We start from the raw sequence: 127,371 nt of genomic DNA on the forward strand, positions 1-127,371 counted from the left end.
TTGTGAAATCGGTTGTAAAATCAATATCCTTTTGACAATGTTGCTGTCATTTTGAGGAAAAAATGTTGTATCTTTCTATATGTAGTCAATCACACGTATTTTGCCGAGTACCGGTACATCCAATTACTCAGACATTGAGATTTGAAAACCCCTCTTCAATGCCGACACTCAATATCATGTAATGAGACACATTGTTCAATGACTGCCTCACCAAAGTATGCCGGATTATGGATTGTTTCGATCCGAGTTTCCCCATTTCTGTTGGTTCCGTCTTCCTGCGCGGCTGGGACTGTTCCATAATTGGCCAACATGACTGTTCATGCAATCACCGGAAAGTCCGACATTTCAGTCATGAGAGCATAATCGCATCACCACTAATAGTTGGTTGCGTCAGACTTGCACTGCAACCCTACCTGAACCACAACCACAATGTGGGCTTTCTTTCTGGCTGTACTCAATGAAAATGAGCAGGAAAAGGGCAGAGGGAGTAGAGAAGATGAAACTATGGAATCTACTTTTAAAAAAATCTAGCTGGGTGAAACGGTGGCCCGGTGGTCCACTGGTTAGTGCATCGACTTCGCAGTGCAGAGATACAGGGTTCAATTCCTGCGTGGAGTTTGCATGTTCTCCGCGTGCCTGTGTGGGTTTTCTCCGGGTACTCGGGTTTCCTCCCACATTCCAAAAAAATGCAGGGCAGGTTAATGGAACACTTTAAAATGTCCCGAGGTGTTAGTGTGAGTGCGGATGGTTGTTCGTCTCTGTGTGCCCTGCGATTGGCTGGCAACTGGTTCAGGGTGTCCCCCGCCGACTGCCCGAAGACAGCTGGGATAGGCTCCAGCACCCCCTCCGCGACCCTCGTGAGGAGAAGCGGATCGGAAAATGAATGAATGAATCAATATCTGGATGAAGAAATAAAACTGAGGAAATTCAACACATTTTTTTCAGTGTAGCATACAGAACCCTCCAAATATTTGCGAAGGCCAGGGACCAAGCCCAGTCGTGAATAGCAAAAGCCCCCCAAAAACCTGCAGGTAATTGAAGCCCCACTAAACACCTTCTAATTGCCAACCTTGATCATTTTGCTTCTGATGATCTGCCCGGCGAGCTCCTTTCATATTTGCTTACGCCGTAAATACCTCAAAAGGCATCCAGTCTTTAGGATAAAACTACACGTCCACTTGAAATATCAGACAGATTGCGTTGAGGTCAATCTCATTAAATAAGGCCGACAGTCAGGCGTTATTCGACACGCATCAATAAATCTCCGCACCGCGAAAGACAATTAAGCAAAAAGCTGTGGTTCTCGCATAAGGCTGACATGGACTGTGGCAAGGTGTATTTCAAACCAGATTAAGCTCGCTGTCCCTTAATCAAGCCGGTCTTAAATATGCGCCATTAATAATGAAGAGCTGCGAGTGACTCCATTCAGATGAAATGGAGCAACCTCCGTCGGGACCGCGGCGCTGCACTCTGTGTGATCTGCCGAGGTAGACGGAGAACCGTGTCTCTTCGCTATGTGACATGTTTACACTCTCCTTCCATCCTACCACGAATTGCACTTGGAAAAGCGGCAATGAATTTGACGTTGGAAAATAAAGGGGAGGGGGGTCAGATGAGTTGAAGGGGGAGATTAAGTCTTGAGAATAAAACAGCAGTGAAGACAAGAGGCACATTTTACCCTGGAGAGCAGCGGCTGGCCGTTCTTCAGCCACGTGTAAATAGGTTTGGGTTTGCCGCTGGCCCGGCACTCCCAGTCCAAAGTGTCCTCTATGGCCAAGGCTGTGTCCTTCATGGTCTGAATCCACTGAGGCTTGGCTGAGGGAACACAAACACCAGGCCGAGATATTTGGATGGGGCAAAAATGGTGTCACCGCATTGAAAACGGGTCATATCAGCGCATGCTCATATCGAGCGTGCCCATCCCGCAGTTTTTTTTTTTTTTGTTAGTTCTTACACAGTTTAAGGCTTTTCGTTCATTTCCTCGGACACAATATTGGAAAAACTCACTTTGGTCCAAATCCAATATCACATCAAGTACAATTTTATTGCACTCTCAATTTCACAGGCAAACGTATGCCGCCCAGAATAAAACAGTAATAACTAGCATTAAAGGAAAGCCAGCAGTGCTTATTTGATGAGAATATTGCAATGCTTAGTTCAGACTGCATCAGTGAAAATGGGTTTTAGTACTGTACGATCATTAAATGACCAAATTATAATTCTTCACTGTATGGTACACAGGCCCAATTAAAAAAATAAACCAGCCTTTTGCATATGGAGATTTGGATTCTTTGATTAATCTATTGATATGCATGAGACTGAAATTAATTTGAAGGTAAGTAAAGTTTAATATTTTTATTATTTCCCCTTTTTTTTGTGTCGTGTCTCAGGCTGTGCCTCCCCAAATACAAACTACAATGTCTTGCCAAAAGTGGTCCTCGCAAGAAGGAAAGCTGTCATAGCTGCAAAAGATCGAACCGTCTCCAAATGTTTTCATTCCTGGCAGGTTTCCTATAACAGACACTTACGTCACCAATTTTGGACACGATTGGTCGTGAGGCATCTGGGACCGATAGGAAGACAGTCCCCTCCTACTTATATGGCGAGAGATTGGACGTGGCGCACACAAATCACAATGTGGTGTACAGTATTTAAAAAGGGACTTGATCAACAGGAGGGCGGCCCGATGGTCGACTGGTTAGCACAAATCGACCTCGCAGTGCATAGGTGCAGCATTCGATTCCGGCTCTGGCCTTCTTGTGGGGAGTTTGCATGTTCTCCCCGTGCCTGTGTCGGTTTTCTCCGGGTATTCCGTTTTCCTCCCACATTCCAAAAACATGCATGGCAGGTTAATGGAATACTCTGAATTGTCCCGAAGTGTGATTGTGAGCGTGAATGTTTGTTTGTCTATTTGTACGTCTATGTGTGCCCTGCAGTTTAGGGTGTCCCCCAACGACAGCCCAAAGACAGTCGGGATAGGCTCCAGCGCCCCCGCGACCCTCGTGAGGATAAGCGGATCAGAAAACGGATGGATTGATCATCAAAAGGGGGAAATAATGGAAATTACACATACTGTAGCATTTCAACTCATGCTCACAAATGCTAATTGCAAAGCCAATGTAATTGATTAGCAAATGTGGTGGCATGAAACAATTGTTTTCCTTTCAGTTTTGCGGGGGGGATGGGGGGGGGAGAACAGAGAGTTCATGCCTCCCTCTCCCCACCATCCAAGAACAGGTCCACACCCTTTTTCTTTTGTCCTTCCTTTTTTGCTTTTGCCCTTTCTGAAGATAGAAAAATGTACACGCACATTATGCCTTCATCAACATGACTACAGTTGCTTGAAATCATGCGATGATTGGGCGGGGTATGACTTGGAGTGTGACATCTCGCCCGGTCAAAGACACGGCATGATATTATCTGGTCGACTGACAGCGCGACCGTCGTGAACGACAAAAAAAAAGTCATGAAGTTTGAGAAGGCTATCAGGTGCAGCACAGAACAACACTTTTGGAGCGAGGATGAAACCAGCTACCTTATTCGCGGGGTGAATGACATGAAACAGAAAGTCAGAAGCGGAAATGGCGTCGATTTGCGCCATGACGTTGTGCCCGTCTCGTGGTTTGAAATGTGCATGTTCCAACTGATGATGCAACGACTGGTTTTCAAATAAAAAAAGCTAACTAACGCCACTTGAGAGACTCAACAAGTTTGTATGACTGAAGGCTTGTTCACCTCAAGTAATAACTTGCTTGAAATTTATTGAGGAATGAACATGCTTGATTTTTAACTTTTCTGGAGTTTTTCTGTCAAAGGTAAAAGTCTGACAATCAAAATGACAAGGAGTGTACCATAGAAAGCCAGCAGTCCCGCGGCGGTATTCTTGCCCATCTTATTCTCAACCACACACTCATATCCTCCCGTATCTTCCTGCTGGAAGCTGGGGATCTCCAGCACGGCGTTGGCGTACTTCATTTTGACTTTGCTGGGGAACGGAACTCCATTAGCCCTCTTCCAAGTGATCTCGGGGACAGGACTGCGAGGAGACAGCACATGCTCTCATTTCAAGTTTCATTGAAAGTTTGAAATTATTGAGTGCTTGACAGAAACCGAAAGAAACGGGACAGAAGCCGTCAACAAAATAAATCTTTTTCAGACCCCGTCAAGGTTTAAAACGCGACCTTTTAAGAAACATAATTGCCACAGTAACTTTTCTTTATCCACTAGTTTCTCATTCCAACGGCAAGGGATTGAAAACAGGCGTTGAGCAATCCAGCTTACTTCCCGAGAGCGAAACACTCCAGCGTAACTGTTGATCCTTTTGCGGCGGGAACATTGTCTGGGAAATTAACTTCTATTTTTGGCTCGTATTCACCCATCACTCCTATGAAGAGAAAGCACAAGATCTCATTCTTACGTTATTCATGACTTACAAGCAATATGATATAAATTAGGGGCTGTAAAAGCAATACAAGAACAAAAAGAAACGAAAAAAAACAACATGAATGTCCACAATGTAAAGAAAAAAAAAATCAGTTGAAAGCATGCACAACAATGTCATGTGGAATAATTTAAATCTTGTCTTGAGTGGAATTGATTTTGAATGCTGAACGGCGTGTCTATTTTAAACTTGCGACCGAATTGAAGACATGTACTGTGCAATGAGTGGAAAGTAACTGGTAGAGCCACTGGAACACTCAATGTAATGGTTCAGTGATGTATGGCTTATGTTTAATTCATTTCAAAGCCAATCTTTAGTCACTATTTTTGTGAAAGCACACCAGAAGAGAACGAGGCCTGGAAATTCACCAGGGAGAGCTTTTAAAGTGAGCCCATTGTTTTGTTGCCCTGCACGGGACAGGCGGCTATTCATTTGATGGTGTCGGCACTTGGTGATTCGACCCAAGTGCCAAACAACTGCAGAAACACAAAAAGCTCTCAATTTTGAAAAACGTGGCAAAGGAATGACACCAATTTTATTTTCTCACCATCTGTCCTGAGGATGAGAGATGTCGGCGAGCTGTGAACTTTGCCCTTTGTGACGCTGTTCATCACGACACAAGTGTAGTTGCCCACGTCGGACGGCTCCACCTTGGCGATGTAAAGGTTTCCTGTCTGCTGAGAGACGAAGCGGCGATTGTCTTGCTGGACGAAGTACGGGTATTCGTTAAACACCCATGCATATGTAAGATCTGCGACAGGAGGGGAGACGTTGGCCACGATGCAACATTTTTTTGGGGAGCTCATGTCTTCCGATGGTTTGTTTTCGAACCTCCTGAGGACGTGGGCGTTCCGCAGAGCAACACCACTCCTTGTCCCTCTCGAACGGACACGGCGCTTCTGGTGTGGACTTTGAAATGATCCAAGTCTGTGGTGGGAGAGAAGACAAAAGGGACATGATGACAGGAGCTGACATACAGACTGAGGATGAGCGGAACAGAGACAGGGTAAAAGCTTTGAGCAGCACACCGACACAAATCCATTAGAAAGGATTGTTGGGGGAATTGCACTTCAGCCACGCCTGAGCAACACAGAAAGAGGGAGAGTGACACAGATAGACACACTAAAGACACTCCAACTGAAAACTTAAAATGCCCTCCTAAAATTGGAACCGAGAGCTAATACGGAGATCTGATACCATACCCTACCTTGCTGTATTGTAGTACTATACACTGTACTATATCATGCCAAATGAGATTTACCGTATTTTCCGCACTAAAAGGCGCACTGGATTATGAGGCGCACTTTCAATGAATGGCCTATTTTGTAATTTTTGTTTCATATATTGCACCCACTGGACTATAAGGCGCAATCGACAATGCATCCACTAGATAGAGCTACAGGTACGTCTTTGTCCGTCTCTGTGCCTTCTCTTCTTGCGTTAGACTAGAGAGGCGTTCATGACAGCCTCCAAAAAATGTAAATTAACGATTACTTCAATAAAACTACGAAAATTGAAAATACAGTAATGCATCAAAACAGAAAATCAAAAAATAAATTCTATAGCCCCCCCCCCGACAGAATTAATGTTGGCATTTCCTTGAGCGTAGATGCAACAGAACGATCAGATGTCAGTAAATTGGGGGAGACTGGAGTGTCTCAGAAGTGTTTGTTATTTATTCCTTTGTTGTGTATTGTATTTACAAACGAGGAAATCACAAAATCAACACGATTTAATTTTTTTTACGTTATTCGTCGATGTGATCGATATAATTAATAAAATAATTTTATACTCAAAGTTCCTAACACTCAAATTTTTTTACTCAAACTTGAGTGTTATTTTTAATCAACTTTCATCCGTTTTCCTCTCGTACACGACTTTTCTGGTCAAAGCTGTCGACGTGCAAGGTTCGATTCGGCACCGGCCTTCCTGTGTGGAGTTTGCATGTCCTCCCTGTGCCTGCGTGGGTTTTATCTGGGTATTCCGGATTCCTCCCACATTCCAAAAACATGCATGGCAGGCTGATTGAACACTCAAAAATTGTCCCTGGGTGAGTGTGAGCGCAGATGGTTGTTTGTCTCTGTTTGCCCTGTGATTCGCTGGCAACTGGTTCACGGTGTCCCCAGCCTACTTCCGAAGACAGCTGGGATAGGCTCCAGCACGCCCGCGACAATGGTGAGGATAAATGGATGGAACTACGGTTTGTTTCTTTGTAAAAATTGCACAGGGAACTTGAGTGTATCTATTTTTTTTACTCTATAATGTAGTAGCTCCAATATAATGACAATGATAATAAACACTTTTAAGACTGGATATTTTATGTCTAATGCATGGCCATTGTCTTTATCTTTTAAGAATCAGTTTATTAAACATTTCAGTAAATTTTTCAAATGTGAGACGAATAAAGGTTTTCTTTTTCTTATTCTTATTATTATTCTTATTGAGGCAAAACAAATGATTCTTGGTTGCTGGAGACGTTTCACCTTCACGGAAAAGGCTTCTTAAATCCGAATTTTTAAAGCGTGGAAACCTCTCTGCATATTTACACCATGTCTCTGGTGGGAAGAGGTTTGCGCCAGATTATAACAATGTGCTGACATCCCTCCTCGAAGTTTGCCTCCTTCCACGAGGAGAGCGGCCACTTAACGAGCTATTTTGCTACCAGGCAGATGAACAATCAGTTGACAGGCAGGATAGTTATTGACCAGCTACACCAGCCAAAAAACAAAACAACTCTAATGTGGAGACTCCACACTTAAAAATTAAACCTGAAGAAGACTTCGGATCAAAGGCATTTGAAATGCTTTCCACAAACAAGAAACGGTTCAGCTGTTTTAGGAATTACCATGACCCGGAAGGTTGAGTATAACGAAAGAAATATTTCATTCAAATCCTTTTTCTGTCATGGTTATTCCGTATGCTTATTTTTCTAGTTTATTTATTAATTCTGCACGTTTTAATTGGGTTCTCGCTGTATTTTGTCACAATTAACCTTGTGATTAAAGTGAAACTGAGGCATGCTAGAAGACAACCCTGAAAACAACCCTGCCACGTCATTTTTAGCCGAATTTCCTTTTAGGCGTAAATATACCAGGTTCCATTTCCAACGAGAGGTCCATTCATTTGGAATCATTTGGTTTCGTGAAACAACCATTCCTTCTAATGTCCGAGAACATGACATGGAAATTGTACCGTTTGATTTGTATAATCCTTGACGCAGTGGATTAATGGTCACAATACCCTTTATTTGCATTGAATAACAGTTACAGCTTTCTTCGGTGGCTCCAACGGTGATTTTTTTTCAGAAGTTCTAACGGCAATGGTGTTTCTGCAAAGTAGGGTGTACCATTTCCATCTATTTTTCATGTTTTCAACAAATCACGTTTTCAAGAAATCAGACCGTAACTCAGCAGTGAATGTGTTAAAAGCTTGCTGATTGGAACCAACGGCGCGTGGCTATATATGGCTCCAAGCGTAGGTGATCTGCATGAGAAGAGTCCTTAATGAGTGGTAAAGATCTTTTATTTCAACAGTTCTTTCCTTTCATTGTCACGCATTTGCATGGTGTGAAACACAGGATTCTCGTCTGTCTTTTGCCAAACAGAAACACTTTTGGGTGGTCGACCTTGTCCCAGACGACCCAATTTCATGACACACTTCAGAAAACAAGTCACCAGGGTTGTTTTCTAGTCATGAAGTTGAAAGTGATGAGTCAGAGGTCTTCACACTCAAGCCCCCCCCCCTCCCCCCACACACACTTTTAACATTTAATGCAGCTTAACACGAAGGCTGCTGCAGTCTGATAAATATTGCAAATAATTGCCGCATGGGCCTCGGCGTTATTTGCTGACCGAGTGCGACGCCCACGCCACCTCTGAGTGACGAGTGACACAAAGTGACAGGGAGTGACTTACAGGCAAACTTGAGATGTGCTCTCCTGCTGAGGATCGCTCCTGCAGTGTTGTACGCCATACACTGGTACACGCCTACATCCCGGTAGCGGTCCAGGCTGCTGATAATGAGGTTGCCCCCTGACAGACGCCGCCGTCGATCCAGGCTCAGATTTATGAAAGTCCCATTCAGCGACCATCTGTGGGGGCAAAAAAACACCATCAGTCCCTGGCAGAACGTGCCATTCATTTTCTGCAACCAAGCAAGACGCAATGAGAGAAGTTGAGTATGAATAATATATCCGAAATATCCACTCACTCTCGGGTTGAGACGCATAGTGTGACGTGAAAGGTTAAGTCGTTATCAATTCTGCAAGTACTGCCTCAAAGCTTCTCTTTAAGCAAACAATAAATGTGAAAACAGAAGAATCTTCTGTGTGGACCATTTCAGGAGCCTCGTGGCCAGGGCAACGTAAAACAAGTACAGCTGTGAAATTAAGATATCCTCCATATATCCGACCATTTTCTAGAGCGCTTACCCACTCAAAGGTTAGCTGGAGCCTAATTTCCAGCTGATTTTGGGCAATAAGCGGACGACACTCTGGAATGTTCAACAGGCAATCGCAGGGCACATATGGACATTCCCACTCCTGTTCTCTAGACCAGGGGTTGCCCAATACGCCGATCGCGATCGACCCGTAGCTCAGTCCCAAGTCGATTGCGTGGGGTATAGAGGGGGGGAGAAAAAAAAACTCACCCAAAACATTTTGTGTGTCTGTGTGTGTGTTATTAACGTGATATCTTCTTGTGTTAGTGCACACTGCACCCTTAGCATCCTATCAGTCTCACTTTCACAAAATGTATTTTAAAAAATAAAAATAAACATGTAAAAAGCAGGTCACCTTTAACCTACGGCAGCGCGTGACCTGCATCACAGGAATTTGTTTCCGGTCAGCGGTCTGCACTTGCAGCTTGTGATAAGAGCTGTTGCGCTCTATCTTTTATTGTTATGATTATTCTCATTCAGAGATTGTTTAATGTACAATACACCGAGGGCAATGGCAAAGAATGGGAATCTGGAGGGCCCAGATAAAAATGTTAAAACGTGAGCTACGATCGTCAACATGCCGCAAAAGTGCATCCCATGCATCTGCATTACGTCTCCCACTAATATGGGCTGTAATTTCCTTTTCACATACAAATAAACACTGGTCTGCTTTATTTTTCTGTTTTGTTCATCATAGGGGCCTTTATGGCGGATGCTCATCAGGACATGCGTGCGTAAGTGCGTGCGTATACGAGTGTGCGGCAACGGGTCGATCGCGGGAGGTTGGTGAATCGAAAAGTAGATCTTTGGTCAAAGGTTGGGCACCCCTGCCCTAGGCAATTTAGAGCCTTCCAACCTTGTGTGCTTGTTTTTGGAATGTGGGAGGAAGAAAAACCAACATGCACATCGGGAGAACATTCGAATGCCCCGACGGAAGAGATTTGAACCCAGAGTTTTTAGATCGTGAGAGACGCCAACCACTATTATACGTAATAATATGCGAAATGAAGTGAGGTGAATGTCATAATTCACACACATACACACACACACACACACACACGCACACAAAGGTAAATGTCTGATACCAAGAGCTAGGTTTCTCGTCGACCTAGAACTTTATTCTTTTCAACTTTATTGCTGTTGGTAATAATATTCATCTTCCGTACTGCTTGATCCTCACGAGGGTCGCGGGGGGGGGGGGGGTGGCTGGAGCCTATCCCAGCTGTCTCCGGGCAGTAGGCGGGGGACACCCTGAATCGGTTGCCAGCCAATCGCAGGGCACACAGAGACGAACAACCATCCGCGCTCACACTCACACCTAGGGACAATTTAGAGTGTTCAAACAGCCTGCCACGCATGTTTTTGGAATGTGGGAGGAAACCGGAGCACCCGGGGAAAACCCACGCAGGCCCGGGGAGAACATGCAAACTCCACACAGGGAGGCCGGAGCTGGAATCGAACCCGGTACCTCTGCACTGTGAAGCCGACGTGCTAACCACTGGACTACCGGGCCGCCCGTTGGTAATAATAATTGACGGCCATTAATTACGATAAATACATTACAAAATAGTCCAAGGTTTTGGTACACCATTAAAAAATGCTTCAGGGTTACCCATTTTCGCTGTGAAATAGAATTTATTTTGCACTGGACTAAGCACCCAGACTCTGGTTGTTATTTGCACATATTTGGAATGACGATGGGAATACGTGAGATGTTTGCAGACGTTATTAAATGAACCCGTTCCTGCAAAACACAAACCGATGTCATCTGAATAAAAACACTATCACTTAGAAGTGTCCTTGCGGGTCCAGCAATATGAAATAAAAAGGTGTCAAAATTAGTCCACAAGTAAACACTTAATCAAACTATTCCACAACTATTTTAATTATTGACTCATCGTTTAGAACAGGGATGTCAAACTCATTTTTGTCACAGGTCAGATTTTAGTTACAGTTTCCCCTGGAGGGCCGTTATGACCGAAAGAAGTCAAGAATAACTGTTTCTTCATCTATTGTTTAATTAAGTTATTGTAATGAGGGGTTTGGTAACAAGAACATGATTGCATTATCTTTCTTATTTATTACAAATAAGAATTTAAAATGTTGGTTGAGATTTTAGCAAGCATCATGAAAGTTGCTGTCTTAGATTTGCTTTCGCGGGCCACATATAAATGATGTGGTGGGCCAGATCTGGCCTTGACTCTGACACCTGTAGTTCAGAGGCAGTTTAACTTCAAATTGTCCAAGCATTTTGATTTCAGCCTCTCAAGCATAATTAGTCTCTGATTTATGCAGCCCGTCATGAAAACAGACCCATTATCTTTTTGTGTCGAATGAAAATAAGACATTTGCAAACATTTACTTTGGAAAACAATCTTCCAAGGGCCGAACCAGTAAATGACTCAATTCAAAACAGTCGGTGAGTACAACATCAATCCCTCTGATGTGACAGTGCTTACCGGTAATTGTTGCTTAGTTGTTGTTGTTTTTTTAATCACTGAAGAACAACAAATAAACAACAAGAAATGGTTTTGGAACACACTGCATGCAAAATGAAAACGTGGTGGATTAATCGATTCATCCAAGTTCGATTCTGACACGATTCCTTAAACCCCCCCGTCCCCCATTAAAAGTGTGAAAATGTGTTGTTCAGTGCGGTAGCCCCCTCCCCAAATGATCCCGAGCCTCTCAAGAGGGCCGCCTCCCTCGCAGGGTCTTTTTTCTGCCCTGCAAAATGTGTTCCTACTCGGTGAATAGTTCGCCTTTATAGCACATTTAGAGACCATTGAAAAAGGTGATCTGGGGTTGTCATGGCAACTTCAGAGTCACTATTCTCCTTATTAGAAGGCACCCATTGTTGTTTTCGAGTCATATTACAACACGTTGTTGAGTATGTTTTCCTGTTAATCCAAGTCCATTCAGTGAAGATGTGTCTCAATTAAGGCAAAGATTTGCGACTCTAGTTAATTTATTAAAAACATAGCAGACATGTTTTATTTACACAGGAAGCATGCGGCGGTCATATTCCCTTTCTATCAATTTTAATCCACAGTGTCTTTCCACTATCACTGCCTGCTGAGGCAACAATCGCGGTTTCCCCGTAGGGACCATTAAAATTTAATCTGAGCGGATCATGCACAAAGCTGTCCTCGGCTATTTAAAGGGGAACAAAAGACGAAAGTTTTAAAAGGCATTTTAGACAGTATCAATATCGCACTTAGTCACTGCTTCACTGTCACATTAGATTGACATAATATGACATTCGTAGACCTTGGCCTCTCATTATCACCAAAAAATAGCATGAGGTAGGAGACATTGGCATGACACGGAAATAGCTTTTGCACTACTTCTAACATTCCATTGTGCCTCCTTCACACGAAGCAGCAAAGTATCATACAAAAAATTACAAATTGACCAATTTGTATCAATATAAAAAGGTGAATTTAGTTACCGTATTTCCCGCACTATAAGGCGCTCCGGATTATACGGCGCACCTTCAATGAATGGTCTATTTCAAAACTGTTTTCATATATAAGGCGGTGCATTAAAAGGCGGTGCCTTATGCATCCACTAGATGGAGCTACGCTAAATGGAATATAGTACAATCCAGCTTTATTTATGTGGTTGGGTCATGCATCCACTAGATCGGGCTATGCTAAAAGGAATACAATTGAATACAGCTTTATGTATAAGGAGCCCTGGCTGCGGTGGCGTTATGCAGCCACTAGATGGAGCTACTCTAAAGGGAATACAATACAATACAGCGTTAGTGATACATAGCCTTCATAACAACCTGCAGCTGAAACAAAGCACCTTAAAAAACATTTAAAATACTACGTCCAAGAAATCCGATTACTGATCCATATATAAGGCACATCAAATTATAAGGTGCACCGTTGAGAAAATGGAATGCTTTTAGGTGCGCCTTCTCGTGCGGAAAATACACTGTTGAAAAATTCAATCCAAAGAATATCTCTACGACTGCAGCCCTGCATCGCTCTTTGAAGCTGTTGAAAAACAGACTCTGGTTAAGTTCAAGGACAGATCATACTCGAGAATGTTCCCGCGGTAAAATAATTTCCTTGGCCACGTTACTGTATTCTGCCACCTTTAAGTGGAAATGAATGATGTGGAGGAAATGGCAAATTTTACAAAAGCTGACAAGTCTAACCGTCAAAAAAATAGATGTGAAATTCTTCGGGAATAAATCCAAATCATTGCATGTCAATGGATACTTACTGTCGAGGATGCCTTGTTTCGGTGTGCATTCGGATACATTCCTCTGACCCCAGCCCCCACACATTATAAGAGACCCGACTTGCTCATTCGGCAACAGAGGCAAATAAGAGGGGTGCCACAAATTTGGAGTCAGGTGGCTAATTACCTTCAGTAGGAAAAGTTCATACTTCTATTAACCCTGAAAACATAAACACTAACATAGATTACGATGTTAATAATACCCTCCCAAATAGCATGTAGTAACAAATAGAAATCGTCATTCGTGCTGTGTCAGTCATTTAGCAAAATAAACTGTTAAGATAATAACTTGGTACAGAGAGATTAGCCTTAAGCATGGTCTGCTAAACATGCAATTAAGCAGTTTTAAATTTCTGGAGCTGGGCGGCATGGAGGGGGCCTGGGACTTGGTGGATCATTTGTAGAGAGTAAATCATCTTAGTTCGCGCACACTGGGGCTAATCTATGCTTTTTATTGTTATTTTATGTGAAATAACATCTTTGAAGTGAATTATACTGTTGAGTCTCAAATTCAGGGTCATTTTGAGATCTGTTTTGTCTCTTTGCATTAAGGAACTAATCTTGAATGACTTTTGGACCTCGCGCAAAGACGCCTCGTTGTGCAAATTGTGTTGTGTTTTGAGTTTTTTTTCCCCATGAAGAAAATTATTGCTGTGGTGTTCCTGTTGTGGAACCTTCATCTGCCTATCTGAGTGACAGGACTATCAGACGGAAGGGGAGAGGAAAAAAAAAAGGACATCGCAATAGGAGCCCATTTACACTTCAAGAGAGAAGTAGGGAGGTGCTGAGGGCAAGCAGAATCCTGCACAGCCATCTTGACAAGACACCATGTCGAAACGTGCTCCATTCACCTTTAATCACTACATGGAGATACCTGGTCTCGGGCACGCGGTGAGAAATAATGAGCCTACATAATGTGCTCCACTATCATTCAGCTCCTCCGTGCTGTAGTAATTCAACACACAGTGCGGGTGACGTTTATAGTCCAGCACAGCGGTTCTCAAGCATTTGGACTCCAGGGATACCTTGGAGGGGAGAAATTTTGAAGGACCCGCTCATTGACACAGTTCGTGGACGAACTGAATGGCCATTGGATCCCACAAACGTAGACACAAACAAAATCCGGAACAAAAATATTTATTCACGAACAAAAGCGCACCGAAAAAGTATAGACAGAAATCGCTGGTCACAAAGAGCCTGGAAAAAAAATATACTTCAACAAAAAGCACTTGCAAAGTCAAGGTAAGATAAAAATAGTAAATCCGAGAATATAAACGAAATAGCCAGGGTCCAATTTCACGAAACAAAATAAGAGCAATATCAAAAGACAAAATAATATCAATACTTTGAAGCGAGAGACTCGGAGCAAAAACGACAATTACGAGATCGAGATGTCTAGAAAACAACACTTGAGCATGAGCAGCAAACAAAGTCAATTATCCGACGGAGACTTGGCGATTAGGCAGTTCTTAAATACAGGGTTTAACTGATGAGACATTGGCAGCAAGTGTGCAGGCGGGAGGGGAGGCCCTCCTGTGCCACCTGCTGGAGACACTCAAGAACAGGATCATGGCACTCCATACACATTGATATCACTAACATGGCGAGACCCCTAAACATTGGCAGCAAGTGTGCAGGCGGGAGGGGAGGCCCTCCTGTGCCACCTGCTGGAGACACTCAAGAACAGGATCATGGCACTCCATACACATTGATATCACTAACATGGCGAGACCCCTAAACTCCCAGCTGACTTCAGGTGAAAGGCGAACGACACACTTGCCTGGTTACGAGGCAGTCACACGGCACATATGTCGAGGCAGACAACTATTCACACTGTCACTGAGTGGAAACTGAATGCACGCTGCCTCCACCAAAGTCAGATCATTGTACCTTCTGTACATCAACACAATGGTGACTCCGAAGGACAGACATATATTCAACATAATTTGCGTATATTTAATACAATACAATACATCTTTGCCAGAGTATTGGTCGAATTGCAAAATGAATGTACCGTAATACATCTCAAGGTTGTTGCGAGTTTCAGCTCTTCCCATCCGGCGGTTCCCTTCCTGATGCAAGCCACATTTTTTTTTTCTTCTGGGCTTTCATGGGACGGGCATGAGATGGGTATTGGGACATTGGGAGAAGTGCTGTTCTCTTGTTATTCTTGTTGTTGTTGTTTTCTAACATTCATAGGGTGTGTCAGTCTGAACTGGAAACTGTCTTGAATAATTGAAAATATTTTTTTGCTGAAAAAATGTTATCTTGGCGGCCCGTTGGTTGACTGGTTAGCGCGTCGGCCTCACAGTGCAGAGGTGCAGGGTTCGATTCTGACTCCAGCCTTCCTGTGTGGAATTTGCATGTGCTCCCTGTGCCTGTGTGGGTTTTCTCCGGGTACTCTGGTTTCCTCCCACATTCCAAAAACGTTAGCAGGTTAATGGAACATACGAAATTGTCCCGAGGTGTGATTGTGAGTCCGGATAGCTTTTAAATATTCAATAAAATCACGGCCTGCGATTGGCTGGCAACCGGTTCGCGCTGCACCCCGCCTACTGCCCAAAGATGGCTGGCATAGGCTCCAGCACACCCCACGACTCTCGTGAGGATAAGCGGATCAGAAAATGGATGGATGGATGGATGGATGGATGAATGGAATGAAAAATGTTATCTAATTAACATCCCCACATATCAAAAGCCTCTGTTTCCAGGATTTAAAAGCAATATTGGGACACAGAAGTTCACAAATAAATTCCATCAGGGGAATAAAGCGAGCGGGAAAAAACAGAAACAAAACCGCCTTCATTTATCACAATTACACAATGAAAGAAGACTCCTGAGTCTACTTTCAGTCGAGAAAAATAACATTCCTCTGTGAAATATCTCAACATTGAATCTGTGGTTTGAGTTTATCTTGTAAATTATTCCGAGGTGCACAGAGCACAAATTAGGTTCTGGGCACGCTCGGCCGAGTGTAGATGAACCGTTTCCATGACGTGGTACGATAGCGCGTCGAGAGAGGAAGCATTCCACTGGAGAATCGTGTGGCGCTGACAGCCCGGAGTGCTGTGCAAATGAAAAGGTTCTAATCCTGTTTTCAACCCAAGTCGCTGACTTAAGTGACGCCATTTGACACATTGTATACAAAATAGAACAAATAGAATTGCTTCAACCTGTACTGAGGAGGCGGGGTACTCTTGGCGTCACAAGTCAGAGTCGCCTCTTCCTCAATGGAGTCCACTGGAATAAATAGATCACCTGGCTCCATCCTCCATCTTGGACCGTGGTACAAGCCACTGTCCAGACAATCTGTCGAGAGCAGTAAAGCTGAATATTAAAGTAGCTCTGCAGAATATGTGTTATCGAACACATTGGCACTAATCGTGTGTTTACAAATACACTCACACACACGCACACAAGCACAAAATAACCCCAAAATATTGTGGGGCCTATTCCGTGTGAATGAATGGATGAGCGCAAAGGTCGGAAAGCAGTGAGCTCATCACGACTTTGTGAGTGATTCTGAATAGAATCAAACGTTTCAACTGTGACGTTAAATACTGCCCACAGAGTTTGAGGTGAATAACGTGTAATCTTCATTACCGAAGGAGTGTTTCATAGCCTAAATGGTGCAGTCTAAATCGTGTATTGTAATGAAATAATATCTGTCATGGAATTGCGGTTCGAAGAGGTGCAAAGGCTGGCTGCATTTTCATGATTGATTTTCCCTCAAAATATTTAGTGTAATCAAACTCGCTTGACCTTTCGGCATTGCTGTTTTGTTGTAGTGCAGTTCAAATTGCAAATTGCTATATGATTAACATTCTGACTGGTGTCTGAGCATCTCTCAGGTTCAAATACTCGATGTTGATATTTAAAAACATCATTGCTTTTTGTTCATGCATCATGGGACCGGCGGAAAAAAAATCCAAATAATAACCAATGCAAGAGCTCTATCAAAAAAAAAAAAACAAATTTTATGCCTTGTGAAAGACAATACTGTTGTTTGAATGTCACTACTAGAGAGTGATTTGGTTTTGTACTGCATCATACTGAGAGGTGGTTCTAATACTTTGGCTGGTTCATTTGGATGGGCAAAACATTGGAATCACCTTTCAGTATACAGCATATCAAAATACGTTCAATACCTTGAAGTCCCCCTATGAGTGTGGGCTCATTTACTGTTTTCAGAACCAGAACCAAAGTGAAGCAGTGTTCTGTTTCTGTGCTCAACGATGCAACCAACTTCCTGAACCCCTGATATCTCTCCTCCGTCAGTTCATGTCAATCTGTCCGGAAAACTTTTTTTGCTGACTGCGGCTTTTTCATTCATCAAAAATACTGATTTCACCATTTGGCTTTTATTTTGTGATCTTAACTTGATCATGAGTGCGATTTGGCCTTTCTGTGTTTTGTTTTCGGCTTGCCATTTACGGTGCTTTCATGCTGGAGATTTCATCTTAATTTTGATATTTCAATACAATCTTATTTTGGATCAAGTTATCTTTGCCCCTGTAAAGAACTCTGGATTTGCATGAATGGTGCGATACAAAGAAACTTGCCTTGCCTTACAGAGCACTTAACAACACTACAAATTACAGTACAACCACAATTATCAACAGCGGGCTCTGCATTTGGAGACGGCGCAGCTGCACTGGAGCATAAAAAAACGGCGCCTCTTGATTTCATTGCCGGTGCCAGCCCCATTTTTCCTGTTTGGAAATTTGGCAGGCTCTTCTGCGCCATGATGGCCGTCCAGGTGGACTGAGGGCCTTTTCTTTGACCTGCCGAAACGTTATGCCTGCTGGAACCGTGTCTCAAGATTGGCGCAGGTAGTGTAATGTGATTTAGGTGAATTTGACAGGCAGACAGATTCTGCACACCGCAGATGTGTGGCAGATTTCACCATGTAGCATTCATAAAGATGACGAGCACCGTGACTCACTGTAGAAATAAAGCCATTTTTGAAATCACTACCCTGGCTGCGGTACAGCTATGGGGGTGGTCACACGCAGACAAGAACGAGTGCACAATTGAACAATTTCACATCATCCATCCATGGAGGTCTCCCTGCGGGTCCTTATCAACGTATTGTATTCTCCAAGCCACGACCTCAGCATTGACCCGAGCAAATTGGTTTCCGCCATGTCAAGCACTTGAGCCGCTCACATGTTGATTTTAAAGTGATGCAGAATCTGTTGTTTTCTCGCCCACAATGGTATCTTTCTTTCTTGAATGCGCTACACTGTGCTGGCTTGTACCGGTTTGTGAAAATACCAAAACAAGGTCTAGCCTGCCTCTGCTCAAAGCGAGACCATGTCTCGTGCGAGTCTTACACTGGGCACGAAAATAGAGTCAATTTTCTCACTGTGAAAATCGTAGCTGACTGGTGAAGAGCAGAAACTATTTAAGATGCTAAAATATTCATCAATATGCACGAATGGAGTAGTATTTGCATTGCTCTATATTTTAACATTGAGCAGAAGACAAATTACAGACATTTCTCAGTGTGACACTAAACAAAACTACCGTACAACGGTAAGGAGAGGGTGAGGAGCAGCGGGTGTTTGTGAGTGCATGTGAGTGCTTGGGACTTTTGTTTCCCCCCCGCCCTCACCTCACCGACAATGAAATTATTTTCATCTCCTCAGTGAGCATCCTGCACCTGTAAATGTCTAAATGCGAGAGAATCATGACACCTATAAAAAAAAATACAAGTGGGGCTTACCTGCCAAACACTCGATGATCGATAACAGCAGAATCTGTTTCCATGGCAACGTCATCTTTGGCAACCAAGGGCAAATGACGCTTTCATCCAATAAGCTTTGAAATGGCACTTGTGATCCTGGTGAGACAGCACTTGACCTGTTTCAAAAAGATAATTTTGCTTTAAAATGCCAAACTCGGCAGCCAATCATTTTTATGTGACGCGAACAGTTTCATGTGTTTCCATAACCTCATCCGGAAGCGCAGGGAATGACAAAATGAAATAAAACTTCAAATCCTGTACGATAAGAGTTGCATCACGCTGCATTTTCTGTCTTGGTGATGGTCACATTGCACCCAGAGGTGTCTTAGAAGGGGATATGGCAGGTATACGGAACCTGAGGTAATGTTAGACTATTAGGGTAGCGACCCACAACACAACTCATCTATCACTCGGACGGGTTCACTTTCTGGCAGCCGGAGGAGACTTGGCCCTGACAATAGGGTGCCATCCAATCAATTAGATCTACCCACAGTGGCAGAATGCGGTTTCCCCACATTCTGCTGTGGACGTGGACAGCCCCATGAGGAAGCCATTCCACCCGGGTCCGTAATCAAGGACAAGTGTCTGTCTGCTTGGAGCATGTGTTTGCAAATTGCCATGCGCTTGCTTATGGCAAGAGGGGAGTAGGGGCAGATGGAGTGAGTAATGATGCAATTACAAAATGTCAAATGCGCACACACACCCACACCCACACACACACACACAACAAAAATCCTGAACACTGTATTAAGGTGAGTGAGTTGGGTGTACAAGCGGACATGAGATTCTGTTTTTACACATTTGCAAGTGCATTAGGGAGCCCGCCAGCTCCACCATATGTATGTTATATTCCAGGCAAAGCAACAATTTAATTGTGAGATTAATGTGTGCGTGTAACACATTGTAAATATTATAGTGATGCCTTTGGAGTGTTTGGCTGTGTGAGTTCCTTGTTCCCGCTCCAGAGGCGTAGTGCCATCAGGGTCATTCAAACAGCCTAGTGGGCACGGCTGGCCTATGGCGTGGTTTCACAGGCACATAAACTCGGCCTTGCCGTAAGAGGCTGCGTTAATGTGAATGTTGTGCCCAAATTCACGATACACTGAAATTGCCGGTATGATTGAACGAACTGCCTTTAAAAGAGTGTTTCCTCACCACCGAGACAACTAGGGTGTCATGAAACTCATCAGGTGTGCAGCGGGAAATTATCCAACTTCACTTAACTGTCAGACAATGACTGTATTTTCCGCACTATAAGGCGCACCTAACAACATTCAATTTATCTCAAAAACTGACAGTGCGCATGATAATCCAATGTGCCTTGTATATTGGAAGTAGTATTTTAAATGTTCTGTAAAGTGCTTTGTTACAGCTGCAGCGGTTGCAAAGGCTCTATATAAATAAAGCTCGAGTGTACAGTATTGTTTTCCCTTTCGCGAAGCTCCATCTAGTGGATGCATAACATCACTGCAGCCACTATTGTAGCTTCTATGCGATGCACCTTATCATGCGCTGCGCCTTATATATGAAAAAAGTTTTAAAATAGGCCATTCATTGAAGCTCCTCCTGATACTGCGAAGCGCCTTATAGTGCGGTAAATACGGTACACATTTTTAGACTTTAAACTGATCGGATCAACTGTATGGAGACCAGTCAATAGTTCAACTGAATGTCAAAACTAGTTCAACTTAATGTCATAATTTGCGCGATTGGTCAATGACATCACGGATCCGATCCACGAAATAAGACCTCGTTCACTTCAGAGTCATTCTGTGCTGCCATATGTACATGTGAACCTGAAAGCTAAACTATCTTTAGCCTCAGAAAAGCAAATGTAAACATTACAAGCTATATTTTATGTCTGAGTGTTTTTTAAATAATTTAAGGGGTTCAAATCATTTCTTCCGAACATTTTCACTTTGGCGGGGATCAGCTGTAGAGTAATATAAAAGTCAACAAATACCAGTACACATTTCCATTCAAATAATATACTATGAACCCTTTATGGGTGTTATAACTAATGAGTTGCAAGACATTAGTCAGTTTTTTTGCTTTGTGTTGTGAGCTAAAATTTGAAGTGTACTTAAGTTCCAGCTTCATTGCCACTTAAGTGAAGTGAAAAAAAAAAAGGGAGCAATTAATGTCGTATTACGCCCTCACATGTGGGCAAGGACAGGTACACTGTCAGCTCTTTATTGAGCGGGACAAACTGTCGAACACGCAAACACAAAATGAAAACACTCGCATGGCCGACACTGCTCCAGCTTTTGATGTCACTCACTTGATCAACCCACTTAAAAGCACATATCGAACACATACTGTAAATACGACAGTACATACATTAAGTAGATGCTGTAAAACCAGTTTATTTCTGTGCATTCTTTTCTATTATGTTTTCGATATAACCCCCTGCAATTGCTCTTTCTTAAAAACACAAATTAGGCTGAATTGTGGTCTTCGAAGTGAATTAATGGATTGATTTTAGGTCCTGGAATGAATGAAAGGCATAAGTCCAGGTACCACTGTAGATGCACGCTATCATTTTTGTCACACTATGGTTGGTTGGTGTCCTGTGAGTTTTATAATGTAAAAAGGCCTTGACTCAACAATGTTGTGAAACATAGTTTTAGAAGATTAATAGCAATTGAAATGGATTTGAGCCGGACAATTCCACTTGGAGGAGTTTCCGACCCAGAGGCCTGTATGTATGCAGCTCAGCTTCCCAGGTCTGATATCCTGGCGTTCTTTTTGAGACCACAAAATGAGACTAAATCAACAACGCATCCAGCCGTGCCCTCCATTTTACCTCACCGGCTTCAAGACTCGATGAGGTATGCCAACGATTTTGCCAACCAAATTTATTACAATCAGTTGATCAAGTGTTATGACCATTTGCAGACAAGTATTTTTTTTAATGCTATCTGCCTACTATACCTAAGTGGTTGGTCACCAATGTATTTTTTGGTACTGTATAAAGTGCTACTGAGTGTACATCTGCATAGAGACACGCTGGAACACATAACGGGTGTCAAACTCATTTTAGTCGCGGGCCAATTTGGAGTTACGTCTTCCCTCGGAGGGCCGTGATGACAGCGGAACCACAAAATTATTACTTGTACACAACAAATTAATTGAGTACTAGTTTTGAAATCAGTCAAGTTGTCATGTTTTGGTTTGGGACCAACAGGTGGCACTGTAGGGCTCTCCCTGCAGCTGCACACCTGTTGGTCATTAAGTAATTAGTTTGTTTGTTTAAAAGGACTCCCGGCACGACCACTCTCTGTCGGGTCATTGTTTGTGTGTTTGCTATTGTCATGTCCGTTCTCAGTCATGTTTGGGTCATGGTTTTGTTTGCTACTTTGGATTCTTTTTGTTTTCAGGACTTTGTTTAGGAGTTAGTTTTCTCTGTGTTTTAATACAATCTGTCAAGTACACCCTGCTCCTCCTTTTTGCCTGCTTTTTGGGGTCCATCACCACCACGCTTCGTGACACAAGTCGATTAAAATAGTTTGTTCAATTATTGTTCAAGTGAGGGTCAAGAGGTCAACACAAAAATATTGCATAATCTCCATTTTATTTATTACACATGACTATTTGACATTTTGGGACGGATCTTAGCAAGTTGACACAGGTGATTTGCTTTTGTGGGACACATAAATTGACCTGGCGGGCCGGATCCGGCCCCCGTGCCTTGAGTTTGACACCGGTGACAGAATGAATTCATGTTTTCGGGAGGGGTTCATGATATACTGAGGCCCACAGACAGATATCAACACCAATCTGCTAAAATGTCAGCGAACACACACACACACACACACACACACACACACATGCCCAAGAACACCGTGCCTCCACACATGCACTCACTTTCCATTTAGAAGACATAAGCCGTGATGTGTGGCTCATTTGTGGTCTAATCCCCACAGAGCCTGGTTCACAGCACTACTTATAGAGGGTCTAATTGTTTGTCAGCTGCCTTGGATGTCAAGTCAGACACGTGGAGCCTCAGCCAGGATTTTCCTCAACACCTTCCATGTGTGCTCCGGCCTTTTTTTTTTTTCTTCCCCCTTCAAAGTCGGCCGAATTGGATTTTTATGCTTGCTTCCTTCCTGCAAAGAGTCCTGCACGCCGTAACTCAGTGATGGGAGCACAATGTACAGTTGGTTGGCACCTAGAGACTGAGGAGTGATGGAGGGCACACTGGGTAATACACTCCCTGTCTACTTAGTATGTGTAGACTTGGAGTGGGGGTTTTATGCACAAATGCCAATGTGGCCCTCGGTTTACATGCACCTCTCTACCAAATGCTAATGTGCAATTCAGCTACCGAAATTAGCATGAGCAGAAGCAGACGAGTGATTCACATGTCACTTGTGCGCCGTTGCCAATGCTTACCGCACACCACGCACATTCTCAGCTTGCACTGAATAATGGCGCTAACGATGATGGCGATACAAGGTGGTGTGAAAACTTCACTCTGTGAATCACTCCCCGCCAAGGAGCGTACACCTTCCATCCAGGATTTAAATGACTTAAAAAAAAAAAAGATGGTGACATCCACCACCTCCATCACACTCTGCCAGCATCCAAGTAGGGTGATGCTTGAACAAACAGCGCAGCTGGAAGAGTGGGAGTCTACTTACTTTGAAGGCCTAAGCCGCATTCATCACAGCTATTTTAGCTGACACGGTGGCATACCAGTATGCAATTACCTACTGAATAAGCGTGTGTGTGTGAGCGTGCGTGTTTGCATATGTGCGTGTTTACCAAATGTATTTCGGAATGCATAGTGCCTGTCAAAATTAGACCAATTAAAACAAATAAGAATTAGACTGCTATGGCTTTTTTTTTTTTGCCCACCATTCGAAGACACCATCTGTCATTGGTCCATTTAAAGCAGGGGAGTCAAACTCATTTTTGTCGCGGGCCACTTTGGAGTTACATCTTCCCTGGGAGACCCGTTAGGACAGTGAACCCGAATAAATGTTCAATCATCTCGTCATACTTGTGCACAACAGATCGATGGATTACTAGTTTTGAAATCACTCAACTATTTGAGTATATAACATTTCAACCAGAAACAGAAATCACTCAACTACAAGTCAACGATTTGTTTGTTGTTTGTTCAATTATTGTTCAAGTGAGTGTAATCAGGCTAACAAAATGATTGCAAAATCTCAATGTTATTGATTACGCATGACGATTTGACATTTCGGTACAGATTTGAGCAAGGATCATGGAAGTCGACACACGATTTCCTTTCACGGGCCACACAAAATGACGTGGCGGACCGGATCTGGCCCCCAGGCTTTGAGTTCAACACCTGTGATTTAAAGAAACACTTAACAGAGAGGTACATCTGAAGAGTAGAATGAGACCTATTAAATTCAATGGATTTCCGACAGCGGTTTATGTGGTCCTCAGGGAAGTTTAAAATCCAGCCCAAAACTAAATTACAGTGCTTCCCTGAGATATGAGTTGTATGCCTTCCGTAACTACACTTTTATCTCAAAACACATATCTCAAATCATCTTTCCCCACAGAAATGAATGAAAATGCCATCAAACCATTACAGTCGCACCACAAACCATTTTTGTTGTTGTTTTTTTTTTTTTATAAGGGAGTGAGGCAGTACATTACATAAGATTCAAATAAACAAGAACAATTGACTTCTTCTTCGACTATCCTATGACTCAGCTACTCAGTAATTTGCTGGAATATGAGTCATTTTTCATAGATGGAGAATATATTCCTATGAATATTCAATCATCTGCCCACATGTGTTGTTTAAATTGGATGAACTTGAACATAAACTGGGCGTGTCAATAACAGCTTGAAACCTTGTTTTTGCCGAAATGTTCACTCGTCGCAAAACTGCTGAATTGAGTTCACCGCAAGGCTTTCTTTCTTAGAAGAGCAGTTTTGATAATCAATAACTTTTTTTTTTTTTTTACAAATTTTGAGGAGCTGTTTTAAAAAAAAAATTTGCATGTTAATCGCTGGGACCTGAAGCAACGGTTTTATTAAACAATAAAAATACAAAGCGGAGGTTGAGTATCGGGTTGCAATGATCTAAAGGTTCAGCATACGAATATCCCACTGAAAGTTCAATCGCCTAAACGGGTATAAATATAAATTAACCATGTTTTTATGAAATCAATTTTACTTAATACTGTACTTTATTCTTTTCACTGGATTTTTCTTTCAAACAAATATGTATTTAAACTTCAACTCGGCATTTTTTTTTTGCACCAAAAATATACAGTTTTGTCATTAAATATAAAAGGCATTAAAGTGTAACAGCCTAATAGCAAATTCACTTGAGCAGTTCGCATTTCAGCATGCAACATTAATATTCAGTTTATGGCCGTGAGTTTATGATCTTGGACCAGCTCAATAGGAATACAACAAATATTCTTTATATCAGTCGAAGTTTTCAAAATATCAATCTAAAATGAAGATAACTAGTATTTTAAGTGTTGATTAAAGTTCTCATTAGTGACCACAAAAGTGTTTAAATGATTTACTTGTTTGGTAACTATCTCCATGAACGATTTTCAAGAATTTTTCTAGCTCAGGCAATAGGAGAATTTTCTCACATTCCACAACAATATTTAACCCTTGGAGGGACAGCGATTACTACAGTGGACAGCTTATCATGTTATCAGGTTACAGGGTGCATGAAAGGGTTAAATATCTTTGGTGATCAATATTAGAAGGCTAACTCAAGTTGTCAGTAGGCTTGAGTAGGAACGGAATTCGTGTTCTGGCGTTAGGTATTCAGTATGCAAAAAAACATTGTGTTAAAATAAAGCACATAATCAGATTACAGGTACAAAAAAAAAGACGGAGTATTTTGCAGGATTACATTTTTAATGCAGAGAGAGAGACAGCGCAGTGGAGTACTCACTGCTGTCAAACATGTTGGCCAAACAACCTTTCCTGGAGTTAAGTGGGTAACTACTCACAATATAGCTCAATGGAAGGTTGTTTTTCATCCAGTGTGAGGATTTTTCGTTTTTTGTTGGCCAGCAATGAAATGAGGCAGGTCACCGGTTGGATATATGTCATATGAGTGCGGCCGGTCAGTGTTATGTTTCGGTCTGGTTACGTTTGGTTTTGATTCCTCGTGTGCCCTTTTTTCGCCACCTGTTCTCGTTATCAGTGTTCCTTGTGTGTAACCAATTAGCTCCCTCAGCCCTTTGTGTCTTGTCCAGGTGTTTCTCGTTGTCTCGTCACTTGGCTTGTCAGTCTTTGTTGGGTCATTGTGAGCTGTGAGTATGTGAGCATACGTGTGCTCCTGTCATGTTTTGTTTCCTGTTATAGTTTGGTTTGATACTTGATTTCCAGGCATTTTGTTTTTGAGTACTTCAACTTTGTGTTTTTTCCATTGTACTGCTGTGTGTACTTTCTGTTAAATACATTTTGGTCAATCCCCCCTGCTCCCCCCTGCCTCCCTGCTTTTTGGGGTCCTACAACTACCATTACGCAAAACGTGACAGTCAGTTTTATAAGTGACTCGAAGGGGGTGGATGGTGACTGCTTTGAGATCACTGTCACTGCAGGGCTTATTAATTCAATATAACATTTATAAAGAAGCGTGTGTGCTGTCAAAGCCATAAAGCGCAGCTTTTCTGATTGTCTTTGTTTTTAAATATTCAATAAAATCACGCCGTGTTACAAGTGGAATGAGTTAGCGGTCGGTGATTCCCGTAACTTTTGGCAGCTCTGCGTTTTGCCACATAAATGACCAGTCACAGGTCGGCATTTCACCGTGTCTGAGGTGCAAAATGTGAATTTTGACTCACAAATTGTGATTCATATTCACTCATTTTGAATCTTGTACTGCCACCAAGCACTTGTAGGCCGATCTCAACTTTGCATTCGCAAATCAAAATAAAAAAGAAAAAGAATGACAATGACCGTATCACAAAAAGTTTCCATACAAGTGTAAGTCACTCGTATCTAGTATCTCAAAGAACCACCGTATTACAAATATCATATCCAACATTCCTTATCATAGGCGAAAACACTTGCAATATCATGTCCAGAATTGAACCTTTGATTGAATTAGTTTTAACGCTAAAATTTCATATACATTGTAATACTTGATATTCCATACATAACATTTCAACCAGAAACAGAAAATACTTTGAATCTCACATACAGAAATTCCTCTGTGTGGCATATTCACAAAATAGTGACAAGACGTGAGGTTCGTGGCTGGCCAGGCATATTATACATTTATGAGCCGGAGTGGCATGGCAGCCTGACAGTAAAAAGTGGGGGTAAATAAATAAATAAATAAGTAAAAATAATACATGTCAGCCTTCTTTTCACATGCATAATATATGGCCATAACAAACATTGCATTACCGTGACAATTGCCTACTTGTTTAAAAGGCTGCTCATCAAATTGCAAAGTGGTGTGCCTTTTTTTTTTTTAAAGACAGTTTGTCCAGGTATACCCTTTGATTTGTGAAGAGTAGGTAATTTTCAGATCTGATGGTTGAAGCAGATTCTTCAAGCTCAGGTGTCTGTCTTCCTTTATAAATTGGACCCCGTTTTGTTTGGGAGTGCATTTTTTAGAAAAGCTTTCAGATCAGATATGGTGAAATTTTAGAATAAATGGACTGCAGCTGCACACTTGATTTTAGAATTGCAGCCCCTAAGTAGGTACGCCACTGTGTAGAAAAGCATGGAACCTGTGTGTTCTTATATGCCCCTTTGGTAGCGTTTGCCTCACCTTGGGCATTTTTTAATCTGCGTCTTCATGCAAGCAGCAAAAGTAAATATGGAACACGCAAATATTAAATAAGATAGCGTGAATATGGAAAATTAGAATGCTTATTTTAAAAAGTGTCTGGAAACATTACACTGGCGACGTGAAGAGAGACAGAAACGGGCACTTGCAAATTACAAGCCTCCTTAGCCCAGCTGGTGAGGTATTGCGCAATGAGAGGTGAGGCGAGGCTTCTCACTGCCGCACATCTCCCCCATGCACTTGAACAGGAATTATGCGAATTTTACAATATTGACAATTTAATCGTGGAGTATCAATATAAAGTACTAAAATTGAAAATAAGTTGCTTGAATCATATTTTGTTTTTTTCCTGACTCCTCTGATCACACATCCCCGAATGGCTGTGTTACACATATCATTGAGTCCCACTGACAGCTTCAATCAAAACTGGATATTATCTTCAACAAGGCCGACTTTCAAATGTCCAACACTTGCATTGAATCTCATTAGACTGTGCAAAAGGTGGTCGTTCATTGTACCAAGCATAAAATGATTTGTAATGCAATCCACTGAGAACGAGTTGGGCGTGAAATGTGTTGCTCTTGGGTTCCTGCCATGTATTTGACAGAGTGATCACAAGTGAGGCTGCAGTCAGTGTAGCATCACGCCAGGTAGGGCACCCCGAGTAGCATGGACCACTCCGTTACTAATATAACTCCATGCATCACTATCTGACCCAAAATAAAATAACAGCAAACGATGAATGCACATTCGATATGGTATAAAATATGCTCATCTAAACTAATAAATAAATAAATAAAAGAACTCCATGTGGAGGAATTGTATGCAGTTATGAGGGCATGCCACCATATTCTCGCCTATAATAAACTATTTTGTACCGTAATATGGTGCAATGAGTGCATGAGATGATTGACTGAGGCAAATTCAGAAAGTAGACAAGAGCCGCTGAACCATATTAGGTGCAATAAATAATAAAAGGCATATGCCATGGCGTAAATAATTTAGCATACATGCACGTTTACAATAGCCATGCACGCGCTCAGGTTGCACTGTTTCTCGCCTTTGTGTGTGCGTGCGCACGTGTGCGTGTACGAGCGAGTGTGTGCGTGTGTGTGTGTGTGTGTGTGTGTGTGTGTGCGTGTGTGTCTTACCGCTTATCTTTGAGTGTCTTGAAACCAACAGCGATCAGGTTCAGCTCTCAGGGAATGGGCGACACGTATATCCTCCATGGAAAGTCTTTTAGGAACATTTCGGTCACAATGGCAAGGTCGTTCATACAGGTGAAATCGAGTGGAGATGACACGCGCCTCATAGCTACCGCTCCCGCCTCTTCCTCCGCTCCTCATCACATTCAGACATGAAAACGACAAATAAAATAAATAAAAAGGAAAAGGAAAACACCACACGCGCGCGCAAACGCACGGCTCACGCGCACGCACAACACCCACGTTGCTTGTGGCGCTGAATCACATTGAAATGATCCGACGGTCTCCAATCCAACGCGCGCAGCTTTCAAATCAGGCTTGGACGAAAAAAGAAAAAAAAAAGGAGGGGGTCGGGGGGGGCAATCTTGCAGAGGTGATTTATTATGTGCATCAAGTCAGCTTCCCCTGCCAGGAGGAGGAGGAGGAGGAAGAGCAGGAGGGAGAGGAGGAAGGAGAAGTGGGCAGCACGGCAGCGAGGCGATGGAGTAGCAGCAACAGCAGCAGCAGCAGCAGCAGCAGCATGAGTGTAAGTGCGGCCACCTAAAGGTGCCGATGGGATAGGCACCTGGCAAGGAACTGCGCCACCCAGCGTCACATCACATCATTACCACCAACCCGAGACACGCTACGCGTTTACCTGCATGTCAGTTCAAGGCAGTGGTGAAACTTGAGGAGAATTTTCAGGCAGCCCATCAATCTGCACTTCATTTTTTTTCCTGACGATTTTTTATTTTCAATCCATATGAAAAAAACTGATATCCGTATTTTTTTTTTTACCCCTGACTTTTTCAAAACAGTCTTGCTTTGGTCAGTGATTGAGGATCACTCACGGGGAAAATCAGGCTGAAACAGAATTTTCCAGCCCACACCATCAAAGTGGAAGGAGAGTGGGAAACATTCCGCCGCACACAAAGAGGTCCGTTATTATTTGCGAACACCGCAAATTCCCACTCACACTGTTGTTCTGGGCCTGAAATAGGGCAGGTTTCCCCCGTTTGGCCAAGTTTTGCAAGCTTTACCTTTCTGTACCACTGCACACAGAATGAGCGGATTTTATCGACGGTAATGTGATCAAATACAGCAGTTATCACTATTAATATTAATCTATTTTTATTGACATTGACTGAGGTATTCATGAAGCTATACATGTACAGTATTCATATTTATTAGTGTGGATAAAATATCCTTTTCACAAACTCCAAACAAGTTCCATCAAGATAATACAGTCCAGAGGGGATGTTGAAAATTAATAAATACAAACAGATGAACCAAACTGCATACGTATGAGCTGAAAATGACCGTTAAAAACATGTTTTACTCGTAGCATTAAAGAAACAAAATTTCACTCTCGAGAAAATTTTCTATGGGAGACACTCCGTCACCTCTGACCATGTTTCTCATTACAGTCTATTTTTCTTCCGGTTTGTTTGCTCCCTCTTTACTCAAAGCAAGCTTTCATTTCACACAGGCCATGTGGCATCAAATGAGTCTGCGTGAGTTTATGAGGTGTGAGGAGCAGCCACCAGATATAATGTGGGACGGAGCCACCGGGACATGAGCATTCTGTACATGTAGCGCCAATCCAATATAATGAGCTGGAAGTGACTAAAAACACAAAAGTGGCAGAGTGGGTGATAAAATTACTCCAAAAGTCTTTGTGTGCAAGCCGAGTGTGTTTTGAATAGGAGGGGGCGAGGAACTTCACCAAATCTGTTTGGAGGAGAATGGAGAGCACCTCTTCTCGATGCTTCCACCTATGACCATCTGGACGTGTTGTAAATATCACAAACAATACGCGGGATGTTAAAAACAAAGAACTCACCCTCAGTGCTATTGATGTTGAGAATAATTGTTTTCTAATAGGCTTTCTGTGGGGAATTCAGACGCACCGGCATCAAAAGCACACTTCTATGGCTTCAGTTCACTGTAGTTTTCTGCTACTGTGAATGTCACGCCTGAATGGGACATATTCACTCGAAAGCCACATATGAATATACACCTCCGCAACTTCCAACCCAAAAGGCGGAAGCTCCCCCTTTCCTAAGCGCATACTCTACAGTTTTCAATGACCAAGAGGTATTTGTTTAACTACTGTACCGTAATGGCCCAAATATAAGACGGGGGTTTTTTTTGCATTGAAATAGGACTGAAAAAGAGGGGGTCGTCTTATATTCGGGGTCTAGAAATTATACTCATTCACGACGCTAGATGGCGCCAGATACCATTGAAGCAAATGCTGAACTTGACTCCCCAGGCCAAAGCGAACCCCCGTCACGAAGAAGAAAAAATAAAAATAGTGTTAGCACGAAGAAAAAAAATAGTGGTAAGAAAGAAAAGAGAAGAAAATAATAGAAGAGATAACAGAAAATGGAGAAACGTCGCGACAATCTGGAGAAAAGTAGATCGAAGGTCGGCCAGGTTAACCGGCAGCTGAGGAGAAGTTATGGTGTAAACTTCAAGATGCTTTTTCTCTCAAATATATTGTTATAATCATTTGTTTCAGATGTACTGTAATTATTTTCTGTATAAAAATTAATTTGGTGTTCAAAAAGTCTTTTTTCAAACTTGAGTCTTGAAAAAGAGGGAGTCGTCTTATAATCAGGGCAGTCTTATATTCGGGCCAATACGGTATATGCTTAGTACTGTGATTGTATTTTGTTGTGATGCGGACATTGAATCGGTCTGTCGTGGTAAAGAAGGAGCTGAGCAAAAATGCGAAGCTCTCGATTTACAGGCCGATCTACGTTCAAATCCTCACCTCTGGTCACGTGCTGGGGCGTGACCCAAAAGAACGAGATCCCGGATACAAGCAGCCAAAAGGGGTTTTCTCAGCAGGGGTCTGGGCTCTCCCTTAGAGATAAGGTGAGAAGCTCGGTCATCTGGGAGGGGCTCAGAGTCGAGCCGCTTCTCCTTCACGTCGAGAGGAACCGGATGAGGTGGCTCGGGCATCACCCTGGTGAAGTGTTCCGGGCGTGTCCCACCAGCAGGAGGCCCCGGGGATGACCCAGGACACGGTAGAGAGACTATGTCTCCCAGCTGGCCTGGGAACGCCTTGGGATCCCCTGGGAAGAACTGAAATAAGTGTCTGGGGAAAGGGAAATCTGGGCTTCCCCGCTAAAGCTTTGCCCCCGCGAGCTGACTCTGGACAAGCGGTCTCATATACACAATGGCCGAGTAAATCATTGGGTTCACACCGCAAATAAATACCTTTTTTGTCACTTAGTGCCAACACACAGTTGGAATTATACTCTGGGCGCAAATTTCATGCCGAGCGCAAGTCTCGCTTCCCGGTCAATGGAAGCGGCTCCTCTGACTTCCTTTAAAGGGTTCATATCATGCTGAATTTTTAAAAAAACTTTTAACTATGTTAACCCTTTCAGGGACAGCGGTTACTAGAGTGGACAAGCTGATCATGTTATCAGGTTCAGGGTGCATGAAAGAGTTCAGATGCTTGTTCCTCACCCAGAGCGCCGCCAAAGTGGTGTTTTCCTCTCGTCACCCATCTTGGAGCATTCCTGCTCATTCTTCCTCTCTCAGGACCGGCCCCGCCCCAGTGAAGAAAATGACTCGGTCCTCACAATGGGACGTCACAAAGGAAGGAGCCAACCTTTTTTTTTGTTTGTTTGTTTTTTCATATCTATCACACCCAAACATTTCAAATCCTCAAACCAATTTCACTATCACTCAGAGACAACCCAAGGAAACACGAAATTCAGTTTTCAAATGAAAAAGTAATTGGTTTATTTATTCAGCAATGTTAAATCAATACATCTTAAACAATGCTGATTGAAGCTGAGCATTCTTATCTTTGTTATTCTGGGTGCAGTTATTGTATCGGATGTTATTAGATCGAGCTAGTGTACCTAATGTTCTGGCTGGTGAGTGCACATACCATAACACCAGCGCTTGCTGTATGGCAGAGAGTAAAAACAACAAAAGAAAAATCTCTTGTGAAAGTGGTTTATTTATGCTCTTAACATTCTCTCTCTCTCTGTGAGTGTGTGTGTGTGTATATATATATATATATATATATATCGATATTCCTGCAATATTCTCTTGTTTGCTCTTGTCCTGAGGTTTTCATCTCTATTTCCCCCTCCTACTTTGAAGAATCGCATATCAGAATAACGGATCTGGGGATGAATGCAAAATGTTGTTTGCTGTGTAGATTCTGAATCCCTTGCAGAACATATTTCTGGATTCTGGACTCCGTAAGGAAAATATACCTCAGCTCAATTGATTGCAGTTTCAAAGTCCTTGTACCTACAGAAACATTGAGCTGCAGGAAAACCATGGTTCCTTTTTTTTCTATTTTTTTTTTTTGGATAAGCATTCGCTGACAGCTTTGGGTGAAACAACTTATTTCCCATGGCAAAAAAGAGAAAATAAAATGGAAGCCCTCCATCCCTTCGTCCCTCAATTTATTAACAGTTTGCCATATACACAATTGTCCTGCTCATTCTTCTCTGAGTGTCTGGAAGATGCATCCTTAAATCCCCGGTCTTTATTATTACCAGATTGTTGCCCTTTGGTATATCACTTTTGCCTCCACACAAGTCAGCATCAGTTGTTGGATTCGCTGTGTCGTTTACAGGGAAGTAACTGTGTCGCCGTCCGTCCCACAGTCCCTCAATACATCGCCACCCCCGACTCCGACTTGATCATCTTCATCTCAGACTCAGGATCCTTTTTATGTGAACAGGGTGCTGTTATTATAGCTCAATACAGAAGCCAGCTGACATTTCCTTTAATTATACCTGTAATTTATTCATGCCCTTGAGCCTGGACGCTTGTTGTGAAAATCTTCCTCCCAGAATATTTTATCATTCTCCTCCTGAGCCCCGCGGAGTAACTATCTTAATAGGAGCTCCTGAAGGTATCATTTGCTCACCTACGTGCACCGCTATCTGCTGTTGTGTTCACTGCCAATGGATACGATGCTTTTTCAGTAGTAGCCCCCACCCTACCCCTTTGGTTCCCCATACAGTTGTGCAGTGTAAAGGTTATACCTTCAACAAATATTGTCGGATATTCTAACGCTCGGGAGGAATTTTTTTTCGTAGTGTCATATGTTCCTACCCACTGCATTTAAGTCTTAATGACAGATGGCGACATGTTAACAGTACTAATGTCAACATTTTTGACGGAAATGTGAGGGTGCAACCATTTTAACATACTGTATTTGATAAAAATTCTTCATAGGACTGATATCAGGTTGCAATTATGGAAAATATGATTATGCTACAACAATGCAACATAACATCACATAGTTATGCCATGTGTATCGTCTGCAGCAGTTCACAATCATTCATGCATCCATTTTCCGATCCGCTGATCCTCACAAGGGTCGCGGGGAGTGCTGGAGCATATCCCAGCCGTCTTCGGGCAATAGGCGGAGGACACCCTGAACTGGTTTCAGTTCACAATCAATATTCAACTAACAACATGCCAAAAACAGAAAACATTTAAATAAAAATAAAAAAATGCATCATATTCCCCACGGATGCTGATTATTGAATGCATAAATGTGTGTTTTGCTCTGAATAACCAATGAGGGGACAGTAAAACGCAATTATTAGTATTTTTTTTTTTTACTACAGACAGCTGGCCCCCTAAAATAAATCTGATTGGTTTATTAACAGTCTGCCATATACACATGGTTCTTTGTTTAAATTACATCAACCAGCATTGCTGATTCTGAAGGCAAATGAGATCAACGAGGCAGCACGCAGACGTTGAAATCTGCCACAGCTACGAAATGACGAGACTTGACGGTTGAGAATAAATTAATAATATATCAGGGCGCACTGCAGAGATATTGAGCCCCAAACTTGGAGGAAAATGTTGCCACAAAGTTTTTGACATCAACCTCACATGTGAACTCTTACTACACACCACGAGACCTGCATTGTTTATTGATTCTACTATGGTGAGGTGAAGTCGGATGCAACTTTTTAAAAATTCCAACCGTCAAAGGATGAACTTTGTGTGTATTTTGTATTTCCCTTTGGCCCTTTGCGGCTTTTTTGGGACGCTTTTTCTTGCGTCCAGAATTTCTGTGCCGTGATAGTCAGAGATGATCATCAGTAGCCATGCGGATGAGAGGAGGTGTTGTTTCTGTGGAGTGACGTTGAGCTCTGTTACTTGTTTTATTTTGGTAGGTTGCTATTTCTAGTTTTTTTTTTTCCACGTTACTGTTGGCTTGATAGGACGCCGTCTCAAGCACAGCTGGTATTCAGCTGCTGTTTGCGATCAAACATGGATTTCGACGGTCTGTGACTGGTGCCATGTTCAGTGGTACCAAATTGGCACCTAAACTTAGCGACTTTTCCGAACCCTTTAGTGACAATTATTTAGTGACTATCGACTGTTTTTATTTATTTATTTATTTATTCATTTGTAATTGAATTGATCGCACTGTTTCTGATGTAATTCTTCTCTTCGAATTGTCCCATATTACAGTCACCTGTGGCGTACACACTTACGACTAGTCTATTCTCCAAAATGGTGAGAAAAGAAGGTCAGATGTGTGGGCTGCATTTGGTTGATTTTATTTTTTTTCAGACAGTCTCCCCCCCGACAAGCACTGCTCGCATTGCGAATCTTAAAATTAATACAAGTCCACCTGTGTTATAGACCACTAAAGTAGGTGTTGTGGGGTTGCCATGGTAATGGTAGACCCAATTTTCCATCTCACACTCCAGTTCACAAAATGTTATTTTAAGATACGCAGATTACATATTGTGGCTTTGATGCATGTTATGGGCTGTTTTTTGGGGGGGGGGGGGGGGTGTAAAGGGGTTGTTTTGATTTGCTTTCTTTTGGGGGTTTTTGCCATTAGAATCACTTTCAATTGTTCTGCAATACCAGCTTGTTCCATTTCGGGAGAGCGAGAGTCGGAAAAGTGCAAATGTTTGCAAGATCTGCAAGAAGGCAGCGTTCCTCCCATATTTAACCCAGTTGTGCAGCGGGAGATGTGGGCACCTAATTTGCTCACTTTGCAGATTGGTTAGCAGACAGCAAAATGCAACAATTTCGCTCCAAGTAAGCGATGCAATCATACAATCATGACTGAGCACACGTCGGCTTGCTATCAAGATGTTCATTGTGATGTTTCTGATCTTCTCTGTCGACCTGTTAAACTGTCATCACATTCCTGCACTTTCATGACACACGCACTCATTTCTTTGACTTTTGTTTTTTTTCATGTCATGATGACTGATTGAGGATACATTTTCAATCGTCGTGTTTGTGGTCATTGTTTGTTTTTTGCAGACTCGCAAGCGCTGCGTATGATCCCCCTTGAGCCCTTTGACACAGATTTCAACCACAAAGTGAATGGAGCCATAAATTATTGAGCCCTGAAATGAAATCTTTATCGAATCTATTGGTTGGCAGACAATATATAACCTACTTTACGATGTCGTAAAATATTTAACAGCCATGTTTCAAACAGGTAAACCTACAGTGCGTTCACGTCCATTGAAATTCTGCTTCACCAAGGCTGCGCTCCTTTTGCTGCAATCATTTTGGCACAGCACAAAGCGTAACTCACATCAGTGACTGTCTAATTAAAACATGTATGTTCATTTTGTGAATAAAAGTTCATGGGGTTTCATCGTGTGTTTTCCTCCTTGTTTTTCCTATTGCTCTTCTCGCTCTCCGGTTCTGGGGACATTAGCTCATTAGTCAGACTGCATTGGAAAGATTCTCGGAGAGGACTAATGAGCCAACATATTTTATATTGCACAGTGTATTTCAGTGTCGGGCATACAAGGAAGGGTTCCAATACTGAGATTTTTAATGTATTATGTCACTAACCACGACATAGCACGCCCCCACTTCCCCTTCCTCTTAGTTACTGCTGCTAAGTCTGACAAATTTTAACATTTCACTGTCTGTGCTCTTGGGAGAAATATTATCCAATTTTTTTTTAGGTGTCTTTCAGCCAGAAGCAGGGAGAGCGCTCTTCACTATGCCTTTGAATGCTCTACATTATTCATATGAACCAAGAGTAAAAGGACAAGGGGCTAGGGACGAATAATGTGAGGCACTTATGCATTCCATTCTCCTTGTAACAGGGAAGCAACGATTCTTGACCAATCAACAAATATTAGTTTTTATAGTTCCGCAATTCATCAATATGTGCACAGATTTAAAACAAAACAAACAAACAAACAAAAAAAACCCTTCTCTTATATAGGTACCGACTTCTAAAAAATGCCTGATTCTCTCTGCAGTAGACGCTTTAGCCAATATGGGATGAAATATCGTAGCATTTGCTGTATACTGTATTTTTCCGGCTATCTATCTGCCTGCCTCTCTGTCGGTAGAAGCTATCGATCGACCCGTTTTTCTTTCTTTTTTTTTTTAAGCAAAATACGTGCTTTGGCTCCACAGGTTGGAAAACGCAGATATTATAATTACTCTCCTTAATTAAAATCTCAAATTATTAAATAGGTCTGACACAGTGCACATAGACTAAGATGTGTCATAATTCATGTCTAGTATGGATTGAGTCATGATTATGTGTATCTATCGAATGAATATGTGTGATCGACCTCAGCTCATGTATGAATGTAAACTTTGTCATCATGTCATCCACAGGACATGAGCCCACGCGACTGTCATCTTTATGACAATAAACACCACCACACTGGATTTCCAATGAAACGAACAAGATGTGCTTTAATTCCTGACTTTCATCTTTATTTAGAATCAATTTAGCTTTGTTTGCAAAAAATACAATTTGCTGCTCTCGTCTAAAGTCTCCCTCTTGTGAGTCTAAATGTTAAGAAATAAAAACGGTTGATTTTATGAAACAAATGAAACCAAATGTGATTTCATCGTATTGTTTATGAGACTCTTGTGTGTGTGTGTGTGTGTGTACACGTACACACGTGGGCTTCACAGTGCAGAGGTGCAGGGTTCGATTCTGGCTATGGCTTTCCTGTGTGGAGTTTGCATGTTCTCCCCGTGCCTGTGTGGGTTTTCTACGGGTACTCCGGTTTCCTCCCACATTCCGAAAACATGCATGGCAATTTGATTGGGCACTCCAAAATGTCCCTAGGTATGATTGTGAGTGCGGATGGCTGTTCGTTTATGTGTGCCCTGTGGTTCGCTGTCAACATATATATATATATATATATATATTTATTTTTTTTCTCGTGTATGAGGGCAGCTTTGCGGTGTTAAATGTCCAGACGTTGCAGCCATTGGACAGTGGATTCATTAGGTGCTGTGAGGTTCAAGTTGCCATCTGGTGGTCGATGAATGGGACAGTAGTAGAGGAGATGTTCTGCAGTTTGGAGTTCTGGTCCACAGTCGCAGAATGGTGATTCGACGAGACCCCATCGGAACATGTTGTCGTTGAAACGGCCTGCCCCAGTTCTTAGGCGGTTGAGTCGTACCCAGGCTTTCCGGGGTAGCGTTGAGCCAGGTGGGTTCGGTGGGTTCGGTGTTGGGTTGGACCATGAACTGGTTGGGTCTTGCAGTATTATTCCAACTACTTCTCCACGCTTCCAGGATGTTAAAGTTGGAATCATGAAGTTCTGCAGCATGATGAGGAAAAGGGTGGCGAGATTTTAGCCTTTGGCGCATTCCAGGTTGTACCCCGGCGATCAACTGGTTTAGGGCATGGTTTTTGTCCAACACAGCATGTTGAGCAAGGCAGTGGGTAGCTCAACATGCTGTGCTGGACATATTGGAGTGACAATATTTATACTGTATAAAATGTACCCTTTGAAATATTTATGCGGTGATTTCACCCGTGAATAAGCTTTACTGTAATTCGACATTTGCTAACAATGCATGCATGCCACGCACTACAAAAAAGACAATACACAAACAAGGCGGAGGCTCAAACTTGTCCTTTAAATTGTGCACTCAATGACAAAAGAGACAAATGTGGTGACGCTCAGAATGGCCGGTTGCGCAGGAGATGCTCAATGGCCATTCAGCGCCTTTCATTTGTGGCGTTATCGAGCAAATGTCACAGTTTAGTGTTTTCTGTCGCAGTTGGTGAGGGCCCACGCCACCAACACAACCCCCGCTCCCCCATCACACCCATCCCTCCCCACTTCTCCTTCGCTGTTTGTAAAATGTATTGATTGAGAAGCTTCTTTGGCCGCATCAAACAATTAGGCCGATACACCCTGGTGTGTGAGGAGTACTTGCAATTTCAGCTGCGACACCTGTTCAACAAAAAGGCATCTTCACACAAGTGAGTCATTTAAAGTTGAATAGCGACCAGCGACGTGCCTCATCTTCACTGTAATGCGTTTTTGAAGCTGCCAGTTTAAATGTCGAGTCCTTCAAGCTCACAGAAGGCACAAAAAAGACAAAGTAGAGGCTCTTATTCCTTGCAGGAGTACATCGCCCCGGCAGTAATTTGGCTGTTTAGTGTCTGACTTAAGGACTCTTTAGCTGCGTTCGCGGTGCGTATCAACAGCTACATCACGCCTGATAGTGCGCCGCTTTAATGGCCTTCACTGCAGCTCCAGAAATCAAACTGGCGGAGCATCACAGCTTGTAGCGGCTCGGAGGCCAGTGTGGCGGGTAAAGAAAATAAATAAAAAGAATAAATTGTTGCGGCATCATAACCTCTCAAGGCCTTTGACGTGCTGTAAAAGCTCTTTAAATTGTGCAGAATGAGGTGCTGCACTGCCTGCGGCCTTGTTGCGCAAAGCAGGTGGCAGCAGACATTACCGGTCAAGCCCTCCCACCCCGCATCTGAGCACACATACTCAGAAGTGATTGTGCCCGTGACATGTGCAGCGATCAGCAAATCAAAATGGCTTCAACACCGTAGCGAGGGAAGAGTTGGAAGGATGTTAAGTGCGGCGCAGGGGTTGAAACAAGCGCTTACAACGGGCAATAAATTGAAATGGGTTGCCCTCTTTCAAACACCACGCACATCTTCCCCAACAGAATTTGAGAGACTGATTATTTCCACCCAGGGAGGGGGCTCTTTTTTTTTTTTGTCAGATTTTCAAGTGAAATTTTTGAAGCACAAAGTACATTAGGCGTTGTGACGACTCATCGAAGTGAAAGTTACCACTGAGGTCCGTTAATCGCCACCGGCGTGTTTCGGCATTCATAAAATGGACACCTTGATGAAATCAACAGGTTGCAGATTTGCACAGCAAACTGGCAGCGGTGCCTCAAGCTTGTGGAAATATTTTAATGAAAAAAAGAAAGATGAAAGTCTATTCTCAAATCACATCAATGTACTCCCATCTGAATAGGCATCTGCTCACGCTACCTGACAAGATAATCATTGTTTGGCAGTACCTTGCCATTGCTCTTGGAGGGAAGTGGCCACTTAGAACAACTGAGATGCGGAAAGACTGGAAGAGGGAAAGGGAGGGAAGAGGGAAAGGGAAGGACCCTTTCTGTGACTGGACTTCCTTGGAAATGTTTCGTGGATCAAACACTTTGTTTTGGCCTTCAGCTCCTGATTAGCTAACAGCAAATCATGAAAAAAAAACACTGAAACCATAAACAGCTGGACAAAAAGCTCAATTTAGGGTCATGCTAAAATTTCACATGAAAGATAAATGTAATCTTTAGGCTTCAAATCTACAATTCTGGTGTAGATCCTAACAAAAAGTGTAGATCCTTCAAACAAAACAGAAAATGCTTTTATGCTAGCAATGTGCAGCTCCGTCACGGAGGCTGATGCAACATCGGTCAATGTGTCGATACTCTACCAATTAGGACTTGATAGATCGTTAAGAAAAAATGTCATAGCCTCGCACTGATTGTGGTCGCGCATAATGAGATTGTAGTGCAAGGGGGTCAAACTCATCTTTGTCACGGGTCACTTCGGGGTTATGTCTTCCCTAGGAGGGCCGTTACGACAGTGAAACGAAATAAATGTTTATATATCATTACTTGTACACAACAACGTGATAGATGACCAATTTTGAAAACAGTCAAATGAACTATAATAGTGAGTTCAGTTATTGTTTGAGTGAGTGTAAACAGGGTAACAAGATTATTGCAAAATGTTAGCGTTATTTATTACAATTTGACATTTCAGTACAGATTTTAGCAAGGACCGTGGAAGTTGACACACATGATTTGCTTTCCCGGGCAACATAAAATCATGTGGCGGACCGGATCTGGCCCCTGGGCCTTGAGTTTGAGGACATTGTGATAGTGGTTCACACGTCCACATCAAAGTTTTCAGATTCCGACACAAATTTCCACAATGACAGCTTCTCTTCGCATAACCATTCGCCTAAGTAAAAACTCTGGCCTTAAAACCAAAATTTAGAACATCCAGGTGACGATTCCCCCATTAACTCATATTAAATTTTTTCCCCCAACTAAAATGTCAAATTCCCTTCCAGACTGCTAACCAATATGCATTAGACTGGCTTTAGAGCAATTCCAAAATGCAATTTGATTCACGTCAACTAAAATGCTGTGCAGCATGTCAGAAGTGCGTCTAATTTATAATCCAGTTGAGTACTCCAATAAATTTTATTGCCTGTGTTATTTATAGCAGGACTGTGTTGCAACCCACACAAATCTTCAAAGTTCCTTCTTTCTTTGATAAATTCAAAATGTTGTCCAACAATGAACTTAGTGCAATTGTCACGAGCATATAACTCTTCTCACAGCATTATGAGCTTTGTTTAAAATCACAATATCAGAAGGCTTGGCAAGTCTTGCAAGCGCCTTGATGAGAGTTCAGACACAACAAAGAATGAGACAATCATTAATGAAATTATGCATTCATTACTGGCTCATTTCCAGGTAATAAAGCCAGGGGCGTCTTTAATATCAGGTATGCATGAAAGATAATTGTTTTTACCAATCATATTTCTTTTTTAAATCACATCCGTGACACAGTTTGTGAATTTGTCAATGTTGGATGCTGACTTGTATGTCATGGCTTTGCAACTCACAAAAATACCAATTACTTATTTATTGTCGCAGGGCTAAACAGATACGCTCATATTTTAAGGACATTTATCTTAAATGACTCATTACCCTTAGTTTAGCTTTTACCGAACCTTCCATTGACCAGCTAGCCACGACTAGCTGATCAGTTGATCGCCACTGCCAAAAACAACCCAGACGTTTCTTTGCGACATCTTGAGAAGTTTACCACCAACCCCACAAGGAGCCACATTTGTCAGTCATACCACTACGAAAATCTTCCATCACACAGCTGTTCACCGTCAAGCCTGGTGGCTATCAGCTGCTGGCCTTAGATGGAGTTGGGCGTTTTGTCTGCATCTTGATACATTGCAGAAAATGCAAATTGAACAGAGATCAGCAAAAACAACAACAATGAACTTTGCCTAATACGAAATATTTTTAGTTTTTGTTCCTATCACATCGTTTAACGGAGTGGAATTGATTGAAGTAATTCCTCACTGGTCATGAGCATCACCGCACATCAAGAGAACTAATCAAGCCTACAGATGGTGCTGTGGCGAGAAAGATTCTTCTCGCGTGATTATCGTTATCGTCCTTTATTTTGTGAACTAGGCATTTCTCTTTCACGTAAGAGCTGGGAATGTGCCATACCGACTTTTGGGACTGAGCAGAGCTCGGTGCATAATTCGTATTCACATTGGATATTGGTCTGCCATCCTAGTTTGACTCGTGCTTCTTAACAATACTGCGATTCTCTCCCATAGAGACTGACAAGTGTAGTTTACAACATCCAGAACATGTAGGTGGTGTGTTTGCACCCTTTTTGTCAGCAGATATAAATATTTAAACAGCAAAAGTGTTGCTGATGATGATACAAATGTACTATCACCTAAATATTCATTACCTATAAATATTTCATCTCTTGTTCCCGAGAGAGTGCACGTGGCCGAGAGAGAGAGAGACAGAGAGAGAGATTTGAAATAGACTTTTTTTAGGCTTAATTGCCATGTACGTTATTTTAAATAACACCAAAATAATACACTCATGTGAACGTGACAAAAGATGAATTGGCATCTATTAATAAAAACAACCCGAAATACTTATTTGATACAGTAACAATGCTAGCGCAACAGCAGCCGACCTCCAATAGCTCCTCCCATTCGGCTCATGATTTCTTGTAATTTTTTACTCAGAAGACTCAGCTCATTAGGGACATTTTAAAAAAAGTATCACTTGAAAACCACACAAAACTGGCTAGTGTGGCCAAACAGACAACTTGTGTGCCCGACCCGCTTCCTGGCAAACTCGTGAAAGAATTGTTCATAGTCTTAGGACCTTCCATCTTATATATTATATATTTTTGTTTGACTTTTGACAACCTGTTATTGTGTGTACTATATATGCTCAATAAACAAACAAACAAACAAACTGGGAAAAAAAAGCATCCAGCCTCACTCTCATGGCAGCTCATATATACTTGTTTGTAATGACACACCAAACCCTAAGACACAGTTTTTATCACCATTTTTATCTGTTGCTCCAGCTGGCCATATATTTTCAAAACTCTCGAGTACAGTGTTTTTAATAAACGGAAGAGTGTTAGGGATAGTTATCCTCATCGCAGGGCTAACTGGCAGGAGAAATAGGAGTGAAAGGATCTTAAAATCGCCGCACAGTGCTGATGTAAGCTGTGCTCTCCAGGCAGATGATCACTGTGCTCTTCACGCGCTGGCGGACTTCACGCTGCCACAACCGCACCACCTTTCCAACCGCTAACTTTAATTCATTATCAGAGCACTGCACCGATGGCATGACGCTGTATCTGTCCGCTATTCAGCACCCACCGTGGTGGCGTTTAAGTCTTCAGTAGTACAGAAATGCAGAAGTACGACAAACTAAACACAAAATATATTCCAATGCGAAAGTGAAAAAGTAAGAAAACTTTCACTTGGTATTGCTGAACCCCACACTCTGAGCACTCATCAAGAGAGAGACCGATATTAAGTTGTCTTACATGTCAGATCATCAATGAGGGTTCTGACCCGAGAACACTTGTCCGCCTCACACGTTCAGTGGTTATGGTTTGTCTTGGAAAAAGGCACTCTGTATCCGCTTGTGCATCATTTTAAGATGTCTGCCTGATCTTTTCTTTAATATTCCCCGGGGGGTTGATGGATTCGATTTCTTTTAAGCAACATGAAAAATCTTTTTAGCGCCTTCACACAAAGAGCCACCGATTTTCTTTTTATACATAGGAAATCTAGGGGGGGGGGGGGGGGAATCCCATTATGAAGCTGTACTCTTGAGGCCGGCGCATGCTATAAACGAGATGTTTGCCTCCTCAGTGGTTAGCACGTCGACTTCACAGTGCAGAGGTACCGGGTTCGATTCCAGCTCCGGCCTCCCTGTGTGGAGTTTGCATGTTCTCCCCGAGCCTGCGTGGGTTTTCTCCGGGTACTCCGGTTTCCTCCCACATTCCAAAAAACATGCATGGCAGGCTGATTGAACTCTCTAAAATTGTCTCTAGGTGTGAATGTGAGCGTGGATGGTTGTTTGTCTCTGTGTGCCCTGCGATTGGCTGGCAACCGATTCAGGGTGTCCCCCGCCTACTGCCCGAAGACAGCTGGGATAGGCTCCAGCACCCCCCGCGACCCTAGTGAGGATTAAGCGGTTCGGAAAATGGATGGATGGATGGATGGATGGATGTTTACTTCCTTTGGAGAGTTTCAGCGCATGTATGTGAGTGATCTGCAAAGTCCAGTGGAACACGCAATGAAGTTGTTCTCCAATGTTCTTTTCCTATGCGCACACACCGATACACCCAAGAGAAGTTCAAATCTGTGCTTGCTGGGATTTGTTTAGACACATTGTGCTCATGTGTTCAATAAAAACCATCCATAACCAGTGAGTGGGTTTTAGATATGTCTAGGACCAAGGTGCAGACCTCTATTGATTTTCAATAGTCTCTTCCTAATGAATGTTTTCTCTCTCTGCTCTCGTCGATGTTGTAATGATCTCTTGCGCTTTAGAAGCTGCAAGCATATTAGACCGTGTTGAAAAGGGCCATGTTGTAATCATTGCCATCATGTATGGATGAATGATCAGTAGCTGGCGCGAGGAGAGCATATATCTGTTTTACAATGTCCATCTCGGCTTTCAAATGCATGAATTATTCACTCGTTTTCATTAAAATTAAGGATTACTTTGGAATCAACACGCCGTCTTATGATCAGTATGCATCATCCGTTATCTACTCTGCCTGTGCCGGGAATCTGCCGCACTGGGGGTCCCGTTGGTGTGGGAAAATTGCCAGTTATTGCCAGTGGCGTGCGGAGAGGTTCAGGACTGGTGAGACACTGACTCCTCTGGAGTTGGAAATAAAGACATCAACCCAAAAGAGAAGATTACCCTCTCATTAAATTTTGACCTTAATTGAAACATTACGCTACTGTCAATTCCACATGGTTCAACAATATGATAGCATTGAAAAAAAAGTAGATATTTAATATCATATGAAGCTCATTTAAAAAAAAAACAACAACAACAACAATACATGTCAAAATCGGTAAAGAATTCAACGAGTGATGATTTATTTATTGGAGCCAAATTCAGTTAGCGCAATACAAGTGAATGGAAGAGTTCCGGCAACTTAAACGCCCGGTTTAAGATGCCGGGACTGCACATCCTCAACCAGCAGAGCCTTCCTTTCGTCCTTTTGTATATCTCGGGGAAAGCGCTTCTTCAGCCAGTGGAATGCACCACGGCCATAACAGCACATATTTTCTTCAATGCATGCTTTTAGTCTTACTTTTAGCTGTGTGTGTTTTCAATGCACTGCATGTTGACATTGTGGTTGAGAGGAAAGAAATTTCATCCCTGCTGTATGTTGCACATAGAGCATATTTGACAATAAAGCTGACTTGACGGGAGGAAACCAGATGGAACACATGCTGCCACGGGGATAACATTCAAACTTTGTTTGCATCCATTCAGCTGTAGACATATTTTGTACTTTTGATGAGTCTTTTTTTTATGTTGTATTTGATCAAATTGATTTTTTAAAAATGAATTGGTGAAGATGTATTTCACTTCTGGTGCATGATTTGTGTCAACAATTTTGAGGAAGGTATTGCAAATCAAAGAAAATGGAGCCTAATTTGCAAAATATTAGTTGGGTTCAACTGACTGTACTGTTAGAGCCATAAAGAAAATTTGGTTAAATTATATATTTGGCTATCTGTTCACCATTGAATAGTTTGAATTGAACAGGTGCAAGCTGTTTGGCTTGTATTTGATGCTTTATTTTATTCCTATTTTACTTAACTACAGTAAATTTATTAAGAATATTAAGGTATCTGGGCTCCATTAGTTGTCCTGTCTTTAGCCTCTTTAAAAGAAAAAATGTAAGAAACATTTTTTTATTTGAAGCTCTCAGGGATTGAGGCTTGGAGCAGTTGAAGTGTCATCTGTGATGGATTTGTAGGTTTTCTATCCAACACCCAGTATATGGTGGAATTTCTCCACCCTACTGCAAAAGTATAGATTTACTGTATTATGCTCCCTCCCCGCCCCCAAAAAAGAAATACAACAGGTATGCAAGCTTCAACGGCACATTAAAAGGCAGCATTTTTAAAATTAAGAGAGCCTTGAGCAACATGAACGCCGCTCCTCTGACACTTCCCAAATGCGCGTGTTTATTAAAGTCATTTACCATTTCAATTCTTCCCCCGAAGCACCAATAATCTAACGAGCTGCATGTAATGCTGTTAAATGATCATGATGTAACTCCTCAGCCCTTCCGCTCAAATCCGGCATCCTCTTGAGTCAAATTAATGATCGGGAGCTGCAGGCTTTGACCGCACTATTCAGTCAGCATGTGTTCCCAGTCAGTCTCCATTTAGCATCCATCACATAGCTGTTAACTTCTCATCAATTTGCACAGCGCGGTGCAGGTTTTTGCATGACGCACTTGATGGTCCTAGTGTTGTCTACATGCCGCAATCAGTCCATAAAACCTTGTGCCGCAGCACCACTGTGATATCTCTCCTCAGATATAATACAGATGCTCTATGTTCTCTCAAGGGCTTTTTTTTTTTTTTCAGATGGAATGTCCAACCCCAGAAAATGAAACCTTCTCTTCTCACACATTTAATTCATTCTGGCGCAGAGGATGATTTTACTCCAAAAAGAAAATGAAAGAGCATCTGAGTCGACTTACACATAATAAAGGTAATGCAACGAGGAAGGGGTGCATGGAATCAGATGTGGTTGACGGACTTTGCCAAACGAGCAGCCTAACTTTGTGAAAAGAGGCAAAGGGGGGAAAAAAAACAAATTGCAAAGATGAATTTTTGTGCGATGTTGAATACACGGAAGCCGGATGTCTCGATGAGCTTGCCCCCTTGAATGCTTTCAGAGTGTTCCAGGAAGCACATTTGGTTCGCATTCAAGCCAGTCGACACTTACTGTTTTAATGGTGGGGCAAGAGTTTGCACTGTAATTGATCATTTGACGGCAATCAAAATAAATGTCTTTCTTAAATGCATAAGACGAACGATGTCAAGGATCTGACTCACTCATTCAAACTTTGCCAAGTTCATCTTCTTGCATCCGGCTGCCTGTCACTATCCCATTGCAACTCCTCTCACTTCAACCCCAGACTTAGAATAGCAGTCAGACGTTCACGTCTCCTTTGATAAGCGACGCCGAAACATTTAATTCCTCCTCCACACATCATCACGTTGAAAAGAAGCACCGAGGACATCCGCTTCAAAAAAACCTGACATACATTTTGAACTTTTCGTAAGAGTCAAAAGTAGAAAGAATCTGTTATCATCCCCAGAATGTAAATCAACAAAGCTGTTGCTTTTTATTCCCTTGAAACCGCAAAGCTGTCAATGTGAGTGTCGAGTCTGTCGACCTTTTTGCTGATCCTCTGGTGTGCTGGGGCCGTTTTGAGATGTCACTAGGGGGCATTGTTAAACCACAGGAGCTTCGTCTCACGCCAGTAAACTGGGATATTGAGGGTATTACCAATCACCAGGTGTTTTTTTCTTCCCCCTCCACCAAATGACTCAATGAAATATATCTTTCATATTTCTGACTTTCTTCACTTCACTGTTGGCAAATGGCCAAAAGGTCAATGCAAACAAGTGCGAGGATTGAACACACTGGCCCATCAATGCGTTGCTTTTGCTGCTTGAATGTGAAGCTGTCAATTTAGGGGATGTGTGGGGGGGGATTATTCTGTCATCCAGTAAAGAATTACCTCTGACATCACTAAAACATGCTGGGGAATGGACACGTGTCAATTATGAGGAGTAAAGTGTTTTGAGCCGCAGCCAAACACGGTGAGATTTACAGGTCAGCGGAGCACAACCTTTCTAATGAGTGACAATTTGTGGAGTGCCAGCACTATCCTGTAAAGGGGGGGAAAAAGGTCAAGGTTCAAGCCGTAGTGTTCAAGGCAGGTTCAAGTGGAAATGTAAACGTGAAATTCTTTTCGGCAGCCTTAAAATAAAGGATGATGCTTGCGGGAATAACTTGACATCAGGGTGCTTTTTAGGGTGAGTTAGGGTTAAGGCTGTGTGTGTGGGAGTTCAAATCCACCACTGCGATTGGGTCAGGCTACAAAAATATTTCTAAGGCGAAGCATGGCTGTAAAAAAAAAAAAAAAAAAGAAGCCGATTCTATCATCTTGTCTTCATCCGAGTCATAGGTGAGCTGGAGCATATGAGCCTGACTTTGAGTGAGAGCTGGGGTCCACCTCAGATTGGTTGCCATCCCAACAACCATTTACTCTCCCATTCGTGCCTATGGGCAACTAAGAGGCTGCAATTAACATAGCACACACATTTTGGAATGCAGAATGTAGCACAAGTGAATACGCAAAGTCCACACAGGAGAGCCTGAGCCAAGATTCAAACCCTGAACCTCTCATCTACCGTATGAAGCCGATACTACTCCACATGCTACCCCATCAAAACATTACTGTACTGCATAAATATTCTTGGTCCAAGAAAGTTTAAAGATGCCATGTCATACCTTTTGAAATGATCTGTGACTAAAAATAACAAATATAAAATGAATTTGATATGATCTTGTAAGGCCCCCATTGGATTATAGCCTGATTGATGAATGGATTCTCAAACAGGCAGCCCGGTAATGAGCGGTTAGCACGTCTGCTTTCCCCTTCCTCTGTGGAGTTGTACCCTGTGCTCGTGTGGGTTTTCTCTGGGTAATTTCAAAATATGCCCTGCTTCACCCAAAGTCATCTGGGATTGGCTGTTGCTGTCTTTTTGTTCATCTGGGAGAACCACTTAATAGCTCTCAACTTGCACTTCGCATTCCTGCATGTGAACGAGCACTTTAGGCGACTGCAGAATGCTTCGTTTCAACACCGCACATGCAGACAACTGCACACACACACCCACACACACACCTTGGCCTTAGGAAGGTTTTATCAATTCTTTACTCTGAAATACTGTATGCTTGAGACTTTAATCATGTATTGTTTAACTGATCTACATTTGTAAATGCTGCGATCAATTGGCAACCAGTTCAGGGTGTCCCCCGCCTACGCCCGAAGAAAGCTGGAAAGGCTCCAGCACACTCGCGACCCTCGTGCATATGAGCTAATTAGAAAATAGATGGATGGATGCATTTGTCAATGTGTAAAACATATTTCTTGGAACTCATACATATGTAGGACTATTACTGACAAAATGTAGATTTGCTTCTTTGGCTAGTCACGGTTTGCCAAATCCTTAGTCATTGTCATAATGATGCACGATACACATCTGAATATAGAAACATCCATCCATTTTCTAATCTGTTTATCCTCACAAGGCGGCGGATGCTAGAGCCTATCCCGGATGTCTCCAGGCAGTAGGCGGGGGTCACTCTGAACTGGTTGCCAGCCAATCGCAGGGCACACAGAGACGAATGACCATCCACGCTCACAATCGCACCTTGGGACAATTTAGAGTGTTCAATCAGACTGCCATGCCTGTTTTTGGAATGTGGGAGGAAACCGGAGTACCCAGAGAAAACCCACTCGGGCACGGGGAGAACATGCAAATTCCACACAGGTCGGCCGGACCCGGAATCGAACCCTGCACCTCTGCGCTGTGAGGGAGACGTGCTCACCAGTTGCCAACACCATGCCGCCAATATAGAAACATAATAGGCAAAAATATTTTTAGATTTAAATAAAATAACATACAATGCAGTCAATTTCAGTCAACTTAAATTTTCAGTTGTAATTGATAGAAATGATTGTCATTGACATTTGTCACAAATTCAAGGCAATGTAATGCATTTAAAGTTTCTCCTTCAAATACGTGTGCTCAGGGAGTTATGGAGTAATTGTGGAACGCTATCATGGCATGATGAAAATGCTTTTAGCTACACTCCTTGAAAGTGCAATAACTGAAGCAATGTGGTACACTTTCAGGAGTCATCAACATTCTTCTGCAAGTGCATGCAAATAACATAAAAAGCAGAACAAAAATGACAGAGGCTAAGCCCGCTTACCCCGAAAAGACAATTACATGCATGGATTAACCGTACTCATCAATCAACCGGATGTGTAAGGATGTAGAAGACAACACTCCAGGTTGCCCTATGAATGAGGCCAGACACTGACACTGTGCACGCGCAAACATGCGGAGTGAAATATTTCCCTTAAGCCTTCGGGTGCATGCCTCTCATAGTATGTAAATGTCGTCACACGCACACACAACACACGCAGTCCTCTGGCGTGCGTGTCCTTTGACCTCTTTCGCGTCCAAAATAGAGGAACGGCCTCATTGAGACTTCAGGTTTCGTTGCAGTGGGTGACGGACTCACTCAAAGAAATCGGTGGCCGCCCGTGGAAAGGAAAATTGGACCAAAAAAAAACAATCCTGCCAGGAATGTGATGATAGGACAGCTGAATCGGACCGTGGCTCATATTATGGACACCCCTGAGGAAATCTAAGGCGGTAGGAAATTGTCATCACTGCTGCGCTGAAACATTTTCTTTGCTTGTGGCGGATGAAGTCTTTCACTCGTTGCATTTTGCTGTGGCGTAACGTAGGGAAAACTATAACTACCTTTTCATGCCGGCTGCTTCGTAGACACAACATGCCACAAAAACAAAAGGCATCTTCTTCTGTGGGTTTTCTCAGAGAAATGTAACGAGAACCATAGAACAGGTGTGATGTCTGTTCATTACAACATGACAGATACAATTAATTGAATCCCGTATTGGCCCGAATATAAGACGGCCCTGATTATAAAACGACCCAGTCTTTTTCAAGACTCAAGTTTGAAAAAAGATTTTTGAACACCAAAGTAATTTTTATACAGAAAATAATTACAGTACATCTGAAACAAATGATTCTAACAATATATTTGAAAGAAAAAGCATGTTATTTTACCTCATTCAAATCTAAAGTGCAATCACATTCGTAAATGAATGGCTTCTGGTTTTTGAAATGTAAATTACAGCACATCATAACTTCTCCTCAGCTGCGGTTAACCTGGCCGATCTTCGACCCACTTTTCTCCAGTTTGTCGCTATGTTTCTCCATTTTCTCTTATCTCTTCTATTATTTTCTTCTCTTTTCTTTTTTACCGCTATTTTTTATTTTTCTTCTTCGTGCTACCGCTATTTTTATTTTTATTCTTCGTGGCAGGGGTTCACTTTGGCCTGGGAAGTCAAGTTCAGCATTCACTTCATTGATATCTGGCGCCATCTAGCGTCGTGAATGGGTATAATGTCTAGACCCCGAATATAAGACGACCCCCACTTTTTCAGTCTAATTTCAATGCAAAAAAACACCGTCTTATATTCGGGCCAATACAGTAAATTTAATTGCCAAATATACCGCGATATAAAGAGTCCATACAGTTCAAGTACAGGTAATCCGAAACACAACTTTTTGCTAACAGAAGTGCATTATTAGTGATGGTTCCTTCTTCCGCTGTATCCAATGAGCCTTTCCTGCTTTTTTTCTACTTTTTCTACTACAAGTGTGTAAAGATTATTTCATACAGAGTGAAAATAATAACATGATCTGAAATGACATAATTTATTCTATTCTTTTACTCCTGCCGTACAAAATTCATAATGATAATCATAACCAGCATGATTTAAAAACAGGTGTAATTCTCTCTCATTATATTCACCCACTGACTGAATAATGCAACCACAGAGCCCCTTTTATTCCCCAAGGGGAATATAGCTTCTTCTTGTTCACATGAGATAATGATTTTGTGTGAACAAGATTGTGCACGCACTGAGATATTTGATCAAATTAAGATGGAAAATAATTTTGAAATCATGAGAGAAAGTTATTTTGTGTATACTTTTTAGTACGGTACTTTATATCACCTTTTGGGGCTTGAGGGGCTACACATTGAGCAACTCTTGGATAAAGCCAGAAGTAATTAAATTTTTATCATTCAGTGCACCGTCCGTTGTGGCACTAGTTATGGAGGTTTCGTGTTTTGGGTGTGCGTTATTTAAAAATGGTGATTTCCAGTCCTTTTAGATCCATTGCTCAGTTTTGGAGTTTCTGTTTGTCCATATCAGTTTAACCAAACTGTGACAACAAGATCAGAGGATGTAGTGTCGCTTTTTCAGGCTTCTTCAGTTTTGCCCTTGACCCAACTTCGATTGGGCAAGTTTGGGATGTTTGGTCAACAAGTTACAATGGATATAAAAAATATGAGTGTCCCCGTGCAAATGCCAGGGTTTTGTGTTGTCAAACAAAAATATGAGAACAGGAAAAATCATTTTTACCACCATTAATGAGCCCAGTAACCTGAACAATGAAATTGAACAACAAAAAAATTTGAGAAACATTTTAGTGGGGAAATAAAAATACCCCCTCAAATAAATCCGTTATTAGTAGTAGCAGACTGTGGCACACTTTTGGCAGCTTTTTCAGTTGTGCTTACAGACAATCCCCCAGTACGACGGGTATATCCAGCATGTGTTGTTACATGTCAGGCATGCTGTCTCCACCTATTTATAAAAAGAGGAGCAGGAGATAATTGCTCCTGTAATTGCTTAATCATTCGTTCCAAGGGTCTGTCTGTACGCGCTCTTTACTGCACGGGTTTAAAAAAACAAAAGGCAAAGAGAAATGGATGCCGTCTGTCGTACATACATAGGTTTTTTTTTCTTGGCTGTGAATGGGTTTGTACAGTGACAAAATGAAGTATAAATTTTTTTCGCCTCTGAGCTTTGTTATCCACACAAGTGCCAAAAGAGCCTCTCCAGGCAGGGGATGACATTCTCAGCCTTTTAATCAGTGATGAGCTGGGAAGCTCCATGGCTGCCAATTCCATATAGTAAACAACATTATTCAAGCTGCCGCTGCATGAACAAATAGGAAACACAATAATAGCAAATGGTCGCCTTCAGCTGTTTTGATCACATCTACGGTGGATAGAAGAAGTCTCCACGGCTGCCAGGTTTGAGATAAAGAAAAATACATTCTTGTCTTTATAATTTACAGCGCAAGCCGTGGTACGCTGAGAAACTTCCACAGCATGAGCGGGATGTTTAGTGAATGTGAAAAGAGTCTCCCAACTTCTTTATCAAGAATGTCTGGGCTCTGGGATCGGGTGGCAGTTACCTTTGCAACATGAACATGTGTTGCAGTCCAATTAAACCAAAAGTCAGCTTTTTGGGACACGATTCCAAAGGAAATAATTCGGTAGACACACAGGCTAGCTCATCACCAAACGAACGCCTGGCATCCAGTGAAGCCAAGTGGTGGCAACAAGATGCTTTGGGGCTGTTTTTCTTCCATAGGAACTTGGCTCTTAGTCAAGGAGGAGGAAACTATGAGCAATTGCAAAGACCAGTCAGTGTAAGCATAAAACCTCAGTTAGGAAAAGCCTTCTCCAACTGCTGAAATGTTTTTGGTGGGGGTTATTCTGAGCCACTTTAAATGGTAGCAGGTGTGCGCTGACTCCCATTTACCCAGTGGCGGTTCTGGATCAATTTCACTGAGGGGGCCGGGCTGGGGCCAGGGGTTTTGATGGGGGGGGCACATTCAACCCAGGGCTAAAAAGACAGAATCGAAATCTTATTTGACTGTTTATTTCTTCAGACTTTGAAATTGTAGTCATAACATTACAGTGATGAGAAAAAAACAGTATTAGGAGGGCTAAAATGTCTGCAACCGTAACAATACGCCGTGTCCATCTGTTGAGAATATTCAAGCCAGGGGGTGGTATGGTACCAGCCTGCCGGGGACAAAAATTGCAAATACACTGAAGCTAGATGTTTTACATGCATATAATTATCCACATTTTAAAAGGCAATGTCTTATATATTGATCCTGTTAAATAAAAATTAAATTAAAAAGGGAGACTAAAAAAGTTACACACACAAACACACGCACACACGCAAATAGCACTCGTGTCGTGGTAATTTCCTTCTCTGCGGACTGCTTCTCATTTTCCCGCTCATTTTTAAGTGGCGCAGCGCACTAAAGGGTCCGACTAGAATGTTAAATCACGCACTTTGGTTCCACCTTTCGCGTCGGCGACTCGGCGCGACTGCGTAATCTATGCTCAGAGGGGGGGCCACAGGGGGTGCCAGAATCAGTGCTACAGGGGCACTGGCCCCCGTTGCCCCCCCCCCCCCAGAACCGCCACTGCATTTACCATATGGTTGAATGTGATGGGTTAATTCTGAACGTAACTACAATCAAGCCCGATTGTAATACTATGTGCTCACTTGTGCAACTACCGTATTTTCCGCACTATAAGGCACGCTGAATAGCATTACATTTTCTCAAAAGCCGACCGTGTGCCTTATAATCCGATGCGCTTTATATATGGATCAATATTCTGATTTCTTGGTCATAGTATTTAAAATGTTCTGAAAAGCGCTTTGTTGCAGCTGCACCGGTTGTGAAAGCTCTACATCAACAAAGCTTTATTGCATTGTATTCCATCGAGTGGATGCATAACGCAACCGCAGCCACTATTGTAGTTTCTATTCTGTGCACCTTATAATGCGGTACGCCCTACAAACGAAAACAGTTTTAAAATAGGCCATTCATTGAAGGTGCGTGCGCCTTATCCTCCGAAGCCCTTATAGTGTGGAAAATACAGTACATTATCTCAGTTGTTTATTTTTCCTTCCCCATTTGCAAACATTTACTTTTCGGTTATAGGTCACAGTATTGGTTGAAAAAGAAGAATAGCATTTGTGTGAGTCTAATGTTTCATATCACAACACCCTGGTATTTCAACGGGGGCTGGATTTTTTTTAGAGCTGCTGTAACGTTTTTTTTTTCTGTCACTGTCTAAGTGGATTTCAGATGATTACATGTTTGTCCTTTGAAGGGATTTATTTGACGATGGTATTTGCCTTTGTATCATAATATGCATAAAGTTTCTGAACTGGATTAAGATGCTAAATTGCTTCAAAGCTCCCTCATAAGCACTGGAAGGACGCAAAGAATTTCAATAAGCATCAATCGTTCTGAAACTGTGGGAGAGAAGGCTGCTCTTTTTAAAAAGTGTGTGACTAATGCTCCAACTCCTCCCTTTGGAAGAAGAAAAAAAACACGTTGATTGAGTTTGCATTACTGGAGGGTCGCAGTAATCACATTTTACATCTCAATGATTTTGCTAAAATCATTTGTGTGAATTAGCAGTTTGAACTGTTGGAGCAGTTAATCTGAGAATTCTGCATCTATGAATATTTTGAGTGCTTCATCTCAGGAATGCAAGAGAGTAGCTGTCAGAAACCCTGCTGGAGTTCACGTTTGTGTGGTTAAATGATTTTTTTTTTCACGCTGCCACTGTACGCGAATCTCTTTGAATGAGCTCTTATAAGTAGAAACTTTGCAATTTAAATCAGGGGTTTTCAACTGGTCTGGCTTGGAGACCCCCATTTTCCAGTGGTCGTCAAGTTGTAAACCGTTTTAATAGAAATCAAACGAAGTGAATGCATTTCTCAGTTATAGCCTTCATACTCACACAGATATCAGTCATGTGGATATTGCATGTCAAACCATCCAGCCATCTATCCACTTTCTGATCTGCTTTATCCCGACAAGGGTCGTGGGGTGCTGGAACCTATCCCAGCTGTCTTCGGGTACTAGGTGAGGTACACCCTGAATCGGTTGCCAGCCAATCGCAGGGCACACCTCGACCCACAACCATCTGCGCTCACACTCACACCTAGGGACAATTTAGAGTGTTCAATCAACCTGCCATGCATGTTTTTGGAGTGTGGGAGGAAACCAGAGTACCCGGAGAAAACCCACACAGGCACGGGGAGAACATGAAACAAGACGGCCGGAATCGAACCCTGCACCTCTGCACTATGAGGCCGACGTGCTAACCAGTTGTCCATCGGGCCGCAAGTCAAAGCATTCCATCGCAAATACATTTAATAGTGACATTGCAGCAAATAAATGACACATAATCTGATAGATCAGCATTTGAACACAAACTGAAGAACAATGTCACACTTCCATGTGCGCCTCATTGATTTAATGAAAACTAGCAGTTTGACCTACACAGCATCGACTTTTGCTCTGTAGACCACCAGGAGAGATTTTCCAGCTTTAAATGCTATTCGACAAAGAGGGTCAGGTGGCAATACCATCTTTTGCCTAGGAACTTGTCTACTGTGACTGTGCAACAACACTCTTCGTCGACAGCAGTGGTGTCAAACTCATTTTTGTCGCGGGCCACATTGTAATGACGGTTTCTCTTGGAGGGCCGTTATGACTGTGGATATAAATGTTTAACCACCTCCACATATCATATACACAGCGAACAACAAATGGATGGATAACAAGTTTTGACATCAGAAATCAATCAATTCGAAATTTTGGTTCAGACTTCAGCAAGCATCATGGAAATTGACATGCTTGAATTGCTTTTGCGGGCCACATAAAATGATGTGGCAGGGCAGATCTGGCCCCCCGGCCTTGACTTTGACACCTGTGGTCTACAGCATTAAAGGACACCCAAGAATCCCAACCCCGCTTCCAGTTGACTCATTTAATGATGTCAAATGAGTGAAAGAGAGTGAAAACGTTTGTGTCTGTCTTTCGGTATTGCGCCTTTGTTGGGGCAATTTATTGGCCTCCTCTGAGGACAGACACTGCACAGTTGGAATGCTTGTGAAATATTTTCAGACGTCACTGACAGAGTTCACCACAGTTAATGCAGCGGTTTAAAAAAGAGGGGTCACTTTTGCGAGATGATTGGGTCATCACTCTGTCTGTCTTGCAGACTGAAGAAAAAGATGTCTCCATCGATCTCAAACTGTCCTCCCGCTGAGGGATGGGATTTCGTTTACCAATGCTCAGTAAATGTCTTGAGCGCTGTTCTTGTTGCCACAGCATCTGGCTTTGTGCCCCTCGGTCCTGCCGATTCCTGCCGACGGAGGGCAAAGGTGATGGCTGGTGGAGGCGACAACTGTTTGGTGAAGTCAATGGCTCGCGCTGGGGGGCACAAATAACTTTGTACCCGGTCTGAATTTGAGCAACTGAAGCGAGGGCTGTCATGTGTCTATTTAGGGAGGTGGGGTGGTCGTAATAAAAAACAAAAACATTACATCAGAGTGGCGATGGGTGCCTTGAATGTGCTGCCTGCTTTGTATCCATCTCCCACCTTGTACGTTCCCTCTCAAAGTGACATGATGTGTGGGTGTAACGAGATACAGTGATGTGACAGCCAATACACTGGCTGACATATTACACGCAGACACTGATTCTGTTTTAGCACACTTGCGCACTAACAGACATAAGGTTTGTCCAATACAGTGTTGTTTCCACAGCGCTCTGTTATAATAAGTGTTGAGCAGTTCTGCATTACGACAGCAGTGGAGTCCTCGCAGCCTTGTTTTTTGACACCTTAAGTGAGATTTTTACAATGTCCCGACAGAAAAAAAAATGCCATGTGTGTTCCAACTAACTGCTCTTCAAAGTGTGTGGTGCAGTCATCAGACCTCACACAAAATGATCAACACTGGCTATTGTTAGTTCATCCATCCATCCATCCATCCAGTTTCCGATCTGCTTTATCCTCACAAGTATCGCGGGGGTTGCTGGAGACTATCCCAGTTGTCTTCGGGAAGTAGGCGGGGGACACCCTGAACCGGTTGCCAGCCAATCGCAGGGCACACAGAGACGACAATTTGGAGTGTTCAATCAGCCTGCCATGCATGTTTTTGGAATGTGGGAGGAAACCGGAGTACCCGGAGAAAACCCACACAGGGCAGAACATGCAAACTCCACACAGGAAGGTCGGAGCTGGAATCGAACCCATGACCTCTGTGCTGTGAGGTCAACGTGTTAACCACTGGGTTATTCTTCTTTTAAAATAAACAGATGTCATGATACCAAGTTTGATTTGTGTGAGGAAGCAAGCAAGAAAGATTCGCAGGAGCAGAAGGACACAGAATAAGATTAAATATTAGATTGTTGGTTAAGTGCGTTGCATTTACAAACTCTTTAATGGAAACAATAGATGGAGCATGGCGTGCTGGCACTTGAGATGGCTTCACACGCATTCATCTGGACACTTCCTTTTGAACAATAGACTCACTGTCATGACTTTTTTTTGTTTTTTTTCGTACCAACGCTCACTTTGAGACGTAAATGCAGAACACAGTGACAGCAAGTCCGAGACAAGGAAGTAAACATCCACTCTGTATACGGGCACCTCCCGCGGACTCCTCTGCGGATCACTGCACTGTTTTGTTTTGCTCCTGGAACCTGTGGAAGAAGGAGCACCGCAGGTGGCCTTTTGAGAAAATCAGGCCATGTCAGTGGAAAAGAACTCGTCTGACGGCGCCATTTAGGCCTCATCATAAGACAGCTTTTCATTGCTGATAAGAGAAAAGAATTTGGTGGTGACGTTCTGGCTGCTGTGTGGAAACTCATTCCGTCTGTTAATGCTTGGATGGTCGACCACAAGTAACCAGCAGAGCTCATTACGATTAAACCTGCATCCAAACATGTCTTGGCATGTAGACTTAGACTTTGTTTTCTCTGCAGCGTTCAACATTTTGAAGTATAAATTGCTGACGAAATTACGAGAAGTTGTGCACAGGAAGCGTACCGAATGAAAGGAGAAAAAAAAAGGTGTGTTATGTTTAACTAAATGGAGATAAAACAGCTACTGTTGATTGGGACAAATATTCTTTGGAGAAAGCTCAAACATCAAAGATGAAGTTTTTGTAAATGCCTGCATTATCATTTCCCTGTCTGTGAAAAAACAAGCCGGCACATGTGTGTTCTGAAATAAAGCACAGAAGCCATTTCCGTGAACCGGGTGACATTGGGCATTACAGATGTCCGCCAACTTCTAATTTTGTGAATGAGATCTCCAGAGGAATGTTGCCGTGGTAGCAGTTTCATCAGAACATTCGAATGGGTAAAGCACTTTAAATATTTCAAAATATTCGTCAGTAGCATGGGCGGAAGGTCTGTTGGCAAGATTGACACTCCTGTGTGTTGCATTTGCAAGAAGTCATCTCGCTGCCTTCTGTGTTCTTTTAGGAACACATACTGTACTTTAAAGCCACTCTTCTAAAGAAGGTGGAAAAAATCTGAAGACTGAGTCACAAGTTGACTGTCAAATAGTCCGGCCACAATGAGCGTCCCAAATTGCAGCGTGACGGCCAGCTCTGACCTAACGTACAGAATGTTGGTTCGACAAACTCCTTCAAAAGACAATTTTTTTTTAACCCAAGAAATTTCAATGTTTTTTTTCTCTCCATTTATCGCTTGCAGTGACTGTCCGTTCTTTCCTGCTGCTGGAATTTGATTCATGTGCTAATGAAATGGATTCCCATGGATTTCCTTCTCCTGCGCAATGAATATTTTCCACAGAAACTCGCCAGCCACTCCCCCCCCCCCCCCCACACCCTCCATCTCTCCTGCCTTCTGTGTTGATGACTCCTATGCCGCAGCTTTCTTTTTGTTACTCAAGATGTCAACAATGGTCCGCTTAACTACACACTTTTTTTTTTTCCAGCGATGGTATGCTTTGATACCTCCGTAGCAGGCGTGGATACAAATCTAAGGCCATTTAGACATTGGGAAGAATCATACATCGTTTTGCTGGTTTGAGATTGCTTCTCAAAACGAATGGACGCTGAAAAAAAAAAGCACATTTAACAGCAGGAGTTTCTGAAGATTCATGATGAAGAAATCTGTTGTGGCACAATGACAGCACCCATCGTGAATATGAAATTGAGATGTGTTTTCGCCTTTTGTTTCTTACGATAGCTCAATTCCGTTTTTTAAATGGGTCTGTTATTGGTTTTATGTATGTCAATTCCTGTGTCTTTCTGCTGTTTGTCTTCTATGCTCGTGCGACAAAGTCAATACTCCACCTCGAAGGACAGTAGAAAAATCTCTTCTCGATCCTTTTCTTCTCATTTATCCTCACGAGGGTCGCGGGTGTGCTGGAGCCCATCCACAATTTTATTCTCGATAATCCTTTGTGAGATTTTAAATAAATGTCTCCCCATAAATGTTGGTCTCTGAGACAAAGTGACGTCAGAAGCACAGTTGCGATTTTGCAAGCTAAAACAACACATTTCAATGAACCGGGCTTATTAAAAAGTGATCAGTAAGAACAGCAATTGTGTCAGGCTTCGGCATCAAAGCGCGCAGAGTCATTTAGGTCGATTATCGGACCAACTCTGTTTAGCACACAGACTGAAACAATCCCATTTTTCCTGGAGCTCCCAAAAAATGCAAACGAAACAAACCTTTAACACTTGCACAGGCGTACCTTTGTCAGCACTCCATGTTGGACAGGCTGTAATTCAGACTGAGCTACGCAAGGTGCAGCTTCTGTGGAAGCTGTCTCATCTGTAATTTAGACCTACCTGCTTCATGAGCACCACTGGACCGGGGCCAGAACATTAATTAACTGATTAGGCGCAAACCAGGTTAAAATAAGCTGAGCTCATCATCTTACTGAAACAGCTAATAAAGTGCCTCAGCAGGATTTACCGTCATAATGCCGTTTTTCTAATTCACCGTATTCTTCTAATGAATAACGTAATTTTATGTGGGAATCAGCCGATAAAAAAATAAAAATAAAAATAAAAACCAAATGTGTGACTTAAGTTGTACTGGCTAATGTAACAACTAATATTCAATTCTTTTTTTAATGCTGTTAAGTTTGCCACCCAACCTGCAGCGATATTGATATCTTACATTTGATGTCAGTGCAGTAGTCGTTTGTCATAAAAGCATCGCACTTGAACTAATTGGCCTGATGTGAAACTAGCTATCGCTGAAAGGATGACTGTGAAGAGATCATGAGAAAAGGGAAGGAAATCTCCTGGGAGTTCTTGTTAAATAAGCAAGCAATCTCACATTAAGTAAAAAGTAATACCGTATTTTCCGCACTATAAGGTGCTTCACAGTATAAGGCGCACCTTCAAAGAATGACCTATTTTAAAACGGTTTTCATATATGGGGTGCACCACATTTGAATAGAATTGAATAGAAGCCACAATAGTGGCTGCGGTTGCGTTTTGCATCCACTAGATGAGCTACGCTAAAGGGAATACAGAGTAATACAGCTTTATTCAGATCGAGCTTTCACAAACACTGCAGTTGTAACAAAGCGTTTGGCAGAACATTTAAAATCAGAATCATCTTTATTGGCCAAGTATGTAGAACACACAAGGAATTTGTCTCCGGTATAACACGCTGCATTAGTATCATCGTAAACAACAAATCATTGAACCATTTTAGAGTAACCAGTAGCAGTATTTGTAGTACAAGAAGAGTGACTACGTCAGTGACTGTTTAAGGAGTTAATGGCTAGAGGGAAGAAGCTGTTTAAGTGTCTACTGGATTTGGTGCGCATGGATCTGTAGCGTCTGCCTGAGGGGAGTAACTGGAAAAGGTGGTGGGCAGGGTGCGGGGGATCCAGGAGGATTTTCCGTGCCCTTGTCTTGATTCTTGCAGTGTGCAAGTCCTCAAGAGTGGGTAGGGCGGTGCCAACGATTTTTTCCGCCGTCCTAACTGTCCGTTGAAGTCGGATTTTGTCCTTTTTTGTGGCGGCCCCAAACCAAACCGTGATGGAAGAACACAGGATTGATTCGATGACTGCCGTGTAGAACTGTCGTAGCACCTCCTGTGGCAGGCCATGCTTCCTCAGCAGCCTCAGGAAGTACATCCTCTGCCGGGCCCTTTTCAGGATGGAGATGGTGTTGACTTCCCACTTCATGTCCTGGGAGACTGTGATTCCCAGGAACTTGAAGGTCTCGACTGTTGACACGGGGCAGTTGGATAGTGTGAGGGGCAACTGTGGAGAAGAATGTTTCCTGAAGTCCACGATCATCTCTACAGTCTTGAGCGTGTTCAGCCCGAGGTTGTGTCGGCTGCACCAGAGCTCCAGCTGCTCCACTTGTTGGCGGTACGCAGACTCGTCGCCGTCTTTGATGAGACCGATGACCGTGGTGTCGTCTGCGAACTTTATGAGTTTGACAGCTGGATCTGTTGAGGTGCAATCGTTTGTGTAGAGAGAGAAGAGCAGTGGAGAGAGGACACATCCCTGTGGGGCTCCAGTGCTGGTGGTGTGTATTGATGATGTTGTTGCTCCCAGTCTCACCTGTTGTGTCCGTCCCGTCAGGAAGCTGAGGATCCACTGGCAGATCGTAGGGGACACACCGAGGTGGAGAAGTTTGGGGGTGAGGAGTTCCGGGATGATGGTGTTGAACGCAGAGCTGAAATCCACAAACAGAATCCTTGCATAGGTCCCTGTGCTGTCGAGGTGCTCGAGGATGTAGTGCAGACCTATGTTGACTGCGTCTTCCACAGACCTGTTTGCCCGGTAGGCAAACTGGAGAGGGTCCAGCAGGGGTCCGGTGACGTTCTTTAGGTGGTTCAGCACAAGGCGTTCAAAGGACTTCATGACCACAGACGTCAGGGCGACAGGCCTATAGTCGTTCAGTTCCGATGTTGCCGATTTCTTGGGAACTGGGATGATGGTAGACTGTTTGAAGCAGGATGGGACCTCACACAGCTCCAGAGATCTGTTGAAGATTTGTGTGAAGACCGGAGCCAGCTGGTCAGCGCAGACTTTCAGGCAGGAGGGGGACACTTTGTCGGGCCCCGCAGCTTTCTTGATCTTCTGCTGCTTGAAGAGCTGTCTCACGTCCTGTTCGTGGATCTGTAGTGGAGAAAAAGAGGGTGGAGGGGTAGATAGAGTAGTTTCTGGTAGAGGTGGGTGTGTGTGGGAAATGGGGGTGTCCTTTTCAAATCGGCAGAAAAACATGTTTAGTTCATTAGCAAGACCCTTATTGTTCACTGTTTGGGGGGATGGCATTCTATAGTTAGTGATTGCTTTCAGGCCATTCCATACAGATGCAGAGTCGTTAGCAGAGAACTGTTTTTTCAGCCTCTCTGCATAGCTTCTCTTAGCGATGTTAATTTCCTTTGTCAATTGGTTTCGGGCGTGTTTGTACAGTGCCCGATCTCCACTTCTAAATGCGGCCTCTTTCTCTTTCCTGAGTTGCCTGAGTTTGGGAGTAAACCATGGCTTGTTATTGTTGAAGGAGCGGAAGGACTTCGTTGGTACACACATGTCCTCACAGAAACTGATGTATGATGTTACAGTGTCTGTGTATTCATCCAGTGTGCCCGTTGAAGTTTCAAAGACGCCCCAATCAGTGCAGTCTAAGCATTCTTGTAGAGCTAGCTTTGCTTCATCTGTCCATTTTTTCACAGTCTTAACAACCGGTGTAGCACATTTGAGTTTCTGTCTGTATGTAGGTATTAAGTGGATTAAATTGTGGTCAGAAAGACCCAATGCTGCACGGGCGACCGATCGGTATGAATTTTTGATTGTTGTATAGCAGTGGTCTAGAATGTTGCCTTCTCTGGTGAAACAGTCGATGTGCTGCTTATATCTGGGAAGTTCACGGTTAAGATGTGCTCTATTAAAATCGCCCAAAATTATCAGGGGTGACTCTGGGTATTTTAGTTCGAGTTTGTTTACTTGTTCGGCTAGCGTTTGTATCGCCGTGTTAGCGTTAGCTTGTGGCGCAATGTAAACACCGATTAGTAAAAAGGAGGTGAACTCACGTGGCGAGTAGAATGGCTTGCAGTTTAAAGACAGCGACTCCAGGTCCGGGCTGCAGTGTGCGTCGAGCTTCGTGACATCAGTGCACCATTCTTCGTTGATATAGAAGCAAATCCCGCCACCTTTCGATTTCCCTGATAGCTCCGTGTCGCGGTCGGCTCGGAGAAGGCGGAAGCCGGGTAGATGTAGCGCGGAATCCGGGTGGCGGTCACTGAGCCAGGTTTCAGTGAAGCAGAGCGCAGCAGAACGTGCAAAGGTTTTGTTGGTCTTTGTGAGAAGAAGTTCATCCATCTTGTTTGGCAGGGATCGTAGATTAGCAAGATGGATCGATGGGAGCGGGGTTCGAAATCCGCGCTGCCGGAGCTTGACGAGCACGCCGGCTCTCTTCCCCCTCCTCTGGCGGCGTTTCCATGCTCCGTACAGCGCAGCCGCTCCGCTCGCGATTAGCTCCGAAAAACCTTGTGGGTTTTCGCGTGCTGGTGAAAAAAGACCGAGCGTAGACTCCCCAATGCGCAGCAACTTTTCCCTCGTGTAAGTAAGCCGCTCAGGGTCGCCAAAAACTAACGAAAATGACAAAAACAGGGATAATACTAGGGAGCGTGTGACCGAGGCTGCCATACCTGTCGGCGCCCGATGAATTATATATATATAATATATATATATATATATATATACACATATGCGCACACACACATGCATACGTATCACATCGGATTATGGGGTCCACTGTCAGCTTTTGGGAAAATTGAAATTGAATGCCTTTAGGTGCGCCTTATAATGCGGAAAATACGGTAATTACCTTTGTCCAGCATTGCCACACTAGTCAGAGGTGATCACCGTCGGTAGTCTTGTAAATGGCTGAGCAGCTGTGCTGCTTTCGTAAGTCATGATATTTATCAAACACTTTACACAGAAAGGACGCACAAAGTGGTTCCACGTGGTTCAAATCAAAACAAGCAATTCTCAGCAAATTGCCTGCTTCAAAGAATGTGGGTTTGACTGCTTTTTAAAAATAACTATAGAAGAGGCATTTTTTTTAGCTCAGATGTAAGTGTACTCCACTTTTTGAGAGCCAAGGACTGCAAGCCTCTATCACCTTTCGTTTTTCATCCTGTCATCAGACCGCCGTGACCAAAAAGACAATAACAAGCCAGCATGTCTACCAAGCATGGAGGTAACCTGACCTATGAGGGCACTTTGTGGCAAAATATTGTACAGAATCTGAAAATGAACAGACAAAAGACAAAACCACGTAGCTGCTCGGACGTCATTGGTGATGATCAAATGAGGATTTATTGAGAATTGGAGTCATCACCATGTGAGGAGACAAAAAAAAGTGTTATTGACATGACCCTTCAGCCTCTCAAGCTGTAGGACAACTGTTAATGATTTTACTTATAAAATTATAAATTTCGACATTATTTCTCTTGTTTAATTGCCATTGGCTGAGGAGTACTCGCATTGGGAATTGATATGCCACTTGTCATCATGCCAGTGTTACGTTTTAGCATTTTATCTTCGATTTATGGCTTATGATTGTTTGACAGTCCAAGTGACAGTTGATATTTATATTACATCACAAATAATTTTTAAATATTACTTAAAACAAAGCCTGTGCAATTATTCATGGTGACAAGTTTCACCTTTGGTCAGATATTATTTCAAATAAAATTACGTTCTTTGGGAAGTTGATCAAAGAAAAGTTTGACCGTTATCACAAGAAGGGATTGTCGTGTTCAGTTGCGAAAGAATTTTGGCATCAGGTCTCGTCAAAGCTGCAAGCGTGGGCGCCCTCCTGATGTGACTCATCACCTTGTTTTCCCAAAGTGTTGCAACAGCCGTTTCATTACTTATCTCATAGTGGCATATATTGATTGTTTGTGTTTATTCCAGATTCTCATCATAGACATGATTAGATATGAACAGAAAATGCCTTATGTTTTTTACTCTTAGGATGGAGGGATAAATAAATCAATTTTTTTTTTAAATTATGCATCGGATTAGTCACTGAGACGCTTCAGTCAAGACAAACAAAAAAGGCAAACATATGCAACAGTGCATGAATTTCTCTTGATCCGTTTGTGTCGTTTGCACCTGGATGATTTCTGAAAAAAAAAAGTCTCATTGACAGGAAATTCCCACTGTTTGTGTATCTCAATCGACATTCACGTTTTCTACGTTTAAAATGCAGGGTGAGTGTTCACAGTGTGCACTTGCGACAAGACCGGGCAGGTGAAGTGAACTTTCATTACATTCTGTAATCCGAACCCTTTGGAGATGAATGTTAATCCACAGGATCGACGAGCAGCTGCTCTTTCTAAACATCACAAAGTCACATTTATCACAAGTCGACACTGTAGTGACGACCAAGTAGTTGTAGTGGACCCTGTCGTCAGGTTGCGTCTTTAATGTACTGAGGGATCGATCTTCTCTGGTTTTGTCTTTGCAGGCTCGGCTTTTGTTTGCGCCAAACTAAACATAGCTTCACACATTGCCTTGGAGATTTTGTCGCACAATATTTGAATAGAATATTCAGAGCAATATCTTCTCATCATGAATGAATGAATGAATTAAAATTTGAAATTACCAACAGTAGTAGACAAATGTAAATCGACGCGACCGCCACTGAGCTTGTGGGAGCAGCAACTCAAATCTGCTCCAAATTGTTACACTGGATTTTCAGAAGGATAATAAAGGAAAACAAACAGGCTTCACCTATTCAAGTAACACCCACACCCACGCACACTCATGATTTCCATGAATTCCTGTATGACCTTCAGCTTGGTTGATGTTATTGTCATCGTTCTTTAGGCCACAAATGACTTTGTACTTCAGACAACAATTCCTCAGTTGTTTGCCTCCGAGAAGTGCTGTAATGGGAATCTGACATCTAACAGGGCAAAAAAAAAAAAGTACCGGTAACTCTTTGTACCTATTGAATGCTAACCGTACCTTTGAATGTTGGCCAGTTATTTTGTGGATAAGCAAAGTTGCCTGCACATGCACTGGACTGTACTTTGTGTAGCTGCTCAAAATGCTGATTGCGCTGACCTTCATCATCTCCCAACAAGATAAAATGAGAGCGCAAGACACAGAGGGGGAGAAGGCTCCCTTGACAGATCTGTGAACGGTGTCCCTCCGTGTGTTTTTCTTTTCTTTTTCTTTTTTTAAATAAATCTCACCATTTTTTAAAATAAATAATGTCTTGGTTTCCCTGGACAAGACAGTGCGCTTCATTTTACCTCTGTTTCCTCAAGACCCATGTTAACAGCCATCAGCTCCACACAACCATCAGAATTCTCAAGAGTCGAGTCATATTTATATGCAGTATATCTCCATCACTCACAATAATGCTAATTAACTGATTTCTGTATATCATTACTGTTATCAATTTTTCATCAGTCAAGCAATGCTTGTTCCATCCGTCAATGGAGGCCAGACCGTGAATAGCAAAAATCTGCATATAAGTGCTGCCCATTGAAATGGGGAGGAAGGAAAATCTAAGAAAAAAATGCTGATAAATTGTGTTTCCTATGAAAAATGCAGGATGGAGTGGGGGGTGGGGGGATAATGGTAGTGTCGTGTTGAAGAAAGTAGCGGGTGCCAAACTATGAGGCTCCACTGTACACTGCTTCACAATTTTCCAAGCATATTAAAGTGGAAGTCAACCCATCCATCCATCCATTTTCCGAACTGCTTGATCCTCACTAGGGTCGCGGGGGGTGCTGGAGCCTATCCCAGCTGTCTTCGGGCAGTAGGCGGGGGACACCCTGAATCGGTTGCCAGCCAATCGCAGGGCACACAGAGACGAACAACCATCCACGCTCACATTCACACCTAGGGACAATTTAGAGCATTCAATCAGCCTGCCATGCATGTTTTTTTTGGAATGTGGGAGGAAACCGGAGTACCCGGAGAAAACCCACGCAGGCCCGGGGAGAACATGCAAACTCCACACAGGGAGGCCGGAGCTGGAATTGAACCCGGTACCTCTGCACTGTGAAGCCGACGTGCTAACCACTGGACTACCGGGCCGCCCTGGAAGTCAACCCAAAAATGTTAATTACAGGAATATGTTCTATACGAGTCGACAAACAGTATAATGATTAATATTGCATTTGTGGAATATACAGTAAGTCAAGCAACAAAATCCACCTGTTTCTAGCCATCTCACGGGGTGGCCATTTTGCCACTTGCTGTCGCCTGAAAATGATTTCACAGTTGTTCAGGACTCAAGTAGCGACCATTCGCGGCAAGCCTGTTTTCTAAAGTGGAGCCATGATTGGTTGTTACCTGGACCCTGAGCAACTCTGGGGTCATTTTCGGTCAACAGCAACTGGCAAAATGGACAAAACTGGGTGTGTTTTACTGCGGAAGTCATATTCCGCAAGCGCATTATGAATCAGGATGTCGTGTTTAGACAAGCGGGGCTGCATAGAACATATCGGAATTTTTTTTGGGGGGGGATGACTTCCTGTTTGAAGTGCTTTAAAGTGTAGTCTTTCAATTTCAGTGAGTTCTCAACATTTTTCCATTTTGAACAAGAATGAGGAATCAATCAACCTTTTTAATACCCGTTTTTGTGTTGGCTCACTTGGTGTATTGATGCAACCCCTAAAACAAACAACTTGTTTTCTCTTCAATAATGCAAGTAATTAGAATTTGACCTCTTAATCAATCAAGTCATGTGTTTGGATATTTTGACAGTTTATTTCCAAAAGACACATCTGAAAATGTAATCAAATCAGTCGAGGCGGTTTCCTGGGCTTGGACAAGAATCCGTGCCAATCACAACACACATTCAGCCGACCATCTCCAAGTTCTTCATGTACAATGTCTGCAAGTGTTAAAATAAATTGACACCTCTGTTATCTAACCAAGGCATATCTTGTACAATACTGTAAATAGAAACACATCCAGTAGCAGCGCTACGATAAATCTTCTGCCAGCTGAACATTAAGTAAGGAAGTCAGAGTTGTTCTTGCTGAAAATGTAAACACAACGGAGCGTGGAGCCATTGTGCTCGATCTAGTGAGGGGTGTCTTCACTTCGGTGTTTTATTTTCTTTCCTCACATTCAACTGCTCCACCAAGCCAACTAAATACCACTTAAGGCATTTAAGATGATCCCATGAGCTACGTAATTATCAGCTTAGTTAGTACTTTGGAGCAATGCACTGCTTGCAAGTTGAATTCTCTGGATCAGTGATGAACAATGTGCGGCGCTGACAAGGGGGTGTGAGGTCGCTGGTATTTGAAAGGAGGAAGCTGAGCGCGAAGTCTTGTCTCCACATTGTCTCTTCTCTGTGAAGAGTGGAGAGGCTCCTGAAAGCCACCCTGTGATGCTTTTCACGCAGACAACAACCACTTGCTCCTATTTTTGGGTCACCCAAACCGTGGGCGAAGTTTATATAAAACAGTTGATCGTTTTTTTTGGGGGGGGGGGGTTTGCATCGACCTAAGCTCCAACTTTGTACAGGAAAGAAAAAGCTTCAAAATCTCTTTGGAATCCCTAATAAAAGGGTGTCATTGCGTGCCAGCCCAGCAGCCTGTTTGTGGCAACTCATTCCAACTCGTGTGTGGGTCACGTTGCGTGGTGGTGGTGGACCCCAAAAAGCAGGCAGGAGGGAGGAGCAGGGTGAACTTGAAGAAGTGTATTGATAAAACACAGAGAAAACAAAATCCAAAAACAATCATAGTCCAAAGTAGCAAACAAAAATAGCAACTGAAGCTAAAACAGAACCGTGACCAAAACATGACCGAAACAAACATGACAGCAGCAAAGGAACAGCAAACAAACGAACATGACAGTAGCAAAGAGCAAACAATGACCCGACCCTGATTGTTCGGGCAGGAGTCCTTTTATACACTAATTACCTAATGACCAACAGGTGTGCAGCTGCAGGGGGAGCCCTACAGTGCCCCCCGTTGGTCCCAAACCGAATCATGACAGTGTGGAAAAGAAGGAACTACAAATAACTGCGTGGTCATCTCTCCCCTGTGTATTAAGAACAGAAGCAATTTTGATGCATTTGGAGATCAAGAATGTTTTTCATTCTGGAATGACTCAGTAAATATGTTGTGGAAACTACTGTGCACTCTTTGTAAAAATGTGCTTTACATCAGTGGTTCCCCACTTTTTTTGTGTCACGGACCGGTTGAGACAAGTACATGCTGTTTGCGGACCGGCAACCTTAGTTTTTTTTTTTTTTTTTTTTAAATCACTTTTAAATTGCCAGTTTCAAAGCACCGCTACTCACAACAATGATAATTATAGAGTAATTCAACATTTTGTTCACAATCATTTCAAACAGTCTCATTCTAGTGCACAACGAATGTAGACTAAAATAAAATAACACAGTGAACAACTAAAAAAATAGACCAATTACGAATAATAAATACACCTAACAATGTAAATAAAATCTTTTTTTAAGTTACGATCCTACATACGGCGTTAGCATCATTGCTACTTGCAAATGGAACTGATCAAAAGATGACACAATTGTTTGTTGCTTTCATCCGGTGGCTGCCCACTAGTTATTAGCAACTAAACTGCTAACGTTTACGTGGGGAAGCTGTTCGAACTCCGCTCGTATTTTTGCTACTTGTTCAAAGGATTCAACAGGTTTCTTGTATTGTGTTGCATTTGACGACATGGCACGCACAACAGCTTCGTCTTCCACGTCGCAAGGGGAGGAACCTCTCTTGTCAAAATAGCTTCATCTTCGGAAGTCATGGCTGCCCAGCAGCTGCGCGTACAGCTGTACGTTTGGTCAATTTGCTACCATTACTTTCTGTTGACTGCTTCTTCTTTCATTATTTGGCGGGTTTTGTTTATTTCATCTTGCAAACCAAAGTTAGCAGTGGGACGCCGATTGGCTCGAGTCGTGCACATTTCCCACGTCACGCTTGATGGAGTAAAATTTATCACAGCATGCAAGTCTGTCTCTGTCCGGCCCGGTCCCAAACAAGCCGAGGGCCGGTACCGGTCCGCAGATCGCTGGTTGGGGCCACTGCTCTACATGACACTGGAAGTGCAGGTTTTGATGTGTGTGAGTGGAAGTTGTTTGTGTGAATTCCAGGCGTGATTACTGGCTTGTCGAGGTGCGGAAACAAGCCGCATAGGAATGTACTGACAAGGAATACACCTCACAGAGAAGGTGGTTTCTATATCAGATATTCCTCTTGCATTTTACACAATTGGTAAGCAATTTTCTTGAAAGGATTCCAGTTGTACCTTGGAGAGTCGATCCAAAATTTTCCTGACAAACATGCCTTTTTGTTTTTGGAATTGTCCTTATTTGACATACAGTAATCAAAAATCACTTTGCCTTTGTTCGGTATTTTTTCGAGCCAGCATCAAAGGATGAACTTTGTGTTTTTGCTGCTTTCGTTGACTTTTTTTGTTGTTGCCCCTTGCAACATTTGTTTCTGAAAGAACGACAGTGGTAAGGAATGACAAAGAATATTCACCACAACTAATGTACTTTTTTCCAGTGGCAGTGAGGGTTGAAGTGTGATGCAGTGGGATGATAGTGAAGGATCATTGCGAGTAGTCATGTTGAGAACTGAGCAAAGGTGTGTGATTTGTATTTTCTGTAACGTGCTCCGTGCATTGGAGTCGCATGTGTTTGGCTGTTTGGTGATGTTTGACAAGAACGAGCTTTTGCGTGAAGATGTAGACTGCGACCTATTAGTTCTGCTTGTATGACGGCGATAGCACATTTTATTGTTTTTAACTGACTTTTCAACATTGGATCACACTAGTATGAAACGTTTTACTGGCAGCATCGCCGAGAGCGACAGTTAATGAAAGTGTTCTGGTGGCGACAATTTAGTCAGATTGTTCCAAATACAATAGATCTCGATAGCAATTTGTTTTGACCGTCATCACAGAGCAGTATGGTCAGATTTCGAATTACTGCTGTTCTTAACAATTGGCTCGCTATGACATCAAATCCTTAAATATGTATCAAAGTTTGCGACAAGACGAAGAGTTACTGCTATAAATCAAGCTCAAGCTCCTAAATCGGGTTGCTGCTGGAGATTATACTTACACTGGTCAACAGAATTTTTTTTCACGTGTTCCTAAATGTACCGTATATTGCACACTATAAGGCGCACCTTCAATGACTGGCCTAGTTTACAACAGTTTTCATAGCGCACCACATTATAAGGTGGATGGAATAGAAGCTACAGTAGTGGCTGTAGTTGCATTATGCATCCATTAGATGGAGCTACGCTAAATACAATACATTATGGCTTTATTTATATAGAGCCTTCACAACCGCTGCAGCTGTAACAAAGCGCTTCACAGAACATTTAAAATACTCCATCCAAGAAATTAGAATATTGATTTTTGTGCGTCTTTTAGTGTGGAAAATAAGTTTTTTTACACTGATTTAAAATATGTCTTTACTTTTTTTCAGGTTTCTTTTTCATTTTTTTTGTTTTTGTTTTTTATGTTTGACCTAGACAAACTTGCACAATATGGATTTTAATTTTGGATTATTTTCAAGGAAAGATGAATACTAATATAGATAAAGAAAGCGGGTGGGGGGGCATTCTACATAAGAACACATTTTTAAAATGATCATTTAATAAAGGAAGGTTTCTGTAGTAGTAGTAGTAGTAGTCGTAGTTTTGTATGCACAGTACATTGTGGACAGGATGGAGGCATTCCACTCTTCAGGTGTTGCAGGTTACTGAGGTACCACGCAGTGCAAACACTCAAGGGCGAGCAGGATTACAAAAAGAAAATATTGCACAGTGTGAAACACTCTTGCAATGTCTATGGTTGGAAATGAGTTTGAATGCCTATTTGTCTGCATGCTCTGTGGAAACCAGTCCACGGCCGGCCCCCGCCTTTTGTCCAAAATCAGCTGGGATAGGCTCCAGCTCACCCAGGAACCTAATGATCACAAGCGCTGTGGAATATGCCTGGATTCATGTCTTTACAGTCATAATTCGACTTATAAATGTTCCTGGAGCAGGACCCTGTGTAAAATTGGAAGAGAAATCCATCTGCTGGGAAAGGCCCCACTTCATCTGCATCCCTACTGATGACAAGTGCTGTCGATTAGAACATGGAAGTTGCTGAAGTTTGACAGTCTCTTCCCTCATATGGTTGCAGAGAAGACTTGTTTGCGAGCATTGACATATTTCAGAGGCTTTCAACCTGATCTCTCTCAGTTCAAACAAAATCTTGGTGTGCCTGGAAGCTTCCCTCATGTCTGGCTGTATACTGAGCTGACATAAATTACACCTACAGTATATGTGCACACTCGCTCGTGTGCCACTTGGCAATAATTTTGTTGCACTACAATGCTCTCACACACCACCGATTGCTTTTGCATGCACAATAATGCTTGATTGAACGATTTACACTGAAGTCAAGCACTGACTTGGTATGCTAGAAGGTATACTACATAATTGCCTGTTTTGCTTCAAGACACAAGTCATGATCAGCCGGTTGCCAAACAGGAAGTGTCATCCTAGTCTGTTCATCAACACATGACACTTAAGTCAGGTATGAAGTAAAAAACTCACCAAATGACTTTGTCCTTCAATTTTAAGTAGCGTTTTAACATTGAGGGGCCCTATTTGATTTGATTTTACTTTCTGGCACAAAGCGCGGTGAAGTTTTCTTTGTTTTGGTATTTTGCTAGACCCCTCCAATCCTGACGGGGGTGCTATTAAAATATTTTTAAAAGATGATAGTGACTATAAATCGTTCAGCTCATTGATTGCTGCAAGAGGATTGTCCCATGCTGGTGTCATATTTATGAACGGATCACCATGACATCCAAGAGAGGCTGGACAAAAACGTATTGGAATGACACAGGAGCCTAACCGCTTTGAAGATGAATCACATCACTTTACGTTGGAATGTTATATTTGTCTGTGGCCCTTCTTTTGCAAAAAGTGTTGCGAAATGGCCGCTGAAAAAGCAAAACATGAAGTGCGGATCACGTTTGATTCTTTCTGAACTGATGTCGAGGGAGTATGTCTTCTGTGTCATTAGAGCAAATTTTTACACATCCAATACAGCTGTATGGGGGTTGACGGGGGGGGGGGGGTGATTCTTCCCATTAAAAGAATATAATTCTCAGTTTTAATTGACACTTTGTCTCTCAAGCATCTAAAGTAGATGACTAATATAGGAAAGCCTAATGAAGGAATGGTTGACCGAGTGATACGGCAACCGAGGATTTTTTTTTAAGTTTAAAACAAAGCATTACTCGACCGGGAACAGTGTTTTTTTAAATTTTTTATTAATTTTTTTTAAACTAGCTGTGTGAGTGCTGTTTTACTGCCGCCGTGCTGCCGCGTTATGAGGCACTCTTTGGAAAGAAAAGTTCAGGTTAAGTTATAAAAGGTTGAAACCTCTTTCTGTGTACTGTCTTTCTTTGCAAATATCTCACGTTACAATATGGACACCTGCGGCTTATAGGCAGGTGCAGCTTGTGTGTGTACAAAATGGTTTTGCCTTGAAAAATGTAGTGGACGCCGCTTATCATTCAGTGCGCTCTAAAATCCGGAAATTACAGTATTCCGTCTGGTGTTTTCACGACTGAATGCTATCATAGTATTCAAGTTTTGGGTCCAACTTTGGGAGAGAAGTTTTGGTGCTTTAAGGCCCGAAAAAGAAAATTAGAAGGACAAACAACAGAAAGCAAGACAGGAAAACATTTCTTTTTCAAGCATGTGCTCCCATTCCTCCAGTTACTGTACGAGTAGCCTGGAGCAAGTCAAGGCAAAGACACTTTGACAAAAGCTCCGATCTTCAAAAAGAAGATGACTCCCTGCTTCTTTCAACGGAGCCTCAGACACATCGCATTGAAATCATGAGCACGGTGTAAATGGGCGTGCATAGTTTGCGCAAGGCGTGATGGAGGGATCCCAATCAAAAAAAAAAAAAAGGAAAAGAAAGAAACATGCTTGTACTTCCTCTTTCATGCTCCCGACAAGCCCCCCGCAGTGCAGGCTTTGTCCCAGCCATTGTCACAGGCTTAGAGAGCCTCTTATGCCAAGCGGAGGCTTTGGCGACATATGTCACTCGAGCGACTCTCCTGTCACCCCTTTCGGGCACTTGAGTGGAGGGGCGTGTTCAAGGGGGCAGGCCTGAGCTGGAGCAGGACCGACATGTCAGAGGTGTTCGTTCAACGAGACGAGTTGGAACGCTCCCCCTCATGGTGCTGTCTCTGGAATTCGAGCTGTTCCCTGTGCACTTGAGGATGTAGAATGACACAAGAATTAGTAAGTACTTCTTCAAAAGTCTGTTTGCACACAACATTTTGTGGTTTATTTCCATTTCAAACTGTTTTGCCCAAGGAAACTTTGTGAGTCACAGGAGGCGGATGTAACAAGTGGCTCATATTGACGTGATCGTTTTTGAGTCACATTGTGCGTTAACAGGGATAAGTTGTGTCGCGGAGCAGCCACAACTACTTTTCATGCAGTTGGCTTAGGGAGCACAATCCCTAAGACTTTAAGGCCATCGTCTGCCATGTGTTCAGGTGCTTGATGTCGCTGAAGGAAATGCTTAGTTTTCACTTTAGAGCAACATTGAAGATTGCTTTTGTTCTCATTGAAGTTGCAGGTTGACAGATCGTCACGTTTAATCACGAGTAATTCTTGTTCTTTATGAGTGCAATTTACGGATATGTTCACATGGACGTTATGTGCCGGCTTCAGGTTGATGTCGTGTGGTTGGGATTGACGCACATGTAAAGGGAAGGCCACACCTCTCATGCTCCTGCCTCCGACTGAGGGCCTTTCTGTTCTCACCCTGTTGGCTCTCCTGGCACGAAGAGCTGCATGTGGGTGTGTGTGTGTCACCCTGAATTTTACAATCGTGAAAGACTAAGAATGAAATCAGTTTACCATTTTATTACAGTGAGAAAATGCGTGTTTACCATGCCGGAATAAACATCTAGCCAGCTTTACCACTTAATCCAACGGAAGATAATCAGGCAAGGTCTGTTTAGTTTTTAATACTTTCTCAATTTGTTTAATTGATTCTAAATTCAAGTAGCTTAATCTTGAATCGAGTCAACACCAATTACCACATTAGCCCGCATCGCTAAGAAGGGGTAAAACATGCTCACTCGCAGCTTTGCAAGTTGCACTCGGTCATTGTCAGACATCCCAGCCTTCATTCTTCTGATAGCGGGATTAGCTGCAGGGCGAAACCATTTGGCACTGCCAAGGATGCCGCCGCAGTCTCAGATGCTGTGAGAACTAAGCCGTGAAACGCCGGTGGGCTTAAGCCAATTTATAGTCTGATACTTGGACGTAGCAGACAGCGGCTCAGCCTTTGTGCCAGTTGGGTTTACTGTTAGCATGCCATGGCACCAGACAGGCTGCTGGGGGTAAAAAAAACAAAAAATAGGGTCATCTGCGGCAGACAAGTGCTCTGCTCCGTTTTTCAACAACATCATAACAATAAGGTACATGTGATGCTCACTGGCTTGTGTTCACGACAGTTGTTTTGCATTCATTAAGGCCATGGCTACAAGAGGAGAGAGGCCTGAGGGAAAATGCTCTCAATTAGGCCTGACACATCAATGAAGTGTGGTCCAAAATCCAGATCCCCTTGTTCCAAACTTTTCTCCACAGGTGAATTAATGTATTTTGTTTGGCTAACTTTAAAATGTTTAAGTACGAGATCCCGGATACAAGCGTCCGAAATGAGTTTTCTCCGCAGGGTGTCCGGGCTCTCCCTTAGAGAAGCTCGGTCATCCGGGAGGGGCACAGAGTCGAGCCGTTTCTCCTCCACGTCGAGAGGAGCCAGATGAGGTGGCTCGGGCATCTGATTAGAATGCCTCCTGGACGCCTCCCTGGTGAGGTGTTCATGTCCCACCGGCAGGAGGCCCCGGGGATGACCCAGGACACGCTGGAGAGACGATGTCTCCCAGCTGACCTGGGAACACCTCGGGATTCCCCGGGAAGAGCTGGAGGAAGTGGCTGAGGAGAGGAAAGTCTGGGCTTCCCTGCTAAAGCTGCTGACCCTGTGACCCGACCCGGGATAAAATGGATGGATGGAACTTTAAAATGTGACATTCAGGAGTAACTGTGGTGACCTAAGGCATACCCCCTTTTCTTAAATTCACCATTCTCTTGACCAAGTGTGAAAAGGGGCTTCAATTTGAATGGTGCTATTGAAGTACTTAGGATTACGTGAAAACGACTAACCTAGTTTCTGTGGAATTTTGGAACAACCATGTCCAGCAGATGGAGCTGCATTGTAATATTTGCTGTGTGTGGCAGCATATACACATTTTATAGATACTACCCCGTTGCCCAGCATCTTCTGATTATTTTCAATCGAACGAGACACAGAAGGTTGGCCTTGGTTTAGGACTGTGCTGTATTGTTTGACATTTGGAAAAAAGTTCTTTCGACTGGCTAAAGTGGCTCTGCCATGCGGTTGACAGTCTTCAAATGTATTTTGGTTTGGACTTACCGCTCGGTTTTCCTTTTTTGTGGTATTAGCAGGGACAGATATTCGTTGACCTCGAAGTGTCGGAAAGCATGCGCTTTCTGAGAATTTCTTTTCAAGTCATTCATTGAAATCTCATATTTGTCTCTTGCTGATTTGTGCTTTTGTTCAGTTTGTCCTCTTTTCTGAAACCAAGTACAGCATAGACTCCTTGCAGCTAATCCATTTTTAATTTCTCCAAACACACATAAATAAAGCACATCATTATTTCCCTGAGGGAAAGATTATTTGAAAAAAAAAAGCAACTGTCTAAAGAAACCAGAATAGGTCTTTAATACGATTTCTCAGTAAAAAGCCCAGAGAAGTAGTGTGACTTGATTAAAATTTTTATGGCATTTAAGTCTTATCTATGTTTTTCTTTTGTTTTCCCTGGCAGACAGCCATTTTGCATACGTTGCTATTTATAGATCAGATTTTAAACACTGCCACCTTGTCCATTTGCAGAGAAGCAACTGTTCATCTGGGAGGGTCACTCAATTCTGCATTTGCGGACACTTGCGATTCCATTACCATACTTATTTTTTTCCCCCTCTAAATGAACTAGACTTACCGTGACCATATTTTTAAATGCCGCCCTGCAGGTCTGCTGTGCCTTAGAAAGTCCAAGGATTGCCAATTGATCTTCCCCGACACCTATTCCGCAACTCCTCTGTGTCCACTGACCAGCGGAGGGTGATGAGGTTGGCAGGGAGCCTCCAGCTTGTCCTGCTGCTGATTCTGAGCACCGAGGCCACAAGCCTCAATATCCCTCCTGAAGGTAAAGCGAGTCATTAGAGATCAGCTTGCCATCAGTATCAGAAACTCATTAGATACGTCCTTGGTGAGCCATAAGGTCCAACGAGTCCCTCCCTGGTGGACTGAACGGCCGACCTACATTTGCAGCCTAAATTCTCAAATGTGTTCGATGATATTCCATTTATTTATTCATTACAGTCACTTCTTGATGTTACAATGTGCTCTCATGTCAATCTAATCTTACCAGGGTGTGGTCATCGCTCAATTGTGTAATTTTAATCACCCTTTATTAGAAACTCTATATTATTGTTTTGTTTTTGTTTTTTAAAGGACCAATTTCAAATTTGCCTGACCAAATCATTGCTCGCCAAAGACTGTATTGGTATTTTTCTCATTTTCTGATCCGCTTTATCCTCACAAGGGTCGTGGGGGGTGCTGGAGCCTATCCCAGCTGTCTTCTGTCAGTAGGCGGGGGACACCCTGAACCGGTTGCCAGCCAATTGCAGGCCACACAGAGATGAACAACCATACGCGCTCACACTCACACCTCGGGACAATTTAAAGTGTTCCATTAATCTGCATTTTTTTGGAATGTGGGAGGAAACCGGCGTACCCGGAGAAAACCCACGCAGGCCCGCGGAGAACATGCAAATCACACCCAGGAAGGCCAGAACCGGAATCGAACCCTGTATCTATCTGCACTGTGAAGCCGACGTGCTAACCAGTCGATCACCGGGCCGCCTCTGTCGCCATCTGCTATTATTTAATTACATTTATAATCAGCATCTTTGGAGATGTATTTGATTACATTTATCAGAATCAGAATCATTTTTATTGGCCAAGTATGTAGAACACACAAAGAATTTGTCTCTAGTTGTATAGGCTACACTAGCATTGAATTGACACAAACAAAGGGAGCGCGTCACCGAGGCAGCCGCTCGTGCCGGCGCCACCTTTTAAGTTTTGTCATGTTGGTACGATCATTAGATTGTGCATCGATAGTAAAGTTGTTTTTGGTTCATATTACCTGTGTTTACATGGCGTGTTTCTGTCCTCTATTGACAGTGGAGCAGCTTCCTACTATTGTATATCACACGACAGGGCCCATAATTGCCCTTCCTTTTGACAACACCGTGACTATCAGGTGTGAAGCAAGGGGAAACCCTCCCCCACAGTAAGTGACAATATTTTTATGCTTATATTTAAAAAAATAATAAAATAAAATAACAACTGTATAACTTTCCAATCACCCCGATGCCCTTTGTAGATACAGATGGACGAAAGATGACCTCGACTTTATCCCTCCCCATCCTGCAACAATCAGAAGTGACCAACTTGCCACAGATGGTACATTTGTGCTTCAAAACAAAAGCCTCGCTCGATTTCAGGGTAAATATCGATGCTACGCTTCCAACAAGCTGGGAACCGCCATGACGGAGATAATTGAACTGATAGTACCTAGTAAGTACCAATTACTGTCAAAGGTTAACTGTTATTCCCAATTGCAGACAACTGCCTGTCATGATAAAGTTTTTGTTTTCGTATTAATTTCCTCTCCCTTTTGTGTAGGTATGCCAAAATTTCCAAAGGAGTATATTGAACCAATTGTTGTTGAGGAGGGAGAACCTTTTGTTCTGCAATGTGACCCCCCGGAAGGCGTTCCCCCAAGAAAGATCCACTGGATGTCCATTGGTAAGCTCACAATTGTGTCGGTCATTTACACTGAGCAGCCACAACAGGATGACTGACCTTTTACACAACCCAATGATGATCTAAATCAAATATTCTGTCTTTACAAAGGTTAGTATTGTCCAGTTTTGATTGACGCTGCCAAGGAAGTATTTATTCTTGTAAATTATTGTGTTGGTAATGGTGTAGATTTTGGTGACTCAAAGGCGGTGGCTGGTGGAGTTTTCGCCGGGGGTTTGAGTGGGGGCCGCATGAATCAGTCAAATGGTTACACCAGAGTGAAAAATATTGCTGCTCTCAGCACAATACGTTACAGTTGTAAACCAACTGAATGCTACAACCACACAGATAAGCCGATTATTTGTTTCTTTGATAGTTTCAGTCAAAATGGAACATCACTGTCTAGGTGTGAGTAAAATATTTGATATGGCTCTTGTATAAGGATGTCAGGAAGAATGAAGTGATGGTTGTATTATCGCTGGTTTGTACATGCAAAACACATTTGGGTTGAGGCTCCACTTTATATGATGATGACAAAGACGTGACAAACAGACACACGCACACACACACGTAAAACAACTGTTATCAAACCAGGCAAAAAGTGTCATTGTCATAATTAGGGATCGTCACCTCATATTTAGTAGCTGCTGGGGAAAAATTTTCATTGGATTGGATTACCGCCTCTGTCTCAATATCTGAAACCAAGACAGTCGAAGGTAGTTGATTCAGAAAGTGCCCAACCTGATGCTTGAATTGTGAACTTTGTTTGGATAAGCCTCCAACAAAATGACAAATGCAGTGGGAATTAAACCTGACCATGAACCATCTAGAAAGTGAAATTGAGGTTGATGTCTTATTTGCGGCTATAACAGTTTATAGTCTTCTGGGAAGACTTTTTACAAGATGCTTGAGTTTGTCTGTAGGATGTTTGACTGGAGAACAGGAGCCGGACTGCTCACCATCTCTGTTGTGGTTTTTAGGGGTCATCCACCCCAAAGTCATTCAAGCATGCCTTAATAGAACTTGTTGTGTGCAGTGACCAGGGCCTTCCCCAAACTTTTCATGCAAAGTTGGAAGCATACAATTGACCAAAATGGATCGGTGTTGTTCAGTAGTTTTGACTTCAGTACAGCTGGAAAATTGATCAAATTTTAATGGGGAATTTTGACTTTCTAGAAAAATATTATAATCAAAGATAAAAAATGGTAAATGTGCAGAATAGCGTGATACGCGCAAGTTACCGATGTAACGAAACTCACCTGAATGCACATGTTGCTTGTGCGGCAAGTGTGTGATATTGTATGTGATTCTACCATCCCTGAGTGTTCCTTAAACTGTTTAATGACACTCCAATTGGACTTACATGTACATTTAAACTCACAACAAAAACAATTTCAAACATCATATATTTAAATACTAGACACGTTTCATTTTAAAAACATCGGTAGAGTTAATGCTTAAATCAATATTAAATCCCATTGGCATGCTAACGGGGAATTAGCACCAAGCTCTGTGGGTCATATTACTTTAAATAATAAGTATTCACCCAGAAACTCTGAAAGAACACACACACACACACACAATGAAAGAAAGATCCACACTTGAGTTTACCTCACATTGTGCCCATTTTACAACCTCTGCCAAAACATAGTGATTTGTTGAGCAAAAGGTGACCTCTGTTTTTCCCTAAGAGTAGTGAGCTAAGCGTCTGCCTCTCCAGACGCCCTCAAACAGATGACAGAAAGTCAGAGCTCAAAAGAAGTGCTCGCTGGGCTTTTCTTTTATATACGACCTAACTGCGTAAGAATAGATGCTCAGTTCTCCCAAGTGCCATGGAACATAACTCTGCGCTCAAAGTGTTTTATGTGTTTGCTTTGTGAATTGACTTAAGCAATGACTTAAGGCTATGCTTTAAATGAGACTGTAAATGAAGCTCCAGTGACCCGAGACATAAATAATAGGGCTGCGCAAACCAGCGCACTTGCAATCGGAGTTCACTGGTTCCATTCAAGTACACTTTCCAATGAAGTCAATTATATGAGACTATATTGTACAAGCAAATAAAACTGTTAATCGAATATATTTGTTGTTGGTAGAGTTGCATTTTATTGTGATTCATACAGGTTGTTAGGGGATTTATTGACATTGGTTTTACCAACTAATATCTGAAAGTGCTTAGCAGCAAATGAGTTCTTGTGGGTCCAGTGTAGGACTAGTTCGAGCTTGATCTGAGAGACAGTCCATTTCTCATCTGAAACATTTTCAGGTTCTTAGTCCTGATAACAGGTGAGGAAACTGGGGATACCTGTCCTGTGCGATCGCTAGATCATACGGGCAAGTGACTATTGATTCAAGTCTATGGATACCATCAGCCTGAATGAGACCAAAACTTAATGTTGGTTTTAAGCTTAGCCCCTCCAATGGGGTTGAAGGTCCCTCTGAGTTGAAGGTCAAAAGCTGTCATTTACATACAATTCATTTAAACAGTCAACATATGCAGACAAAATATGTTCCAAATTTGATTTTGAGAAAAAGCAGTAAGGAGCGGCACAGTGGTCGACCGGTTAGCACGTTGGCCTCACAGTGCAAAGGTGCAGGGTTCGATTTTGGCTCCGGCTTTCCTGTGTGGAGTTTGCGTGTTTTCCCCGTGCCTATGTGGGTTTTCTCTGGATACTCCGGTTTATTCCAACATTGCAAAAACATGCATGGCAGGCTCATGGAACACTTGAACTTGTCCCTCGTTTTGATTGTGAGCGCAAATGGTTGTTCGTCTATGTGTGCCTTGCCTAATTGGCTGGCAACCGATTCAGGGTGTCCCCCGTCTACTGCCTGAAGACAGCTGGGATAGGCTCCAGCACCCCCTGCAACCCTTGTGAGGATAAGCGGATTAGAAAATGGATGGACGGATGGATGAAAAAGCAATTGGCATGTGTGATGTGTAATCACACCCCAAAATAAATTCTATCTATCTATCTGTCTATCTGTCTGTCTGTCTGTATCTATCTATCTATCTATCTATATTTATTTTCTCCCTCATTCCCTTGATTGTTGTCAAATAAATCTGAGTCATCGCTTAAAAAGAAAAACATTCGTCCTGAACATTGTGTTTTTATAAACGTCGTTTACGTACTTTATCACTTTCAAGCCATTCTTTCAGACGGAGAATGAAACTGTGAAAATATTATTGTTGATTATATTTTGTATAGCTTTGTTTTTGGTTCCAGTGCCATGTCGCTAAGAGAACTGTGCACTCTTTTTGCAGGTCTGCAGCACATTGAGCAGGATGAGAGGGTTTCCGTGGGCACTGATGGCAGCCTGTACTTCTCTCATGCCTTACAGAAAGACAGTCGTCAGGATTACTGCTGCTTTGCTGACTTTCTCCGCATACGCACAATCGTCCAGAAGCCTGCTATGGCAGTTGAGGTCAAGCCATGTAGGTGTATTGGCGTTCAATCAAATACGACTGTGGTATACGAGACATCTCTGAAAGAAAAAAAAAAACAATCACACTGACAAAGTGTTTGAACATCAGACATCTTGAGGTTTTTTTTTTTTCCTTTTTTGGTGGGGTAGGTATTTTAATTGCATGTTTACATATACTGTATATATTTATTAAATGCATACCAGAATGCAGGGCATGTCCTGTCTAGTATGGTCTTTAGACTATGCGGTGTTGTCAGAGTATTTAATTGCTATAGCTGCTAAAACTACTGTATATCCTCCTTACAATGTTTCATTTTCTTTGCAGGGACACCAGAATATGAATTTGCTGACGGCGGCGATCTCGGTGAGTGATCCCTCTGCCCCACTTCTTTTCTCAGACCCAGCAAAATATTAGTGCTTCTTTTGAAAATATGAAACAGTTCAGCTGGGAGTTGTAAATAGCTTTTGCTGATATGACCATTGATATAAATTATGCATTAAAGTAAGGGGGGTACTGTGGTGGTGGTGGCAGGCCCTCCCGTGAGCACACCCAGTCTTCTACTGCCCTCTGGTGTCCAGACAGAGAAAGCGCTGTTGAAAGGAGCCGAACTTCAGCTTGAGTGTGTACCAGGGGGAAAGTAAGGAACAGTACTGCGTTCCCGAGAACATTTAGCCTCACATATGTCTGTCCTGACTGCTCCTAACATCTCAATGGGTCATCTTGCAGTCCCACTCCGAAGATAGAATGGATGAAGATGGGAGACGAGCTTCCTGCTCGAGCTAAACTTGACAACTTTGGAAAACTGTTGACCATTGCTGCAATAGAGGAAAGTGATGAGGGCAAATACATGTGCTTAGCCAAGAACTCAGCTGGACAGGCTGTCCACTACTTTGATGTAATAGTAGAAGGTTAGTCAACATCAGGTGCTCATTATGCCAGAAGGACACCGTGGGCGCTTTTGTTTTAACTCATCGTGTTGACAGTTGATTTAACACAAAACAAACATGTGTCTTTTCTCGACATCTCCCAGAGCCTCCAAAGTGGCTGACAGAGCCGCCTCACAGCCAGCTGACTGTGATTGGCTCTGATGTGCACATCAAGTGCTCGGTCAGCGGGAAACCACAACCAGACATACTGTGGAGAAAAGATGGAAACATTTTTGAAGGTGGGTGATGGAAAGTCATGCTTTCATGCATCTGTTTGCACATCAGCCATTGTTGTCAAACACCAGAGTTCAAGATGACAAGCAAGCACCTCTACTGACTGTTCATTCCTCAAACCACAAGAGACAAGCTTGACTATTCAAAAAGTGTGACGCAGCATCGACAGAAAACGTTAACCCAGGAACAAAAACAAATTAGGGGAACACATTTGGAGGAGTCCCTATTTTATTTTCCAACATGACTGCACCCTCGTGCAGTTCGTTTAGTGTGGAAAAGGAAATTAAAAGTGAAGTAATGTAAAAAATTAAAAAAAAAAGAGTGACACTAGTTAAGACCGGTTGAGAGGTTATCAGAAAGATTTTTTTTTAAACATGATTTACTATTTCTTTTTCAGACAACCCCTTGAATAACAAACGAGTGCTTGATGACACACTGGTGCTCCACAATGCCGCACCAGATGACAGTGGCGTATACCAGTGCGAAGCAGCCAACAGACATGGCGTTGTTCTGGGCAACATTAACATCATGGTCATGAGTGAGTAGGCTGCGGAATAAAAAGCTCGAAAGCAAAATTACAAACATTTTTTCTTCATCAAGTATGTTAAAGATGTGTGGAATTTGGTTGCTGTAGTTGGTGTCTTGCTCGTGTGATGGAAAAAAAATAACACTGTACATGTAAATACCGGGAGTGTAAGTCGACAACATATAGATGTTTATTATATTAGACACCTGCGATTGGCTGGCAACTGATTCAGGGTGTCCCCCGCCTACTGCCCGGAGATGGCTGGGATGGGCTCCAGCACCCCCCGCGACCCTAGTGAGGATCAAGCGGTTCGGAAAATGGATGGATGGATGGATATATTAGACACATACAGGATATAAATAAACCAAAGTCCTTATGAAAAAAAATTAAGCGCAGTAATGCATTTATACAGACGGATACAAATGTACGCGACATCCTCGACCAGTGGTTCTTAACCTTGTTAGAGGTTCCAAACCCAACCAGTTAATATGCACATGCACCAAACCCTTCATGAGTGAAAAACAAAAATATGACATTTTACAAACTCAAGACATAAAAAAAACCAATTGATTAAAAACAGAAAAAAAGTCAATAAAATGTCAAGATATAAGTTTTTAAAAAAACTTTATGACATACTATCACGACACGTCACACGTTGACAACTGAGCGAACTAAATTTCCCGCAGCACTGATTGGACAAGCAATGTAATGTGAACATCTGCTGCCAGTGATGGCCAAGCGGGCGTGTCATAACTAATTGACATGTTGAGTCGGGTATGTCTTAACCTCCACAGTAGGGGACAGTGGCACTCTCATTGACTCTCATTGTCAGCGAGTGCTCTAGGAGTATTACCTCCTCTGCAAAGATGGACTTAAAACAGTTGTACAGTATCAATGAGGAAAGAAGAAAATATTATCTGTCCCTTCCATCCGCCGACTCCCCATCGTGACTATGGACAGTATCTGAATCTGTCTATACAACTGTTTTAAGTCCGTAGTTGCAGAGAAGGTAATACTCCTTGAGCACTCGCTGAGAATGAGAGTGCCACTGCCACCTATTGTTGTGGATGTGCAATTACACAGTACTCTACATGGCAAAATAAATAAATAAATAAATAAAATAACAGGTTTCCTGGGGTCACAAGCGCCCCCTCAGGGCATCGCACCCGCAATGTGGGGCCTATCCCCTTTTAAACTCATGTACTTTTTCTACACTTTTGCATCAAGGACTCACTAATTTTAGTCCAATTTGAAATTGCCTCTAAAAAATATTGCATTCCTTTTTATTCCAGAGATGCCCTTCACTTTGCTTTGATAGCTTTTGTACTTTGAGTGATTCTTGTTTTATTTTTAAATATTAATTTCTGTGGCATAATCTATTCACATTAATTGGATGTTTCCACTTTTTAAATAGGCTTACTTTGTGAAGATGTCCTTCGCTCTTTTTGGAATTGTATATCATTGTATCTTTGAAACAACAATGCCCTTTTTACAAGAAAAGATTCAGACTGTATGTTTCTCATTTATATGTGTCATGCTCTCTTGGTGTGGATGGTCACTTACTGTGCATGTAAGTGTTAGAGTGCCGGTAGAACATAAAATGCTTCAGAATTCACAATATTGTAGGTCTGGGAAAAACAAAGACAAAGGGGAAGCTGCCACAAGCTGACTGAAGGTCCTCAAATTAACATAAAATGACAAATGATGGTGCTTTTGTATGCACTTTTGATCTAGCAGCAATATGCCATTAATATGTTTTTTTTTTCCATTCACTTATAGATATGGCTCCTCTGATCCTGACTGAGGACCTTCACGAGTACGCAGTCATACGTGGCGAGGACATGGCCATGAACTGCAGTGCTTTCGGCTCGCCACCTCCCACTATCTCTTGGTAAGAAGCATGGGACTGTTGGTGAGAAATTTCACAGAAATTATGTACTGTAGGAAAAACCTGACACGTCGTGCGGTGTTTTTTGGGGGGTGGGATGGGGGGGGGGCTTAGTCATAAATAAAGACTTCAGTGAGTGTGAAAGAAAAAAAGTGTATAACTGCAGCGTGTGAGTCAACTATTGAATCCACGGAGCTTCAGGTGTTAAAGCCACACAGGCTTCTGTCTGTTTAATGAGATTATCCTCTTTCCATCCTCGAAATTGGGGCTAATTAGATTCTATTCATGAGCATTGAAGCTCTGCTTCATTTCCTTTAAAAGGGATCTTACTCCCGACCGATACACTCTTTGTTCTTACTAGTTTGTGTCTGGGGATGGGCCACTTAAAAACTTTACTGACATCGATTGAGATTCATAAAAGTTTGAGGAATAGGCTTCGTTAAATTAAAACGTGCAGCAACCAAAAAAGACTTCAGACTATTACGGTAAAGAGACACCCGATAGATATTTGCATACTGTGTACCGTATTTTTCGGATTATACGTTGCTCCGGATTATAAATCGCACCAGCCAAAAAATGCATAATTAAGAAGGAAAAAACATATATAAGTCGCACTGGAGTATAAATTGCATTTTTGGGGGAAATTTATTTGATAAAATCCAACACCAAAAAGATACATGTCATCTTGAAAGGCAATTTATAGTAAAAAAAAACAAAAAAAAACGAGAGAACAACAGGCTGAATAAGTGTACGATATACTAACGTTACATGACGCTTAAACAACGAACTGTGAATGTGCCTGGGATGTTCACGTAACATATTAAGAGTTATTTAGACAACTATAGCACAAAGAACATGCTAACAAATTTACCAAACCATTAACGTCATTCCAAATCACGAAATCCAATGAAATCTTCATGCTCGGTGTCACTTTTAAACAACTCCGCCAACTCCGGAGGTAGAAGATGCAGCGCTTCCTCTTATTCGTCACTTACGTCAGAGTCATCGTCAGCTGTTTTTCTCAGTTACCGCCAACGTAGAAAGTAGCAACACAGGCACCCTCTTGCGGTTTAATGTGAAAGTAACATGTGATGTGTACAACGTGTTAACCATTTCACACATAAGTCGCTCCAGAGTATACGTCGCACCCCCGGCCAAACTATGAAAAAAACTGTGACTTATACTCCGGAAAATACGGTACAGTAGTTAATTTGATCTCAAAATAACTGCCTCACCGTCACATTTCAAAAGTCATTTCATTACCATGAGAACTGCCAATTAAGTATGACACACGATGGCGGCTGTGACCAACTGCGAGCAACTTGACTTGGATATAAATACATGGCAAGGTCACAAAGGCGCAAATTTGGATCACAAGTAAGAGCAATTGTGACGTTTTATTGCAGAAAACAAGCATTCTTTCCAAATCATCAATTATCTACTGCACCCCTTGTCCTCTTTAGGGTGCCTATCCCAACCGATGTATGGCGGAGTTTGTCCAATTACACCATTGTAGCTTCTATTCGATGCACTTCACAATGCAGTGCGTCCTATACTGTATATTAAAACGGTTTTAAAATAGTCTATTCATTGAAGATTCGCCTCATCATCTGAAGCGCCTTATAGTACGGAAAATAGTACTGCAGCTCCCACTCTTATGGGAAAACTTTCTTCAAGAAGTGTCCAGTACCTGTCGGAATTTTTGACCATTCACCCAGAAGGAAATATGCGATATTGTGAACCCTGTAAAAATATTGCTTTTAATTTAGCTCGGTATAATGGAATTGGTTGTCAGATTTGCAGCACCAAGTGTATTTGAAAGCATTCCTTCTCTCTCCTAGGGCCAAAGATGAGACTCCAGAAACCATTGAGGGAGAAAGATTTGTTACCCTTCAGAACGGGTCGTTACAAATCTCCAGTGCAGAAAAGAAAGACAGCGGCGAATACGTCTGTGTTGCCGATAACAGCGAGGGCAAGTCGTCTATCATGGCTGTGCTGGCAGTGAAAGGTATCACAACAAAATAAGAAAATTGCTCAAGCATTAGTTGACAAGATAGTTCTGAAAGGGCCGAGCACAAATGAACACAAATGATGACAAATAAACCTATTCATGAGAGTTGTAATGGTTGAGGTAAATTAATAAATTAGCCTTAAAGATGACAGGGATTTTGGATGGCTGTGGATAATGACTTGGTTCCAGACTGGAAGAACTAATAATTGGAATGGAATTATGTACACGAAGGTGTTTGTTTTGTAAAAGAAGAACACGTGTACATTTTGTATACCGGTACTCACATTTATTTTAATTTAAAAAAAAAGGTCAGGAAAACATATGCCAAGCAAATAGATCTGTTCACCGGTATCAAGTTTTAGAACACTTAGTTTTGGTTTTCTTCCCTTTTCTTTAATTCAAAGTCATGCTGTTGGAATATCTCATCATCATCTGCAATGGAGGCATATAACCAACGAACATGTCAAGATACAGTAGAAATTAGTGTATCAATCTCCAAGAAAAATGCATTGTACATTTTTGACTCATTGAAGTAGCCACCTTAGGCAGGTATAATAGCTGATCATATCTTTGGTATTTGTGAAAATCGAGTGTTTTTCAGAGCGTTCTTTCACCCTTTTGTCAAGTGTGTGTGTCAATCTATCTTTCTATCTATCAAGCTAGCTATCTATCTATCTATCTATCTAGCTTGCTAGCTTATCCGTGATAATGCTAGTGCAAGGCTCCTGCTCACCTGGAAATGAAAAAAAAATGGATGGGATGATGGATGAATGGCTTGATGGGTAATGTGTCACCCATCCATACATAGTCTCAGACATTTTCCCCACTGGCTTTGTGTTTCTAGACCCCACACACATTGTTAATGCACCTCAGGACATGCAGGTCATCAGCGGAACCACAGCCCAGTTGATGTGTCAGGCCGAGTATGACAAAAGTCTTGCCGACTCCTTTCAGGTGGTTTGGATAAAGGATGGGGAGGAAATGACATTTCCCACAGAGGAACCTTCCAGGTTTGCAGATACAATAACGTTTTTCCTTCCATCGGTCCTGGTCATGTGTATTGTTGTCAACCAGGACCTGATCAAAGGCTTTTATGTTCAGGTACTTTGTGGGTGATGGCATGCTGCAGATCATGAACGTGAATCTAAATGATGAGGGAGCATACACATGCATGGCCAGAACGCGCCTGGATGGGGTCAATCGTACTGCGCTTCTTACAGTACTTGGTAAGGTGCTTGTGTGAATAATACTTTCTACCGCTTTCATATACACAGTGTATCGTGATGGGCCACGGATGGGAAGGATGTATTGATTGCGAATTCAAAACATATTCCAACGCCATGTGTCTCTGCACTGAGAACATTCAAGTTTTTGTTTCTTACTTGCACATATTTTACATGGCGGACAGAGCAGCGACTCAGTTGTTAAGTAAATGTATGTTAATACATCCTTTCATCCTTATAGTACTGTTTTGGAGTCATTACCCTTGTTAGCAAAGGAATTATAGAAGCACTAAACTTAAGAGCGCTGAGGGCCCTGCATATGTTGGCCCAGAAGCGACAAAAGATGTTTCATAAAATACTCCTTTATAAAGCTTAATTGTGACGTGAATTTTTATTTATTTATTTATTTTTTGCTTCAGTAAGGATGTGTGTTTCACCACACAAACCTGGTCAGCAGGGTGAGTCGTGGATAGCGATACTATATATGTACGATTGACTGCCGCAAGAAGGAGCACACCTTATATTGAAAAAGCTTGTGTGACTTGAATGTTGTTCTATGTTGCAGATGTTCCAGATGCCCCGCAAAACGTCGAGATAACTGAACTCAAGAATCAGAGACATGTCCTTTTGGCTTGGGTGCCTGGCAGTGACCACAACAGTTCCATAATCGGTGAGACAAAACTGACGTGAATTACGGGTTCACTTTTTTCATTAATGTTTACGGACACATTATGGCCATTGAAAAGGTTACAGAGTTATTGTGCTCTTGTCATGTTAAAGTTCCCAACCTCTTATGGAATAATCGAGAAAGAAGTCGAAATTTTGAACTATTTCATGTGCTGTGATGAGCCTGCTCAACCAGTATTTAGTTTTACTAAAAGCGTTTAACTTGCACATTGAAATGTCCCAAATGCATTTTCTTGCCGGGCAAATTTAGTTAAGAATCATCTTCATCTAATCATCATATTAAATGAGTTGAAATTAATGAAATTAAATCAGCAATGTCCTCATTTTAAACCACATAGTGAGCCTTCATGAAGATAATACATCAGAAACAGGATGTTCACGTATGATTTCAGAAGATCAAAGGAATGTTCACATATGTGTGTTGTGATGATTAAATGTGCAGCGACCTGATCTCTTGTATGAATACAGAATTCATTGTGGAGTATGAGGAGAGCCAATGGGAACCGGGCAAGTGGAAAGAGCTCCACAAAGTCCCCGGTAACCAGGCAACAGCCGAGCTGGCACTCCACGGACATCTTAACTACCAGTTCAGAGTGTACGCAGTGAATGCTGTTGGACCTGGGCCCCCCAGTGAGCCCACTGAGCGCTACAAAAACCCCCCAGCTGGTGAGACTCACTCACTCGCTCGCTCTCTCGCTTGAGTCTGTGCTTTCTGCTCTGATTAAGTTTTCACACTTCTTTTTAAATTGTGTGGGGGGCCAGCTAGAATCACACAGTGTAATTCTGCCATCAGTGAAAGTATACCTTTGAACTTACAAAAGAAGTTTGCTCCACAGTATTTTGTTGCGGCTTAACGATGACAGTACTGTGTGTGCATAATTCAGTGTCCAAGAATCATCTTTTTTTCCCCCCTTCAAAGCTCCTGATAGGAACCCAGAAAACATTAAAATAGAAGGCCATCTACCTCATCAAATGGAAATCAGCTGGGAGGTAAGATTTTACAAAACACATTTCCATGTACAGTGGTACCTCTACTTACAAACGTTTCTTCATACGAAACGTCTCAACAAGAAATTATTGCCTCTTATTACGAAAGCAATTTCAAGATACGAAAGGGAAAAATACAGTATGGCCTGCTAGTCACAGCTCCAAGTTTCCTGAACACAACATATTTATAACTGCTTTGCTATTGGCTATTACCGAGCATTATCCTGTCATCCCATTTGGCTAAGAGGGGACCCCTACCGTATGTGTCTAAATGTGTAGATACAGTGTTTATGCAGCGTCGTCATCGTTTGTTGATAATTTTACGTAAATGTGAATCATCCAGAAAAAGTCTTCACCAGTCGAGCGATCGCTCACTATGCTGATGTTTGCCTTGGACATTTTCGAAGGATTGTTAAATGCCGACAAAAGCGAACATCCTTGGATCAGTTCTTTTCAAAACGCCAAGCGAAAACCACTTCTGAGAGAGAACATGAACTATAAAGCGCAAAAAACGACGAGGATGCAGTTAAGTTAAATGACCATCATTTTTATTCTTGATAATTTTTTTCTTTTTTTTTTACATTATGGACAACTCTGCAATAATCTAATTGTAACATGTATTTGTTCCATATTTTGATGCATTTTTATGCTTGAGGAAACATTTATGTTTGAATTTTGGGCGGGCTTGGAACGGATTCGGGCATTTACATGGAAAACGCATCTCTACTAACACATTTTTCTAGTTAGGAAATTTCTTCCAGAACCAATTAATATCATAAGTAGAGGTACCACTGTACTCGGATCGTCGCCCAACGGCTAAGAAATGTCCTCATTGTGTAGCCACTGTTGCCTGTCGAACACAATGGCCCAGGCCTGGAGTACAAAGTCAGCTACAGGAAACTCGCTGTGGACGATACCTGGACAGAACACCTGATCAAAAGACACTCCTTTGTTGTGAGAAACACGTCAACATTCATCCCGTATGAAATAAAAATTCAGAGCAGGAACAGCCACGGCTGGGGACCGGAGCCTAAAATTGCTACGGGTTATTCTGGAGAAGATGGTGAGTGAATATTGCACCAGTAGCTACAAATATTGCAGAGCATTTATTTATTGTAGAAATGCTGCTGGGAGACAGGCTTTCACGCTCATACTCCACTGCATCATACAACATTTCCCTTGGAGATAAAACGCAGCATGATTGTTTTTTTTGTTTTTTTGAAGGAGTGCATTACATAGCTGTAACCAGGAGAGGAGCTGTCGATTTAATTCAACAAGCTTGAACAACAGGAAATCAAGTGTTGAACACACATAATGATACTGATTTTTGACCCCTTAAACCAGTGGTTTCCAAACTACGGTCCTAGGGCCATTTGCGGCCAGCAATCCATTTTCAGCGGCCCGTGGCATGATCAAAAAACAAAAAACTAAAAATGACATTTGACATGAGCTGAAAGGTTAGTTATCAAAGGGGAAGGTGGGCAGAAGGAGCAGGGAGGGTGTCAGAAAAATAGGTGACATTACTAGCATCCATCCATTATCTGAACCGCTTAATCCTCACAATCGAGGCATATCAAGGATAATGGGTGAGGTAGTGCCAACTTTGGGCGATGTAGATGAATAGGCGAGGAACAGTCTGGACTGGTCACCAACCAGTCCGAGTTGCATGTAGACAAACAACCCTTCACACTTACATTCACACCAAAGAGCAATTTAGGGCACGTTTTGGGGAATGTGAGTGGAAACCAGAGTACCTGAAAAAAAGAATGGGGAGAACAAACAAATTCGACACAAGAAGTCTGGCGCCCGGACTCGAACCGCCAATCTCTCAAACTGGCAGGCCGATTTGCTCAGCACTCGTGTGCCATGCCGCCAACATAAAATGTTCTCAAATGGTCTTACCCAGAATGAACTAGGAAACAGCCATTTTTTTTCCTTTGGCATTTCACCTTGCTGACATCATCCATCTGCATTCATACACTATTGCCAGGGGAACTTCGGCTTAAATGGTGACTCAACTATCTCCTACTGTGTATTATTTCCTTAATTCATTTTTTTCATTTCTTTTTTTTTTATTATTATCGTACCACGCCCCGTCTTCAGTCATCTTTCGCCATTGTCTACGGGAAAATTTGTCAGGTTAAGTTATTTTATTTTTTTTTCTGTTTGCTTGTGCAGCTGTGCTGTAGTGACTTTTCCCACCCTCAAATGCAGCAGGTGGCAAATAACCTTTTGTGGAGCTGTGAGATCTGAAATGTACTGCCTCTGCCTCAAAATCTGTGCGACCTTTATTAGATCACGAGGCGCTCCGCAGCGTATCGACTAACCGAGGCGTGATGCTGCTGCTTCTAGTTTCTGCTTTGCTTCCATCCTGTCCAACCACGTAGAGCAGAAATTATGTAGAGCTCTTTTTTTGGTGTCCCCCCCCCTACACTTGAAAGATGATTCGGGCCATTTTGCTTTCACATATAAATGCCTGCTCATATTGTACCACCGTTAGCAGCTCGACCAAAAACAGTTGCACCAACATTTCTGTGCAGTAATTTTCCTGCGCTTGACTGGAGACTTTGTGAGTCTCTGTCGAGTTGCGTGACCTCCCTCCATGTGTCCTTTAGTTCCCACCGCCGCACCGCGGGATGTCGCAGTGGAGGTGATGAACACAACTGTTCTGAGAGTAAGCTGGACCCCAGTTCCACCGGCCACACTGAGAGGTCACCTAAAGGGGTACCATGTAAGTTTTCATCAAGCACCACTCCAAAATGATTTGTGTGCAAATCACACTGGTCAACAGCAATAAAATAAACAGAGTTGGCTTATGTCTTATTAAAAATATTTTTGCCGCTGATTGAAAACAATTTTTCCAGCACATTTGGTTTTTGACATATTTTTCTGTTGTTTTGAAGTTTGACCTTCAAAAGCTTGTGCTACGACATTTCAGAAAAAAAGAAATTCTACCTTTTACTGAACCTAACCCTTCATAAATTTTTCAAAATATATTACTACGTTACCTTTTGTATTATTATTATGATTAGTAGTAGTAGTAGTATTGTTATTAAAAAAAACTGATGTGATACAGAAAAACAAGGGGAGATTCGAAATCAGCGCAATTTTTTTTATCCAGAACGCTTTACTTGCATCGCTGTTTAAAAAAAAAAAAAAAAATATATATATATATATATATATATATATATATATATATTGACCAGGAAAATCAAATGCTTTATCTGTTTTCCATTCAGATTTTATGGCAAGCATCATTTTCCTGCTGATATGATAGCATGACAACAAAAAGGGATCTGTGATCAGATCTGTCTCTCCATTACCAACTGTACATACGTCGTCGCTGTCCTGCGAAAATCACGTGTCCATTTTTGTCGCTTTTTGGATTCGGACATCCCTTTCACGTAAACATTTTTTTTTGTTTTTTTTACTTATTTTTCCTCTTGGTCTTGCAAACTAGTGTATATAAAATTAAGAATTGAAACAAGGACATTATTTCACAAAACTCTACTATTAGTCAGTCTACATTAGTTTGGGTGTTACTTTAGCAAATCATTGACTGATCTAAAGTGTTGAAAATAGCTTACTCTCTTTGACGATGCAGCGTTAAACAAACGTGCAGTTTTTGGGGTCTCCTGTAAAGTCATGATTTTGGTGAACAGACATGCTGGAGGTAGGTAAGGCGGACCTTCGAGTACGAGTGGCATTGTTGATTTGGAGAAGGTCAGAGAGATATGAAGGAGGTTATGTAAGGTACCAATACTGAAGTTGACCTTTCCGGCTGTCGAGGTAGTCCCAGAGGTGTAAAAGCGGCTGAACGACAGCTGTGTGTCACGGGATGAGGGTGTGAAGTTTGACTCCGGAAAATCGATTCCCACGCCCAATCGTTGCTGTCCAACACATATCGAATACATCACACAAGACGCTGGCGCAGAGATCACCGTTCATGCGGGAAGCCGCATCGGCTGTTTGAATTCTCACGTACAGTCAATGTCCCGGCCTATTGAGTTCCGTCAAAACGGCACAGGCGGATAAATGTCTATGATGCTGTTCCGCCTTTGATGTGCCAATTTTGAAGAAAGTCAGTGTTTTCACACCTCAACAGATGGCAGCCTGTCTGGGCAATAAATAACAACAACAACAAGGTGTTTCATTGGTCGTTTTTCTTGTCACACTTTACCAAATGTTGCAGTGTAATTAAACTCAACTGTCCCTGTCAGGGGCAAGGAAGAAACATTATACACGTTTAAAAAAGAAAAAGAAGTGAAGCAGATGACGCATATACACGGAGAGACATCAGAGTGACTTGGGTAAACGCTCAGTTACGTTTCCGGTGGGTTCTGGTGCCTTGCTCAATAGTACCTTGAGAGTCGTGAAGGATGCAAGCTCATGACAATATGATGATATTGATATTAATAATAAAATAGTACATAGTACCTTGTACAGACTTGGTAAACAATAAAACAATACATGAATAACTATGACAGTAGAAAGCACAAAAACAGTCAAAGTAAAACTCAAATCTCATGCTGAGTTAAAAGCTATTTATTGGCTTTTAGTTTAGTTTAAGGTTTTTAAAAAAAAAATTTTTTTAGAGTTTTAAGTTGAGTATCAAAGATGGGCAGCGAGGGGGCTTGCGAACATTCAGTGGGAGGTCATTCCAAAAAGAGGGACCAGCAACGGAAAAGGCCCTATCCACTTTGAGCCTCAAAATTCTCTGTACCTCTAATAGTGTCTCATCCGCAGACCTGGGGTGCGGAGGAGTTTCGAAAGGTAACGTGGGGCGTAGCCATTTCAAGATTTGAAAACAAATAATAGGATCTTACATGATACTCTAACATGTATCGGGAGCCAGTGAAGGGATGCCAAAGTAGGAGTTTTGTGCTCCCTCTTACAAGTAACAGTCAAGAGGCGAGTAGCAGCATTTTGGACCAACTGGTGACGCTTAATGGAGGATTGCCTGACTCCAAAGTAAAGTGCATGACAGTCACGTCTGCCCAAGGCTTGTTATTTTAATGAACTTACAAACATTTAAGTCCCATGAAAACTATTTTCAGATTTACCACATTCGATACATATAACACAATAAACATTCTATATTGTGTTCACTTCATGGGACCATTTTTTTCCAGGTAACACTTAATATACTGTATTGACTATTGTTTGATTTACAGGGACCATTTCCCTCAAATAATTCTTTAAGCGGTCAACTTTGCTTGAATTTGACCTCAAGTCGTTCTGCACTGACGATACTCATGAAGCCCCCGGCATATTTGACAGTTTTTACACCTGAAAGGTACAGCCGCGAATGGACTTTTCATTTTCAATGACGAGAAAAATTGGAAACAAAACGGGTCCGTGGTTAAGTCTCGTTGGATGGCCAATTTTTTTGAACCTTCTCTTGGTCAGCATTTCCCCATTGCTTGCTTCTTCCAGGTTCACTGGCTGCTGAAGCGAAGTTTCCTGAATCCAGACAAGATCTTGGATGAGCGCCACATGCTGTCATTTCCCGGGAAGAGGACGCATGCCATTGTGCCCAACCTGGACGCCTTCTCAGAGTATATGCTCACTGTCAACGTCTTCAACAAGAAGGGAAATGGGCCTAGTAGTGACCCAGTCACCTTCAACACACCAGAGGGAGGTGAGATGAACATGCCGACTAGATGCTGTACTGCTAGAGTTACGAACACTTGGCTCTTCCTTCAGCACTCACAGCCTTCACAGCCGTGCAAAAATGGCAGACAAAAATTGCAACTCGTTGTTTGGAGAGATACGAGTGCAATTTCTAATTATTTTTCAGTTCCGGAACAAGTGCCCATTCTGACCACCTCCAATGTCCAGAAAGAGTCCATCCGGCTTGTATGGGCTCCGCCGCTGGTTGCAAACGGCATCCTGACTGGCTACCTGCTGCAGTACCACCTCAGTATGTGTACCCAGGAACTCACACACGTACACAAACATCACAATAACCTACGGCTGGTCGATTCACACATACTGAAGCCCTCTGGGATTGTATGCATGAATATGTGTACCACATTCGATTTTACATGTGGGAGGCAATGTGTCCATTATTTGACATACATATGGTTTGTTTAACAGGTTGAATGTATATAAAAGGTTTAATGTACATTAATTTCATCAGATTTTTCTTTTTTGGGAGGGTATGAATCAATCACCTCAGTTAGGTTGTACCAAGCGTTTTCTAGTGTCCTTACATTTCTCTTAACAGCAATGTTACACATTCGACCGAAAACAAAAAAAAACTGCTGCGCTTTGGAAATAGCATTGTTAGACAAGCAAGATTTGACTGACTTGTTTTTGCGGTCAGGTCGCATGCTTGCATTGCCACATAGCTGGTTTACTTTGGAGCACAGGAAAGAGCTTTTAAGAATAGTAGACTGACAAACCACAGGGACTTATTTCATGATAAGGATTGTGAGCCATTTCCTCGTGTTTGTATTGATTTCCCCGGTGAATCAGCGTTCCGGGTTGAATATACAGGTCACCTAATTGGATTCAAAGAAAGCCTCTGTATGAGTCGATGTTCAACTCTAGATGGCAGTGTTTAGTTCTGAACAAGGCTCTACCAACACCCCAAAGAGTGTTGACTTCTTAACTTCTCGCATCCACTGGGAGTGCAGATTCTTTCCCGAAAACAATCTTTCATGTGTAGGCTGCCTTTGCCCCGATGAACCCCCCACCCCACCCCCTCGCCATTCACCAGCTTTTCCCAGATGCATGAGAAATGCTGGTGAGTGAGGGGGCTTTGCTCTTTCACATTTTCATTGACTGAATGGTGTCGTGATATGATAGCGCCTCACCCCCCCACCCCCCGCCTATTTGTGCCACCTTTGAAAATGTAACTGTGTGTTGATTGTGCCAATAAGGTACGTTTAAATTAGCCGACGACTAACCCGTTGGCACTCATCAGCACATGAAAACTCCTAAAGTGGCGGCGAGCGGCTTTGGCACAGGATCAGCCATCAGCCCTCACCTGCGTTTCAACATTGGCATCAATGTTGCTTCCCGCACTCGGCGCTGCACTTTGATCTATAATGCATGTTGGGTGATATGTTTGACTGCTCCTGATTGCCCCTATATTCCCACTTCGATGCGCCGCCTCCACTTTATGCAAATGTTTTCCTCTTTCTTCTGCATTTGCGAGCTTTCTTCTAGTTTTGCGGCTTTGTTTACCCACTTTTAGAATGCTGATTCTCCCATATTTTGCTTCCTCCCCCTTCATCAACTGCCACTTATTAAAAGTCTTCCCCCGCTTCTTTTGAGTTCCATATATTCCGCCTCATCTCCCTCTTGACATCTTAATGTATTCCTGCTCAGCTCACCTGTCACGACATGTATCTGCGACATTTTGCTTTATCGCATGAGTGAGCATGACACCTCTTCATCCTTTGCCCGTCCCCTGGCCGCTGACCCTGAGTTCAGCGTTGTCCCATTAACATACAACATGTGCTGGTGACGTCTCGGACATCCGCCGAGTCTCTCAGCTCGCTTGCGCCACTTAAACTGACGTCATGTCTTTCTTGTAGTTAATGAGACCACAAAGGAGGCGCTGGATTCCTGGGAAATGAACATCGCAGGGCCCGACACCACCCACTGGCAGCTGGAGGGCTTAGAAGAGGGCAGCCTCTATCTCTTCCACCTCAGTGCCTGCACCCGGGCAGGGTGCGGACCTCCACTGGCACAGGAGAGCAGCACTGCCACCCCGGCACGTGAGTACATGAAAAAGATGCGTTGATAATAGAAAACTGGATGAGGAGCTGTATGATCTTGTTAGATCCAACGGTGAGTATTTGGATGGAGAAACAATCAGAGAAAACTGTGTTCCGTAAGATTACCTACACTTTCTTGATGGGCAAACCAGCCCGAGCCCAGTTAAGTAGGGATGTTTGGAGTCATTAATGGCATCCCTTTAGAGAACCTACATCAAAACAGCCCCGCCCACCAAATAGGAGGAAAAAAAGATGGGAAGATTTGCGCTAAGAGACAATCCAGTAATAAGTTTGCCAACAATCAATTGTGTGCCGGTGATTGAACTTTCAAAACAAAGCAAAGTATTCCCCTGCACAGGCTACTTTTTTCATCACATCCATCCAGCCTCTCATGGTCTATCCTCCTTGTTTTCATTAAGGCGGTACTGGAGCGTATCCCTGCTGAAAGATAGCTTACACCCCGCACTGGTCGCTCGTCAATCGCAGGGCATATTTTGAGTCGTCACTTCACGTAAGCATGGGGAGAATATGCAAACTCCACTTTGAGATGGTCCACTGGAGATTGAAACCACACATGAACACATCAGAAACATTTTTATCATTAACCCTTTCATGCACAAAGAATGATAACCTGGAACATGATAGGCCGTCCACTGTCGTGACCGCTGTCCCTGAAAGGGTTAAACACAACTGAGGAGTGGGCACAAATAAACGCGTATGTCTCATTTTGTTCATTTTGACATAATAATAAAGAAAGAGTGAATCCGAAACAGGGAGATGTCATTGAATATCAGGACAATTACAGGCATTTATTAATCCCCATTTTTGCCGGCTCGAATTAATATTCCATCGGGAGAGTCACTTTGAAATAACCTCAATAAACTGATAGCACACAACGCTATCGCTACCCACGTTACGATAGCAGGCGGTTGCGGCTGAGAATCGGCAATATGCATTCTTAGCAGATGTCATCGAGACTAATGAATATTCTTTTCCGATGGCAAACTTCTCAAAGGCTGCGAATGGCTATCAACCAGTCTAGGATGTACTGGGATACGCTCCAGCTCACCCCGCTACCCCAATGAGGACAAACGCTATTGAAAATGGATACATGTATTGAATGCGTGATTAACAACTGGAATGTTCATCAGGATGTCGCATACAAAGTACAATAGATAGTGAAATGAGGTATGCTAATGAGGGTGAGAACAACAAGCACCTCGAACATCTCTTTATCTCTTAGTTTTGAAACGTGAGGAATGGCAAACTATTTAATGTCGGTGATAAAAGTTTGGCGTTTAGTAATGATGTCTTTTAAAATATCAATTGTGTGTAGTTCGCCTTCGATTTAGGTAGCAAAAAAAAGATAAAATAAACCCGCCCAACTTTTCTTCTCTCTTGTTCTAATTGAATAATAATAGCCGCATTAGTGTTGGCAATTTGTGCTCCAAATTGTGTGCAATTAGAGAACCGTTTAAATTCCAATGAATTGTTTACTCTCCTCTGAAAATCAGCTTTGAGGGTGGTGAGTATAATATTAATTAAAAAAAACGATGAAACTGTAATATGTCTATAAATATATTTTAGTATTGGTGGTAATGTGGTCTACAGAAAGGATTTGTATCTTTTTTTTCCTCCAGTCTGACCACTGAACAGTAAATAGCAGCTTTTTTTTTCTTTCTTTAACGGGTATTAAAACGTTCCTGTCAAATATTTTATTCGCGATCAGCAATTTCTGCATAATTAAATATCGGAATGTTCACTGTAACAAAATGTACTTTGCACAATCGTTACGAATTATAACTGATCACAGTCAAATGGAAACGGGTTTATTTTCACAAAATTAAATCGGATAAAAGCTGGATCATATTAATTTATTTATCTATTCATCGTTGTTCAAGTGAAAAAAAGATAATAAAAGGAATACATTTTGGGAATAAAACACAGCGAGCACAAACAATCTAATGAAGTATAAGCAACAAAAAGTGAACTGACTTACAGTATAGTTGTAAAAAAAAAAGTTTTATTTTGACGCTTGATGACAACCCAGAGCGCAAACAAATACATGCGAGCAAACTGATACACTGTACAATGGGTGGATTACACAGGCTCTATAGGTCAGCGATTCTTCCAGGCAGAGGCTCTTATTCATTCAGTGAACTGTAATCCTGTTGCTTCTTAGCATCCCCACCCACTGCCAAAATCGAAATACAAATATTAAATGACATTTTAAACAGAACTCATAGACCAGTGGATTGTTTTTTTTCCTTGTGCCATGTAATTCAACCCGGCGTGCTTCAACCACACCTTATCCAGATCATTTCCATTGAGGCTGCACTGTAATTTCAACGCAGTTAGTGCACAGGCAAGGCAGAGGCCATTTGGAGTTTTCGAAAATAAGCCCTGCATGTGCCAGGTGGAAAATGTGAGCGTAAAGGGAGATATTTGTCCTCTCTTTAATAAAGGTTACTCATACCTTCGCAGCTTTTAGGTTTCCTTTGAGGGTTCCGGTGTTTTCTCCCTGCCTTAAGATTCTAAATGCAGCTTGGTGGAGAGATCAAACTGGTTCTGGTTGGGGAGTATGATGCTCCAGGCGTGTTACTCCATATAATATATGGCTGCCAATAGCTCCAAGCAGGAGCACCATGAATTCAGAGACGTTAATGTGCGGTGATTGAGAGACAGTGTGAGGGCTGAAAAGGAAACGCAGGGCATCAAATGATTCCACACACCAAGATGTGTCTTTTATATTTTACCTTTAAGGGACACTTATATGTCAACGATGTAAGAAAAAGAGTATCCCCCCCCCCCCCCCCCACACCCCAGCAGTTGGTTTAAAAGTTTTGCGAAAAACAACTTTGTCCAAATAATCTTTTTTCCCACAGACCAGCAAAGGAAATTTCGACAACCAATTATATGGTACCCGGCCAGGAATTTTCTTTGGTAATTTAGAATATGGTGCATATGATTAATGCAACTCCATGTAGTAAGCAGAGGTGTGAAATCCAGGTGCAAAAAGTAAATACCCGAGCATGGTTTGGCTTGCAGGCGGGGGACACCGTGAACCGGTTGCCAGCCAATCGCAGGGTACATGGAGATGAACAACCAACCGCGCTCACACTCACACCGAAGGACAAATTTGAGTGTTCACTCAGATTGCCATGCATGTTTTTGGAATGTGGGAGGAAACCGGAGTACCCAGAGAAAACCCACACAGGCCCGGGGAGAACATACAAACTCCATACAGGGAGGCCGGAGCTGGAATTGAACCCGGTACCTCAGCACCCTGAAGTCGACGCGCTAATCACTGGACCACTGGGTCACATATATATATATATATATATATATATATATATATATATATATATATATATATATATATATATTTTATATTTTACAGTTTCTGAGTGTGACATGAGACAGAACAGCAACAAAAAAAGCAAAACAGATTATTTATACTGTGTTCTAGATATGCATAACACTACCGCAGATTTCACATAACAAATACCCCAAAAAAGTTCACCATAAAACCGATTCGTTAAATAGTCATAATGGCATTTAAAACAAATGAAAACAACTTGATTTGTAGGTGGCCAAGATGAGATTTAAATGCAAAGTAGTTGAAAGATTTCTCGACAAAAAAAGGAAGAAGAGTAAAAGTGATTGAGGAAAAAAGAGTCCATTCCCCTCTTGGGGGTCTTCTGAGATAAGAGGGCAGCAGAGATAAGGTGGGTTTCAAACGAGACAAACAGCATCACAAGCACATATTGCGATCACATCTCAAGTGGCAAGGAAAATAACCACAAGTATCCCACAGGGATTCAAATATTTACTCACTTGCACCAAATTTGAGCAGACGACTTATCGCCAATGTGTTGGCTGGTCGCGTTGAAAGTAGCTAATGCTGATAAGAGTTTGTTTTGGAAAAATAGCAATCAAGAGCTCTTCAGGTTGACTGCAGCCAAAAATCAGCCATCAGTAGAATCAGGATCTATTTTAGTACAAGGAGCCATGCAGCCACTCATGCACACAGCGCACACGCGGCAATAGTATTTCTCTTTATGTAGTTTCGGTATCGTGTTGACCAACAAAGTGAAGAAGTGAAATGAAAAGAGAGGCACATGGAGTTGGAAGCCTGTCACCACAGCGAAGCCTATTTTCGGTATGACTCATGCCTTTGGGATGGATGGAAACAGATTGTAATGAATTAAAAAACTTAGTCAAAAGACAGACAATCCCCGAAATATAATTAAGATGAAACATACATGTATATTTCAGACTGAAATATATACGGCACTGTATACAAATTACAAGAGGAGATATATATAAGCAGTATTTTATATATAAGCATTTTCCGATCCACTTTATCCTCACAAGGGGCACTAGGAGGGGGACACCTTGAACAGTTTGCCAGCCAATCGCAGGATCCATACATAGACTAACAACCATCTGTGCTCACATTCATACCGAGGGACAATTTAGAGTGTTCCATTAACCTGCCACGCATGTTTTTGAATGTGGGAGAAAACCGGAGTACCCGGATAAAACCCACGCAGGCACGGGGAGAACATGCAAACTCCATACAGGGAGGCCGGAGCAAACCCTGCACCTCTGCGCTGTGAGGTCGACACACTAACCAATCGACCACCGGGCCGCCGAAAATTTAATTTAATTTCTTTTCATTTATTTTTCAAGAAAGCAGATGTTTAGCATTGCACTCAATCAGAATTGTGCTCATTCAAACATCCGTTTGTGTTCACTGAGACCTAAGGAGAGATTCGTGTGTGGCACATGCACCGACGCTAAAGGTGTCTTTTTCTTGAACACATGACTAATATTCATCTTTTTGTATTTCTTGACTGCAGCTGGCGCCTCTGTTGACGGCAGTATGTATGACCGCCTCTGCAGATCACTGACATAGATGTAGTGCCAGATGTATGGTAGATCTGAGTATTCGAAATTTTGTGAAGGGGTTCAGATTTGCTTCTATTTAGAGTCGACGTTTAGGTTCGCTTGTGTTTACTTCTTCCATTCGTTTTTCCAGTCGTGGTTTACTCTCCAGTAGAAACATTAAGGTTGAACACAGTCGGTTCCCAGACAGCTAATGTTTTGCACGTCAACATGCATGACGGCACTTCAAGGACTGAGACTCCGTCGAGCAAAAATTTCCCAGAAAAGCTGGAAAATTGGGATGTTTCCATCTCTACGGTCTTTTGTAGTCTTTTCTTCTTCTTGCTTCAAGTCTTGCTTCTCTGAAGCGGGAATCTAACTTCTGAGACATCTTCTGTCATTTCAGACCACAACTGCTCTCTTTCCTTTCCTCGCTTGATCCCAGGCAGAGCCACTCATCCTCCTCCTTTAGGTATTTACAATGTGTACTCTCGCTCCTGCTTCTTGTGACGCCGTCTTCAAGTACCTCAACTTTTAATGAACAATGAGACTCCTTGCGTGAAGTCGCTTTGCTCAGTTTGAGTCGGGCGCCCGGCTCTGCTTAAAAGAGGAGTCGATGTCGCACGCGGCCACTAGCACGACATTGACCCTTCGTGAGCCCAAATCCAGCTCTGATTAATTAAGTCTGGGGGCGCCGTGGTTGCCTTTTTAAGCAGTCATCTCGAAGGGCAAGCCGCACTGTTCTCAAACGGCAAGGGGTATCCTATTTGCTTTTGCTAATCCTCTTTTCCTGTCTTCTTTCCCTCATTTCCGTGCCCGGTGGTGTTTTCCTCTCCTTTCCTGCTGTATTTTCCCCTCCACTCCATTTCTCCACCCTTTTATCAGCTCCAGGTCTGTTGAACATAAGCTCTTACGTGAGCGACACATCTGCCAAAATCAGCTGGACTGCCAGGGAGGAGCAGCAGGACTCGCAGCTTTACGTGGCTTATATGAACAACCGTAAGCTTCTTGCGACGGCTCCACAATGACACAAGTTTTTAGGTGACATTGATGCAAATGTAGTCCATCCAAAATAATGCTTCAACATTTTCTCCATAGCCATTGCCTCGAAATGGTACATGTTCTAAGTTAGATTTTTGGCATTCAGTGGAACCTCTTAAGATCGAACACAAGCCATGTTGCTTTATTCATTTCAATGACGGCATTGTGGGGAGTGGGGGGGGGGGGCTGAATGGAAATACAAATGGTCAGTTCCAGGGTCAAACTGTCAAAAAACTTTGAACATTAACAGTGACACAAGTGTAAAATAAGTTAACCACTGTTACTAGTAGGAGGTAACATTAACATATTTGTGAATACCGTTTTTTCCACAATATAAGGCACTTCGGCGTATCAGGCGTACCTCCAATGAATGGCCTATTTTAAAATGGTTTTCATATATACCGCTTTATAAGGTGCATAGAATAGAAGCTACAATAGTGGCAGATGTTGCATTATGCATCCACTAGATGGAGCTACGCTAAAGGCAATACAATACAATACGGCTTTATTTATATAGAGCAGTGGTTCTTAACCTGGGTTCGATCGAACCCTAGGGGTTTGGTGAATCAGTCTCAGGGGTTTGACAGGGCCTCTGCCATGGAGGTTAAGACACACCCAACTCAACATGTCAATAAGTTATGATATGCCCGCTTGGCCATCACTGGCTGGTTCATTTTGTGCACAATTAAAAAAAATGATACTTCATACTAATTGTGTTAACTTTTTTCAGTTTTTAATAAATGTGTTTTTCATGTCTTGAATTTGTAAAAAAAAAAATCATATTTTTATTTTTCACCAATGAAGGCTTAAGTGAATGCGCATATGAACTGGTTGGGTTCGGTACTACTAACACGGTTAAGAACCACTGATATCGAGCCTTCACAACCGCTGCAGCCGAAACAAAGCACTTTGCAGAACAATTAAAATACTACGTCCAAGAAATCTGAATATTGATCCATAAATATGGCCCATTGGATTATAAGGTGCACTGTCGGCTTTTGAGAAAATTGAATGATTTTAGGTGCCTTATAGTGTGGAAAATACGGTCATGGTAATTGATGCTGAGGGAAAAAAAACAACAAAAAACTCCTTCACCATGACAAGATAAGGTCGCAGAAACCTACTGTAGTTGGCTAATCTCAGGTATCTCACGGGCGTTCAACTTTGGAGCTTCCACTCTTGCAGCATGTCTTTATATCCTGCTCGGATTACCGTTTGAGACTCGCTGCTTGTGCACTTGTTGTGCTTGGCTTGTGTGTAGGTGATGGTAACTGGCGAATATCCAAGGCAGTAAATGCTTCCCAAAGCTTCCATGTAATTGACGGGCTCAATCCGGGGACGGTGTACACGGTGCGCCTCATGGCCAAGTCTTTGCTCGATAATGCTAGCATTTTCGAGGACGTTATCCAGACGCAAGTCACAGGTAAGAGGTGGCAAACATGTTGTGTCAAAGTCAGTAGCGCTTAGTGCCGCAAGTTGTCTACACCCACTTAGGGACCACCATCCACTCAAGCTCCCCCGGGAGCATTTAGATTGCTATTTAGCTATTTTTCTACTCAAGTTTTAAGACCTAATTTATTAAATTGATGTTTGTTTTTAAAACATTTTGTCACCTTGTTTCCGCTTTATAATTATTTGTTGACTTTTAATGTACATTCTATTCATTACTTTTGTTGGCACATTTTAAGTGATTTGTTTTTTTTGCTCTTGTCTTGCTGTTGTTTTTTTTTTAACCAAATATCATGAACCACATGACATTTTGAAAATACATGAGTAGTACCCTGGTTTAATTTTGCTACTTTTAGTAGCCCTTGATAATATTCAGTATCCCACTGCTTGATCACGCTGAATATTGTGGAACTCAACCCCAGTCTCCTTCTGTCATGTAATTATTAAACTGTTGCAATTGCTCACATTCATTATAATCCCATCTTCATGTTCGCCAGTGAATGATCAATAATCAATATTATTGGCAGAAATACAGGGCCCAATCATCAAATCAAATTTTGCGTCGGGCCTCACGGAGCGGGTTTCTTTCCACACAGTGTGATACTCACAGAGTGGAGCCAGCATTCCCGCTGATTCCTCCTCGCCGGCTTAAATCTGTATTTTCATTTCGACGCGAACATTCACTGGCGGCTATTGAAATGATTGTTTGTCATTGTCGGCAGGCGCGGCAGGTCAAGCAAGGAGCATATCTACCAAGGGCTGGTTCATCGGGACCATGTGTGCCGTGGCGCTCCTCACACTCATTGTCCTCACCGTCTGCTTTATGCGGAGAAACCAAGGTGGCAAGTATGCAGGTACGCCGCCGCCTGGAAGACAAGACGTGGTCGCCATGGACAAAGGTCAGTTAGTCTTTCAACGAGGGTTTGCTTTCGGGTCTCCGGTGTCTTTTTTGGGAAGTCAACCAAAATAGGGCTCTCTTGATTGACAAACGTACGTCATCATTCCCCTTTCTTTGGATGCAACTTGCTGTCACTGATCACGTTTTTCGCCTTTGTTTTGGTTGACCTCCTGAAAGAGTGCGCCTCAACCCTGACACACCAAGCTCTTAGCATCATGCATGCATGTCCCATTTTTGGGTAATAGCCTATCAGGCCTGGCACCTTTGAATGAAGTGATCACGACATGCTTCAACTCAATTCTCTGTCCTGAGAATTTAGTAGGACATGCAGGACTACTTGCACAGTTTGAAAGTAAAAGAAGCTTGACGTTCCAACCTGTCCAGTCGTGGAACACAAATCCAGAATCTAAACAAGAACTGGGCGACGTGGGACAATGCAAAATAGCTCAGCATCAGCTGTTGCTCTGTTGTTTCCAGCCATTGATCGTTGAGCGTTTACAGTAGTTCTGAGAGTTTCCAGAATTGTATTGTTCACTCATTTTATCACACCCTGACCTCTGAATGCCTAATTTATTTGAGTAAAGGCTTTCATAATAATAGAGGAACGTGGGAATGATTACCCGAACCCCAAAAATATGGCTCACTGTTGAAAGCCGTACACTAAGGTAATGCTTGCCCGATGTTTATTTGTTGTGTTGCTATCAACAACCGTCTACTTTTTTGCACACACAAAAAAATTAATTCTGTTCTTCCTTCTGTGAAAAATAACAAAATTAACTCGAAGAATGATGGTCATATTCCTAAATCGCCTGTCAAATTTCAGTCGTGTCACATGACACAATCTCTACTCAACTCAACTGTATTTCTAGAGCACTTTAAAACAACCACCGCAGCATACAAAGTGCTGTACATGAAACAAAAATAACTCACGTGACAACAAATTAATAACAAAGACAGTAGAAAGTGCAAAAACAGTCAAACTAAAAATTGAGTCTCATGCTGAGCCGAAAGCCAAAGAAAAATAATCTGTTTTAAGACGAATTTTAAAGATAGGCCGAATGTTCAGTGGGCGGCCATTCCAAAGAGAGGGACCGGCAACGGAAAAGGTTCGATACCCTCTGAACCTCTGCTTAGTTCTCAGAACCCCAAATTGTGTCTGGTCCATGGACCTGAGGAGTAGCTCACAGAGGTAAGGTGGAGCGAGGCCATTTCAAGATTTGAAAACAAATAATAGGATCTTAAAAAGAGCTCTAAAATGTACAGGGAGCCAGTGAAGGGATGCCAGAGTAGGAGTTTTTTGTGCGGGCGCAGAAACAGTCAAAAGGTGAGCAGCAGCATTCTGGACCAACTGGAGACGCTGAATGGAGGATTGGCTGACTCCAAAGTAAAGTGCATTACAGTAATCCACGATACATTGGAGTCAATATTTTCTGTAATCCCGACAAATAGTTCATCCTCCTCTTTAATGAGCATACTTTTGTCTCTTCTCTACCAAATCCAGTGCATAAGTGAGTTCCTACTAAACTTTCAGCAGAACAGGCTCTGACAAGCTAGCGACTGCATGCGAAAACTGTTTTGCATGCCTGTGTAAAGCGCTACTTCTGAATAAAAATCATGTCAAGAGGGGATGAGGCGGTTTCGACTTCTCACCTGTGCGTGTGCACCCGCTGGGCCTCAGTGCTTCCCCTGGAGCAGAGAGATACTCATTCTCCTCACATGTGCTTTATTTCCTCACAAGCTGTCTTCCCCCTTTGCAAACCAACTCAGCGTGGGTAGTTTTTGACAAGTATTGAAAAATTTCACAAGCACTTTTGGACCTCCCGTCTTTGCCCATCCAGTTCTTTATATGAAACCCTTTTTTCTGCTCCGTTCGATTTCAAGGCAAGAATAAAAAAAAAAACACAAACAAACTGTGGAAGAACAGAAGCTCTGTGTGCTCACACTTGATAGAATGTTTACACATGCCATTTGTAGTTTTACCCCACAAAAGATTTTGAGTCCTGTCTTTTGAAATCTAACGCTGGCATGCGCTCAAATGCTTTTGTGTGGATTTTTGATTATTTTTAGCTTGACTGTTATGTGGGTCTTTTCTCTTTTTGCAAGCCTTGCCTGGCAGTCAACGAACAAAATGCTGTCGAGGTGCAACGATTGACTGTTCGACAACTAATTGGGCATCGAATTAATCTATTTAGGATATTTGATTAATTGTTGAGACACCTTGTTTAGTTTCGAATTGTACTAATGCTCAGAATTTCGGATTCTCCTGAGTAAATATTTTTCAGATTTCTGTGGTCCTCCATGAAAGCCGATTTATTCGCTTTGTGTATCAAAATGAAACATCTGCAAGCATCTTCTTTAACTTTGGAAAACAACGAACAACATTTTTGCCCATTTTCTGACTTGAATTGATCATTCAGCATAATTAATTTTCTGTGTGTTTTCTGTACAGTTAATCTTAAATACTATCCTGTTTATTTGATTAAGTGATGGAAAAAAAATAAAAAATAAAAAATTAATCAAATTCGAGTGATCGGCAAAATAATTGACCGAGTAACCGATTATTAAAATAATTGATCGTTGCAGTTCAAACTATTTCGTTGCTATTTTGAACTATCCTTCAATGGGCACGCACAAGAACCCTGAGGATTGTATGAACTATTATTGCGGGCATGCAAAGTGTGGATCCAATCAGTCCCGATCAAATAAAGCCATGTATAATTGCCAAAATGCCCCCCATTGTTTTGGCAGTGAAAGAGAAGGAAGACCCGCACCCTGATGAGGAGTCACAAGCGATGAATGATGACACCTTCTGTGAATACAGGTGAGCCGCCGCATTTGATTTTTAAGCAAATGACCCATGAACATTTTGTGCAGAGCCGGCAAGCCCATTCGGCAATCAAGGCAAATGCCTCCACAGTAAAACATCAAAATTGAGAACAAAATAAATACAAAAATAAATAATGAATTCACTTTTCCAATCGATAAGCTAAGATCAATTCAAACCTCCTCCCTAAGGGGAGAGGTGTGAATTAATTGATGTAACACAAGAGAACTTTGTGAACATGTGAAAATGACCGTCGCTCTTTTGGGACTCAGGGAAGAAAAAAGGAAGAGAAGAGGAGGAAATTAAAGGAGAAAGAAATGTTCAAGAGACCATCTTGAAATGAAGCATCAGTTGTACTCTGCAAGTCTTTTAGCACAGTGTACTGTTAAGTTGATGGGCTGTATTTTATTGCAAAGTGTGGTCTGAATGTGCACACGGGTAGAGTCTTTTCGTAGACGAGTGCAGGTAGAAAGGGGCTTTTGCGACGTTGTGGGCATGAACACAGCCGACGAGCGTCCCAGCCTCTCATTTTCTTTAGAAATGGGCACGCAAGATGTGCACAGTCTTTGACATTGCAGAAGCAGAAATAGGCTCTATGTAAGAAAAAAAAATTATCCTATATATCCAAGGCAATGGTAAAAACAATGCCATTTTATTTTGCCGATGAAGGGGCACAATATAATACCTCACCTGGTGGGCCACATCGGGTACGGCCGGCCGGCTCTGATTGTGTGTGGTGAAAAAGCTACACGGTGAACACACTTTTATTTTCTTTCACTTTCATTTAATTTCTTCCCCATCCAAAAAGCAAACCTTCCGTTCTTGAGCTTTACGAGGACGAGCCTAGAAGACACTTTTCAACTTTCCGTCATGAAATCGGCTAGGTAATCACTCTGTAAAAACCTAACTAGTTGGACTAGTACCCAATAGACGTGTTGTGCTCCCTTTAGCCACATACAGAGCCTTTTTTAATTGAGATGAGTATTCGCTAATGTGTAGTTTGTGTATTGCTTGTGGCATCAGTAGTAGTACCGCTTTAGAATGTGCATGTACGTGTTTTTCCGCCTCTTGTCACCGATTTGTTTGCATTATTGTTGAAATCTCGTTCATGATTCACTCTTCCGTTTACGCCATACTTTGGGAGAATTTTTTGACCCTATTCTTGTGGATGCTTAAAAGACTGCAAGTCAATGTCCTTTGTAAATTAAAACTGAAGTAGATCTACTTTCATAAACTTTCATATAAATGGTTCATCTACCCTCATTTTAATGCAAATGTAACCTGTAAAATCAAGACAGTGATGTGCTATAATAAATCTGATATTGGAATAGGCTCCAGCACCACCCTCCTCGAAAGTCGCTGATGTTTTAGTGGGACACTCGACTGACTTTTGTGCGGGCGGCGTGGGATCGGTTGCCACTTGGTGACGGCGTGGATGTTGATGTGAATGGTTGTTCATATCAATGTGTGCCCTGCGACTGGCTGGCAATCAGTTCAAGGTGTAGTTGGCCTTTCGAACTCAGCTGAGATAGACTGCAGCAGCACCCCCCGCCCCCGACTACCCTGTACAGGATAATCTGTATCAAAAATGGCATGACAAATCTGATATTCGTGATTGTAATGCAGATTTTTTTACTTTGTTAGTAAATGCACGAGAAGAGGAGCATGAAAAAAATAATCACGTGAAATTAGAATCACAATATTGAGGGGGGAAAAAAAGATAACAATTACGTGTATTTTTCAAAATCATTCGGCCTTTGTTGTCACTAGCAAAGCAACAATGCTAGTTTTGTTCGCTTTGGTGTTTTTCATGCAAAGCGCGGTCTAACTGTGCGCATGGGTGGAGTTTTTTTCTTTTGGTATTTTTGTAGATACACGCAGTTAAAAACAAATGTTTGCGCCATTGTGGGGGTGAACACAGAGACCGTCTTCCAACTGATCTTTTGTGTCCGTTTGTGTAACTTCCATCACAACAGGTGTGTGTCAGCCAAGGAGAATTAAAGATGATAATAATAATAATAATAATAATAATGTTTTCAAATAAGTCATTTTGACAAATTTTCAGAGGGTTCAATGCACGCTGTTGTAATGTTTACAGTATGAACGAAATGTCAAGTCAAGTCAAGTCAACAGTATTTATAGAGCACTTTCAAACAGCCATCGCTGCATACAAAGTGCTGTACATGGAGCAATTTAACATGCACAATAAACAGTAAGACAAATCGGTAATAAAGGCGGTAGAAAGCACCAAACAGTAAAACCAAGAACAAATCTAAGTCATGCTGAGTCGAATGCCAAAGAATACAAGTGAGTTTTGAGGAGGGTTTTGAAGATGGGCAGCGAGGAGGCTTGCCGAATGTTTAGTGGGAGGTCATTCCAGAGAGAGGGACCAGCAACAGAAAAGGCTCGATCCCCTCTGAGCCTCAGTTTAGTTCTTGGTACTTCTAATAAAGTCTGGTCCACAGACCTGAGGCGCCGGGCAGGTGTGTAGGGGCGGATGAGCTCAGAGAGGTAAGGTGGCGCGAGATTATTCAGAGATTTGAAAACAAATAAGAGGATCTTGAAAATAACTCTAAAATGAATGGGGAGCCAGTGAAGGGATGCCAGAGTAGGAGTTATGTGCTCCCTCTTACGAGTACCAGTCAAGAGGCGAGCGGCGGCATTCTGGACCAGCTGAAGGCGCTTAATGGAGGACTGGCTGACTCCAAAGTAAAGGGCATTGCAGTAATCGAGCCGGGATGTGACAAAGGCATGAATTACCATTAATAATGAAGTGATAACATCAACCAAACACATCCATGGAGCTCAGCATCTGTCACCGGCACCTCGTTTCATATTCACCAAAATACTGTTACACCACCTGTGCCAGAACATAGAACCTGCCTTCAGCTGGTTTAAGGTTTAGTCTACTTTCAGCTACCAAATTGTGAGTTGCTCCAGAGGCCCAGCATATGGTCTGCCAAATTCCCAAACAACCATGCTTGCACCGGCATAAAAAATCAAGATGTGGCAGTTTTCATGCCCGAATGCACATGGGTAGTCTCAGAAAACAGCCCTAAACGTCTTTGGCGGTGAGTGCATGTCCACTCTTTTGTGTCGGTCATTTCCCAAAACTGCAACAACATCAATTCTACAATTTTCTGTGGCAGTCATCTATGTATATGCAAGTAGCAAGGCCGATAGAGTGACAAAAAATATGAGAAAAGGGCACCAGATTAAACCAATCTCCTCTTTCAGCTGCAGAGACAGCACCATTTACTCGTCAATACGCAGCCCAGTGAAACCACTTTATGTTTCAAAGCCACGGGGGAAGGGTCAGAGATTTTAACCCGCGCAGACCACAGGCAGAAAAGGATCAATGAGTCATGCAGGCCTAAATCACATATTCAAGTACACAAGGCTTTCGCAGCAGCACTCTCTTTGCCATGTGCGGCTAGAGATGAGTGGGCGTCGGTCGGGTTAACTTGGCCAGTGCGTTGGATGATGTGGTAGGATTCAGCTTCGTATGGTAGCAAAGTTGAATTGGAGTTAAAAATGCTGGCAGCAGCCCACCTTAATGGGCAAATACACCCTTTAACGGCCACTCATTGCCGATTGAAATGTTCACTTTTAAAATTTTTACTGCGCATGTCAGTTTGTAATATAAGATGGAGATACTGTATTTTCTGCACTATAAGGCGCTTCGGATTATAAGGCGCACCTTTGATGAATGGCCTATTTTTAAACAGTTTGAGATATATGCTGCACACTTCATTATAAGGCGCATAAAATAGAAGCTACAATAGCGGCTCCGGTTGCGCTACGCTAAAGTTAATACAATACAATACAGTTTGATTGATATAGAGATTTCACAACCACTGCAGCTGGAACAAAGCCATGAAAACTGGTCACAAACACGGACCTGAAACATAAATATAAAGATAAATTATAAAACAATAAAAGGCAAAAGGTATGAAGACAATTGATTCAGCAAAAAGTCTGATACATCTCCTGGGCTCACATCCACAAGTGGCAAAATATCCTTCTAAGTCTTGCTCGACTTTTCTTCCTTCGTTCAGTCAGTCGTTAACTCTTTGGTATTGATCTTCATTTCATCATGGCTGCGCAGAGCTCGCAAAGTAGTTGTCTGTTTGAGTGCGTGTTGGCAAATGCACGTCAATTAGTGTCGGGCAGAACCCTTTGGGGTTACAATTGGTTCCTGCTAATAATCACCACTAGATGGCATAGGAACTCTAACAGGGAAACAACTCAATGGAGAATATAAAGAGACTGGAACACCATATTTAAGGCGCGTCGGATTATCGGGTACACTTTTGGGAAAATTGAATGCTTTTAGGTGCGCCTTATAGTGCGGAAAATACGGTAAATCTCTTCTTTACAAATTGGTTGGAAAAAACCCCCAACAATTTGTTGACTCCAGTGTCAGGTACATAAATAGTTTAAACACATAATTCAACTCGGATTATGTTTTTGCGATGCCGAGGGGCGAAATGTGATGCATTGGATGTTGTTTAGAGATAGAAAATGGCTGTTTTGGGTTAATTTGTGCTGTTGGGTTTTCGGGAGATCTAAACATTTATTACCTGCAAGCTTCATTGAATTCAATCAAAAACATTCTAACATATTTGAACGTTGTACACTCGCTCACACTACACACTAAACAAAAAAACGACATACTTGTACTTTAAGAACCCCCACCTCCTTCCCTACCCCCTCAATTTAAAGCAGTCCATCTGTGTCTCGAATGACCTTCTTTCCTCGAAATATACAAAGGAAAAGAATTACAGCGCATTTAACATGAACTGATAACACAATGGTGTAAATGACAGGACTCCTCTTTTTGAGGGTTGCATGGGGTCGGGAGGAGTTGGTTCTGTCTCATGCAAATTCGCCACTTCAATCACTGCGCTTCTGCACTGCTGCTTCACTCCCGAGTACATTTTTCGTTACCACAACGACCAAAGGCAGCATGTGGGTGGAGGGCAGTGCGCAAGGAAAAAAAGCCAGCTCCCATAAAGACTGAATTCGATTTTCACTCACGGAGGCAGCACTTCGTCCCCAAATCTCTGAATTATACTTGACAGTTTGTGTTGCTGATTCATGCATACGGTGCATGCAGCAGACACCTCACCAATCATAATGCTCTCCGTGCCCCTCGGTCGACAACTGCATTTGTGCCTTGCTATGTTTAGCATGCTTATATGTGCAAACCCTTAAGCTCTGCTTACCTTTTGGCTTTGGCGTGATTGTGCTTCAATGTAGTCCGCCCGAACATGACAGATATTTCCCAAGCCGAGCTGCCAAGGCATGAGCGCTGAATTCTAACATCAGCATTCAGCAAAATTCAGAGCAAACACATTTTGCAGAACTGGACAGCGAGCAAAAGCTTCCTTGGTGGTTTGATTTCACACTTGTTGGGTTAACAGGCACCCCAGGGGACAACTGCAAAGTAGAATGTACACACACGAGCAATTAAAAAGGCCATTTTCTATAACGTGTACTCTTTACAACAGACATAAACGGTGTTCCTCCATTAAAAGGAAGCTTTTTAAGAAATACTGTAACTTTCTGAACTGTAATTGTTCATTGGTGGGGGTTTTTTTCTTGTTGTCGGTTGCTATGCCGACAGAAAGGAGAATCAATTGAATCCCATTGTGCTCAAGATCACCGCTTGCTATTTTTGTGACAATGGTGTGTTTGTTTGCTCGCACACACAAGAAATCACCTAAAATAGCCCTTGCTGCCTTCTTCCATTCTGAACCTCGCCAGTCACAATTGCACGCTGGCTGCCAATTGCTTTCCTGTGACGCTTGCCAGGACAATAATTCAACGGGAAGAAACGTGCTGTCTTGGGTGTCTTCAAACTGTTCATGCGCTGGAGCTCCGAGATGTGATAAGAAGGTTTCTCTGCAGCCCCAAAAGCAATTTGCGGCCATGAAAGTGAAGCCGGGCCGATCACTCTGACTCACTCACTGGTGTGCACACGCTGACGTGGCTCAAACACACACGTCAGACATTCTTTGCGTCTTGGTGCTTTCACCGGGATGTAGGTCATTGTATGATACCGATGACTGTTGAGTTGTCCCCGTGAAGCAATTTGGACCACAGTGGATTTGGACTCAGTCCGCTTTAGCCACCTCTGTCGCCAACAGGAAGTGTTCACTCGGCGTAAAACCGGCACGTCTTGATTTTTGCGCCGGGCAAGTCAAATTTCCGGTGTTTGGAAATCTGGCAGACCGCGTTGCATCATGCGAGGTGTGCTGACTTTAAAGGTAATGAGTGGAGCCGCTTCCTTTGGCCCGGGAAACAATCGACTGTGTTGATTCGCACAACGGTGCTTTCTAACTGCGCCTGCTGACAAAAATACCAAAAGAAGGAAAAATCCATCCATGGGCGCAGTCGCACTGGGCATGAAAATAGGGCCCAATACTTTCTCATTTGAACGTTGTAGGAAGACTTTTACCACTTCAAAACAAGAGCTCCGTTGCGAAAGGAACTACGACAATATTATTTATTCTGTACGACTATAATGTTGGATCACATGGAACAGTTGTTGCTTTCTTAATCTGAAAGAGTTGATGCTCTCTTTTCTTGTTTACTTTGTTTACCCATCGAATGGCCACAAGCATTTGTGGAGGAGTTTGGCATGGCTTAAATAGGAACATAATAAAATCTGGCACAGATCCGACAAAAGTCTCATTCCACAATCGTTATTCACTCACATTAATGAAGCCAGGTGCAGGGGTTTTCCTTCCTTCACTCGGTGTAGAGATCAACAAAGTCCAGACACATGCAAGGTTGGAGCATCTCCGACAGTACTGGTCCGATATTAGATCATTCTGCTTTGGTGGCGTCATAGCAAAGAGAAAATTCGCCAATGACTAAAATTGTGATAAGGGGTTGACTGCACGTTGGTGTCTGTTTTAAGGAATTTGTCTCGCACCAAAGTGCCTACAGATAAAAACACCCCTTGTTCAAAATAATGGCGGCCTACCTTTTTTCATAATGTGGACGGTTTGAATCTCAATATTTGTTCAACTCCGGTGTATTGCTGGAGGGAGTTTTGGGAATTCAGGGTAGGAGTGAGTGAGTCTGCTCCCATCTGTTTAGAATGCCTCTCATGCTTGGTTTCATGGAGCTGTTCTGACTGCCATCCCCCCAGAGTGCCCTTAGCCTGGCTATGATGTTGTTTTCCTGGCTTTAAAGTTGAATTCGGGCTTCACTTATGCCCTTTGAGTCTCTGAAGGCAATAAGCCACCCACTGCTTTGCCACGTGTCCGGAGAGCTGACAAGTGGTAATTATGCTTCGGATCATTTCTCTTTAAGAGACACGACTCTGTTGCTTTGCCCTGCTGTCCAGTGTGGGAACAGCAGGTGGTCATGGCTCGGGGTCTGCTTCCAGCCATGAGGGGGGGGGGGGGGGGGGGGAATTCCATTTCTTCTTTTCCATTTACCTTCACCTAGTATCCGGATTTTTCTTTTTTTTTTCCAGCACTCCTAACTTCATTGAAATTGGGTTCGTACAATCTTTACCAAAATGGCCGTTGGCCTCCCATTTGGTTGGTTAAGAAAAACACAGGAAGGCGATATTCTTGAGACCATTCCTTCAAGAGAGAAGCATCTACAAGAAGTGAAAACAGTGATCGGCTCCAGCTCACCCATTAACAGGATCAAAAGTGGATGGAAGGATAAATGAATCGCATTCCGAAGAAAATGCCACGATGGAAAGTAGCCAGAGAGAATCTTTCTGTTTCCCATGCACTTGCAAAGCAAGCCGCTGTGGGTATGTTGCTAATTTCAGTTGTATGTTCGACATGTCAGAGAACGCTGACTGATTCCTTTGCTATCAAAAGACATGAATTGTGAAAACACTTTGAAACTTCATAAAACCTGTGGCTAAGACGGCCAAAACTTCCTCTTGGACCTGATGTTTCTGTGCTGCCCTGGAACCAAGTCAGTGCAGGTCAATGGCCAGACAAAAGTAATTACTGTGGGCCTGGTGATGTGCCTCCACTCCATCATCCAGCTTCTTGTGAGGTGGGGGCCCGCGGGAAAGCTTTGTTGCACAACCAGCTGAGGCCAACTTACCGAACATCCCGAAGGAGCTGCGACACAAAAGCATTGAGCCTCCCCCCTTTTTTTAATCAGCACATTGAAAGTCACTGTGGGCGGGCAGCGGCGTCCGTGGCATTACACCGCTCTTCGATAACAGCCACTTATCTTCACCGTGCAACAATCATCAGCCAAAGGAGGTTTGATAAGAGTTGAATATGTGGAGCGCATGTGGCCTGCATGGAAAAATGGCCTAATGAAATAGAATAGAAAAAGCAAAGATAAGATTGCTTATTAAAAGTCCACGTGAAGGAGACCTTTGAAATCTTATGGTGTGTCTTTGTGCTCAAAACGTGTTGGACAAAAGTGTCGCATTGTAGCATGCCACTATTGTTTCGATCAGTACTTGACTCTTCTGTCATAGTGGTTGCTCTCCGTTTAAAAAGGGCTGTATGTCAACAATGGGAGGAAAAAAAATGGACATTTGTCGAAAATGTATTTTTAATGAAATCTTATTTGTTAAAAATGTTTGGGTTGAAAAGATATGTGACAAAACACTCCACACCTGGTTTGTGGGCTCCCTCAAATTAGACATACCTTATTTTCATGACTATAAGGCGCCATTAAAAGTCTTAAATTTTCTCCACAATTCGCCTTATAATGCGGAGCATCTAGTCACTAGACGTTCCGCATTATAAGGCTAGAGTCTAGTGTATGCGCCAAGTTCCAAAGCCTGACTGAGAGCACTTCTGGCCGACACGCTGTTTATACAGAGAAAAGGTGGACGTGAGTGAAGTCCGCCAATGAGTGAAGGGTGGGCGTGTAAGGGGACGCTAAAGGCACGCCCCTAGCATGCTGTATGTTGAAGCTGGCGTATGTTTTACCATGCCTGGCTGCGCCTGTCAAATACAGAAATAGCACCCGTTACTGAGACTGCGCCCAACAATACGGTGCGCCGAATGATCGTGAAAATACGGTACATATTTTCATTTCATCCATCCATTTTCCGATCCGCTTTATCCTCACAAGGGTTGCGGGGGGTGCTGGAGCCGCTACCCCCCCCTCTTCAGGCAGTATGTGAGGGACACCCTGAACTGGTTGCTAGCCAATTGCAAGGCACACAAAGACGAACAACCATCCGCGCTCACACTCACACCTCGGGACAATTTTAAGTGTTCAATCAGCCTGCCATGCATGTTTTTGAAATGTGGGAGGCAACCGGAGTACCCGGAGAAAAGCCACACAGGCCCGGGGAGAACATGCAAACTCCACACAGGAAGGCCAGAGTTGGAATTGAACCCGGTACCTCTGCACTGTGAGGTCGACGCGCTAACCACCGGGCTGCCCGAGTGTAATTACAATCGTAACAATTTAAGAGTGCATTTGGTGAAATTTTCACTCCCGTAATTTTCAAATTCATCATTCCCACCAATGCGCACCGGGCTTCTTTTTTGTATTACTGGTTCCACATTGTACTTAATTTTTCAGCTAATGTTGAACCTCATTATCAGACAGATTTTTCTGCTCTCACAGAGGGTGCAATCTCACTGCATAAACAAAAAAACAAAACAAAACAAAACAAAAAAACATTGACGTGTTTTGCCTTTTCATCATAAAATAAGGATTTGCGTCGCGCTTTTTAGGATCACAATAGCAATTTACGTGTTACGTGCTGAGGACAGGTTTAAATCCACCCCCCCCCCCCCCCCATCTTTCTCAAGCTCCTGCACCTCCCTTAAAGCCTCCCAAGGGAAGACACAACTCCGGCTGATAAATAGCATCCACCTCTGCACTTTACTGCTTTGTGTTGCGAATACCAACTCAAAGGAGGCAGAGTGGTTTTGCGCATTAGAAAGCAGGACAGTGAGGGAGAAATATCCTGTTTTGAGGTGACCTCCCATCTTGTCGAGAGACACCAGTGAAAGTTGGCCGGTTGCCTCGCTCTTAAATTGGCATCTAATCTCCTCGGTCCTGGTGTGCGCCCCTCGGGAATACCGGGAATGACAGGCTGTTTGTCTGGAATTGTCTGTGCCCCCACCGCTCTCTGCCAGCCTCCTGCCTGATTCCGCTCCCTTTCTCAATCTCAGCCTTCAACACCAACCCTCCTCCCACACACACACACACAGACACACACACACACACCTTCATTTTTCTTTCAGTGTTTGGAATGAGCTAGACTCTTGCAATTTCCATCACAGGCTCTAAAGAGATTTGAAATTGCCTTTGGTCATGGAGTCGAGGCAATTAGCAATTAGTGAAGTGATTGTAGCTGCCTCCCTCGTGCCATGCAGCCGCTGCATCTGCACCCCGCTTGCAACCCCGATGCGGTGAAACCGTAAGAACCGAGTCGGTGAGGCAGTTCCCGCGGCCAAACATTTGATAGTCTGTACATGATTTGCTATTTCAGCGTTTCTGCTCGGTACGTCGCGCGTTCACTTATAGAGTCAGGTAGTCTCCACAGGCATTGTGCGTCGCCATGTCTTTGTATATGCATTGCACTACTGACCCTGGTCTGTTGTTGATGGCAGTGACAGTGATGAAAAGCCACTGAGGGGCAGCTCGTGTTCCCTGAATGGCGATGATGCGGTCGGGGACGGCGAGAGCAGAGACAGCCTGGTGGACTACGCTGACGGCGGAGGAGAATTCAGCGAGGACGGCTCCTTTATCGGGGAATATTCAGGACACAAACGAGGCGGATCTGTCACCGAGCCCAATGGATTCGACCCCGTCAGTGCATAATGCCAAGCTTCCTCTTCAGATTTTGACAAGAATTGCTCTGTGTGAGGGCTTTCGCAACGTTACTTATAGCACACATAGCTAAAATATGAACCACTAGAGATGTCTTTTTTCAGAAATGTTGCCAAGAGACTGTAAAGACAAGTGTTGTACATACCTAAAAACAATGAACTGAATGATTGGATTGAGAGTTTTATTACAATAATTTAAAGAAAATGTTTTTTTTACAGGTCAGTCACATTCTGTTGTTATACTGTGTTTACATGGTGTTCGGCATCAACACATATACAAACAAATACATTTACATTTAATACCATCATAGCCTCGCCCTATTTTTTGGAAGGTTCAAATTATTATTTTTTGTCTTCTGAATGTAAATTAAAAAAATACTATAATGAGTTGTGTAATCAGTGAATCAAATCAGCGATTTTCTATGCCACTGGGGTTTGTGAGTGAGCTGGAGCTTATACCGGCGGATTTTACATGCGAGGCGGGGTACACACCTGAACTGGCTGCCATCCAATCGCAGAGCACATACAGAATTGGCAGACGACCATTCCCACTCACATACCAGTCGTCAATTTAGTCTTCAATTAATCTAATGTACGTGGGAGAAATTCAGAGTTCCAACAGAACGTGTGAATGATGAAACATGTGAGATTAAAATGCATTACGCAATCGCAGAGCACACATAGACGTACCATCCACGCACACATTCACACCTAGGGACAATTTAGTGTTCAATCAGCCTGCCATGCATGTTTCTGGAATGTGGGAGAAAACCGGAGTACCCAGAGAAAACCCATGCAGGCCCGGGGAGAACATGCAAACTCCACACAGGGAGGCCGGAGTGCTGTGGAGGATTTTTTTTTTTCTTAATTTTTGGTCCAACAGAACCAGTAGCTTACGAGCCAGTACCTTAAGCAACTGCTCAAGTCACTTTAGCTGAGGGTATTGTCTTGTTAAAGCTTTGTTACACTAATGTCACACGAAGAGACTTTTTTTTTCCAGGCAAAAAAACCTTGGCATCGATCATTTTGAAATTGCACTTTTCCGAAATGTTGTTATTGGTTTACCAAGTGGACAGTCTAAATTATGTTTTAAAAAAATAGTCAATTGTAAGCACCAAATAAGCGACACAATTGGGAGAAACCAAAGCGTGATCCTCCAAAGGGTCAAACATTCAAATCCAGGAATGCCATTCCCCCCACCATTGACCTCTCTTTAGTCCCGTCATGCATAATACACATTGCTCAAATATTAATCAAGGATATACTTTACATGATTCCAATGAAATAAGTGCTGAATATTTCATTGGCTTGAAGCTCCTTTTCTTTAGTTGTTGAGGACTTGAGAGTATCGCAAGAAAGAGATGAGAGAGAAAGAGAGAGATGCAAAATGAAGTCGAATTGTTGTTGTTGTTGTTGTTGTTTTGGGCCTATCACGTGGTGCGAGGCAGATGATGCATATTTTGTTTTAAACTGACTAGATTAAACAAAACCTTATGGAGGAAGGTAGCAGTCAAATTGTTGTCAATCTTTACTGAGGCATCTCCCATGGCACCAATTACCGCAGAGCCTTCATTCTCAGGAACTATACATCACCTTTTGATTCAAGGAGAAAAACAACGCAAAAATACCCAACTAACAAAGATTGCGGATGATTGACTCAACAACCTGTCTGGCAGACAAAGCATTCACATGGCTTCCCTGATGAACTGTATTATTTGTGAATCATTCTTATTGAAACTAAACTTTACTCAATCAACCTATTTGTTCAGTCACAACTGTCCAGCGCAACACTTTTTCTGTTTTATTTTTGTGCTTGTCACTTGTTACTAGGCAGAGTATATAGTGCACAATTGTTAAGGTGTCAGTTCAACCAACACACATTAAGTAAATTACCGTATTTTCCGCACTATAAGGGGCTTTGGAGTATAAGGAGCACCTTCAATGAATGGCCTATTTTAAAACTGTTTTCATATTTAGGGTGCACCGCATTATAAGGCGCATGGAATAGAAGTGGCTGCGGTTGCATTATGAATCCACTAGATGGTGCTGGGGCGGCACGGTAGTCCAGTGGTTAGCGCGTCGACCTCACAGTGCAGAGACACCGGGTTCGATTCCAGCTCCAGCCTCCCTGTGTGGAGTTTGCATGTTCTCCCCGTGCCTGCATGGGTTTTCTACGGGTACTCCAGTTTCCTCTCGTATTTCAAAAACATGCATGGCAGGCTGATTGAATGCTATAAATTGTTCCTAGGTGTGAGTGTGAACGCGGATGGATGATCATCTCTGTATGCCCTGCGATTGGCTGTCAACCGGTTCAGGCTGTCTCCCGCCTACTACCCGAAGATGGCTGGGATAGGCTCCGACCCATTAAAATACAGCTTTATTTATATTGAGCTTTCACAACCGATGAAGCTGTAACAAGGCGCTTTAAAATACTAAGTCCAAGAAATCTGAATATTTATCTACTGTATATATAAGGTGCATCGGATTTTAAGGCGCGCTTCGGCATTTGAGAAAACGGAATGCTTTTAGGTGCATCTTAACGAATAACAACATTTATTTTATTCAGCCTGCAACATCTTCCGTGTTCATGTTGAGAGGTTGTCCGTGTCCGTTTTGATCAAACAGCCACTTAGCATCTGTATAGGTCTGTGTATAATCTGCTGATTCAAAAATATCTCAAGTACGCCTGGTATGAAGCAGCCTGTGAAGCACTCACTGGCTCATGGCAAGATAAAGGTCATATATAGCGATAATCCCGGTATTGTCAGGGATGACGCCCTCATCCGTATCAAAATTGTTTTCTCTAAAACCCCAGAAGAGCAACAACAATCCATTATGTCGGTCAAAGCTGCCATGAGGGTCACACAAAAGGGCCTTTTTTTTATGTGAGGACATGCAGGTGACCTTTTCATAAGCCCTGGCTGGGAAACAGCTCGGGTCACTATGTTAACATCAGTTTGATTGTTGAATGGTTGCATACGGTTAGGGTAGCATGGGGGCAGTCCTGGCTGCCCTCCTTTGGAGTAAAAAAAAAAGTTTGCATTGTTCAATGTCTAAAAACTACGATTAATCATCATGAACATTCTTATGTACATCCCTACTCTTGTATTCTTCAAAATAAAATACACGTGACGTTATTTAGGATTTTGTGGCGGTGATGATGGCGTTTACACATAAGGGTGCACATTTAATGTCATAAAAATTTGAAATATTGCGCAGATCACTTTTATATTTTCAGAGGTTGAAGTAGACAAGAGGACGGCTGTGCCTGTGAATTTTGGTGACGATTGGTCACCGTTTTCTCACGCTAAGCGGCAACAGAATGTGACAAGGCAATCCATGAAACAATCTTGCAATGCTTGCTTCCTTTTCAATGACGCAGTCCTTGCCCTTAAGTGATGGCCTTCATCAAGACTTTCCTAATTGCAGTCATTAAAAAGCGCATTAAATCACGACAGAGCTTTTTAGGGTTGTGAATTTTAGTGCCAACGTCGTTTTTACATCGCACATCTATTACAAAAGTGGCAATGTTCAGTCTAATCAACGGTCCCATGAATTGATTGTATTTTTAAAAAAATGTTGGCTTGTTTACAGCGCTAATGTCAGCTTACTATTGGTATAATGCTGTAATTTTGTTGAAGATGGAGTGTTCTCTGTGACCATTGACTGTACCACAATTCTTCACACTTTTCATCATCGCGTGGCATTATGAACGGCTTGTTTGAGAACTGAACTTGTGCACGTCAGTGAAGGGGCATGGCTTCAGTAAGAGCGATCTTGCTTGGTGGGGTGTCGGAGATTGGTGAAGTGAGGCTGTCGTCAAATCTCGCTTCAAACCGCAAACTCCCTCATTTAAATGGGATTGAAGCAGCCACAAATCAAGGTTTCGAAAGACTTTTTGAAATTTGGCTTCGTTAACCCTTTCAGGGACAGCGGTTACTCCAGTGGACAGTTTACCATCCCAGATAGCAAAGACATTTGGCCCACATTCGGCATGAAGCTGGCACAGGTGGCATTGCGTCAGCACTGGCATAAGGCATGTGGGCCGAACATGGCCCAGGAGTGGCAAAGGAAGGGGGCACTGGCTTGACTCTGGCTAAAAAGATGTGGGCCAATTGTTGAGTGCAGTATGTGGCCCAGAAATCAATTTACAACTCTGGGCCATATATGGACAGCCAGTATTGTGCCACCCTTAAATACAGTTTCAGGGTTTTTTTCTACACACAGCCTCGCTTTACATCGCAGACGTATGCCGAATTCTATTCATCACACACACGCGCGCACACACACATTGGCACACGCACGCGTTCATGCTTGTGCACGCTCCCTCATGCGCACACACAAATTAAACGTGGTCAAGTAAGATAATATTGAAGTCAACTGATGTCAGCGAAAGAAGGTACAAGTATTGAATTGGGGAGCGGGGGGGGGGGGGGGGGTCCTTGTACGTATTTTATTATCAGGTCCCAGGGTCCATGAAATGGTTAAACCAGATTCCATATTTGCTCTTTTACATCCAATGTGCTGATTGGGATGTGACGAAATACTGGATGGGTTCTGGGTTATGATTTTGGGTTGAGGTGTGGCACAAATAGTTGGACTCACCCCAGGCGCTGCCAATCAATGCCACGCCACCGGTTGCATGCACATTCACACAAACCTATTGATCTTGGTTTAAATCAGATCAGCGCCTCTTTATCACTCAATTTGATCAGTGCAGATATTTAGGCCAAGTGCTTTAGAAATTGCCTGCTGGAAGTAAATCGGTAACACGTTCGCCCCAACACCCAAAGGCAAAAAGCGCTCATCGGCTTTAAATATTTCACCTCACACATACGCACAAATGCACCATCGGACAGTCCTGGGTGAAGAAGGTGGCGAGTGAGCGTCACACACATGGACATCTCATCCATAATGCGCACAGTTGGGTTCACCGAAAGGGTAAGTGTGTGTGACAGGTGTTTGCCAAGGTGCTCTTATATATTGTCAGTGAACGGCCGGGACGCAAAAGCCACACGATGAGGAGTCTCAGTTAACGTCATCACTCTGGCTTTTGAAATGGGCCACCAAAAATCGAGTGAGAGAACGCCCTCAAGGACACACTTTCAACACTCTCGCGAGGAAACGGGGTAAAGGGTAGCAGCAGGGGAAAAAAAGAGTTGAACATTTAATGTTATTTCATGTTCTGTTCTTTACTGCTCTGTCTACATTTGCAGATAAAGGAAATGAGGTCATACTGAAAGCATGTGACCTTGACAGCGAATCGGAAGGGTCGTGTTTTATTTTACATTCTGACAGTGGCCTTTCCGTTTTCAAAGTGGGCTTTTTGGAAAAGAAGAGGAAAAGGTAAGAGAAAAAGGTCAAGATGTTGGCTGTTCAAGAAGGGATTGTGGTCATATTGTTCCACATGGGTGCGCAAAAATGCAAAGAGCAACTATAGATTTGTGTTGCTGTTTAGGGAGTTCAAGGCGAGTGGGAAGAAGCTGTTGGAATGTCTGCTGGTTTTGGTGCGCATGGATCGGTGGCACTTGCTTGAGGGGAGGAGCTGGAAATGGGCCGGCGGGGGGTCCAGTAGGATTTTCCATGCCCTTGTCTTGGTTCTTGCCGTGTGCAAGTCCTCAGTAGCAGGCAGGGCGGTAGCAATGTTTTTTTTTCAAACCCCATTTGTTTTAGTTTGGTGCACCACAATCCATCCATCCATTTTCTGATCTGCTTTATCCTCACATGAGTCGCGGGGGGTGCTGGAGCCTTTCCCAGCCGTCTTCGGCAGCAGGCGGGGGACACCCTGAACTGCTTGCCAGCCAATCGCAGGGCACACAGAGACGAACAACCATTGTTGAGGAGAGTGAGCTTTTCGTTTGCTTCTTGCTCTCCTTGGACACAAGTCCTTTTATACCTCTGTAAGGTGGAATAAAGACCAAACACCACGTCGTACTTTTTCAGTTTATCACAGCACAGCACAAATCGATTTGGGCTCCGAGAGTTTCAGATTTCTTTCGGAAGCCTCAAAGAAACACATACATGAGATTATATAGGGGCAATATGATAATACAATACAATACAATACA

At 42.6% G+C, this 127,371-nt stretch overlaps 2 protein-coding genes across 17 annotated transcripts in view; one reads left to right on the forward strand and one right to left on the reverse strand.

The window, feature by feature from the left end:
• Positions 1-29,393, reverse strand: part of LOC147210369 (contactin-3-like) — a 64,616-nt gene extending 35,223 nt beyond the window's left edge. The window contains exons 1-9 of the mRNA XM_086109478.1: positions 28,800-29,393; positions 18,864-19,000; positions 16,309-16,444; positions 8,356-8,531; positions 5,273-5,368; positions 4,989-5,192; positions 4,282-4,384; positions 3,852-4,036; positions 1,679-1,815 (exon numbers count right to left, since the gene is read on the reverse strand). Coding sequence (XP_085965604.1) covers positions 1,679-1,815; positions 3,852-4,036; positions 4,282-4,384; positions 4,989-5,192; positions 5,273-5,368; positions 8,356-8,531; positions 16,309-16,444; positions 18,864-18,918 — 1,092 coding nt within the window. The 5' untranslated portion in view covers positions 18,919-19,000; positions 28,800-29,393. The remainder of the gene's footprint in view (positions 1-1,678; positions 1,816-3,851; positions 4,037-4,281; positions 4,385-4,988; positions 5,193-5,272; positions 5,369-8,355; positions 8,532-16,308; positions 16,445-18,863; positions 19,001-28,799) is intronic.
• Positions 29,394-74,842: 45,449 nt separating this feature from the next.
• LOC147210370 (neural cell adhesion molecule L1-like protein) lies at positions 74,843-121,690 on the forward strand. 16 transcript variants are annotated; one of them, XM_086109540.1, is made up of 31 exons: positions 74,843-75,097; positions 77,924-78,099; positions 79,143-79,251; positions 79,345-79,538; positions 79,647-79,769; positions 83,029-83,199; positions 83,515-83,553; positions 83,722-83,827; positions 83,917-84,098; positions 84,221-84,355; positions 84,748-84,888; positions 86,656-86,767; positions 88,606-88,772; positions 89,620-89,785; positions 89,877-90,001; positions 90,564-90,668; positions 91,154-91,351; positions 91,605-91,675; positions 92,513-92,735; positions 93,776-93,811; positions 94,288-94,403; positions 97,109-97,313; positions 97,473-97,595; positions 99,220-99,402; positions 104,268-104,288; positions 104,699-104,764; positions 105,178-105,291; positions 106,595-106,756; positions 107,505-107,681; positions 110,429-110,501; positions 121,085-121,690. In XM_086109540.1, exons 2-31 carry the CDS (start codon positions 78,018-78,020, stop codon positions 121,293-121,295), a joined length of 3,936 nt encoding a protein of 1,311 aa, XP_085965666.1. In that variant the 5' UTR covers positions 74,843-75,097; positions 77,924-78,017; the 3' UTR covers positions 121,296-121,690. The 16 variants fall into 16 exon arrangements, with proteins under 16 accessions (XP_085965666.1, XP_085965690.1, XP_085965698.1 ...); XM_086109550.1 differs by lacking the exon at positions 74,843-75,097 and adding an exon at positions 76,444-76,459; XM_086109564.1 differs by lacking the exon at positions 104,268-104,288.
• The last annotated feature ends 5,681 nt before the right edge of the window (positions 121,691-127,371 follow it).

Source organism: Hippocampus guttulatus, chromosome 1, assembly GCF_054856545.1.
Source record: "Hippocampus guttulatus isolate MCC_2025c chromosome 1, RoL_Hgut_1.0, whole genome shotgun sequence".
NCBI classification, from domain to species: Eukaryota; Metazoa; Chordata; class Actinopteri; order Syngnathiformes; family Syngnathidae; genus Hippocampus; species Hippocampus guttulatus.

What these genes read in the sequence shown, in the direction of transcription:
- LOC147210370 (XM_086109490.1), top strand. Translation starts at nt 78,872, where the DNA reads ATGTATTTGATTACATTTATCAGAATCAGAATCATTTTTATTGGCCAA. An exon ending in GAGTGTGTACCAGGGGGAAA is followed by an intron (nt 83,828 to 83,916) that starts GTAAGGAACAGT and finishes GTCATCTTGCAG; the next exon opens with TCCCACTCCGAAGATAGAAT. An exon ending in CATTAACATCATGGTCATGA is followed by an intron (nt 84,889 to 86,655) that starts GTGAGTAGGCTG and finishes ATTCACTTATAG; the next exon opens with ATATGGCTCCTCTGATCCTG.